Genomic DNA, 144,179 nt, shown 5'->3' on the forward strand with positions numbered 1-144,179 from the left:
AAAAGAACTGGGTGCTCACATTTGAGCAGCATCTGAATCACATAGAGGGTTTGTTAAAATACATTCTCAGGTCTGGAGCAGGGTCAGGGAATTTCCATTTCTAACAAGTAATGATCTCAGGTAATACTAAATGTTGCTGGTCCAGGAAGAACACTTTGAGAACCACTTAGAGCTATCACCAAGATCCCTACCTACTGGATGATCTGATGCTTTCTGGAAGTCCTCTGTTTCTAGAATATAAATTTTTAAAGGGGTTTCCTATCTAATAGTAGGCAATATTTCCTGGCCTATCAGACATATACAATCTTAACATTTATAATTCATCAACCATCTCAAAAATGCATATGCATTTTAGACAAAATAGATAGGATCTAATTTGGTTGAAACTAAATTTTAAAATTTGCATATTAAAACTTGAATTCACAATGGAGTTTCTGAAAACCTGGAGGATGATTTAGGCATGTTTCAGGGAGAACAAGCCAGTGAGAAACCACATCTGAAAACTCTGGGTCTTGCTCTTTCTATTTGAACCTCTGCTACCTTTGATGGAGGATGGGCATCTGCATTAGACTTTCTAACAGATGTCCTTCTCGCAGCTTTCTGTCACACCAGCTTGGACTTTGAGAAATGCAATAAAACAAGCATATGCAGATGCATTGGCATCAGAAACAATTGGATAAAATGACTCAAGCCCCTTCCTTGTAAAAGAGAGAAGAAAAGTGTACTTGGGTTTGGAGCCTGGAATTCCTGTTTATGTACTGTAGTTACATTGACAAGTTATTTGATCTTTCATAGAATTTGTAATCTCACATTTAAGATGGGGAAAATAATTACTATTTACTTTGAAGGGTTGGTATTCTACTTGGCACATGGTAGAAACCCAGGAAATGACTGTTGGTACTATTATTAGTTGTTGTTTGATGATCCCAGGAGTAGAGATTTAGTCTGAGCCTGCATGCTTGCTGGTCATGAAACAAAAATCACACTGATTCCACTTTTCTATCTTTCTCCCCTTCCTTCTCTTCCTGTTCCTTTGTCTCTTCTTTCTGCCTCCTCCTCTCTCATAGTTCCATTAGACAAACTTCTGTAGACAAGCTTCCCAGCAGTTTTCTAGAGTGTGCTTGTATTTTGCCCCCTCCTGTATTTCCCTTTCCTTATACCCAATTGGGAAAGACAGCATTCTAAAGAGGTTTCTAATTCTATTTGAGCATCTCCAAAATCAGTTAAGCTGAGGCAGGTAGCATCCCATGCAGTCTCATTGTTATGCCATTCCACTCAAGGGTGCTGGGCACTGTAAATGACACATGAATTATGTATACTGGGGCTCAGTATAACATTTAGCATGCCTGAAGCACCATTTGCATTTTGAGGGAAGGTCATTTTGATTTTGTGATGTATTACACATCCACATGCCTCACAGGAGTCAGGGCCCTCAAGCTGGTGTCTGAGAGCTTGCTGGCGTGAGCCCAGGCTATGGCTGCAGCCTCTCTGTTCCAGGTCCTGTGATCAGTGCACTCAAATTCTTGGCCCATTCGTCCCTCCCTCTGTGTCAGATCTTTAGATTTTATTCCTTTCTTTTGCCTCGAAATGTGCTAACTTCTGAAGCTGTAAGCTGAAGTTCAGTTAAACCCAGCCTCTCCCTCTATGCCTCCTGGTAAACATCACCTCCACACGTCACTTTTCTCCGTGCACCACAGGGCTGGGGCTCTCTCCAGTCCATCAGCAATGCCGCTGCTACTCCAGGAGGGAATCCTCCTCTGCTCCTGGGACCATGCTTCTCTGCACAGTTGGGGACTTCAGTAGGGAACATATCGGCAGACATGAACAAAGTCAGTTCTGGATGACCTGTAACCCAAGCACACCAATGCACCCTACCCTGTGCACACACTAGTCCCTTTGCCAGGAATGCCATCTCTTCCCTTCATTACCTGGGAAAGCATGGGCATTCTTTTCAGAGTCCATTTCAGATGAATCCTCTGTTAAGATTTTCCTACTCCTCCTATCTTCCCTGCTCCCACAGCCACCACTTCACCCCCTCCCCAAAAGAGAAATACACAGAAACAAAAACAATATCTCAGGTGCACACCCACTCTGCCTGGTAAGAACCAGTTGCTGCACATACCGCATTTTACTGTCATTGTTTTTCTCCCACTAGAGTACTAGCTTCTTGAGGCACAGAACTATGATCTCTTTTCATCTTTCCATCACTAAGCCTCTAGCATCATGCCTGGTGCTAGGACATTGCAGGGTAAGCTATCATCTTGATTTTGTGAAAATGTGACCTATTCAAGAGATAATGTTTGCAAAAGCGGTGCATGGCTGGAGGCCATGGAAAGAATGGGAACTTAGAATTTGAACATCTGTTTTAGTGCTGACTTTGTTAATGATCTTTACCCAGTTGAATTAACTTCGACATCCGAACCCAAGCCCACCTGTCTCCCTTGGCCACAGAAAGGCCCAAGTCAGCATAGTTTAGGACATGAGACTTGCTTAATCCGCAGAGTATATGTGAAGGGTTTGAACAGTCCAGGTTTGTTACTTGAGAGAGTACATTTGCTTTCCAAAATATTTCTATTTACTATTTAGTTTTAACTGCCATAATGATAGTTCTCCAAAAGTTAGATATAGTACCTGAGAACTGCAATCAACAGACTTCCTGTTTCCTGTGCTAAACAGTATTGGACCAAGCAAACATACCTTTGGAAAGCACTTGTTCCTGGAAGATAAGACTGAGGGTCACATAAAATAGCTTCCTTATCAAAACTAACTGCTTGATACAGCAATACTCACTTTAAGACCCTCACCTGTCTGTGACCACTGATCCTAATCCATTATGCAAAATCCTTTTCAGGTCCTACCAGTTCCTTTCCTTGCAAGACCTGATTAAAGTGATCTGGCTCATACCTTAAAAACCTATAATTACTTTTCCCAGAGTCCCCTTTCTGAGATGCTATTAGAATTCTGTCAAGTTGGTGTTCTTCTTTACTGTGGTAATTTAATAAACTGAGATTTGCTTCATCAGAAGTTTTTCTAGTGGTCTTTTGCGGGGCTGTCAACCTATGGCCCAAATGGGTAACAATGTCATACTCATTAGGATATCACAGGATCTGCTCAGCTCCCTAGAAAACAATGAAAATCAGAATGGTAACAATAACAAAAACCTCTAAGTAGAAAAAGCATTATAAAATACATGCATCACATTTCATGTATTTTACTCACCATTTAGAGAATATCTTCATTCCTCCTCAAGACATTTGTTCTTGCTTTCAATGTAATTCTGACAGCTTTGGTTGCCTGATACCCCAGGTTACATCAAATTAAAAACTACTGAGCTTTTAAGGAAGTATGGAAATAGAGTTTCTGTTCAGATCCAGAGAGCAAGGGGTGTATGCCTTGCATCTGGCCTTAATCACCACCTGTACACTTCTGGGTGTGTCTGTTTGGGTGTCCCTGGAAGAGAGTAGCATTTGAATCCTCAGACTGAGTAAAGAAGATCACCCTCACCAATATGGTTGGACATCATCCAATCTATTGAGGGCCCAAATAGAACAAAAAGCTAATTCCCTGTCTCTCCTGTTGATGTCCATCTTTTCCTACCCTTGGACATTGGAAATCCTGTTTCTCTGGCCTTCGGACTGGGACTGAATTACACTGCCTGCAGCTAGAATTGCACTCTGTGCTAGAGGACTAAGCCTTAGCACCTGTGGTCAACCCATCCCAGGGCCCTCCAGGTGCCCATGCTCCTACTGGGCCACACTGTGTGTACATCCTCAAACACTGAGATGGTCCCTTTCTCTCAATGTCTCTTTTCTCCTTCCTTTTTTCAACCTCACCATCTGTTGGATATATATCTGCTTCCGTGAGTGAAAGTTAAGCAAAAGGTCGCCTTCTCAGTTGTTTTGTGGTCTCTTCTTGGTATGATGGACAGGTTTCTCTCGTGTCCCAGTCACATGTGTCAGATTTTGTTGGGGGCTCACCTGGGAGACTAGAGGGTATTTATCTGCTTCATGTGTCCAGCACATGATTATTGAGAGCCAGCTCCTTGTCAGGCCAGTGCCAGCAATGACTGCCTGTTGTAGAAATGGCTGCCTAGTAAGGGAGATAGAAATTATGAAAACAACAACAACAACAAAAACCAAAAAATGTGAATGCAGTGTGTGAGGAAGGAAAGAAACACCAGCAGTGCTCTGGTTGAGAACGGGAGGGGTTATCTATGTAGGTATGTTGCTCTCAGTCTTGCTGCAGTGCTCCCCCAAACATTCAGACAGGTGAGGAGATCAGGCTTGGTGGAAGCCAGGAAAGGAGATTCCTTTGTAGGCTGGCTGAAGGGACTCATGAGGACTAGAGACCTAACGCAGATTGCAGTATAGTGTCCAGCCTGAATTCCTGCATGATGCTTAGCTATTTGGCTTTAATACCTCATGTACTCAAATTGTTTGATGGAAAGCAGCAAAGAGGCTGCTGGATGTCACCTCTTGACTGATGTGGTAGAAACCATCACACATACCTAAGGGCATGCGGGTGGCCTTGCAAACACCATGCCCTGGGCCTGGCAATCAGGAAAAGGTCTCCAGCTCCACAAAGATTGGCGTGGGGGCAGGTGGCATATAGTGTCACCCAGTGCTCTGAAGACATCTGCACTTTCTCCATCCTTCAGGCTTGGTCTGAACTCCAGGGCTGGGAGCACTGGCTGATGCCAAGTCACTGAGGCCCTTATTTTACTTTTTATGCACATGCCCTGTCTTTGTATCTAGGTTGAACCCAGTGCAACACTTCTCCTCTTACCTGTGCCAGGGCATGTCCCCAGCCAGATGGACCTCACAGAAGTCCACACAATCCGGCCCAGAGTCTGTCCCAGACCAGAAGGAAGCTCAGCTGGATTCTGTGGGGCCTGTGTCAAGTATGTTTTGTAGCTAGAGTAAGCTGCCAGAAGGAGCAGCTGTTAGAAGAGTGCTGTAAAACCTTTGATGTCAGCCTGGCAATGGCACAGAGGCCAGGCTGTCTCTGGAAAGCTGCTTTCTCCACAAAGTGAACAGTCAGGCACCATTGAAATGCCACATTGACCACTGTCTTCTTCCCAGGAGGTCCCAAAGGTCAAAAGTAAATGTCTCTAGCAGATTAAATAAAAGTCTTCATGAGGAAACAAGGCCTTGGCCTGCCAGCACGAGTATGTTGAAAGAAGGTGGCCTCCCCACAGTCTTGGAGCTTCCAACCCCAACCTTGGCACTGTGCTGCTGTGAAAGGGCAGGGTGCACATCTCCCTGATGGTCATGTGAAATGGCCTTAGAAATTCAGTGAACGTGTAATTTTTTGAAAATGAAAGAAGGCATAACAGATTTCTAGATCATTCTGCACATTCTGAAAAGAAGTGGCATGTGCCCACCTTCTGTGATGGCGTCCTGGTTTCCCACTCTTGAGGGAGGTGGTATGCATGGCAAAGGGGAGGGCAGGGGGAGCCCAAGATGGCTGGTCCCTTGGGACCATGTGAACATATCAGTAGAAACTTCTGTCTCAGCTTCAGAGCTAATTCTGGACACTTGAGGCTGGCTGAGCCTATGTGCAGGGGGACCTGGGTCAGTCTGGGAGAAGCCTACCCCATAATGTGAAAAGGGAGTGTCAGGAGTTTGGAGGAGAGGGGAAAGATTGGCTAGGAAGGGGAAAGCTGGAGGCCTGGCTGGCAGGCAGCTGTATATTGGGAGACGGTGGGAGTGGACATAGGTGGAAAAGGCCAGAGATAGAAGAAATCCAGAGTGTGAACAGAGGGAGCAGTAAGAAGTGAAGAGGGTGAATCAGACAATCCACACAGTCTGGGCTTAAGGAGGAGTTTGAGGGGTATAGCTGCAAAGGGAGGGCACCGGCTCCTCCAGCCCAGTGTGGCTTCCTGGGGCCCTGGTGCACAGGGTGGCCTAATGGAGCCCTTCTGAATGTACTTGTTCTACCTGCCTGTGAAAGGCTGAGGCCCAGTCTCTCCATGCCACAGGGAACTTCCTAGCCCTCAAGGTCTGCTCTCTTGGCACCTTGCTTCTCCAAGCCCTTCCCTCTCCCAGGCTTTATAGGCATATTTGGTCTCAACCTCTCCATGTGTAACTACAGCCTTCCTGGAGATGACACCTGCATTTGGGCTTTCAGTATGGATTATACATCCTATGTTGATTTTTTTCACCAAAGTCAGATGCCCACAGGGCTTCCAGTCTGATACTATTCATATAACCTTGAAAAGTCCTAAGTTCAGAGCATAAATGTCCTGGAGATGCATAAAATGTGTGAAACTATCTGACACAGAAATGAATATTCTCCTTTCTATGCCCCTCAGGAGTGCATATTTTTCTTGATCATAATGGTAGACCATAAAAATGTCCTATATGCTAAATGATTGAGGTATTCATTTTACAAACATTACTAAATATCTATTACACATAGTAAAATAAGTTGTCACTCTGGTTGACACAACAGTGACATCATCATGGACTCTGTCCCAAGGGCACTAACTAGTCAGAACCTGGGTGTTAACCTTCTCTGTGACCCAGGACTCAGCAGGAGGCACTTAGAGGGCTCCCTGGGAAAGTTTTTTGGTGAATGTCATCCTCTCTAAGGGGCCCTAAGACCTGAAGAATCTGCCTGAAATATTGCTCTCCTTTTTACTTTTTCATGAATAATGAATAACACACCCAAGTTGGAATGCCTCAAACCACCATGAAAGTTGTTAATTTCAATAACCAAACTGCCACACTATTTGCCAAGGACAAGAGGGGGGCAGCTGTTATGTGCAGTTTTCTTTTTTTTTTTTTTTATCATGCCATTCGTAGCTGCTTTTCATATGAACTGGTCAGTAATCTTTTGTATAACTAGCTTTTGTTTAGGCTATAGTTTCAATAACCCAGAATATAGCTAAGGTGGACCTGTTGATGGTGTTCCAGAATTCATCCAGTGTCATATGGATAGAAAGACACTCCTAAACTGTCATCACTGTGGCAGTGCCCAGATCAGGGGAGGAAGCCTGAGGCTCTGGTGCCCATGAAGCTTGGTAGCAGCACTTGCTTTGCAGGCTGCTACCCAACCTCCTTCTCTGTCCTGCCATCATCAGGGAGTTAGAGGCTCTGAATGAATGAGTTAGGGGTACTGTCAGCATGCTGATGGTCAAGCCTTGGGTCCAGGAGGCAGCACAAACATGAAGGAGACCCCAGCTCTGCCCTCTAGGACACAGGATGCAGGTCTCTTCAGGACTAGAATTTAGTCTGTTTATTATTACATTCCCAGACTACAACACAGAACTTGGCACATGGAAGGGCCTAGAAACACGAATCAATCAAAGAAATACTTTGAGTCCTTTAAAGTCTATTGAAAAGTCCCTAGTACTACTTCTCAGAAAGAGAATCATAACCATTCAAGTCATTGAGGGATTAGACTAATATCAACATTGACATATCAGCTGGGGTACGCCTCACACCCAGAATTCTACTGATAGAAGTAAATTATAGGCCATGCAGAACACCCTTATAGGCCTTGAAGTACAAGACCCTGAGCCACAGCAGAGGTGCAGGTGTGACCTCCTCCCACTGAGGCTTGTCTGCCTCTGTGTGTGGGCACACTGCCCTCAGAGCTCTTTCTGACTTTCTCTGAACCACATTTAGGTGGCCAAGGACTGCCCACCGGCTGAGAGCACATCTGCTCCCAAACCTTGCAATGAGCTCTACAAGGAAGTGAGATTCCTTTGCCACAGATCCTATTGCTAGGAGATTTCTGAATGTAGAAACTAAAAACAGCTTCAGGCAAATGCTAATCCTGTTCTCAACCAGTTCTTATTAAGGAACCCCATGAATAAAATGCAGGAAGAAAAGGGGGCTTCTGGTTGCTGACTGGACTTCTGCTCTGCTGCAGTGAAGCTGGGCCACACTGCAAGGCTCCTCTCCCCTCCCTCTGTCCTTGGGTCCCTGTGGTAATGGGGAGGGAACGGGGGCTGGACATATATGCAAAATGGCTATTACAGCAAGAGCCGACTCTGGAAATCCAGCAGTGGTTTCAAGACACTACCTTACTGTGCCTAGGAGCAAATCTTCATCACATAATTGAATGTAGGAGAGCCAGGCTGGCCCAGGGCCTCAGGCACCTGCTTGGAAACACTTAGAGACCCTCCCCAGGCCTCCTCCATTAGCTTAGGTTCCTCCGGACAAAATAAAACAGATGCTAAGACATTACACGGAAGGTGTTAATCTAATCCTGTCACTTGCAAGCTTAAAAGCTTTCCAAGGCTTCCACTGCCCTTAATAAAGTGCCCGGATTCCTAATGCACCATGTTCAGGTGTCTGCCCCTCTCCTAGTTGCATCTCCTCACTTATCTGCACGGGATCTCTCCGGCCTCTCAAGCATGCCATACACTTTCTATCTGAGTGTCTGTGTGCAGCCTGTTCCCCCTGCTCTGCACCTGGAATGCAGTTATTTGCCCACTCTCAGCCTCTTCCTGGCCCAGCCTTTGCTGTGAGCTAAGCTTCCTTCTGTTCATTTTTTGGTCCTGATTGAGCTTTCAGGGCTTCTGGGAAATAGGGGGCTACTCCTGTGGGCTGGGGACCCTCCTTGGTACTTCCAGAGTACTTTCCTGCCTCAGTTTTAGCACTGATGGATCACCCCTTAGTGGACAAGCATATTTCCTTGTTTGCCTTTTTCCTCTCCTCCCCCAACAAAAAGCAGTTTGGGGGAAAGTATGTTCACTTTTGTTTCTCAGTTGAAGTCATATAGAATCACTGGAAGACTGCTCCTTTGGTGGAACACACCACCCCCAGAGGCCCAGAAAGAAAGGGGTAATCATTTAGGTCACATGGAGAGTCTGGCAAATAAGGAAGATGTCCTTCTACAAAAAGTTGGTGGTATGTAACATGACAGCAGAGGCCTAGCTCATTGTTGTCTTTGGTCCTCAGTTCTACCTCTGTTGATCCTCCAAACGAGGGCCACCAGGCACGGGTCCGGAGAGAGAAGGTGGAATGCATGCCCCACTCTGGGACCTCCAGCTTGGTCTACCCCACCCCATGCAGCCACAGGTGTCCCCCCTGCCCTTTGTGACCTGCCTTTCCCCAGCTGCCCTCTCAGGACAGGGCTATCACCCCCCCCCACACACACACAAACCCACTAGCCAAATACAAAGCCTAAAGATGCATTGAAGGCCAGGGGCTAGAAAGAATAAATGAAGAGAGAGCGAGCCCCATTACTCTGACATTTAGAGCTCAGAAAGAGGAGGGGAGTGGACACAGGAAACAGAGGAGGGGAGGGGATGGAGGGTGTTCCAGGAGGAATTGTGTCCGCCCCCCATTCATATGTTGAAGCTCTAAGCTCAGAGTATGACTGTTTCGGAGATAGGGCCTTTGCAGAGGTGATTAAGGTTCAATGGGGTCCTAGGGATGGGCATTAACCCTGGATGGGTAAGAAGAGGAGACTGGGACATGCACTTGCAGGGAGGGAGAGGCTGTGTGAAGTCACAAGGAGAAGGCGGCTCTCTGCAAGCCCAGAGAGGGGCCTCAGGAAAACCAACCTGCCAGCACCCTGATCTGGACTCCTGGCCTCTAGAATGGTGAGAAATACCTTTTTGTCATTGAAGTTGCCCAGTCTGTGGTGTTTGCTCTGGCGGCCTGAGCAGACTAATATGGATGGGTGGGGGGGGATGTGAGAGGGGGTGCAGCAGTCAAGGGAGTAAAGGGGGCTTCGCTTCACAGAGGAAGCCATGGTTGGTACAAATCCCAGGTGGGTCAGATAGTGATGGTAAACCCCAAGGCCTGCTGGCCCCTGTCAATGTCTGCTTTCTCTTCCATCACACTTTCTGTCCCTCCTCCTCCCCCTTTGCTGGGCAGCAGGCAGCTATTAACTAGCTCCCCTCAGTGGCTGAGGGAGCTGCGGTGGCTCCTAGATTGTGTGACTAACCTGTAAGTCAGAAACATTTAGGGGCAGGTCTCCTGAACCTTCTTCTTAAATCCCACATAGCAATTCAGCCAGGCCACTTGACTCGGACCTGCAGAGTGACTTGAAACTGCAAAATCATTGCCCGACCTTGTTTGCAGGGGCTGCATTTATCGGGCCTGCAGAAGACCTGCAGAGTGACTTGAAACTGCAAAATCATTGCCCGAGCTTGTTTGCAGGGGCTGCATTTATCAGGCCTGCTAGAAACAGCCAGTGTCGCAAATAGAGAGACGCGTGATCTCATCTGCTGCTGGCCTGACAGTTCCGGCTGGCAAGTGCCTCTGATAAGCCCACTGATGGCAGCATCAGGCAGGAGCTCTGGTTCCTGCTGGTGGAAGCTGTTTCCCTGCCAGCATCTCGTGGGGGCTAAGGAGAATAGGGTTCTCTGGAGAACCCAAGTGACTGAAGGCAGTTCATTACCCACAAGGTGTTGGCCTCAAAGCCCCTCAGCTTCCTCCTCCACAGAACCTTTAACAGTTTGTGTAGGATTCTCCAATGCTTGGAACAACTGTGTGTGTGTGTGTGTGTGTGTGTGTGTGTGTGTGTGTGTGTGTGTGTGCACGCTTGCATGCATGGGCAGGCCCGTGTTTAGAGGGAGGGATCCTGTAGCTGTCTGCCAAGCCATTTCTAGGTGAGGACAGTGTCTCAGGGAGTCTGTTGACTCATGGGTGAGATCTGGGTTGAGCCTTGGAGGTGAGTGGGTGAGGAGAGCAGCGGAGTTTTGTGTGTGTTGGCCGGGGCTGGTGGGGGTGGGTGGGGGACCACCTAACCAGGGCATAGATGCACTGTTTGGGAACAACATTTTAATGATTCAAACCCATTCCCTCTGAAAGATGGCCATTTAAACACATTATATTTGAAAAGAGAAAATGTGCAAAAATAAGATAAGGACTTGAACCAGGAGCAGGGAGAATTCTATGGGGGTTTTTCCTTCCAGAATTACCAATATAAACAATCCTTTTTTATATTACAAACTAGCATGGACACACAGAAACTTAATTGCATATTTGTTATGACAAAGTGATTTCCATAACTGATAGAACTGCAGAGTTTAATTGGGGAGGGAGAATCACATAGCATCTGTGTCAAGCTGAATGAACATCAGCTACAAATGCATGCCTCTGCCTAGGGAGAAGCTGTACTTCCAGTATTTAGCCTGAGGCTGGGTCACTGAGCCAGCAGAGCTCACTCCTTCCTTCTTTCCTTCCTTCTAGCTGGGCCAGTGTCTGCCTGCTTTCCCCACACGTGATGAGTAGAGGTCCTCCTCTTAGGCCCCAGCTCTGAAGCCTATCTGCAATGCTCCTTTGGGCTCTTCAAACACTCCACACACTTTTCTAGACTTTTCTAGATTTTCTTCAGCTTCACCTACCCCTGGGGAGATGTGACTGGGGCGGGGGGGAAGGGAAGGGAGAGGGGCCTACCGGCTCTTGTACCAGAATCCTTACTTAGCCACCTTGGGCAGCATCAATTAACCTCATGTGCCCATCTCTAAAATGTGAAGAACATTCTAAAAGATGTTTTTAGTTTTAAATGAGTTATAATAACAAAGTTCCTGGTGTGTAGACATCCCTTTTTTTTTATATAGCATTCGTGTCCATGTACCATATCATATCACTCATCCATTATTCAACACATTTATTTCATGTCTACTGTTGGAAAGGCATGGTACTAGAGGCTAAATTGAAATGAGCTTACACATTTCTTTTTCTCCTCGTGTATCCTCACAGCACCAGAGGTCTTACTATCCAGTTGATTTTAGTAGGCCTGGGCTAGCCATCTCATTTAATTCCCCAAACCTCTTTAGACATGGCCTCACCCATCACTTAGCTTTGAGAAGCATCTGTTCTCTCTTAAATATTGACCTCGGTGTAGTGGGTTTACATGATTAATCCTAAAGCATGTTTAACCTTCACCAAAGTGAATGTGGGCTCTTGACTTTGTGGGTGTCACAATCCAGATACTCCCAGGGTGGTCCTGGCTGGGTTTCTGGTGAGTGGGAAAGAAGTGACCCACCCCTCCCTGAGGTTTTCTTGCTCATTCATTTGGCATTCAACAAACATTTATGGATTTTTTAAAATGCTAATCTCAGGTAATGTAAGCCCCTGGGTTGGCTGCAAGGAGTCCTGGGTCCTCACTGACTCACCACCTTCCCTCTGATGAGGATGTGTTTGTATACCATCCTGTGTACAGCTCACTGTCACATTCCTTCTTATTCCTTAAAATGCTTCCTGTGAAATGAGGATGTCATTGTGCTCCCAAAGTGACTCTTCGTGCAAACCTCATCCTGCCTCAGTTTACTTAAACAGGACAAATGATCTATGCTTTCCTCTAGTCAAACATGGATTTTTCCTTCATGTATTTTGCTTTTGGTGACTTGTTTATCCCAAAGATATACTTCCGTATTTTTTCCCCCAAACTTCAGGTTTTATTTTCCTCATGTAAGCCTGACATTTGCCAACTGTCCTAGTTTCATCTGCTGGACCCAACCCCTTTCCATGGATTTGTAATCACACAGCTGCCATATATCAAGTTTTTATATGTGTGCAAATCGCGTTTTGGCCTCTCAATTTTATGCCACTTGTTTTTTCCAACTCTTACAATAATATATTGTTTTAATGACTATTGCCTTATAATAAACCTTGAATCTAATATGGTATGCAATATCATCTTATTGTTTTGTAAAAATCCTCTTTGATAATTTTGGGCCTCTAAATTCTGTATAAATATTAAGATCACCTGGCAAGTTTCAGGAAAAACTGCTGGGATTTAGATTAGATTAACATTGAATTTTTAGATTAGTTTTGGGAGAACTGACATGTTTAAACTATTGAGTCTTGGCAGATATCAGCATGATAGGTATCTCCATTTATTCAGGTCTTTCTTATGCCTTTTAACTAAGTTATAGCTTTTATACACCGAGGCCTCACTCATATTTATTTAAAATTAGTTTTATATAATTTTTCTTTGCTTTTGTGACTGGAATTTCTATTTTATTGACAATTCTAAATGGTTATTGGAAATGTTATTAATTTCTGTATGTCCATCTTAGATCCAGCTGTTCACCTTCATTGGATCTAGTAGTTTATAAACTTTCTTGGATTTTCTAAGTAATCATAATGTCTCTGCCTTTTGTTCTTGTTTTTACATGACATAATGGTGACTATGTTAAAAGAAAATTTTTTAATGATTAATCATTATATTAAGTGTTTTTGGGAGATATTCTTTATCAAATTAGGAAATTCCTTTCTGTTTCTGACTCATTTATTTTATTTTATTAAGATTTTATTTGTTTTTTTGAGAGAGAGAAGAAAGCACAAGTGGGGGTGGGGTGAGGTAGTACTGGGGAAGGGGCAGAGAGAGAGAGGGAGAAGCAGACTCCCTGTGGAGCAGGGACCCCTCCCACCCCCCGACTAGGGGCTCCATCCCAGGACTCTGAGATCAAGAGTTGAGCCAAAGGCAGATGCTTAATGGACTGCGCCACCCAAGCACTCCTATTTCTGACTCTATTATTTTATTTTTTTTTAAAGATTTTATTTATTTGACAGAGAGAGACAAAGCAAGAGAGGGAACACAAGCAGGGGGAGTGGGAGAGGGAGAAGCAGGCTTCCTGCTGAGCAGGGAGCCCGATGCGGGGCTCGATCCCAGGACCCTGGGATCATGACCTGAGCTGAAGGCAGACACTTAACTACTGAGCCACCCAGGCGCCCCTTTCTGACTCATTTAAATTGTTTAGAAGCCATGGTACTCTGGATTAAATCCTTTTCAGTTTCCATCGGAATAACCCAAATATTTTGCTCCATTAAAATGTAAGTAAATACATTAATAGGTTTTTCTATGATTTATTTTAATTACTACTGAAAGATTTCAAGATACATTTTTTCACATTTTAACATTTCTGAAATTAGAAAGCATCTTATAATTAATAGTCTGTGAGAGTATTAGAATGGGAAAATGTTTCTTTCTTAGTGGTATATTAAATGTGATGTGTTACAATAAATAGCATCTCATATTAAATGAGATGCAGTAATAGGTTTTCTAATGCTTAAACATTTAACAGTTTTGATATAAACCCACATTAGTTAATTTATTTCGGATATTTGTATTTATTTCATAAGAGTGGCTAAGATTTTTGCTTTATCTGCCATCTCTTTATTCTATTTTATTCTATTTTATTGAAGTAAAATTGATGTATATTAGGGGTACCCGGGTGGTGCAGTCTGTTAAGCATCCGACTCTTGGTTTCGGCTCAGGTCATGATGTCAGGGTCCTGAGACTGAGCCCTGCAAGGGGCTTCATGCTCAGTGAGGAGTCTGCTTGAGTTTCTCTGCCCCTGTCCTTCTGCCCCTCCCTTCTGTGTTCCCTCTGTCTCACTGAAATACATAAATAAATCTTTTTAAAAATTGATGACTAATATTGTATTAGTTTCAAAGGTACAACATAATTATTAGATATTTGTATATATTGCAAAATGATCACAATAAGTCTAGTTATCATATATCATCATATAGAACTACATTTTTTTCTCATGATGAGAAATTTAAGGATCTACTCTCTAAGCAACTTTCAAATACAAAATAACAATACAATATTATTAACTATAATCACCATGCTGTCCATTATATCTTTATGATTTATTTACTTTATAACTGGAAGTTTGTGCTTTTTGAGTCCACCTGTTTTACCCATCACCAACCCCTGTGTCTGGCAACTGTCAATCTGAATCTATCATCTTTTTTTTTAGATTTCACATATAAGTGAAACATATATTTGTCTTTCTGTGTCTGTTTCTTTATTTCGTTTAGCATAATGCCCTCAAGGTCCATCTATGTTGTCACAAATGGCAAGATTTTTTCTTTTATATGGCTGAATAATATTTCATTGCAAACATATACCACTTCTTTTGAAAACTCTCCAGTTTTCCAATCACCATAAATTGAAGAGATTGTCCTTTCCATGTTGTATATTTTTGGCTCCTTTCTCATAAATTAATTGAACATATATGTATGGGTTTATTTCTAGGTTATTTTATTCTGTTGATCTCTGTGTTAGTTTTTGTGCTAATACTATGCTGTGTTAATTACTATTGCTTTGTAACATTGTTTATAATAAGGGAGCAGGGTGCTTCCACCTTAGTCCTCCTTTCTAAAATTTGCTTTGGTTATTTGGAGTCCTCTGTGATTCCACACAAATTTTAGGATTTTTTCTATTTCTGTGAAAAATGCCAATGGAATCTGATAAAGATTGCACTGAATATGTATATTACTTTGGGTAGTATGGACATTTTAATAATATTAATTCTTCCAATCCATGAGCATGAAACATCTTTCCATTTCTCTCTGTCTTCTTTATTTTTTTTGTCAAGGTCTTATAGTTTCCTGTGTACAAGTCATCCACCTCGTTGGTTAAATTTATTCCTAGGTATTTTATTTTTTTTATTCTTTTTTATACAATTGAAAATGCAATTATTTTCTTAATTTCTATTTCCTTTTTTTTAAAGACTTTTATTTATTTGAGAGAGAGCAAGAGTGGTAGGGGAGGGGCAGAGGGAGAGGGAAAAGAAGACTCACTGCTGAGCAGGGAGCCCCATGCGGGCCTCGATCCCAGGACAATGAGATCATTACCTGAGCCAAAAGCAGATGCTTAACCTACTGAGCCACCCAGGTACCCCTTAATTTCTATTCCTGATAGTTCATTATTAGTGTATATACAAAAACAATATATATTGGTTTTGTATCCAGCAACTATACTGAATTTCTTCATTAGCTCTAACAGTATTATAGTGGAATTTATATATATATATATATATACTTTTATATAGGTGTGTGTATATATATATATGTACACTTTATATATAAATATATTATATATATTTAACAAGTCGGGAAATGACAGATGTTGGCGGATAACAGGATGTTTTCCAGAGTGGCTGCACCAACTTGTTAATATATATATATATATACTTTTCCTTCCTTATTTGGATGAATTTTGTTTCTTATCTGTGCCTTATTGCTCTGGCTAACACACTTAATACTACGTTGAATAAATGTGGCAAGAATGGGCATCCTTGTTTTGCTCCTGATCTTAGAGGAAAAGCTTTCAGCTTTTTACCATTGAGGATGATGTTAGCTGTGTACTTTTTACATATGGCATTATCATGTGAAGTATGTTATCTCTATACTTACTTTGTTCAGAGTTTTTATCATAAATAGATGTTGAATTTTATCAAATATTTTTTTCTGCATCTATTGGGGTGAATAAATTATTTTTATCCTCCATTTTGTTAATGTGGTATATGACATTGATTGATTTATAGATGTTGACCCATCCTTGCATCCCTGGAATAAACTCTACCTTATCTTTTTTTTTATTCCCACACATCCATTATTTATTTATTTATTTTTAAATTATTATGTTATGTTAAGCACGATACATTACATCATTTGTTTTTGATGCAGTGTTCCATGATTCATTATTTGCGTATAACACCCAGTGCTCCATGAAGAACATGCCCTCTTTAATACCCATCACCAGGCTAACTCATCCTCCCACCCCCTCCCCTCTAGAACCCTCAGTTTGTTTTTCAGACTCCATTGTCTCTCATGGTTCATCATCCCCTCCGATTTCCCCCCATTCATTCTTCCCTTCCTGCTATCTTCTTCTTCTTCTTTATTTTTTTTAACATATAATGTATTGTTTTAGAGGTAGAGATCTGTGATTCAACAGTCTTGCACAATTCACAGTGCTCACCATAGTACATACCCTCCAAATCTCTATCACTCAGCCGCCCCATCCCTCCCACCCCCTGCCACTCCAGTAACCCTCAGTATGTTTCCTGAGATTAAGAATTCTTCATATCAGTGAGGTCATATAATACATGTCTTTCTCTGATTGACTTATTTTGCTCAGCATAACACTCTCCAGTTCGATCCATGTCATTGCAAATGGCAAGATCTCATTCCTTTTGATGGCTGCATAATATTCCATTGCATATATATACCACATCTTCTTTATCGATTCATCTGTCGATGGACATCTTGGCTCTTTCCACAGTTTGGCTAATGTGGACATTGCTGCTATGAACATTGGGGTGCATGTACCCCTTCGGATACTTACATTTGTATCTTTGTGGTAAATACACAGTAGTGCAATTGCTGGATCATATGGTAGCTCTATTTTCAACTTTTTGAAGAACTTTTAGAAGAACCTTCATACTGTTTTCCAGAATGGCTGCACCAGCTTGCATTCCCACCAATAGTGTAGGAGGGTTCCCATTTCTCTGCATCTCCGCCAACATCTGTCATTTCCCAACTTGTTAATTTTAGCCATTCTAACTGGTGTGAGGTGATATCTCATTGCGGTTTTGATTTGGACTTCCCTGATGCCGAGTGATGTTGAGCACTTTTTCATGCGTCTGCTGGCTATGTGGATGTCTTCTTTGGAAAAATATCTGCTCATGTCTTCTGCCCATTCCTTAACCAACTGAGCCACCCAGGCGCCCCATTCTGCCCATTCCTTGACTGGATCATTTGTTCTTTGGGTGTTGAGTTTAAGAAGTTCTTTATAGATTTAGGATACTAGTCTTTTATCTGATATGTCATTTGCAAATATCTTCTCCCATTCTGTCGCTTGTCTTTTGGTTTTCTTGACTGTTTCTTTTGCTGTGCAAAGTGATTTTATCTTGATGACGTCCCAATAGTTCATTTTTGCCCTTGCTTCCCTTGCCCTTGGCGATGTTTCTAGAAAGAAGTTGCTGCGGCTGAGGTTGAAGAGTTGCTACCTGTGTTCTCCTTTAGGATTTTGATGGACTCCTGTCTCACACTGAAATATTTCAACCATTTTGAGTCTATTTTTCTGTGTGGTGTAAGGAAATGGTCCAGTTTCATTCTTCTGCATGTGGCTGTCCAATTCTCATAACACCATTTGTTGAACAGACTGTTCTTTTTCCATTGGACATTATTCCTGCTTTGTCAAAGACTAGTTGACCATAGAGTTGAGGGTCCATTTGTTGGCTCTCTGTTCTGTTCCGTTAATATATGTGTCTGTTTTTGTGCCAGTACCATACTGTCTTGATGATGACAGCTTTGTAATAGAGCTTGAAGAAAAGCAAAGCTGGTGCCATCACAATTCCGGATTTCAAGCTCTATTTCATGAGTATTTGATAGTTTTCTGAGTACAGATTCTTTGCCTCTTTGGTTAGATTTATTCCTAGGTATTTTATGGTATTGGGTACAATTGTAAATGGGATCGATTCCTTCATTACTCTTTCTTCTGTCTTCTTGTTGGTGTATAGGAATGCCACTGATTTCTGGCAATTGATTTTATATCCTGCCACATTCCTGAATTCCTGTATGAGTTCTAGCAGTTTTGGGGTGGAGTCTTTTGGGTTTTCCACATAAAGTATCATATCATCTGCAAAGAGTGAGAGTTTGACTTCTTCTTTGCCAATTCAGGTGCCTTTTATTTCTTTTTGTTGTCTGATTGCTGTGGCTAGGACTTCTAATACTATGTTGAATAGCAGTCGTGATAGTGGACATCCCTGCCATGTTCCTTACCTTAGGGGGAAAGCTCTCAGTTTTTCCCCATTGAGAATGATATTCACTGTGGGTTTTTCATAGATGGCTTTTATGATATTGAGGTATATACCCTCTATCCCTATACTCTGAAGAGTTTTGATCAAGAAAGGATGCTGTACTTTGTCAAATGCTTTTTCTGCATCTATGGAGAGGATCATATGGTTCTTGTTCTTTCTTTTATTAATGAATGTATTGTATCACATTGATTTGAGGATATTGAACCAACCTTGCAGCCCAGGGTAAATCCCATTTGGTCATGGTGAATAATCCTTTTAATGGACTGTTGGATCCTATTGGCTAATATTTTGGTGAGAATTTTTGCATCCATGTTCATCAAGGATATTGGTCTGTCATTCTCCTTTTTGATGGGGTCTTTGTCTGGTTTTGGGATCAAGGTAATGGTGGCCTCATAAAACGAGTTTGGAAGTTTTCCTTCCATTTCTATTTTGTGGAAAAGTTTCAGAAGGATAGGTCTTAATTCTTCCTTAATGTTTGGTAGAATTGCCCTGGGAAGCCATCTGGCCTTGGACTTTTGTTAGCTGGGAGACTTTTGATGACTGCTTCAATTTCCTTAGTGGTTATAGGTCTGTTCAGGTTTTCTATTTCTTCCTGGTTTGGTTTTGAGAGTTTATACTTCTCTAGGAATGCATCCATTTCTTCCAGATTATCTAATTTGCTGACATATAGTTGCTCATAATATGTGCTTATAATTGTTTGTATGTCTTTGGTGTTGGTTGTGATCTCTCCTCTTTCATTCATGATTTTGTTGATTTGGGTCATTTCTCTTTTCTTTTTGATCAGTCTGGCCAGGGGTTTATCAATCTTGTTAATTCTTTCAAAGATCCAGATCCTAGTTTCATTGATTTGTTCTAGTGTTCTTTTGGTTTCTATTTCATTGATTTCTGCTCTGATCTTTATTATTTCTCTTCTCCTGCTAGGTTTAGGCTTTATTTGCTGTTCTTTCTCCAGCTCCTTTAGGTGTGGGATTAGGTTGTGTATTTGAGACTTTTCTTATTTCTTGAAAAGTCTTGTATTGCTATATACTTTCGTCTTCAGACTGCCTTTGTTGTATCCCAAAAATTTTGAACAGTTGTGTTTTCATTTTCATTTGTTTACATGATTTTTAAAAATTCTTCTTTAATTTCCTGGTTGACCCATTCATTCTTTAGTAGGATGCTTTTTAGCCTCCATGTATTTGAGGTCTTTCTGACTTTTCTCTTGTGATTGAGTTCTAGTTTCAATGCATTGTGGTCTGAAAATATGCAGTGAATGATCCCAATCTTTTTGTACTGGTTGAGACCTTATTTGTGACCTAGGATGTGATCTATTCTGGAGAATGTTCCATGGGCACTAGAGAAGAATGTGTATTCTGTTGCTTTGGGATGGAATGTTCTGAATATGTCTGTGAAATCCATTTTGTCCAGTGTGTCATTTAAAGTCTTTATTTCCTTGTTGATCTTTTGCTTAGATGATCTGTCTATATCTGTCAGGGGGGTGTTAAAGTCCCCCACTATTATTGTATTGTTGTCCATGTATTGCTTTGCTTTTGTTATTAATTAGCTTATATAATTGGCTGCTCCCATGTTAGGGGCATAGATATCTACAATTGTTAGATCTTCTTGTTTGATAGACCCTTTAAGTAGGATATAGTGTCCTTCCTCAGCTCTTATTACAGTCTTTGGTTTAAAATCTAATTTGTCTGATATAAGGATTATGACTCCAGCTTTCTTTTGGTGTCCATTAGCATGATAAATGGTTTTCCACCCCTTCACTTTCAATCTGGGGGTGTCTTTGGGTCTAAAATGAATCTGTTGCAGACAGAATATCAATGAATCTTGTTTTTTAATCCAGTCTGATAGCCTGTGTCTTTTGATTGGGGCATTTAGCCCATTTACATTTGGGGTAACTATTGAAAGATATGAATTTAGTGCCATTGTATTGCCTGGAAGGTGACTCTTACTGTATATTGTTTATGTTCCTTTCTGGTCCATGTTGCTTTTAGGCTCTCTCTTTGCTTAGAGGATCCCTTTCAATATTTCTTGTAGGGCTAGTTTCGTGTTTACAAATTCCGTTAGTTTTTGTTTGTCCTGGAAACTTTTTATCTCCCCTCTATTTTCAATGACAGCTTAGCTGGATATAGTATTCTTGGCTGCATATTTTTCTCATTTAGTGCCCTGAATATATCATGCCAGTCCTTTCTGGCCTGCCATATCTCTGTAGATAGGTCTGTTGCCAATCTAATGTTTCTACCATTGTAGGTTACAGATCTCTTCTCCCAAGTTGCTTTCAGGATTCTGTCTTTGTCTCTGAGACTCGTAAGTTTTACTATTAGATGTCGGGGTGTTGACCTATTTTTATTGATTTTGAGGGGGTTCTCTGTGCCTTCTGGATTTTGATGCCTGTTTCCTTCCCCAAATTAGGGATGTTCTCTGCTATAATTTGCTCCATATACCTTCTGCCCCTCTCTCTCTTTCTTCTTCTGGGATCCCAATTATTCTAATGTTGTTTCATCTTATGGTATCACTTATCTCTCGAATTCTGCCCTCGTGATCTACTAGTTGTTTATCTCTCTTTTTCTCAGCTTCTTTATTTTCCATCATTTGGTCTTCTATTTCACTAATTCTTTCTTCTGCCTCATTAATCTATCAATTAGAGGGTCCATTTTTGATTGCACCTCATTAATAGCCTTTTTGATTTCGACTTGGTTAGGTTTTAGTTCTTTTATTTCTCGAGAAAGGGTTTCTCTGGTAACTTCCCTGCTTTTTTCTAGCCCAGCCAGTCTTTAAAATCATCATTCTGAACTCTATTTCTGACATAATACTAATGTCCATATTGATTAGGTCCCTGGCAGTCAATACTGCCTCTTGTTCTTTTTGTTGAGGTGATTTTTTTTCCCTTGTCATTTTTTCTGGAGGAGAATAGATGAATGAGAGAACAAAATGCTAATAGGGTAACAAAATCCCCAGAAGATATACACTAAACAAATCAGAAAAGACCTGTAACCAGGGAAAAAGAAAGGGAAAGAAAGGAAAAAGAAGAAGGAAAAAAAAAGAAAAAGAAAAAGATAAACTTAATGAAAAAAACAGAATATAATGAAACATGATTAGGCTGGTGCATAGATCAGTGCCATGCACTAGATTTTGGGCATATTTTGGTTTGTTAGAAGAATGTTTCTCCCAAAATTTTAAAGAAACAAAAACTTATATATGTACAAAATAAGGGTTAATACGATGAAGGGATGGACTATAAATGTCAAGATGAAAATTATAAAAGATTTTATAAAAGGAATTGATAAGATAACAAGTTGGTTGAAAAAAGCAAGAGGAGGATTTATAATAAAAAAAGAGAAAGAATGTGGTCAGGCAGGAGACCAGAACAAAGGCATACACTAGAGATTTTAGTGTATATTTTGATCTGTTAGAAGAAACTGTATCTCAAAATTTAAAGAGAGAACAACATATATATATATATATATATATATATATATATATATATATATATATATACCAAAAATAAGGGTAAGTACTATGAAGGGATAGACTACGACTCTAAAAATGAAATGAAAAAACATTTTTAAAAAAGGGTTTGGTAAGATCTTGGTTGAAAAAGGGGGAAAAAAAAGAAAAGACAGTTAAAAAAATTAACTTTTAAAGACTAAAGAATCATGGTAAAAAAGCCATGAATTCTATGCTCAGTATTCCCCTAGTGCTGGAGTTCTGCCATTCTCATTGATCTGTAAACTTGGTCTTGGCTGGTTGTTCTTGCTGATCTTCTGGGGGTGGGGCCTGTTGCCGTGGTTCCCAAATTGCCCCTCCCTTGCAGGTCCTGGCTAAGTAATCGGCTCCGGTTTGTTCTCGGGAGCTTTTGTTCCCTGCAAACTTTCTGTACAGCTTTGGAGGATGAGAGTGAAAATGGCGGCCTCCCAATCTCCACCCAGAGGAGCTGAGAACTTGGGGCCCCGCTCCTCAGTGCGCCCCCAGAGAAAAGCATTCAGTCATTCCTGTCTCCCTGGTCTCTGGCCACACTCCCTGCTCACCCAGCCTGTGACCACACGTTTCTATCTCTGGCACCTGACCCCGTGTGGAGTCTCCAAACCCAGCAGATCATTGTGGTGCGTTCCTGCACCACTCCTCCCAGGGGAGGAAGTGGAGTCTCCCTGGATCTGCCATTTGTTGGGTCCCTGCTGGAAGAGCAGTGACCTGACTGTGCTGAGGATCACAGTTTATGGCAACTCTGAGCTGGGAGCCCTCTCCTCGGCTTCATCTCTGCAGCCGGCCTCCCCACTCCAATACGTGGGAGCTCTGCCACACTCAGGCACCCCCGGTCTTTCTGTGACCCTGAGGGTCCTGAGACCACACTGTCCCAGAGTGTTCCACCCCTGCTTAGCCACTGAAGTGACATCCCTTAGTGGAGCAGACTTCTAAAAGTTCCAATTTTGTGCTCTGCGGCTCTATTACTTGCCAGAAGTGGCTGACAGAGGCCCCCTCCTCCATCGTCTATCCTCCTCAGTATCACCTCGGATTCACTTCTCCTCACGTCCTACCTTCCAAAGGGGGTCACGCTTCTGTTCAGAGAGTTGTTGCTATTCTTCTCTTCGATCTCCTATTGAGTTCGTAGGTGTTCAGAATGTTTTGATCCCTATCCAGCCGAATTCCTGGGACTAGACGAAATCCAGGTCTCCTACACGTCTGCCATATTGCTCCGCCTCCTCATCTCTAGCCTATCTTAATGTATCATTAAATTCAGTTTGCTAATGTTTTGTTGAAGATTTCTTTATCTGTATTCATCAGGGATATTGGCCCATACATTGTGTGAATGTGTGTGTGTGTGTGTGTATGTGTGTATGTGTGTGGTGTTATTGTCTGGTTTTGATATCAGAGTAATGCTGGCCTTGCAAAATCAGTTTCGCTTTATTCTCTCCTCTTCTATTTTTTGGAAAAGTTTGAGAAGGATTGGCATGAATTCTTTGAATGTTTGGAAGGATTTGCCAATGAAGTCATTTGGTCCTGGACTTTTGTTTGTTGGGAGATTTTGATTACTGATTGAATCTCCTTACTAGTAATTGGTCTGTTCAGATTTTCTATTTCTTCATGATTCAGTCTGTAGGAATTTATCCATTTCTTCTAGGTTGCCCAAATTGTTGGTATATAATTGTTTATGGTAGTCTCTTGGGATACATTGTTATTTCTGTGGTATCAGTTGAAATGTCTCCTCTTTAATTTCTGATTTTATTTACTTGAGTTCTCTCTTTCTTTTTGGTGAGTTTAGCTAAAGTTTTGTCAGTTTCACTTATCTTTTCAAAGAACCAACTCTCTGCTTCATATTTTCTCTTATTTTAGTCTATTTCATTTATTTCTTTTTGTTGTTATTTTTAGATGTTATGTTCAGTTAGCCACTGTATAGTACATAATTGTCCTTGATTCAGTCTTCAGTGATTCATTAGTTAATTATAACACCCAGTACTCATGACAGCACATGCTTTCCTCAATACCTATCACCCTGTTACCCCCTCCCCCCACACTCCTCCCCTCTAAAACCCCCAGGTTGTTTCTTGGGGTACATAGTTTCTCATGGTTCATCTCCCTCTCTGATTTCTCCCCCTTTGGATTTCCCTCCCATCCCCTATTGTCCTCCGTGCTATTGCTTATGTTCCACAAATGAGTGAAACCATATGATAATTGTCTTTCTCTGCTTGGATTACTCACTTAATGTAATCCCCTCCAGTTCCATCCATGTCGATACAAATGGTGAATATTCATCGTTTCTGATGGCTAAATAATATTCCATTGTGTATATGTACCACATCTTCTTTATCCATTCATCTGATGAAGGGCATCTTGGCTCCTTCTACAGTTTGGCTATTGTGGACATTGCTGCTATGAACATTGGGGTGCACATACCCCTTCTTTTCACTATGTCTGTATCTTTGGGGTAAATACATAGTAGTGTAATTGCTGGGTCATAAGCTAGCTCTATTCTTAACATCTTGAGGAACCTCCATACTGTTTTCCAGAGTGGCTGTACCAACTTGCATTCCCACCAACAGTGTAAGAGGGTTTCCCTTTTGCCACATCCTCGCCAACATGTGTTGTTTCCTGTTTTCTTAACTTTTGCCATTCTAACTGGTGTAAGTTGGTATCTCACTGTGGTTTTGATTTGTATTTCCCTGATGGCTAGTGATGTTGAGCATTTTTTCCATGTGTCTGTTAGCCATTTGTATGTCTTCTTCAGAGAAGTGTCTATTCATGTCTTCTGCCCATTTTTTGACTGAGTTAGTTTTTTTTTTTTTTTTTTTTTTTTTTTAGTGTTGAGTTTGAGAAGTTCTTTATAGATCTTGGATACCAGCCTTTTATCTTTGTGTATAGTGTAAGGAAATGGCCCAGTTTCATTCTTCTATATGTAGCTGTCCAATTTTCCCACCACCACTTATTGAAGAGATTGTCTTTTCTCCATTGGGTATTTTTTTTCTGATTTGTCAAAGATTAGTTGAGTATAGAGTGAATGGTCCATTTCTGGAGTCTCTATTCTGTTCCATTGGTCTATATGTCTGTTTTTGTGCTAATACCATGCTGTCTTGGTGATCACAGCTTTGTAATATAGCTTGAAGTCACTCAACATTATGCCCCCAGCTTTGTTTTTCTTTTTCATCATTCCCTTGGTGATTTGGGGTCTTTTCTGGTTCCATACAAATTTTAGGATTTTTTGTTTCAGCTCCTTGAAAAATGCCAGTGGCATTTTTATAGGGATGGCATTGAAAGTGTAAATTGCTCTGGGCAAGATAGACATTTTAATGATGTTTATTCATTTCAACTTGTCCCCTGAATTTAGCTGGATATCTACCAAACCATTCTGAACACCCAGGAAATCAGCCTGAGATGTAAGATTATATGTTTGGATCTCTGTGGGGCAGAGGATCATCAGTTGAGAGGTACAAAGGATGGAGCTATGATTACATGGATAGATATAGGATAAACAGAAGGGGGAGGAAGCTACCAGAAACTAGCTACTGGAAAATAATGTAATACCCCAGGGCAAAAGCATCCTGCACCTGGGGACCAGTAATAGCTTGCAGAGGGGTGGCTGTGGGAAGGGAAAGGCCTGATAAGAGTGCTCAAACACTGTTTGAGCTTAAAGGGCAAACGCAGGACCAGGGCAGTCGCCCCTGGGCACCTGTGCCCATGGACCCGGGGGGCTGGCTGCTGCCCACACCCATGCCTGCTTGGACCAGGCCCAGGCCTGGCCGCTGCCACCCATGCCCACCCAGACTGGGGTTGCTTCAGGTTTTGGAGGCACAGGGGGCAAACAAACAGAGGCCTGGGTCAACGACTGAGAGGATCGCTGGGGGCGTGCACCACCTGTGGGAGGTTATGGTTTTCAGCGATGCTTACGGAGGGGGAGACTGTGTGTTCTGGAGGGTTCAGAGAGAAGACTGTTGCTTTTCTCCTCTGGTGCAGGGGTCTGGGTGTGGACATTTTCCTTTGTTCTGACCCTCTGGAAAAGACACGAAAAGCCACCAGGGAGCAAAAGATGCCAGAGATCAAAATCCCGCCCCCCCAAAAAAATGGTTTCCACAAAGCTCAGCCCCTTGATAGGGGGCAGGGCAACTCCGCAGAAACAGGGTTGCCAGAAAAACAACACAGGCAGGCCCCTCCCCCAGAAGACAAGCTGGAAGAACAAGAGGACAACAACCCGAGGGTCCCCATAAAGCTGTAAAACTCCAACACCTGGAGGAAATAGTATACTGAGCTCCTGATGTTGCCTCACAGCCTGTGTATTTCTTAGATACAACTTTATTTTTTTATTCTGTCTCACATTTCTTCTCTGTTTTTTCTTTTTACCTATTTATCATTTCAACTAGATATTTAATACAATATATTCCATAGTAATTTTTTAACTTGTACTTTTTCACAACTATACTTTTTTCTTTTTCTTTTTTTATATATATAGATACAAGCTTCAATGTAGTCCTTTTTTCCCTATTCAATACTACCTTTATATATATACCAGTTTTAATTTCCCTGTAACTCTGGGAAGTAGGGTTCTCTAACAAAGAGAACAAAATGCACCCAGGAAGAAATGAACAACCTATCTTGCCCACATTGAGAGATTATAGCCCCCTGTCCTCTGACCCCCCTTTTACATATATATTTGAACTTTATAAATCTTATTCTTGGGTTTCATTTTGGCTGGGGTTTTTTGGTGGTGGCTTCCAATCACTCCAAACTTTCCCAGGGTGCACCTTGCCTGGATTGTGGTTGATATTTTTTACTCTGTACATCCCCTCAACAACCCCTCAACAGAATGACTAGGAGGAGGAACTCCTAACAAGGAAAAGAACCATAGACAATGTCCTCTGCCACAGATCTAATGGATATAGATATAAGCAAGATGTCAGAAATAGACTTTAGGGTAACAGTTATGAAGATAATAGCTAGACTGGAGAAAAACATTAACAGCAACAAAGAATCTCTAAGGGCGGAAATGAGAGCTAATCAGGCCAAACTTAAAAATGCTATGAATGAGATGCAGTCTAAACTAGATACTTGGGGTGCCAGGGTGGCTCAGTTGGTTAAGCAACTGCCTTCAGCTTGGGTCATGATCCCAGGGTCCTGGGATTGATCCCCACATCAGGCTCCCTGCTCGGCAGAGAGCCTGCTTCTCCCCCTCCCTCTGCCTGCCACTCTTCCTACTTGTGCTCTCTCTCTATCTGTGTCAAATAAATAAAGAAAAAATCTTAAAAAAAAATAAACTAGATACTCTAACAACTAGGGTAAATGAGGCAGAAGAACGAATTGGTGATCTAGAAGATAAACTGATAGAAACTAAGGAACAGGAGGAGGCCTAGAACAAACAACTTAAAATCCATGAGAACAGACAGAGAAATCAGTGACACCATGAAAGGTTCCAATGTCAGAACTATTGGGATCCCTGAAGGGGTGGAGAGAGAGAGAGGACTAGAAGATATATTTGAGCAAGTTGTAGCTGAGAACTTCCCTAATCTGGGGAATGACACAAGCATTCATGTCCTAGAGGCAGAGAGGACCCCTCCCAAGGTCATGGAGAACAGATGAATGCCCTGGCATGTAATAGTAAAACTCACAAATCTTAGAGCCAAAGAAGCCATCCTAAGGGCAGTTATGGGGAAGTGATTCCTTACATACAGAGGGAGGAACATCAGAATAACATCAGACCTGTCCACAGAAAGCTGGCAAGCCAGAAAGGGCTGGCAAGACATATTCAGGGTACTAAATGAGAAGAACATGCAGCCAAGAATACTTTGAATGGATGGAGAGAGAAAAAGCTTCCAGGACTGGCAGAAACTGAAAGAATATGTGACCACCAAGCCAGCCTGCAAGAAATATTAAGGGGGATTCTATAAAAGAAGAAAGACCCTAAGAATAATATGGACCAGAAATTTACAGAGACAATCCATAGAAACAGGGACCGTACAGACAATAAGATGGCAATAAACACATATCTTTCAGTAGTAACCCTTAACATGAATGGCCTAAATGCTCCCATGAAACAGCATAGGGTTACAGATTGGATACAAAGACAGGACCCATCCATATTTTCATTTATTTCTGCTTTGATCTTTGTTGTTCTCATACTTTTACTAACTTTGGGCCTTGTTTTTCCTTTTTCTAGTTCCTTGAGGCATAAAATTTCTTTGGAATATATTCCTCTGTTTCTTTATTTTGCTTAACTCTCTGTGTAGTTTACTATGTATTATATAAAGCAGCAACCTCTCCCATCTTGAAGGACTGATCTATGTAGAAGATGAATCTTATTGCCCAATCCTGCCCTAGCTCTGGCTGTCTCTCAAACCTTTGTGACTGTCCAAGGAGTCTATTTTTTAGTGATTCCCAGTAATTGAGGATGTGCCAAGAACTGTCAGTGTCCCAGAGGTGAGAATCTCAGCACCAATATTGTCTGAATGGAAGTCAGACCCTCAGGCAGCAGCTTTGAAAGGGTGCAAATACATATAGTCCTGTGGGACCACAAATATTAAGTCACAGTTGCTGCCAGAGGCAGGCAATCTAGAGGTGTCTTATCAGTGGCAGTCACCAAAATTAGGGCACCATACATAGGTACAATTTTCTTCCTGGTAGAAAGCAGTGGCATGGAGTGAGGAAGAAAGAGAGCACAAAGATGGCATCAACTCATTTCCATTCCCAGAGTACATCTCAGTAGACCTCTAGATGTGTACCAAACCAGATGCTCGCTCCTCAGGCCAATGCTCCAGGACAAGCAAACGAGTCTCTTTCAAAGAATGACTGGATGTGTGATTCAGTCTGCTCTCTGCATAATGCTCTGGGAGTGGTAGCTGGTCAAGAATTGTTACAAGCCCATGGGACACAAGAAGACAAACACTCTTGGCCACCACAGTCAGGTGATCAAGGGGGTGTCCTCTGGGCAGTAGCCACAAGAAACTGGACCATAAGACATAAAAAAATAGAAGCATTTAAAAGCTCCCCTCTGGGAGATACTGGTGCTTTGGAATGTGGCAGAGGGAGAGCACAAAACAGTGCCTGACTTCTGAGGTCTCTGGAAAGAATTATAGTCAGCCCTTAGATGTGTGTTTAATTAGAAGCCTGCCTCTCAGGCTGCAGCTATGAAGATAAGCTAATAGGTCTTTTTCACAGCAAGATTGGTCTGCTGGGTCTATTGCATCTTGCCCTGTCCTGGGTTGGTAGCCACTTAAGAACTCCTCCATTGGTTATAGTCCTGTAGGACTCATAAACATAAGTCCCACTGGTCTCCAGAGCCAGACAATTTAGAGGCATCTCCTGGAAATAGATGCCCAAATCAGAGAACCAGAGAAGGGTAGAAGCTATTTTTTAGGAGATACCAGTGAGTTGGTCAGAAGCAAAGGGAGAGCACAAAGATTATGTCCACTAGCCTCTGTTCCTTGACAGCACCTCCATATGTTTCTAAATGTATGCCAAACCAGAGAGCTGCCCCTCAGACCTACCCTTGGACAAATAAACAGGTTTATTTCATAGAAAGACTGTGGGCATGTTTTAGTCTGTTTTCTGTGCAGTGTCCTGGGGTGGTAACCTGCTAAAAACCAGTCTATTGAATTGTTACAGTCCTATGTGATACAGGAATGCAAACACCCCTGGACACCAGAGTCGGGTGATCAAGGGGTTTTCCCTCAGTAGTGGCCACAAACACTGTGAAACTACCACCACATTCAGGAAACATGACAGTTAACCTCACTAAGCGGCTCCTATCTGCTAGCCCTTTATGGACACACCCGCCCAAGTAATCCCCATCCCTAAGAAGTGACAACCACTACTCTGTTCTCTATCTCCACAATTTTATTATTCTGGGATTGTTATATAAGTGGAATCATACAGTATATGATATTTTGAGATTGGTTGTTCTTCCTCAGTGGAATTTCTTTGAGGTTCCTCCATGTAGTTGTGTGTATAAATAGTTCATTCCTTTATTATTTTTTATTTATTTTATTTTATTATTTTATTTTATTGCTAAATAGTTTACCATGGTATAAATGTATCACAATTTGTTTAACCATGCATCCCTTGAAGAACATTTGAGTTGTCAACAATTTTTGGCTATTATGAATAATATTGTTCTGAGTATTCATGTACAGGTTTTTGTGTGAATATGTTTTCACTTTTCTGGGATAAATGCCAAGGAGTAAAGTTACAATGAAGGCACATATTTAGTTTTTTAAAAATACTGCCAAACAATTTTCTGGAGTTTCTGTACTATTTGGCATTCCCTCCAGCAATGTATGAGGAGTCCAATTTCTCTGCATGCTCACTAGCATTTGGTGCTCTCATTTTTTTTTTTTTTGAAGACACGCTGATTGGTATGAAGAGATATCTCATTGTGGTTTTAATTTACATTTCACTAATGGCTAATGATGCTGAACATATTTTCATGTGCTTATTAGCCATCTGTGTATACTCTTTAGTGAGATGTTTCATCCTGTATTTACTCATTTCCTAGTTTTTCCTAATTGGATTTTTTTTTTTTTTGGTTTTGAGAATTCTTTACCTTTTCTAGGAAATATGGTTTGAAAATATTTTCTCCCAGTTTGTAGCTTGTCTTTCATTACCATTACAAGTCCATTTAGAGACCAAATGTTTTTAATTTTGAAGAGATCCAGTTTAACAATTTTTCTTTTAGTGTCAAATTAAATAACTCTAATCAGCCATAGGTCCCAAAGATTTCTTCTTTCCTTTTTCTGAAAGAATTATAGTTTTACGTACTATATTTAATCACATGCTCCCTCCATTCCCACCTCCCACCACCTATGTCTAATTTCTCTAGCACCATTTGCTGGAAAAGCTATTCTTCCTACATTGAACTGTATTTGAAATGTTATAAAAAAATCATTTGGGTATTTTTGTATCAACCAATTTCTGTTATTTGATTCTGGTCCATTAATCTATATGCACATCTCTCTTTCAATACCATACTATCTTGATTACTGTCACTAAATAGGAAGCTTTAACATTGGGTTGGGGAATTCCTCCAATTTTATTTTTCTTTTTAAAAAGTGTTTTAACTATCATAGGTCCTTTGATTTTTCATATGCGTATAATAATATAATAATAAACTTGTGTATGTCTATAAAAACTTTTGTGACATTTCATAGGGATTTGTTAAATCTATAGGTCAATTTGTGATAATTGACATCTATAGTAAGTTGATTTTCTAATCCACAAACATGGTATGTCTCTCATTTATGTAGGTTATATGATCTTATCTGATTTCCTTTTTATTTTTATTTTAAGATTTTATTTATTTATTTGACAGAGCAATAGAGAGAGAGAGCACAAGTAGGCAGAGGGGCAGGCAGAGGGAGAAGGAGAAGCAGACTCTCCACTGACTAGGGAGCCCAATGTGGGGTTGGATCCCAGGACCCTGGGATCATGACCTGAGCCAAAGGCAGCTGCTTAACTGACTGAGCCACCCAGGCGCCCCTATCTGATTTCCTTTTTAAACATTTAAAAATTTCAGTGTACTAATCTTGCTTTCAATTTTATTGATTTTTGCTCATGTCTATAGCATGCCATTGTTTCTAGTTATCATGGACTTATTTTGCTTTATTTTCCTAATTTGTTCAAATGAGAATTTAGATTCTCAATTTGGACCTTTCCCATTTTCTACTATAAACATTTGCTGTTATAAATTTCCTTTTATCCTGGCTTTGGCTGAATCCTCCAAATTGGCTATGTTATGTTTTAATTTTCATTTAGTTCTATATATTTTAAAATTTCTTTTCAGACTTCTTCGATCCATGTGTTACATTAAGTATGTTGTTTAATTTTCAAGTGTTTAGAAAATTTCCTGTTATCTTTTCATTATTGATTTGAGTTTGATTCCATTATGTTCCCAGAATATAATTTTCAATTCTTTTAGTTTTTTTGAGGTTTGTTTTATGATCCAGAATATGGCTTATCTTGGTGAATATTTCTTTGGTGCTTAAAATGAGCGCTGTTGTTGAATGAATGTTCTATAAATATCAATTAGATCCTATTGCTGATGATGCTGTTCTGTTATTTATCTTTGCTGAATTTTTATTAAGTTGATTTATTATTTTCTGAACACGACATATTAAAGTCCTTAAGAATAATTGTGATTTTTTTTATTTCTCCTTTCAGTTCTATCAGTTTTCGCTTCATATACTTTGAACCTCTGTTTATTTATGTATACGTATTTAGGATTGCTTTATGTGAGATCCTTTAATCATTGTAGAATGGTCTTCTTTGTTTCTAGTAATTTTTCCCCCTGAAACCTATTTTACATGATTTTAATACAGTCTCTCTTTATTTTTATTAATATTTGCATAATGTATTCTTCTATTATATTACTTTATCTAATAATGATTTTATTTTTGACTTGAGTTGTGCTGTAGGCAAAATATATTTGAGTCACGCTTTTTATGCACTGCCAATCTGGCTTTGAATCAGTGTATTTAGACCATTTACATTTACGCTAATTATTAATATATGATGGCTTATATCTACCATTTTTTGTTTGTTTTTGTTTACTCATTTTGTTTCTTACTTTTAATGTTTCTTATTATCCTGTGAGTTTCTTGAATATATATATTCATGTTCATAAATTCATGTATGTATGAATCCCATGTTGACATGTTTATAGTCCTTTTGAGTAAATCACTTTGTGTAGTTTTCACTGTGTTTTCTGTAGGTATTACAGTGCATGTATATAAATTATTATAGTCTACTAGTATTGATATTTTCCTCTTTCAAATGGAGTGAAGAAAGCTTAATCCAAGTGAGGTCCTTTCTGCTTCCCACTTTTTCTTGGGAGAGTTTTCTTTAGTCATTTTTTAATGTTTTTTTTTTTTTTCTAGTAACAAATTCTCTTCCTTTTCCTTTATCTGAGACCATCTTTATGTCCTTTTCATGTATTTTTTCTTTTTTGTTTATTATTTTTGATATACTGTTAATATTCCACAATGAATTCCATTTTAAATTATAAAAGTCAGTGTCTTTTTTCTTTTTCTTTTCTTTTCTTTTTTTTTTAGTACATTCATGGAGTTGTGCAACCTCACCACGAATTCCAGAATATTTTCATCACTTTCAAGAGAAACTCTCTATACGTTAGCAGTCACTACTCATTCCACCCTCTACCCAGCCCCTGGCAATCACTAATTTACATTCTAAAGATTGCCAATTGTGACATTAAATACAATAGAAATTATAATGTGTGGCCTTTTTAATCTGGCTTCTTTCACTTGATGTATTTTTCAAGATTCATCCATGTTTTATCATGTATCAATAATATATTCCTTTTTTTTATGTCTGAATAATAGCCATTATATGAATAAAACACATTTTGTTTATCCATTCTTCAGCTGATGAACATTGGATTGTTTCCACTGTTTGGATATTATAAATAATGATCCTATCATGTTTTTATATTAATATATATTCTCAGTTCTCTCAGGTTTATATCTAAGAGTGCAATTGATAAATCATATGGTAACTCTATATTTAACTTTTTGAGTAATGGCCAAAATATTTTCCAAAGCATTTTACTTTCCTGCCTGGCATATATAAGGATTATAATTTATATTTTTATCAAGACTCATTATTTTTCATTTATCTATTTTTAAATTATAGTAATGATAAGGAATAAGAACTGATGTCTCATGGCTTTCATTTGCATATTTCTAAGAACTAATGATGTTAAATATATTTTTCATGTGCTTATTGACCATTTGCATATTACTCTTGGAGAAATATTATTTTTAGTTTTTTTGTTGAAGTATATTTAGCATACAGTATGATATCAGTTTCAGGTGTACACTATAATGATTCAATCATTTTATATGTTACTCAATGCTCATCACAATAAGTGCACTCTTAATCCCCTTTATCTATTTCAACCATCCCCCTACCCACCTTCCCTCTGACAACCACCAGTATGTTCTCTATATCTAAGAGTCTGTTTTTTTGTCTCTTTTTTCTTAGTAAGTTCATTTGTTTTGTTTCTTAACCTCTACATGAATGAAATTATATGCTATTTGTCTTTCTCTGACTGATTTCACTTAGCATTACACTTTCTAGGTCTATCCATGTTGTTGAAAATGGCAAGATTTCATCCCTTTTTTATAGCTGAGTGATGTTTATATTTACATGTATAGTCACAACTTCTTTATCCATTCACCTGTGGTTCCATATCTTGGCTATTGTAAATAATGCTACAATAAAGATAGGGGTGCATATATCTTTTTGAATTTGTGCTTTCATTTTCTTTGGGTAAATACTTACTAGGGAATTAATGGATCATATGGTACTTCTATTTATAATTTTTTCAAGACCCTCCCATACTGTTTTCCATAGTGGCTGTACCACGGCATTCCAACAGGGCACAAGTGTTCCCTTTTCCCCACATTCTCACCAACACTTGTGATTTCTTGTCTTTTTGATTTTAGTCATTTTGAAAGGCGTGAGGTGATATCTCATGGTGGTTTTAATTTACATTTCCCTGAGAATTAGTAATGTTGAACATCTTTTTATCTGTCTGTTGACCATCAGTATGTATTTTTTTGGAAAATGTCTATTCAAGTCCTGTCCCATTTTTTTATTGGATTGTTTATTTGTTTGTTTGGTGTAGAATTGTATATGTTCTTTGTCTAATTTTTATGTTAACCCCTTGTTGGATATAACATTTACAAGTAATCTTCTCCCATCAGTAGGTTGTCTTTTTGTTTTGTTGATGGTGGTTTTCTTTGGTTGTTTAAAAAGCCATGCAAATGCTTTTTATTTTGTTGTAGTCCCAATAGTTTAATTTTGTTTTTGTTTCCCTTTCTTGAGGAGACACATCTATAAAAGTGTTTCTGTGGCCAATGTCAAAGAAATTACTGCCTATTTTTTTTTTCTTTTAGAAATGTTATGATTTCAGGTCTCACATTTAGGTCTTTAATCTACTTTAAGTTTATTTTAATGTATGGTTTAAGAAAGTGGTCTAGCTTAATTCTTTTGCAAGTGGCTCTCCAGTTTTCCCAGCACCATGTGTTGAAGAGACTGTCTTTTCCTCATCATATATTCTTACCTCCTTTGTCATAGATTAACTGACTATGTAAATGTGAGTTTATTACTGGACTCTCCAGCCTGTTCCATAGATCTTTGTGGCTGTTTTTGTGCCTGTACCATAGTATTTTGATTACTACAAAAAGCTTTGAGATGGTGATACCTCCAGCTTTGTTCTTCTTTTAAAAGTTTCCTTTGGCTATTTGAGGTCTTTTGCGGTTCCATTCAAATTTTAGGATTGTTTGTTCTATTTCTGTGAAAAATGCTTTTGGTATTTTGGTAGGGATTGCATTAAACCAGTGGATTGCTTTGGGTAGTATAGACATTTTAACCATATTGTTTCTTCTAATCCATGAATATAGAATATCTTTCCATTTGTTTGTGTCATTTTCAGTTTTTTCATCAGTATTTCATAGTTTTCAGGGTATAGGTCTTTTACCACCTTGGTTAAGTTTATCTTAGATATTATTTTTGGAGCAATTGTAAATGGGGTTTTCTTAATTTTTCTTTCTGTTACTTTATTGTTATTGTATAAAAGTTCAACAGAGAGAAATGTTTAATTGAAATTATTTTAATTTTTGTGTGTGTTTATTGCTGCATTGTAAGAGATATTACATATTCTTTTTAAATTTAATTTAATTTTATTATGTTATGTTAGTCACCATATAATACATCATTAGTTTTTGATGTAGTGACCCACGATTTATTGTTTTTGTATAACACCCAGTGCTCCATGCAGTACGTGCCCTCCTTAAAACCCACCACCAGGCCATTCTTATGCTAAACACTTTTCAAATAATTTGCTCATAGTTTCTTCTATATCATGGGTTGTATAATTTTTTAAATTTTTGTATTTATTTATTTATTTTAAGATTTTATTTCTTTTGAGATAGAGAGAGAATGAGCATGGGGAAGGGAAGAGAAAGAGGGAGAAACAGACTCCTGCTGAGCAGGGAGCCTGATGTGGGGCTTGATCCCAGGACCATGGGATCATGACCTGAGCCAAAGGCAGACACTTAACTGACTGAGCCACCCTGTAATCACTATTTTTTGATGGTATTTTAGATGTACATTTTTTCAATATTGATGAAACCCTATTCATCATTTTTCTGCTTACTTGTACATTTATTGTAATATCTAAGAAACTGCTACATACATCAAAATTACAACGATTTATGACTTGTTTTGAGTGGTTTTATAATTTCAGCTGTTACATCTAGGTCTCTGTTACATCTTGAGTTAATTTTTGAATATTTTGCAGGGTTGGGGTCCAAATTCATTCTTTAGCATGTGAATATTCAGTTGTACCGGCACTATTTAAGGAAAAAACTATTCTTCCCTTTGAAGAATTGTGGCAGTATCAATTGATCATAGTCATATGGATTTATTTGTGGGTACTTGATGACTTTATATTGATCTATATTTCCATCTTTATGCCAGAACCATATTTTCTGTATTACTGTGGCTTTATAGTAGGTTTTGAAATTGGGAAATGTGATTCCTCCAACTTTGTTTTCCTTTTTCAAGATTGTTTTAATTATATTGTTGTTTCCTTTCACTTCCCTAGCTATTTTGTTTTTTTCTTGCAATTTTATATGAATTTTAGGATCAGCTTGCCATTTTTTGTAAAATTATTAGTTGAAATTTTGATAGCTATTGTGTCAGATCTTGATCAATTTGGGATATATTACCATTTTAACAATATTAAGTCTTCTAGTCTAATGCATAAAAAAATCTTCATTTTTTTAGGTCTTGGTTAATTTCATTCAGAAATGTTTTGCAGTTTTTGGTGCACAAATCTTGCCTTTTTTTTTCTGAATCTGTCCCTAATTGTATTTTTAAAAATGTATTATGCATGAAATATATTTCCCAATTCAATTTTGGATTTTTTTAATTACCAATGCATGGAAATGAAAATGATTACTTACGTTGATCTTGTGTCTTGTAATCTCATTAAATTCACTTTTTAGCTTTATACTTTGGGGATACTTTAAATGATTTTCTCTATAATCTCATGTCATTATAAATACAGATAGCCTCACTTTTTTTTCCTCTTTATATTCTTAATAACTTTTATTTTTTTGTTGTTCAATAGGCCTGAATAGCATATCTCCCATAAATGTAGCCACAGTGGATATCATTTACATTTTTTTGAATTTAAGAGAAAGTTTTCAGTCTCTCATCATTATGTATGATATTAGTTGTGTTTTCTTCATAGATGCTCCTTTTCAGGTTGAGAAAGTTCCCTTTACTTGTGTTTTTTTTTTTTTTTTTTTGTATTTTTATTATGAAAGGATGCTGGATTTTGTCAAATGATTTTTCTTTGTCTATTGAGATGATCATGTGGTTTTTTTTCTTTATTCTATTAATGTAGTATATAACATTGATTGGTTTTTGTAAATTGTACCAACCTTATATTCCTGGAGTTAATCCTAATTGGTCAAGTTGTATCAATGTTTTTATATACTGCTATATTTGACTTGATAATATTCTTTTAAGAATTTTATATCAATATTCATAAGGGCTATTGATCTATAGTTGTATTTTCTTTTTTTAATAATATATTTTTTAAAGATTTTATTTATTTATTTGAGAGAGAGTGAGAGAGTAAGAGAGAGAGAGAGCATGAGCAGAGGGGCAGATGTAGAGGGAGAAGCAGACTCCCCAGTGAGCAGGGAGCCCTATGTGGGACTTGATCCCAGGACCCTGGGATCATGACCTGAGCCAAAGGTAGACGCTTAACCAACTAAGCCACCCAGGCACCCTATAGTTGTATTTTCTAATGATATTTTTGGCTTGTTTGGTTATCAGAGTAATACTGACATGATAAACTGCATTAGGAAGTACTTCCTTCTCTTTCATTTTCAGAAGAGTTTGTGAAGGATTGGTGTTACTTTTTTCCTTTTTTCTTTAATAATTTATTGCATTTATTTATTTATTTTATTTAAGTATAATTAACATACAGTGTTATATTAGTTTCAGGTGTGCAATATAATGACTCAAAAATTCTATACATTTCTCAGCGATTATCAAGAAAAGTGTAATCTTTTTGTTGTTGTTGTTTTTAAAGATTTTATTTATTTATTTGACAGAGAGAGACACAGCGAGAGAGGGAACACAAGCAGGGGGAGTGGGAAAGGGTGAAGCAGGCTTCCCGCGGAGCAGGGAGCCAGATGCGGGGGCACGATCCCAGGACCCTGGGATCATGACCTGAGCTGAAGGCAGATGCTTAACGACTGAGCCACCCAGTGCCCCAAGAAAAGTGTACTCTTAATCCCTTTTATCTTCATTTTTAAAAAATGTTTTTAAAGATCTTATTTATTTGACAAATAGTGATAGAGATTGCAAGAAAGAGAGCACAAGCAAAGGGAGCTGCTGGCAAAGGAGAAGCAGGCTTCCTGCTGAGCAGGGAGTCTGATGTGGAGCTTGATCCCAGAACTCTGGGATCATGACCTGAGCCAAAGGTAGATGCTTAACTAATTGAGCCACCCAGGCACATCCCCCTTTATCTTCTTTAAATGTTTGTTAGAATCCTCAGTGAAGTCTTCTTGTCTTGGGCTTTTCCTTGTGAGAAAATTTTTTGTTACTAATTCAATGTATGTTTGTTAAAGATTTATTCAGATTTTCTATGTCTCCCTGAATCATTTTTGACAATGTGTGTCTTTCTATAAATTTATCTATTTTATCTGTTATCTAAGTGGTTGTAATACAATTGTTCACAGTATTGCTTGTAATTTTTGTAAAAATTATTTATTTCTGTAAGATTGGTGATATTCCCTCCTTTATTTCTGATTTTAGGAATTTGTATATCTTCAAAAACTCATGACATCAATTTTTTGATTTTTTCAAAAAACTATTTTTTATTTTATTTCTTCTCTACTGTTTTTTACTTCTATTTTGTTTATTTCTACTCTGATTTTTGTTATTTCCTTCCTTTTGATTACCTTCCTTTTGATTACCTTTGGGTTAGTTTACTCTTCATCTTTTAGTTTCTTAAGATGGAAGGGTAGGCTAGTAATTGGAGAACTTTATTGTTGCTCTTCAATTCCTGAAAGATATTTTTGAGAACGTAGAATTCAGAGAAAACAGTTCTTTGCTATAAACATTTGACAAATGACAAATATCATGCCACTTCATTCTGGCCTCCATGCTTTCAGATATATATATATATATATATATATATATATATATATATATATATATATATATATATAAACTGCTGTCACTTAAATTAGTGTTCTCTCATAGTAGGTTATTTTTTAATGGCTCCTGCCATGATTTTTAAAATTCTTCAATTTTCAGAATTTTAATTATAATATGCCTTGACATAGATTTTTTTTGTTTGTGTGTGTTTATCCAATTTGGCGTTTGTTCAGGTAAAGTTATGGTAAATGTTCTCATGTTGGAAGGGGTTTTCAGAGTTTAAGACTCCCCCCCAGACCCAGAGGGATCACCTAGAATTTCTTGTCAGTTTTCCTAGATGTGATGAAGATAAGGAAGTAAAAGAGGTGGGCTTGCAAGATGTTAGCAGTTCAACATAAAAAAAATGAAGTTAGACTTTTATTATAGCTATAGTGGGTTTTATAACACTGAATGTGGTCTATCTTGGTGCATGCTTAGTGTGAGCTTGAGAGAAATGTGAATTCTGTTCTTTTTAATGGTATAACTTATACATTTTAATTAGATCCAGCTGATTGACTGTTTTAAGGTCAAGTATATGTTTACTGATCTTCTGCCCATTTGACTATCAATTACTGAACAAAGGGTGTTGAAATCTCCAGCTGTAACAGTGAATTTGTCTCTTTCTGCTGGCAGTTCTATCAATGTTTGCCTCATATATTTTGACACTCTGTTTTTAAGTGTATACATGGTAATGATTATTAGATCTTCTTGAAGAACTGACCCTTTTATCATGGAGTGTTCCATTTTAAAACTAATGCTTCTTGTACAGAAGTCAGCCTTGTCTTAAATTAATATATCTACTTTAGCTTTCTTTTATTAGTGTTAATGTGGTATATATTTCTCCAATCTTACTTTTAAACTATCTGTACCTGTATTTTTTAAAGCAGTTTTCTTTTTGTAGACTACACATAATTCTTTTAAAAATTTTCTTTCACTTTCTGTCCTTCAAATTGTGTATTTAGACTGTTCATATTTAAAGTACTTATTGATTTAGGTTGGATTAATATCTACTGTGTTTGTAATCACTTTTTCTCCCTGTCTGCTTTTAATCAAGTGTTTTATATGATTCCTTTTTCTCTTTTAGCATATAAATTATATTTCTATTAAATATTGTTTTAGTGGTGCCTTAGAATTTACAGTACATATATGTAGGGTTAAGCTAAGTCTAATTTCTATAACACCATTCTGTTTTATGGGTAGTGTAGGTACCTTAAAACAAATTATTTTCAATTCTTTCCTCCTGTCCCTCACATCATTGCTATTATTTATTTATCTATATGCAATGTTATGGATTGAATTGTTTCCCCTAAAAAGATATGTTGAAGTCATAACTCCCAGTAACCCACAATATAACCTTATTTGGAAATAGGGCCATTGTGGATTTAATTGGTTAAGATGAGATCATACTGGCTTAGGGGAGGCCCTAAATCCAAAATGACTGGTATTTTTATAAGAATATGACCTTGTGAAGACAGAAACACACAGGAAGAATGCCATGTGATGACAAAGGCAGAGACTGGAGTGTTGCAGCTGTAAGCAGAACACCAAAGACCCTGGCAAACCACCAAAAGCTAGGAAGAGGCACAGGTATCCCTACAGGTTTCAGAGGGAGCATGGCCATGCAGACACCTTGATTTTGGACTTCTAGCTTCCAAAATTGTGAGGGAATAAACTGTTGTTTAAGCCACAGAGTTTGTGGTACTTCATTACAGCAGCCTTAGGAAACTAATACATATCATAATCACATATTCCATTGTTATTATTATTACTTTGAAGAGACAGTTATCTCTTATGTTAAGTAAAAAGATTTTATTTTGTCCTTAGTTATTTGCTCTCTGATGCTTTTTTTTCTTTTGTAGATATGAGGTTATGACATATATAATTTTCCACCCCCTGAAGAACTTATTTTAACATTTTTGCATGGCCAAATTTCTAGTGATAAATTCTCTAAATTTTTGTTTGAGGATATTTTTTACTTATCCTTCACTTTTGAAGAATAATTTTGCTGAATATAGAATTCTAGGTTTTTAAAAAAATATATTTTAAATTTTATCTTCAATCTCTATGTTCATGATTTTTAATGTTTACTGTAATTTTTTCTTTCTTTCTTCTCTCTTTTGCTCTCTTTCTTTCTTTTTCTTATTTTTTATTTTATTTTATTTTATTTATTGATTATTTTAAATAGGATCCACAGCCCAGCGTTGAAAGCCTGAACTCAGGGCCCTGTGATCAAGACATGTGCTGAGATTAAGAATCAGACACTTATCTTTGGGGTAAATTTGGGTTCTAGAGGGGAAGGGGGTGGGGGGATGGGTTAACCTGGTGATGGATATTAAAGAGGACATGTATTGAATGGAGCACTGGGTGTTATATGCAAACAATGAATCATGGACCACTACATCAAAAACTAATGATGTAATATATGGTGATTAACATAACATAATAAAATTATTAATTGTTATTCTCCATAGGTAAGGATCTCCCTCATCCACAATGATCTATCTGAAATTTGAATAGGATATGCTTATAAATGTTTTAGTATTTATCCTGCTTGGTATTCTCTGAGCTTCTGGATCTGTGGTTTGGAATCTGCTATGAATTTAGCACAGTTCTTGGACCTTTTAACATCAAACATTTCCTCTCCTTTATCTTCTCTTTAATCTCTTGTAATTCAATAATACATATATTACACCTTTTGATGTTGTCTTATAGTTCTTCCATATTCTGTTCTCCTCCTCTTCCTCCTGTCCTCCTCCTCATCATCATTCTTCTTCTTCTTCTTCTCTCTTTGAACTTCAGTTCATGAAGTTTCTATTCACATCCTGACATTTCTTCAAACACATTGATTCCTTACTGGGCTGAGTCCAATCTATTGATGAGTGCAGCAAAGACGTTTTTCAGTTACGTTATAGTAGTTTTGATTCCTAATATTTGCTTCTTATTCTTTCTTAGAATTTTCATCTCTCTGTTTACAGTATCCATCTGTTCTTGTGTATTTACTTTTTTTGAAAATTACAGCTCTATCCTATCATAATTATTTTAAATTTCCTGTCTGATCATTCCCAAATCTGTGTCATATCTGAGTTGGTTCTGATGCTCGCATTGTTTCTTCAAGATGTGACTTTTGTATTTAAATTTTAGAATGCCTGTCATTTTTGTTGAAAATTAGACATGGTATATAGGATAAAAATATTTGAGATAAACAGGTCTTTACTATGAGGGTTTATGTTAATCTGCCTAGCGGTTGGGTTGTTTTTAATGTTTGATGTAGTTATAGGGCCAGGGGCTTTAAACTATTCTAATATCTTTGTTTTTGTCTTCCCTGTTGCCTTTGGGTTTCCTTAAAAATTCTTTCTTAAGTAGAATCTGAGACAATTTTTCATCTGTCAGCCCTTGTTACTATACTGGAAACATTAATGTGGTGATAAAAAGTGGGAGTGAGAAAGTGTTCTATACTCTTATGATTGAATCTCCATCTTTTATTGAGCCTATGTCTCTGGGTTGATGCCTACATAAGTGTTTCTACTTTGTTTTTTCCTTCCACCATTATGTTAGGCAGGAAGGCAAGAAGGGGGTCAAGTTTTATAAGTACTCGTCTCCCTGTATGGAATAAGGCTCCAATAAAGTCTTTCTCGTGAAGATTAAGGCTGTTATAAAGAATGCACTGGAGTATAGCAAAATGATTGATTTTTTTCCTCTCCCTGCTAGACACACAAGTGACTTCCTTGACACTTTACAGTGAGAAACTGATGGGGTTAGTAGATGTAAAATGTATGAAAGTATGGGCCCCTCCTTAAGACTATGGATCCCAGAAGTTTTATGCTTTCATGTTAGTCCACACTCAGCTTACAGAAATTAGTCAAAATTTTAATTTAAGTTTTCCTACAAGTTTATGACTCCAGTACTGTAAGCTGATTTTAGCTCTGAATCTCCCCATTTACCTGTTTCTCCAGATTTTGTGGTGTGGGTTTCCTCTGTGATAATTGTTCTCTGATGGGTCTAAGAAAATTCACTGATTTTCAGTTTGTTCCACTTTTTTTTTCTTGTTGTAAGTATATAAGGTCTTTTCACATCAGATCTGAAACTGGGGCACACAGTATATTTTTTATCTTCAATGGTGTAGACTTCACTTTAGAAAGTTTAACTTATATTAAATATATTTATGCCTTTATTATATCTTCTGTCTCAACTTATTTTTTTGAACATATGCAGCACAGTTATAAATGTTTTTTAAAGTTTTTATTTAAATTCCACTTAGCTAACATACTATTAGTTAACATAATATTAGTTTCAGTTTAGTTTAGTTTACATTAGTGCCATATAGTGATTCATCATTTCCATACAATACCAGGGCTCTTCACAAGCGCTTCTTTAATCTACATCATCTATTTCACCCATCCCTGCACCCATGTCCCCTCTGGTAACCATCAGTGTGTTCTCTATAGTTAAGAATCTGTTTGTTGATTTGCCACTCTTTCTCTTTTATTCCCCTTTGCTCATTTTGTTTCATTTCTTAAATTCCACATATGAGTGAAATCATATAGTATTTGTTTTTCTCTGACTGCTTTATTTCACTTAACATTATGCTTTCTAGCTCCATCCATTTTGTTGCAAATGGCAAGATTTCATTCTTTTTTATGGCTGAGTAATATTCCATTGTGTGTGTGTGTGTGTGTGTGTGTGTGTGTGTGTGTGTGTATCACATTTTCTTATCTATTCATCAGTTGAAGTACATGGGCTGTTTCCATAATTTGGCTATTATAGATAATGCTGCTATAAACATTGGGGTGCATGTATCCCTTTGAATTAGTGTTTTTGTATTCTTTGTGTAAATACCTAGTAGTGCAATTGCTGGATTGTAGGGTAGTTCTATTTTTAACTTTTTGAGAAACCTCCATACTGTTTCCCACAGTGGCTGTACCAGTTTGCATTCCCACCAACAGTGCAAACCTCCAGGCAAGAGGTGTGTGCAAGGTTCTTCTTTCTCCATATCCTTGCCAATACTTGTTTTTTTCTTGTATTGTTGATTTTAGCCATTCTGACGGGTATGAGGTGACATCTCACATATATCCAAAAAAACATAAAAGGTATTTTTTGCTGCCTTTTTGTTATTGGTTTTTAATTTTATATGTTATAACCAAGAAAAATATTATATAATTTGACATCTGTTTATCCTTGCTTTGTATGTGGTTTATTTTTGAAAATGTGGCATATTTCTAATTATTATTTGCAGCAATCTGTATGTCTATTATATTACTCATCATATTCAATATTTTTACTGATTTTTTAATATCACTGGTTTCTCAGATTTTGAGAGGTGAGTTAAATACATCTATATATTTAGATTCTTCAATTTCTCCTTGTAATTCTGTCAGTTTTACCTTTATACATTTCAAAACTATTTTATTACTTGCCTACAGGTTCTGGATTTCTATATTTTTCTAGTGAATTCCATTTTTTAAATCATGTTCTGGTTCACTTTTTCTCAATAATAATTATCTTTTGCTTTAAAACCTATTTTGTTAAACCATTTTATTTCAGTTTATATTTCTCCTGACATGTATTTTCTTATCTTTTTACTTTCTCTTAAATTAATATTTAATATTTTCAAGTTGTACTTAAACATTGCTTAAAGGTTAAAATAGTTATAAATGAGTGAAATGGTGAACTTCTGGCATGATTACTCCAGAACCATTATGGTGATTATATCTCCTGTCATCCTTGCCACCAGCCTAGCTCAGAAATTTTTCTGGATAGGAACAATCCCAGATTCTTGAATTGAGCATTGGAAAACTATCATAATTTAGCCAAAACCTGAATTTAAAATTTAATTTTTTGCTTGCTAGTTTTTCAAGAAACCTTTTGGTATATCAACAAGGATCCTTGGCACTATGCTAGATATTTGAGCACCATTAGTTCAGATTGAAAGTGTCACAGCCTTTACAGAGTTGACTGCTTTATTCTCTATATATTTATGGTCAAATAGGGCTACTCCTCTTCCCTTCACATTTCTTCCTTTAGTCTCTGTGCTGTTTTCCCCCACCCCTTACAAACCTCTTCAGTCACCTACTTCATAGAATGTTGAGCTGGAATTGCTCATAGTGAGCCCCCAATATTCTATCTTGAGGGTGGGGAAATGGAAACTGTGGCAGGGAAAAAGAATGGCTTCTGCTGATTAGTGCTAGCTTCAAGTTCCACTTTGCCATCATGTACTCTTTCTCCCAAAGCCTGATATCTCCTCCAGACTTCCCTCCTGTTCTGTGTCTACACCCAACCTACTCTTCACTCTCTAGCTCAGATTATGTCTTCAATAAAGTTTTTTTTTTCTATTGTCATGATTTAAAGCACTCATTCCATTCTCTAATCTCATCTAGAGACCATTGCCTGTAGTACACAAACTATGCCTTTCTTTACTGTCCTTTGTCACTAACAAGCTTCTATTGTGCAATTGTATGTGGCTTTGTGAACTGTTTTCCAAGGATGATATAAGCTGCTCAAATTGGGAACAGCCTTCTCACCTCTCCATGTTCATCAGTGTCCTGTAGGCATTAGATCACTATTTACCTTTTCATGGGTTCCTGCCTTGTCTTCTGCTTCTCACTGTGAGCTTTTGGGGAGCAGAGAGAGGAAAAGCCCTGGGTCTGGTTGTATTTTCCTAGCTCCCAGGTTAACAGCCTGCACCCAGGAGTTGTGGCTACAGTAAATATCTGTTAATTTGAGGAGCTAGTGCAATCCATTTCCTTTCTTTCTCCTCCACTTCTGCATATAAACTGCTTTCTTTTCTCAAGGTACCTCTCTTCATTATGACTGTAACATTTCACAGAAATTCTGCTTTCTCTATACCAAGAGGACACAAAGCCTTGGGGAAACCACTTCAGGGATGAATATACCCAGTGACACTTGAGAATTGCTGTCTCAAATGTTTTAAAAATTCTCCAAATTATTTATTAAGGATTGTAATTTTTTCATGCTTTACTTTCAATCCCCCACATAAATTGTATCCTTTCCTTGGTTGCTATTGAAGAAATCTCCCCTGGTTCATTTGTGAGTCTGATATGCTTTGCATATAAAATTGAGAGCAGGAGATTTCCAAATAGTAGTCAAAATTAGAACTGTGTTCTACCATTTTCTTCCTTCCTCCTCTCTTGGCTTGAGTCATTTTGCCTTTTCGTCCAGCTCTGGCACTACACCAGCCTTTCCAAATGTAGCATCTGAATTATTAATGCTGCTCAGGCCATCAACAATGCTCATGAAGATTGTGCACAGCTCAGTCTGAAAGGATGCACCAAACCATTAATTGCTGGCTTTCCACTATAAACTCTAGGACCATATCTGTCTGGAGATGTTAAGTTACTAAATTATTTCCCTACTGCCGGTTTTTAGATTACTTCAAGCTTGGTTCAATTAAATTTATTTTAACACACATTTGTTAACCACCTACATCATCCCAGGAGACCAAGTCAGCAGTTGTTTCTCAACAGATCTCATAAATTAGTGTGGGAGAAACACACAAACAACAAGGCATGTGGAGGCACAAATAGTATCAAATACAGAGGCAGAATCACTACCTCAGAGTATGGGTGGAGAAGACTCCATTGAGGAGAAAGAATTTTATCCCATCCCTGAAAGATGAGGACCCAGAGAATGGTGGAGAAGAGTTGGACCAGAGGGCATTCAGAATAAGGGAAGGACATAAACAATGTAGTCCATGTGAGAAAAAGTGAGGAACATTAAACATGAAGTGTAAAGTTACCAGGACACAAGGGACATTTAATAGTGCAACACAGGATGTATCACATTATTCTTTCCACCAAAAAGTGGGTTCTCAGCTCAGAGCCATAAAGGGGGTTCCTTTAAATGTAAAAAAGTGACCAGGGTAAATACCTGCTTGCCACTATGAAAAACAAAACTGGATGTGCAAGTAGGAAAACTCAGGACAGCAAACAGTAGGATAAGTCAGGGCTGAGCCCTCTAAAAGCAACAAACATCCAGTTGTGGAGATGTTTCTCAGGAGTGGTAGATGATGGACACAAGTCAGTCTTATTTCTGTAAGAGTCTGGGAAAAAGTAAAATCTTGGCAACACAGGTATACACTTGAGAATTACTCTAAATTTAGATAACATTTATGACAGGAGACCAAGAAAAAATATTTATATATCTTACAAGAACTATGTAAAATGGAATTGAAAACTCAATGGGGAGCTATGGGGACCAGCAGAACTGGTGATACATGAGGAAAAAGAACTAAAGCAGAGCCAGACATATTTTCCCCTTAGAGATACTTGGCTAAGGACTTGCACCAGTTTTTCCCTGAGGAGTGTTGGAAAGTGTTTGTTAAAACATACTCTATGTGTTTGTCTTTCAAATCTCCTTTTTCAGAAAATCCCACTCAAATTGGAATGACTTCATTTGCTAGAATAACTGAAGAATCTAAAGCCAGGGCCTTGTTTTGTCTGGATAGGGCTCTATGATGGGTCAGGAAGTGTCCCCTTCATCTCTTACCTGCCAGTCTCACTTTCCTGCAGTCCTTCCACCTCCTCCCAGAACTCCAAGTTGACACCCTCCCTTGTGCACAACTGGAAGAGAGAGAAGGTCTCTATTTCTAGCGATACCAGCATGAGGCCCAGGCATCATTCTCACTGGCCCTGATTGGGACATGTGCCCACCCTAGGACCAACCACTGTGGTGAATAAAATGGACTGATGGGATAAAGAGGGTTTCTTAAGGGAAATTACGGTGTTGGGAGGGAAGAGAAATGCTGGATTTCATGAACTCACTCAAGCAATATATACCTACCAATGACATTGGCAGACCCAATTCAAATTTTGCTTTTTCTGGGAAACCTTCTCTGTCTTACTCAGTGTCTGCTTGTCCTATAGCATTTCCCTCTCCATTTGTTACAATCCTATTCCCACAAACTCTGCACTCTTTCAGTGTCTGTATCCCATTTTGACAGGGCACCAAACCCAACAAGTGAGCAGGAATGGGGTGCAAGCAAACATATTATAGACCTACAGAGACATGGATTATTGGTGGTATTGCTACATCAATTCTTTTTTTTGCTTGAGGTAAAATTGACATATTACATTATGTTAGTTGCAAGTATACAACATAATGATTCAATATTGTACATGAATTGATTCTTTTGGGGTAAAGATATAAACACTTCAATTTTTTTTACAAATATTTGTAAATTAACTATAATTTATTGCAGGTAATATCATTTAATAAAACAGTTCTTGGCTCATAGAAGGTGCTCAATGAATAGTTTTTGGATGAATGAGTGAATAGCTGAGAGGAAGCCTCACATAATAATATTAATTAAGATAATAACTAATATTTACTTGTTATCTTCTCAGTGCCAGCTACTATGGAAAAAGTTTTTTCTCACTCATTTGTCACAAAAACTGCAAGATAGCCAGTATTTGCCTTATTTTCCAGGTAAGAGGAATGAGGTTCTGAGAGACTGCTTCATGTTTGCTTGAGGTTATGCAAGCCCATACCATAAGTAGATGAGGGAGTTGAGAGGTAAACAAGTTTGTCTGTGTCCAAAGTCGATTCTTTAGTCATAAGCCAATGACAATCAAGTATTTTGAGGTGCAATAACCTTTCCTAAATTCCAGCTTCATGTAGAACAGTTGAGGACAAATGTGTTCTGGTTGAAGTAGCAGCATGGAGGGAGAGAGGGAGTGTGTATGACTATGTATGTCTGTGTGTGGTGGGGAGCCAGGGTGGATTTTGGAGTCCCTATCCCTACAGCCATGCAGAGGTGCTCTGTAGAACAACGAGAGCTCTCTGAGACTGCTTGAAAATCATGGCCACCTTCAAGCTACTGTTGGCCTGATTTGAGGCCAGTACCTCTGACTGTTAGTCTCCACACCATCCCCAGTTGTTGGTTATTTAGGCAGTTGTGAGTAGCTGTCTGCAAGAAAGAAGCAACACTCACCAATTTCCTGGCTTTCCTAAAGGAAGCCTCACCTGCTCATCTTAGATCTCATAAGCTGGACCTCAGTGCCTCAGTGACAGGAGGGAGAGTTGCCTCTAGAGCTTTGTGCACACCCACACAGGCTATACCAGGGCACTGGGAGGCTTTACTTGTGGTAATCCAGATAAGAAACCTAGATTAGCTGGGACCTTGATGACCTTGGCCTGGTTATCTCATAATAAGAAGTATTTCTAGTTAAAATAATAATAATAATAATTAAAAAAATAAAAGATGAGTTGCATGTGTGCAGGGGACTGTGCCCATCCTTAAAATACTGCTGGACCTGGATTTGGGGCACACTGTTAAAAACCTTATCAGTGAAGCCCGCTGGGTACATTCCTGATGTGAATTATCAGAACATGTTTGGTATTATAATCCCCACACTCTTCAGAACATATTCCCTTCTTGTCAGGACAATAACTGAGAAAATGTCTCTCTTAAAAGAAGAGGAACTGCCACAAGGAGTTCATGTTCCTACTTAAGGTAAGAGGAATGCAATTAATAGAAGACCATGGAAAACTATGTTTTATTCTTACTTCTTTTTGTTCAGAGTATATGGAGCAAATTCATTACCAAGCAAACATATTTATTTCTAGACTTTTTGATGAATTATCAGATAAAGATGGGACTCCTAGAGGGGTTCCACACCTCCAGCAGAGGGCTTGGCCTTGGGAAATGGAAATCTACTCTTGGCTCAGTTGTGTGCTTCTTTGTTCAATAAGCTAATGTTTGGGGTGCACATGCGAATTCAGAACTGAGCATAAATGGGGGTGGGGAGTGGTGTCCTGACCACTGGCTGGGACCCCGATGTGAGACAAGGTCAATCATTTGGAACATCACTGCAGGAGAGCACAAAGGTGCTGGATACAACACCTTAAGTGTTGACAGATGGCAAGATGGGGAAGACCCACTTCTGGTGCAGAGAGAGGACCTACTGGTTGCCTAGACTTTGTGGGCTCTACATTAAGGGCAAAATCATTATGTGTCCCTCACTCTTTGACTATCTTTGAGCCTCTCAGGGCTTGGGTGAGAGTAAAGGGAGAGAACAAAATGCCAAGTGACCAGCTTTTCTCCTGGCTGAGGAGGCTGGAGGCAAGCCTCCAAAAGAGCCCAAGGGATTTACATCAAATAACATTTTCTGGACTATCTTATGTTTAAATATAACATTTTGCATGAAGGTTTTTTCACCACATGCTTGTATTTATAAAAAAAAAAAATTCTCTTAGAGCTAAGCAAAATTGACATGTCCCAGTAGCTCTGGGCCCATGGTGTATACTCAGAGAAAGGAAAACAACATATGATGAAAGGTGGGCTTATTTGACACTCTTAGAAAGTTGTGGGATTGGGACACCAGAAGGATGCATTTATCTCAGCCAGAGATGGATGCAACTCACCAAGGGAGCCCTCCTGGTCCATCCTATTCTGTACTGAGTCTCACCTGACCTACTGCTTCCATCTTCTGTTTCTGTAAAGCACACTGTACCTGTTTCTGGGAAGACAGCTGGTATTCCCTCCCACAGCCTTTCTGCTTATTATTCCCCACACATGCCCATTCCTACATTACACACTCATGGGATTTCAAACCTCACTTCCTCCCAGAAGACTTCCTGGGCTGTGTCATTCCATGTTGAGCCTTGTAGCATTTATTATGCAAAGGATTGAATGTACTGCTTCATTATACACTGCTTTATTCTATAACCACCCTACTCAGGGCTCACAGGTAGCAAGTGATAGACCACATTCAAATCTGGATGTGTCTGGCTGAGAGCCCATGGTTTATTTTCTGCAGAGAGAAAGCCCCCAGCTGTAACCTTCCTGTCTTACCTGGATATTTGATATCTTCAGGTGCCCATGGCACTATTCTGCTATTTGTGAGTCTTGTCCTGAGAGGGTATTCAGAAATACTCAAGGATTCATGGCAAGGGCCTCAGAGACAATCTAATCTGACCTCCTGCTTTCAGAGAGGGTACCAAACACCAGAGAGGGCCACAATATGAGTGGTGGCGGAACTGGGTGACAGCCTTATTCCCTTGCCTGTGTTTTATGTTCAAGTGAGCCACAGAATCTCATGATGCCATGAGGGCAGGGGTGGGGGAGACAAAGAAGGCCAGTATTACAGGCAGCATGTCTGCCTCCAACCACTACTTTCAGAGAGAGGTAAGGCCTTCCATGTGTTTCTTCTCCTGAGTCCTGCTCTGTGCCCAAACATTGGCTTCAGGTCTTCCAGAAACTCTGTCCTCCCATTGACATGGTTTCTGGGCAGACACTCTTGACTTTATCTGCTCAAAATAACCTAGTTAATTTAGTTCCATTTCCAAGTGCTCTTGAAAAAATAGCATCACTTCTGGTGCACTGCTAATAGAGATATCTGCACACTGATGAGGTCTGGCATCTTCCTTCTAGTACCTGTTCCTGTTCTTAGCCTCCTGGTTCCTGCCTTATCCCCTAGGCACCTGGAAATTGAATCCCCTTTGACTCCCAGTCAGGGGTCAGCCCCTCTCAGGGTCCCCCACATCCATTCCCTCTTCTTTTCTTCCTCCTGTTCCTTCCAGACTGTCATTCTACCTGGATGTAGGATCATCTCTCAGTTGCTGACCTCACTCAGTTCCCCTGAAACATTTCATGCTGTGCACCAGTGAGGCCAACCATCATAAGACACAATTTTGATTATATCATTTAATCTTCTTTATCAAAGATATTCAGGGGGTGCCTGGGTGGCTCAGTCAGTTAAGTTCGGGTCATGATCCCAGGGTCCTAGGATTGAGTCCTGCGTCTGGCTCCCTGCTCAGCAGAGAACCTACTCCTCCCTCTCCCTCTGCCCCTCTCCCATACTCATGTTCCCCCTACTTTCCCTCTCTCAAATAAATAAATAAAAGTTTTAAAAAAGATATTCAACTATTTCTTGTTGTCTAAACTATGAAGTCCATCTTCTCAGCTTCCCACTTCTCATATGTGCAGCATGGTGCAGGTGCAGTTTGAATTCCCAACGCCTGCCACTTGGCCATCCTCTTGCAGGGTTGGGGTGGGGGCCACAGGCTTTTGGGTAGGTATTCCTGCTTGGCTTCATCCATGCATGTGACCAGTACAGGTCCCTTACATCTCCGGACCCTGTCTTCTTCTGCGACACTGCTTTTCTCACACAGTTGGTGGCACTGAAAGTGCCAGCACAGAGCTCTCACACACAGACTGCTCACCCCATAACCATGAGGCCTCTCACTTCCCAACACAAAGTCTCTCTCTGTGCTCTTCCCCCATCCTCTAACCTCACTTGCAAATACCTCCTAGCTTTGTATTTTTTAGTTTGTTAGGCTGCATGCCTTACTCTCCTATCTGAAACCTCCTCAGACACCAGCTTCCATGTCCATGCTTATGTCCACCTTTGGTCACCCCAGACCACAGGGGATGACCTGCCACGGTCCAGCAGGCATAACTCTCTGCCTCACCTCAGGGGGTATGCTAGGCTTACAACATCCTCTCTTAGGTTGCAAGTGCTAACATCAACCTTGTCTTATCCCCCAAAGTAGGAGCAGTGCCTCATTCATGAGCAGGGGTAACCATTATCCCCACAGCATGAGAGCTCTGAAAGGAAAGGCTGCTCTGATTTACTTATGTCCTGATGTCTGACATGGTGCCTGGAGCACAGAGAATGCTTACTTGATGCATGGTGAGTGGGAGGCATGTGGATCACTGGAAGGAGCCTGGGACTTTGCAGACAGTGACTACAAACTCACTGTTTCTTCCTAGCTGCAGACCATGACAGGCTGTTAGGCAGCACTCTGTGCCCCATTTGCTACATTTAAATGATAGGGAACTTTGCTGTTCTTTGGGCATCTGGGAGAGGTGGAAAATGACATGACATATGAGAAGCCCTGAGCTCCCGACAGCAAATCCTTTTCCCTTCAGATTCTGCAGCTAGATGGTCATGGCGAGATGGAGGTTCATGGAAAGGATTCTGGGGCCAGGTCTGGGTTATAGAGAAAGCTGGAGTGGTAATATGTGTGCTCAGCACTTGTATGTTCATTTCTCTCTGGAATAACACCTTTGTAACAACAAGGAATGGTGACGTTTTGTAGTTCTCCTCCTGGAGAGAGTGAAGGGGAGTCCTAGAAAGGCTCTGTCATTCAGTATTCATTCCTGTTTTGCATCCGAGTCTCCAGGTTTGTGGCCCTGCTTTCCACAATGTCAGAACAAATTGTCCTGTTAACCACTTATGGGGAGGAGGGCCAAGATGGGAACTGGGTAGAGGAGACTGAAAATGGGATAGAAATTATTCACTTGCAACTAGTTGCTTTGGCATTTTGTAGACACAGCTTCGGGCTCATTCCCAGTGTTGCAACCCACACCAGTCCATTAAGGAAGGAGATTTTTTTGTGTATATTATGAAATATTGATTGTCCATCTTCCTTAACATTTTAATTGCATTTCAGAGAACATTGAGCTGTAGTAAATGTGGGGCAGCCTGGTTTTCCTTTGCTCCCAGGGGAACAGAGAATCTGGAGAAGCAAGAATGCAGAAAGCAACCTTATAAATAAACCAGAGGAATTACAGTGAGGACAGCTACACATGGCCTGATTGGCAGCAACAGTGTAAATCTGAATAAGAGGAAAGCTGGTTTCTTGGGTGTAGGAGAAAAAAAATCAAATCAGCTTTCTGGTGTGAAAATTCAAGGCGTGTCTGAGCACATATGCTCATTCTTGGCCAACCCAAAGATTTCTGCACTGCAGAATGCTATCCAGCCATTTCCTGCTGCTTTACCTGAGCACAGGGTGGGTGGTAGTGTTATATCCCAGGAGGTAGAGGTTGGATAGAACCCTTGAGAACTAGGTCCCAGGAAAATGGGGAAGCATACACAGGATTTCTGTACTGTTGGGAGAAATGTGCTGGTGTCTGGGGAAATGGGGTTCACAACCTGTTCATCTGATAAGAGAAAAGCAGAATGCACTATGATCATGGAGACCTGAGGGCTGGGTGCAGACACAGAGCTGGCTTTGCCTGCCTCCAGGAGCCCCTTCCATCCTTACACTATGTCAGTACTATCCATGGGGCTCAAAGGTACTGGCTCAAAAAGGACTGCATTGATCCAGCAAAATGAGACTTGGCTTATAAATTAAATAAAACTAAGTGAAGCTTTCCAGAAGCTGCCCCAAGACCCCTTGTTTTTAGAATGCTTCCCCAGCCCCTTGCAAGCTCTGACTAAGAGCAGGAATTGCTGACTCTATTCACTCCTCATCTATGATTTTGTGCTTTGTGATTTATTTTGTGCTGGCATCTTAAATGGTTAACTTCTCATGAGTTGCATGTTTCATCTTTCTGTGTGGCAAGTGCCTCAGAGTAGTGACTGCACCATCTGCTTCAGAATGAACATTTGATCTCAATTCTGAAATGTGTTTTTCTCCCCAAGCTTTACTTTGTTGATGAAGAAATACCCTAAGAGTTTAGTGAATTCCCAAGGCTATGTGGGGCATGAGGCAGGGGTAGGGCTGGACCGCAGAACCCCAAGGACTGAGGGTAAAGATAAACTGCCACTTGTCAACACTGGGCTGCAGGGGCACACACAGCAGAGTTGCCACACAAAGTATGCTATTTCTTTCCTTCCTCTGCTCAACAAAATTACTGTCATTAACGATCCTGTCATAGCCAGTGATACTATTTTCTTGAGTAGATTCAATTTTAAATATATTATTAAATTCAATAAAAGTATTTTATGTCCGAAATAAATTTTGCACTTACCAAACAAAAGATATTATACCTTGTAATCTCTACTATTTCACCATTTTAAAATTTCAACACAAATGAAAACTTGATGGGGTCAGACAGAATTAGAGTTGAAATGACTCTAGTTTTGTGTGTTTGACTTTATGCTATCACTGACAACTTTTAATGTACTGTTTAAATGCAAGAATACGAGTACTTTCAGGGATGGAATTGCAAACTGTGCACCCAAGAAGATGAAATTTTGATGAAAGTTTGAATAAACACAAATAGCTGAGTTGGTTGAGTTGGTGTGTGTTGGGGCAAACTGTATAAAGGGAGGTCTCTGAATCACCTTCCATGTAGAATACAATCTTTATTTAAGGATAAGTCATAAAAATGTGCTAATTTGAGGCTAACATTTTTTATTAAAACTCAACAGTAATCACAGCAATTGTTTGGAACTTAAGCCAACATAAGATTTTTCAGAGGAGAAGCATGTTATCACTGACATTCTTTAGACTGGTGATAATAAAAAGCAGATCAACTTTGAGTATGTATTATTATTGTTTTAATATTTAATATTGTTCTCTACTGACAATGTACTGACTATTGTCTATACTCAAGGTTGGCTGCTCCCCTACCCCACCCTTGGTTTGGTTCTGTTGCTGCAGATGGTTTATGATAATAACCATATTTTGCCAGAGGCATGGGTCTCAAAACATTCACTTTTTTCCTGGTCTAGCTATATTTACCCACCAGGTCCCATACAGATGGGAACAACAATTAGCAAATGAACACTTGCTTTGGGCTGTGCCTAACACCCTCAATGGAATCAGAATATGGCTGGGCCACCTGGAGGCTTTCTGCCTAGAGCAGAGGGGCTATAGATTCCAGAATGAAACCACCTGAAAAAAGCACTCTTTCAACGTGGCCCTAACTGGACATGTGTTACTTTAAATTCTACTTGCAAGGAATATGTCAACATTGGCAAAGCAGGTCAGCTATTGAGAAGAGTAAAAAATCAAAGAGAGGGAGATTACTCATCTGCTTGTGTATGGCAGCCCCAATTCCCATATAGTCAGGTCACAGTGGCAGCAGTGAACTGTCAGATGCTGCCACCAAAACTGAAGAGGAGGTTCAAACAGAGTTGGGGTGATTTGAGTAGAAAATATTTGTGAAATCTCTTACTCAAAGGTTGCAAATGTCACTGTTGTTGTGAAAATATTCTTTACTTAAAAAAATGCTGTTTATTCAAGAAGGGGAAAAGTGGGAGACTTCTTTCTTCTGCATATAGTGGCCAGTTCTTCTCAACCCCATCTGCACTGGATTCACTTCTTGGTGGACTCTGAGAAAAGCTAAACATCTGAATCAACTCCAGCCCAATTATATTAAATGCATAGCCTACAGGGCCAGCGTCTGCATTTTTATAGCAGTCCTCAGGTGGTCTTAATGTGCAGTGTGGGTGGATATTCTTGATAGACCCAACAGGCAGTGGGCTGAGAAAACAGACAGCTTCTAGTGCCACTCCTGCTTTCGCTCCCAGCACGTGCACGACAGGTCACTGAGGGGCTGGGTTTGTGGGCCATGTGCTTAAGGCAATTGATAAAGTCTCCACTTCCAAAGCCATCAACTAAATCCCTGCTTGTGGGCAAAGAAATTGATAAATGATTGCAATTTCAGATAACTTTAACAGGTCCAAGGCCATGATAAGTCATTCAAAGCACTCAGCACCAAGTGAGCCACACCAGCACAGGAGAGGCACGGTTTGGAACATGTCCCATGATGTCATGAGTGGTGCTCCCACCAGTAGAGAAAACATCCTGCAATCACCGAGGTGATATCCTTTTTGGCAAATATACGGAAGTGAAGATGATAGTATTATGCACTATTTTAAACAGAGAACACATCTTGATTTATTTTTCTCATGTTGCCGAACATGGTTGATTCTAAATGAACCAGCTCTTGTCCTTTAATCCTCTGTTGAGATCACATGTAGCAAATCTTTCTGATGCCTTTAGGGATCACAAGCGTTCACCATTTTTTTTGTGTGTGTGATCTCTGTAAAATCCCTGAGAGTCACTGGTAGCTAAGATGATTTGATTAATTGCATGAAAGAGACTTGCTTTGATGCCTTCTATGATGCGTTGCAAGGTTTATGCAATTTAACAAGAAGCCGCCTATGCGGCTCTGGCTTCTTCTCACTTCCATGTTATTTTTGTGATTTCTGAGTACACAGACTTCAACAGATGTTACACTAATGTTTGAGGCATCTTTCTTTGGCACATAAATATACAACCCAGCAGGATATTTGTGACAAAGGTCTTTCGTGTCCTTAAGCTATGATCAAACAGGACTCTGACAGATGGCACTGCTTGCATTGTCCTGGTGAAAATAGTCAGTAGTTTTATGGTTAAAATTGGAATTTGGAAATAATAGGTCATGGCAGGGGTCTTCACTGAGTTCTGTCCATCACCATCTCAGAGATACAACAACGACCAAAGCATTTATGGCTTTATTTTTTCAACAGGGACAGAAAAGCTGGGACAGTCTGTAATCATGACAGTAACCATGAGCTATATCCATGTTATCAGAACTATAGCTCTAACACATTTTCATTTGCATGTATGTAAAGAAACATTTCCTCTTGATAGTACCAATTCTGCTCTGAACATGCTATTCCAGGAAGGAGCTTCTTTGTCTGGCTGGGCTCCACACACGAGCGGCACATGGAACCCACCAGCAAACACCACTCAGTAGAATTAGTCATTCTGTATTCTAAAATAAAAAGCACCCACAAACTATCTGCAGCCTGTTGTGTGAGGAAAACATGGCACACAGTGTGACACACACAGGCAGTGTACTGGCCATTAGGGACCTGTGAGTGTACAGTGCTTGCCTTCGGTTGGGCTGTCATAGATCTTCATGTGTGCCACATTTTCACTCTAAACCATGCTGGGAAGATCATAGCTCCAAAAAGATAGCTTTTGTTTTGTAAGCTACTGTCTTAGAGGCTGAGTAAAGACAAGGAGAGAGGCTCGGAAGAAATAAATATAGAATCAGGCTGATGAGCACAGGAATTTGAAACCATGGGAATGAAAGCAGACTAGAGCAAAACCTCATTCCATCAGATCCACTAACAGGAAATTCTCCATGCATCAATCAAGTGGAAAGTGCCAGCCTTCTTGGTGCATATGTCTGGACAGAACTTGATTCCAGAGGAAACTGGCTTCCCTCCGGGGCTGGCGGCCGCTGTGAGTGATGTCACCAGCTAGTTGCTAGTGAGGTGACAATGTAAATCAGCTGCTAAACAGCAAGGACCAGCAGAGGCCAAGGACTAACCATGGGGCTGAAAGGAGGAGCTCGACCTGGGAGGCAAAGTGGAGTTCTGGGAAGCAGATGGTGGACAAGGCCTTTGGCCACAGGAAGATTTCAACACAGTAGAATGGTGATACAGTTCCATGCTTAGGACCACTTTGTGAAGAGAAGGGTGTGGGGAACCAGCTCTCTGCCCCAAAAGTCCTCCTGCTCCTGGGATGTTTTTGCATGAAGACAAATCCTGGGTCTTGGCCCTAAGGTGCTAGAAGATAATTTTGGTCTCATTCATCTCAAATCTATTCTCTGCGTCCTCCAGGTTGTAAAATGCCATTTCCCAATGTGTGACACCTGAAAACTGACAGCAGACCTCAAACCTTACTTTGGTGCTGGAACTTGCAGTAGCACAGCCCCTGCTCACCTCTTTGGCTCCTCTCCAGCCTCTCTGCCCATTACACAATGGTCGTTTGTTCCCTTTCTACTTCTTTGGGTCCATGGGAATCTCTCCCTCCCAGCTCAGCTCTGCCTTCCCCTTGCACACCCCACTGCTATCCATTCTTCAACCCTGCTCAGCCCTTGGCCCCTGCATGAAGCTTTCCCTGACACACTTGCCAGGGCCCTATCTTTGAATTCTGGCTCTGGCTGCTCTCACCCTGCTGCCCCCAGACTACGAGATCATGAGGAGAAGGTTCAGGTTTGATTTTCTCATTTTATCTAGCACTTAGCATGTTTCATTGATGTTTAAATGTTTTCTTGTGACTCATGATCAAATTTGTTATGTTTTTTTTTCTTTTTTCTGGCAATTTGTTTTCCCTTTGTAGTGTGTGAAGTCACTAAAAAAGGATTCAAGAGCCATTCATTGATCAGAGCACTAGCCACAAAGGGAACTATGAAGATGTGCCTATTGTGGCCAGTTAGCAATACCAACATTCTCTCTGCAGTTGTCACTTCTTCATCTTCTAATCCCCAGTTTCACTTAGGACTGAGTTGGATGACATCCCTGCAGGCATTAAAAAAGTGTATGTGATACAAAAGCAGCTCTTCCAGGCTTCTGTGCCAGGTGTGCAGCTGAGCTGACCAAGGAGATCCAGCAAACTGTTCTGGAATCTATAAATCAGGCCCTGGAAGTCAGCTTCTTCATTTCTGAAGGACTAAGGAAGAAGAGAGGGAGGTTTTACTATTTATTGGTTGCATCCCTATGCCTGGCACACAGTCAGATTCAGGCACAGAGGGTAGCTAAGTTTTGCATTATAATTTATTGTTGCTTATTATAACCTTGGCATTGTATCCAGACCTGGGAAGGAGAACCTTTCCTCAGACTACAGGATACAGGATTGATGCAGAGTTCTGGTCCTCTCCTTAGAGGTGGACTAGAAATCTGCCTGCTCCCAACTTTTATAAGTGATGATGGGGAAAAAGGTGCTTTACTTCACAATTACTTCTACTTTGGCATTGATTACCTAATTATAGAGCCTGTCACCTTCTCCTGGTGGGATGTGTGTTTTCATCTCATTTATCTCATCTGTTAGAATAAAGACAGGGAATGTGTCTTATGCATCACTCTATTCCCTTCCAACAACAGAGGGTAGGTGTCTGAGAAATGGCAACTACATGAATGAATAAGTTAGATCATCCTCAGTGATTTTTCAGGGATTTAATGCATAGTGATTGTAGTTAAATGGCTAACATTTGTGGAATAAAGTACAAAGTGCCTTACAAATGCCACTTTCACAAGAACAGGAAGGAGGAGATATTATTACCCCATTTCACAAATAAGAGCAAATCGGGGGCACACAAGCTTTGTGTCCAAGCCAGGCCTGCCTATGTGTTCATTATCCTCCTCCAAGCCTTGCTTAACTCCTGTCCCCAGAGAAAATAGTCTGATTTTAGTATGCATGTGGACACTTATTCATACACTTATTCTTATATATTCATAAAGTTGCACATTAGTGCATTATGATTCATGGGTCTGGTGAGGTGGTGAGATCTTTGAAGACAGACCTGCTCCTATAGCTTCTGGATGGTCCTTTGGTGGGCTCTGATTAGGGGACACAGGTAGGCTGGAGTTCCAGAGGGAAGGGATTATGGGTCTTGGAACTGTGGTCAGACAGGAACACTGAAGGATGGGGCCCAGGAAGAACAAGGATAGGTGGGGAACTGGGAGTCTGGAATCGTCCTCAGGAGTGTGAACCTCAACAGGGAGAGGAGATGGAGCAACTCATATAGGTCACAATGTCTTGGAGACAAGATTGGCAGTGCTTGTTAAAAAGTTACACAGTCCAGGTGGTCTCTCCGGGAAGTTTTATGAATCCTTGGCTTCTGGTGACAGAAGGTTTTATTTTTTACTTAGGGGAGGAAGGATTTGGGGACCAATCATAAAAATAATTTTAGAATTTGAAAAGCAGTTGGAGACACATTGCTTTGAATAGAATTCTATGTAGCAAAAATGATTTGGTGGAAAAGTGGAAATGACTGATTATGAGATTCACATCTTTAAACTGGAGACATTACTCTTGTGCAGTATGGCTAGTTTGTTCAACATGAGTACAGGGAGTATCTCCATATCCATATATGTAGTCCTCTTCTATAAAAAAAAGTTATTAATAAAATTGTTCCTGAATATAGAAGACATTTTATAAGCATTATTTCTAGTTATTACTCAATGTTTCTTGATCAATATTATTGTCATTTGACAGCAAAAGAATCAGAGGCTGGACAAGGTTGAGTATCTTGCCGAGGTATCACAGAAAGGAGCACATAGAATACATTTAAACCCATGTAGTTCTAAAGCTCAAACTCTAAACCTATCTGCAATTTATGAAGGGAAGGAAAGAAGGAAGGAAGCAAGCAAGGAAGGAAGGAAAGAAGGAGAAAGAAAGGAAAGAAAGAAAAGAAAGGAAGAAAAAGAAGAAAGAAAAAAAAGAAAGAAAGAGAAAAAGAAAGAAAGAAAGAGAGAAAGAAAGAAAGAAAGAAAGAAAGAAAGAAAGAAAGAAAGAAAGAAAGAAAGAAAGAAAGAAAAAGAAAGGGAAAGAAAAACTTCAATGGATTTACTTCATTCTGACTGAAGAGACAAAAATGAATATACATGGCATGGTGGCACAGTAAGATAAGAGCAGGTGTAAGAGAACTGCTAAAGCTCACCAAAAATGAGTTTGAGAGCAATGAGACGCATTGTTGGGTAGAGAGCTATTTGAGCAGCCAGCACAGGGAGAGGACAAAGCCCGGGTGTCTATGCACTGAGCCTAAGGAACATTTTTGAAGCCTTTAGAACCACACAGGGACAAATCTGAGGAAGCTCTGTAAATCCTCTCTTCTATCTGGTGGGGACTGGGTCAACACAGGGGGGCCTGGAAAGTGTGTTGGGGCTCGGGATGCGCCCTGGGCCAAGCCTCAAGGGCCTGAAGTTGTAAAATTCTACATCACAGTCAGTAGCCATGAAAAATTGAACACTGACCTACAAAATCTTTGACAGAGCTCATCTTAGCCCTCAGTATGAATGAAGCATGTTTGCAAAGAGCAAGATCACAGAACCTAGGAAAACTACAGTTCTCTAAGAACAGCACCAGTGTGAGCATTTGAAGCAAATGGTTTCCTGCCAAATAAAGTTTCCCTAGGAAGGAGAAATAAACAGTAAAAAGAGCAAAGTGCTTCAACAATAACCACCCAAACTCTAACTCATATTTTTGAGAGATGCAGGAAAGATGGAGAATTGGTGGAGGAGAAGTAGATAGTTACGAATAGCAGCACTCTCAAAAGTAGTTATTAGATATTAAAAAAAGAGGTGTGATTACTGAAGTAAACAGCACATTGGAAATTAAAGAAAAGCAAACTGTATAATTAGAAAGGGATTCTCCTGCAGCTCAGATGAAAGAGATAAACAAAGGGGATATATGAGTAATAAGGAGAAGTAGAAAAAATTTTCAGAATAGGGTAGCTCTATTCTTAACATCTTGAGGAGCCTCCATACTGTTTTCCAGAGTGGCTGTGCTAGTTTGCATTCCCACCAACAGTGCAAGAGGGTTCCCCTTTCTCCAACATCTGTTGTCTTTTGTGCTGTTGATTTTAGCCACTCTGACAGGTGTGAGGTGATATCTCATTATAGTTTTGTTTTGCATTTCCCTGATGATAAGGGGTATTGAACATCTTTTCATGTGCCTGTTGGTCATCTGTATGTCTTCTTTGGAAAACTGTGTATTCATGTTTTCTGCTCATTTTTTAGGTATTGAATTTTATGTTATTCATATATTTTGGTTACTAACCCTTTGTCAGATATGTCATTTGCAAATATCTTCTTTCATTCTGTAGGTTGCCTTTTAGTTTTATTGTTTTCTTCACTGTGCAGAAGCTTTTCATTTTAATGTAGTCCCAATAGTCTATTTTTGTTTTTATTTCCCTTGCCTCAGGAGACATATCTAAAAAGAAGTTGCTATGGCCAATGTCAGAGAAATTACTGCCTGTGCTCTCTTCTAGGATTTTTATGATTTCAGGTCTCACGTTTAAGTCTTTAATTTTGAATTTATTTTTGTGTATGGTGTAAAAAGAGTGGTCCAGTTTCACACTTTTACATATTGTTATTCAATTTTCCCAACACCATTTGTTGAAGAGACAGTCTTTTTCCCTTTGGATATTCTTTTCTGCTTTGCCAAAGATTAATTGATCATACAGTTTTGGGTACATTTCTGGGCTTTCTATTCTGTTCTATTGATCTATGTGTCTATTTTTGTGCCAGTACCATACTACAACTTTGTAATATAAGTTAAAGTGTCTTTATCTGGTTTTGGTATCAGGTAATGCTGACCTTTATAGAATGAATTTGGAAGTTTTCCTTCCTTTTTTATTTTTTGGGGACACTTTGGGAAGAATAGGTATTAACTTTTAAAAATTTTGGTAGAATTCCCCTGGAAAGCCATCTGGCCATGGACTTTTGTTTTTTGGGAGATTTTTTGATTACTGATTCAATGTCTTTGCTAGTTTTGGGTCTGCTCAAATTTTCTATTTCTTCCTGTTTCAGTTTTTGTTTCTAGGCATTTATCCATTTCTTCCAGTTTGTCCAATTTGTTATCATATGGTTTTTCATAATATTTTTTTATAACTGTATTTCTGTGGGGTTCATCGTTATTTCTCCTCTTTCACTTGTGATTTTATTTATTTGGGTCCTTTCTCTTTTCTTTTTGATAACTCTGGCTAGAGGTTTATCATTCTATTAATTTTTTTTTCAAAGAACCAGCTCCTGGTTTTATAGATCTGTCTTGTTTTCTTAGTTTCTATATCATTTATTACTGCTCTAATCTTTATTATTTCCTTCCTTCTGCTAACCTTAGGGTTCATTTATTATTATTTTTCTAGCTCCCTTTGGTTAAGGGTAGGTTGTTTGAGGTTTTTCTTGCTTCTTGAGGTAGGCTGGTATTGCTATATACCTGCCTCTTATGACCACATATGCTGTGTCCCAAAGGTTTTGGACCCTTGTGTTTCATTTGCATTTGTTTCCATGTATTTTTTTTAATTTCTTCTTTGATTTACTGATTGAACCATTCATTGTTTATTATTGTTTTTTGACCCATTAGTTGTTTAGTAGCGTATTGTTTAACCTTCCCTGTATTGATGGATTTCCCAGATTTTCTCTTGTGGTTGACTTTGAGTTTCAAAGTGTTATTTTCAGAAAAGGTACATGGTATGACTTCAATCTTCTTGTATTTGTTGAGAATTGTTTTGTGACCTAATGTGTGATCTATTCTAGAGATGTTCCATGTGTACTTGAAAAGAATGTGTATTCTGCCATTTTTAAGATGGAATGTTCTGAATATATCTGTTAAATCCATCTGGTCCAGTGTGTCATTCAAAGCCATTTTTTCCTTGTTCATTTTCTGTTTGGATGATCTATCCATTGATGTAAGTGGGGTGTTGAAGTTCCCTACTATTATTGCATTACTATCAATGAGTTTTTTTATGTTTGTTATTAATTGTTTTAATATTTGGGTACTCCTATGTTAGGTGTATTAATATTTGGAATTGTTATATCTTCTTGTTGGATTGTCCCATTTATTAAAGTTCCCTTCTTTGTCTCTTGTTATATTTTTTATTTTATTTTATTTTATTATTTTTATTATGTTATGTTAATCACCATAGATTACATCATTAGTTTTTGATGTAGTGTTCCATGATTCATTGTTGCGTATAATACCCAATGCTCCATTCAGTATGTGCCCTCTTTAATACCTATCACCAGGCTAACACATCCCCCCACCCACCTCCCCTCTAGAACCCTCAGTTTGTTTCTCAGAGTCCATAGTCTCTCATGGTTCATCTCCCTCTCCAATTTCCCCCCCTTCATTTTTCCCTTCCTGCTATCATCATCATCTTCTTCTTCTTCTTCTTCTTCTTCTTCTTCTTCTTCTTCTTTTTCTTCTTTTCTCTTTTATTTTAAATACATAATGTATTCTTTGTTTCAGAGATACAGGTCTGTGATTCAATAGTCTTACACAATTCACAGTGCTCACCATAGCACATACCCTTTATTTTTTATTTTAAAGTCAGTTTGTCTGATATAAGTATTGTCTCTCTGGCTTTTGACATCCATTTGCATGATAAATATTTCTCCATCCCCTCACTTTCAATGTGTAGGTGTCTTTAGGTCTATGAGTCTCTTATAAGCAGCATATAGATGGATCTTTTTTAATCCATCCTGACACCTTATGTCTTTCTTTATAGGATTTTATTTATTTATTTATTTGAGAGAGAGAGAGAGAGAGGGAGAGAGAAGTAGACTCCCCGCAGAACAAGAAGCCAGATGTGAGACTCTATCCCAGGATGATGACCTGAGCTGAAGGCAAACATTTAACAACTGAGCCACCCAAGTGCCCCATATACAAAGTAATTATTGATAGATATGTATTTATTGCTATGTTTTGTTGTTTCTGGAAGTTTTCTCTGATCTATTCTTGTCTTTGCAAGATAGTTATGATTGAAAGAACTCACTAAATGTTGATCAAGGTAATTTAAGAAAGTTCTAAAAACTGGGTAACTTCTCTTGACATTTCTAAATTTCACCTACACAGAAAAATGTTCTTCAACCACTCAAAAGAGGGAAAATTATTTAAAAATAATCTTCATGTGTCTGTTTGTCATCTGTATAACTTTTTGGAAAAATATTCTGGTTCTCTGTCCATTTTTTAATTGGATGATTTTTTTTTTTTTGGTGTTGAGTTGTATATGTTCCTTATATATTTTATTTTTTTATTATGTTATGTTAGTCACCATACATTACATCATTAGTTTTTGATGTAGTGTTCCATGATATATGGTTTGCGTACAACACCCAGTGCTCCATGAACTATGTGCCCTCTTTAATACCCATCACCAGGCTAACCCATCCCCCAAACTGCCTTCCCTCTAGAACCTTCAGTTTGTTTCTCAGAGTCCATAGTCTCTCATGGTTTGTCTTCCCATTTGATTTCCCCCCCTTCATTTTTCCCTTCCTGCTATTTTCTTTTTTTTTTTAACATATTATATATTATTTGTTTCAGAGATACAGGCCTGTGATTCAACAGTCTTACAAAATTCAAAGCACTCACCATAGCACATACCCACCTCAATGTCTATCACCCAGCCACCCCATCCCTCCCACCCCCCACCAATCCAGCAACCTTCAGTTTGTTTCCTGAGATTAAGAATTCCTCATGTCAGTGAGGTCATGTGACACATGTATTTCTCTGATTGACTTATTTCACTCAGCATAATACCCTCCAGTTCCATCCACATCATTACAAACGGCAAGATTTCATTCCTTCTGATGGCTGCATAATATTCCAGTGTATATATATATACCACATCTTCTTTATCCATTCATCTGTTGATGGACATCTTGGTTCTTTCCATAGTTTGGCTATTGTGGACATTGCTGCTATAAACATCGGGGTGCACGTACCCCTTCGGGTATATTTGTATCTCTGGGGTAAATAGCCAGTAGTGCAACTCCTGAATTGATTGGTAGCTCTATTTTCAACTTTTTGAGGAACTTCCATACTGTTTTCCAGAGTGGCTGCACCAGCTTGCATTCACACTAACAGTGTAGGAGGGTTCCCCTTTCTCCACATCCCTGCCAACATCTGTCATTTCCTGACTTGTTAATTTTAGCCATTCTGACTGGTGTGAGGTGGTATCTCATTGAGGTTTTGATTTGGATTTCCCTGATGCCAAGCGATGTTGAGCACTTTTTTATGTGTCTGTTGGCCATTTGAATGTCTTCTTTGCAGAAATGTCTGTTCATGTCATCTGCCCATTTCTTGATTGTTCTTTGGGGGTTGAGTTTGATAAGTTCTTTATAGATTTTGGATACTAGCCCTTTATCTGATATGTCAATTGCAAATGTCTTCTCCCATTCTGTCACTTGTCTTTTGGTTTTGTTGACTGTTTCTTTTGCTGTGTATAAGCTTTTTATCTTGATGGGGTCCCAGTACTTCATTTTTGCCCTTGCTTCCCTTGCCTTTGGCAATGTTTCTAGGAAGAAGTTGCTGTGGCTGAGGTCGAAGAGGTTGCTACCTGTGTTCTCCTTTAGGATTTTGATGGACTCCTGTCTCACGTTTAGGTCTTTCAACCATTTTGAGTCTATTTTTGTGTGTGGTGTAAGGAAATGGTCTAGTTTCATTCTTCTGCATGTGGCTGTCCAATTTTCCCAACACCATTATTGAAGCGACTGTCTTTTTGCCATTGGACATTCTTTCCTGCTTGTTGAAGATTAGTTGACCATAGAGTTGAGGGTCCATTTCTGGGCTCTCTATTCTGTTCCATTGATCTATGTGTCTGTTTTTGTGCCAGTACCATACTGTCTTGATGACGACAGCTTTGTAGTAGAGCTTGAAGTCTGGAATTGTGATGCAACCAGCTTTGCTTTTCTTTTTCAACATTCCTCTGGCTATTTGGGGTCTTTTCTGGTTCCATACAAATTTTAGGATTATTTGTTCCATTTCTTTGAAGAAAGGCGATGGTATTTTGATAGGGATTGCATTGAATGTGTAGATTGCTCTAGGTAGCATTGACAACTCCCCGATATTTTTTCTTTCAATCCATGAGCATGGAACGTTTTCCTGTTTCTTTGTGTCTTCCTCATTTTCTTTCATGAGTATTTTATAGTTTTCTGAGCACAGATCCTTTGCCTCTTTGGTTAGATTTATTCCTAGGTATCTTATGGTTTTGGGTGCAATTGTAAATAGGATCGACTCCTTCATTTTTTGTTCTTCTGTCTTGTGGTGTATAGGACTGCCACTGATTTCTGTACATTGACTTTATATCCTGCCACTTTACTGAATTCCTGTATGAGTTCTAGCAGTTTTGGGGTGGAGTCTTTTGGGTTTTCCACATAAAGTATCATATCATCTGCAAAGAGTGAGAGTTCTTTGCCAATTTGGATGCCTTTATTTCTTTTTGTTGTCTGATTGCTGTGGCTAGGACTTCTAATACTATGTTGAATAGCAGTGGTGATAGTGGACATCCCTGCCGTGTTCCTGACCTTAGGGGGAAAGCTCTCAGCTTTTCCCCATTGAGAATGATATTCGCTGTGGGTTTTTCATAGATGGCTTTTATGATATTGAGGTATGTACCCTCTATCCCTACACTCTGAAGAGTTTTGATCAAGAAAGGATGCTGTACTTTGTCAAATGCTTTTTCTGCATCTATGGAGAGAATCATATGTTTCTTGTTCTTTCTTTTATTAATGTATTGTATCACATTGAATAATTTGTGGATGTTGAACCAACCATGCAGCCCAGGAATAAATCCCATTTGGTCGTGGTGAATAATCCTTTTCATGTATTGTTGGATCCTATTGGCTAGTATTTTGGTGAGAATTTTTGCATCCATGTTCATCAAGGATATTGGTCTGTCATTCTCCTTTTTGATGGGGTCTTTGGTTTGGGGATCAAGGTAATGGTGGCCTCATAAAACAAGTTTGGAAGTTTTCCTTCCATTTCTATTTTTTGGAACAGTTTCAGAAGAATAGGTATTAATTCTTCCTTAAGTGTTTGGTAGAATTTCCCTGGGAAACCATCTGGCCCTGGGCTTTTGTTTGTTGGGAGATTTTTGATGACTGCTTCAATTTCCATGGTGGTTATAGGTCTGTTCAGGTTTTCTATTTCTTCCTGGTTCAGATTTGGTAGTTGATACGTCTCTAGGAATTCATCCATTTCTTCCAGATTATCTAATTTTCTGGCATACAGTTCCTCATAATTTGTTCTTATAGTTGTATTTCTTTGGTGTTGGTTGTGATCTCTTCTCTTTCATTCATGATTTTATTTACTTGGGTCATTTCTCTTTTTTTTTTGATTAGTCTGACTAGGGATTTATCAATCATGTTAATTCTTTCAAAGAACCAGCTCCTAGTTTCATTGATCTGTTCTACTGTTCTTTTGGTTTCTATTTCATTGGTGCACTCCCACGCCGCTCCACCGGGGAAGGAAGGGGAGTCTCCCTGGATCTGCTGCTTGTTGGGTCCCTGCTGGAAGAGCAGTGGCCTGACTGTCCCACGGATCATGGTTTATGGCAACCCTGAGCTTAGAGCCCACTCCTGGCCTCTGTCTCTGCAACTGGCTCCCTGCCCTGCTACCTGGGTGCTCTGCTGCACTCAGGCACCCCTGGTCTTTCTGTGACCCTGAGGGTCCTGAGACCACACTGTCTCAGGGAGGGTTCCACCCCCCACTTAGCCACTGGAGTGACATCCCTCAGCAGAGCTGACTTCTCATATTTCTGATTTTGTGCTCCATTGCTCTATCACTTGCCTGTAGCCCTGACGGAGGCCCCCTCCCCCACCCCCTATCTTCCTGAATACCGCCTTGGTTTCACTCCTCTGCACATCCTACCTTCCAGAAAGTGGTTGCTTTTCTGTTCAGAGAGTTACTACTATTCTTTTCTTTGATCTCCCGTTGAGTTTGTAGGTGTTCAGAATGGTTTGATCCCTATCTAGCTGAATTCCTGGGACCAGAGGAAATTTAGGTCTCCTACTCCTCTGCCATCTTGCTCTTCCCCCCTGTAAATGTTTTTTATATATTTTAAATACTAACCACTTATCTAATACATCATTTACAAATATCTTTTCCCATTCAGTAGGTTATGTTTTTGTTTTGTTGATGATTTTCTCTGCTGTGCAAAAACATTTGATTTTGATGTAGTCTCAATAGTGTTTTGTTGTTATTGTTGTTTTGCTTTTGTTTCCCTTGCCTTAGGATAAAAATATATATATATATATATATATATATATATATATATATATATATATATACAATTTATGTCAGAGAAATTACTGTCTGTGTTTTCTTCTAGGATTTTTATGGTTTCAAGTCTCACATTTAAGTCTTTAATCTATTTTGAGTTTGTTATTGTGTATGGTGTTAGAAGTGGTACAGCCACTGTGGAAAACTATATCAGGATTCCTAGAAAAAATAAAATAGTAATACCATATTTTCCAGTAATTCCACTACTGGATATTTTCCCAGTGAAAATGAAAACACTAATTCAGAAAGGTATGTGCAACCCTATGTTTTTTGCAGGATTATTCACAATAACCAGAATATGGAAGCAGACTGTCTTTTGATAAATGAATAGATAGGAAAGAGGTCAAATATCTATCTATCATCTATCTATCTATCATCAATCATCATCTATCTATCTATACAATGGAATATTGTGCATCCATAGGAAATCATGAGATTGTGCCATTAGGAACAACATGAATGCACCTGAGGGAAATAAATCAGTGCTAAGTGAAATAAGTCAGGCTGAGAAAGACAAATACCATATGATTTTATTCATATGTGAAATCTAAATAAATGAATAAGTAAATGAACAAAAACCAGAATCAGATCTATAAATACAAACCAGTGGTTGCCAGAGGGGAGGGGGGTGGGCAAAATGGGTAAGGGGGAGTGGTTGGTACAGGCTTCCAGTTATGGAATGAATAAGTCATGGAAATAAAAGGCATGACATAGGGAATATAGTAAGTGGTATTGTAATAGCACTGCATGATGACAGATGGTGGCTACACCTGTGGTGAGCATAGCAAAATATATAGAAAAGTTGAATCACTGTATTGTGCACCTGAAACTAACGTGACATTGTATGTCGACTATAGTGAAATAAATTTTTTTATAGTAAAAACAAACAAGCAAACCTCACCCAAATTGCCATGCAATCTACAAAGGGGATCATCTAATGGAGATAATGCTTTCCCAACTAAAATATTAAAATTTAGAAGATAATGGAAAAATATTTACAGAGTTCTAAATGAAAATTATTAAGGGCTCAGAATTCTTCACTATTTATACATATAAAGAAAAAAAGATATTCACTGTGATGCAGTCTTAGAAAACTTCTTACCACTTGTCTATATGTCTGGGTTGGGGATAGCAAATGCTCAAGGAAATCAGGCAAATGGAAATCAATATAGAATAGCTCGACAGAAAAAGGTATTGTGTGGAACTGGGTTTCCCAAAGTGGGGTACACATACTACTGGAAAATAGAAGAAATTTTTAAATTGTGGAGAGAGAAATATTTTTATTTTCATAGCAATACATTTTTGCATGAATTCAAAAAAATGTGACAAACTGAAGTGTAAGAATCATTAGCATGAAATGAATAATGCTAAATAACAAAGCCAGGAAAAGTTGGAGTAATGTTAAATAACTGGTTTTAATGTTTTTGTGAAACTTGATGCAAATGTTAAGAAAGAATTCTCAAATTAAGTGTTGATTAAGGTCTTGGTTGTAAGCAACATAATCCAAAGGTTAAAATGAAGGGTGATTATTAAAGGATAAGCTCATAGAACTTTCAGAAAGGTTGAACGCTGATCCTCTGGGGGCAACACCCTGCAGCTCACAGTAAAACTGACCAGCACAGGAACTGCTGTTCCTGTCTCAGAAACTCTGGTCCAGGGTGCCTCCCCGTAGGCACTGGCTCCATGAATGCCCAGTGCCTATCTATGTCTCCTAGTAACTTCCATCCAAGCAAAAGTCTCAGATGGATTCAGAAAATAAGAAGAATCTAAATCACATATCTGCTCTTTTGGGAGGCTAGAAACAGACCTTTTTTTGAGTCTGCATTAGAAAATATCATTGGCACTGAAGGACATATGTGAATGTAATGTTCATAAGGGTGTTCATGAGATTCAAGGTAGTCAAGAATGACAGACAGATGATCACTAGAAAAGATATCTTGCTTAATAGTAAATAAGTAGTAAATTAATAATAATTGAGAACTAAAATTCCACATTAATACAATAGAATCAAGTAGGTCAAAAGAAGTTGGAAGAAAAAAAACCAGAGAAATGAGTAGCCATTTCTGATGTTAATATTAAAATGTGCTAAAATTTTCACTTTTAATAAAGTAAAGGGCTCCTGGGTGACTCAAATGGTTAAGCATCTGCCTTTGGCTCAGGTCCTGGGATCAAGTCCCACATCAGGCTCCCTGCTCAGTACAGAGCCTGCTTCTCCCTCTCCCTCTGCTTGTGCTCTTCTCTTTATCTCTCCATCAAATAAATAAATAAAATCTTCAAAAAAATAAAGTAAAAATCCTTCATTTGTCCAATTCAAATGTTATTGTGTACTGTATCACTGAAAAATAAAAAGTTTTTCATAAACAGCAAAAACAGATCAAGTAAAAAACAAGGGCATACTGTTACCTCAAATGCATGCATGTTTTTCAGGCATGGAGTAACTTAACACTTTCATGCTCAGAATTCACCTTAGAGTTTAAGTCAAAGTGTTTCACACTCAGAGGTTCAAGGTTTCTCTGAATCAGTGTTGTAGGGATGGCTCTTAATCTGTGCTAAAGATTGGGACCTCCTGAGCACCTTTTGTACCTGCCACATAGTTTGGGGGAAAATGGAAGAATTCCTGACAGAAATGTCCTTGCTTTATTGGGGAAAAAACAAGATCAACATGGATTGTAACTGACAAGTTTGGAGAAGCTAGTAGAAAAGATGTTCCTAAATGTAGGCCTTATCAACCATGATAAGGTTTTTATGTTTCATTCTAAGTGTGATGAGAAACCATTGATATGACATATTTAAATTTTAAAAGTCTGTTCTAGCTTCACTGGATTGATGTATCACAGACACCAAAGGATGGATTTACAGACACCAAAGAAGAGGTTATTTTATTTGTCAGGATGAGAAAGGTGAGGACACTTTAGATGAGGGTGCTACTAAGAGAAACACTCAGATTTGAGATATTTTTGAGGGCAAGAGTTTTAGATGGATTAACTTTTAGAGAAAGGTAGAAGGCAGATAGTAAAATTGTTCAGTGAGCCTCAATAAAAGGTAGTGAGGGGATGAAGGTAGCTGGAAATGAAAAGAAGTGAGATGTGCACTAATAATATTTACTTCAAAGGACCTAGGAAGTTTCAGAGAGAAGGAAGAAACAGTGCTCTGGAAATTGCAATGTGAAAGAAGGAAAACCAGCTGCACTTTTATGCTGAATGGGCATGACATAGGGAGAGGAAGGAAAAGAACCCACCACTTCACAGGGCAATGGAGGAATAAGTGTCTTCAGGGAAAAGCTAGGTTTTGTTTAGAAGAAGAGAGTGAAGCAAATTTTCAGAGAAGAGACTTACTATATAGAGGATTTTGCTAACGAGAGTTGATAATCCACAGGGCAGAATAGAAGGGCTTGGGTAGTGAGGCCATGTTGAAAAATTGAGAACTTAATGAAAGGTTGCATGAAGAGTGCCTTGGGTTTTTTTAAAAAAAATATTTTATTTATTTATTTGACAGAGACACGGTGAGAGAGGGAACAGAAGCAGAGTGTGTGTGAGAGGGAGAAGCAGGCTTCCCGCAGAGCAGGGAGCTTGATGGGGGGTTCGATCCCAGGGTCCTGGGATCATGACCTGAGCTGAAGGCAGACACTTAACAACTGAGCCCCCAGGTGCCCCTGCCTTGGGCTTTTTGTTATAACAACCTAAACAGTGACGTAAGGCATTATGAAATTTTTCCTTATAGTCTGGTATGAGGAAGAGAAGAATCAGTTCCAATTATCCCTCTTTTCTGGACTGTTCCCTTTGATGGTTTGATAGTGGTGCAGCATAATTGAATTATATGTCCTTCAGAATTAAATAACATCCCTTACAAGTTACTTGGAAACTTCTGAAAGATGAATGTTCATTCCCTGAGTCATGTATAATAAAAGAAAAATTGGTCACGCCAATCTGCCAGCTCTGAAATTTCAGCTACCTAGTTCAAGAGATCTGACAATGTCCACTAATTATAATGATAATGTAATTCTCATCTTTGTTCCTTTCTATGTAATGTTTCTTTTTCTTTAATCTGATTTTTAGATATCCTTGGTTTGCAGCAGTTTGACTAAGTTTTCCTTGTCCTTCTCCAAGGATGAAAGTCTTCACTGATACCCTTACATCAGATAGAGTGTATCTTTGCCTAGGACTTAGGGGCAGGAGATTTTTCTGTCCCTTCCCCAGTATCCTAACCTAAGGATTTTGCTTTTCAAGAGAAGAGTCAATGTTTAATATGTTCCAGCAACAGCCAACCATCTACCACCTCCTTGCCTATTCCTCTGAAGAATGGTTTCTCTGGTCTCCTACCTGGCTTTCAATTTTTCTGTAAGCCTGATAGATGGTCAATGAGAAAAAGAAAAAAACAAAAACTTGCAAGTGATTGAAAACTCCCATTGTGTCTAAGATTCTAATTATTTCAACTAATATATTAATACATAGTTAAACTTTAAAACTGTTAAGATTTTTAGCTGAATTTTTTCTAACTCATTGTTATGGCAGCCACTTTTTCCTAATTTGCTTTGCCCAATATGAAAGAGTTCAGGCATCCTGTCTATTCTTGGAAGGGTTTTTCATTTCCTTAAAATCCAGTTCACCTTGTGTTTTCAGCCCTCTCTTGGGTTCAAAAATATTTTGATTTAATAGATTATACAACTTTATCATGTTAGGATCAGGGTGGCATTATCTTTTATTTTTTCATATTTTAAGCAGAAGTAGGACCTTCTTAACTAAAAGTTAGGTCAGAATAAAATATATGGACTAAAGGATTGATATTAAAAATACATGGAAAACACAAAAGAAAGGGTAAAAACCTAGGAGATACAATGTGGAAGTATAATATAAGTCTTACCAGAAGAGGCAAATGAGAATGCGGAAGAAACAATATTTGAAGACTATGGCTGAGAAGACTTTCAAAACTAATAAGTGGTACATTTGATGTAATGAGCATTGGGTGTTATATACAACAGGTGAATCATTAAACTCTACCCCTGAAACTAATAATACACTATATGTTAACTAAATTTAATTTAAATTAAAAAATAAAAAAAAACTTAATAAGTGGTAACAAGGCAAAATTCAAAGTTCCATACACTAAATTAGAATAAAGTAAATATAAGCTATTAAAAAAATAAAATGGAAAATATTAAAAGCTACTGGGGATGCATATCTTCAAAAGAGAAATAGTTAGATTGTCAATTGACTTCTCAACAAATAAAAAGGAATCCAAAAGAAAGTGGAGTGAGACTTTCATAGTAGTGAAATAGAGTAAATGTTTTTCTATAATACAAAACCAAGGGAAAATACCCTAGAAATAAAGATGAGGTAAACTTCCAGTGGAAACCAGCTCATAACAGCAGATTTATTGAATATTTAAAAATCTATTACAAATATAATGATTCCAGTGAAAATGGTGGAATAAGGACTTCCAAAAATTCACACTTCTATAAAAGACATTTTTAAATGGCAAAAAATTGTCAGAATCAACTTTTTTTTATTATGTTATGTTAGTTACCATACAGTACATCATTAGTTTCTGATGTAGTGTTCCATGATTCATTGTTTGCATATAACACCTAGTGCTCCATGCAATACATGCCATCCTTAATACCCATCAATGGGCTAACCCATCCCCCCAACCCCCTCCTCTCTGAAACTCTGTTTGTTTTTTGGAGTCCATAGTCTTTCATGGTTCATCTCCCCCTCCTATCCCCCTGCCCCTTCATTTTTCCCTTCCTTCTCCTAATGTCCTCCATTCTATTCCTTATGTTACACAAATAAGTTTCTCAAAAGAAGACATACAAATGGTTAACAGACACATGAAAAAATGTTCAGCATCATTAGCCATCAGGGAAATTCAAATCAAAACCACAGTGAGATACAAAAATTAACAAGACAGGAAACAACAAGTGTTGGTGAGGATGTGGAGAAAAGGGAACCCTCTTGCATTGTTGGTGGGAAGGCAAGTTGGTATAGCCACTTTGGAAAACAGGGTGGAGCTTCCTCAAAAAATTAAAAATAGAGCTACCCTATGACCCAGCAATTGCATTACTGGGTATTTGCCCCAAAGACACAGATGTAGTGAAAAGAAGGGCCATATGCATCCCAATGTTCATAGCAGCAATGTCCAAAATAGCCAAACTGTGGAAAGAGCTGAGATGCCCTTCAACAGAGGAATGTCATAATCAACTTATGCAGAGCTCTGGAAATTTACCTATAGCTTCCTGGGGAATGCTTATTTAAGAAAAACAACTATCAGTAAGAAAAGCAAACTTAGTGGTGTTTTAACATACTCTAGCTCAGTGATACTCTTGAAAAATAAGAGCCCACATTCCTATGGAAGTTTCACAGACACTGCTGGAATGATGTAAGTGTTTCAAAACCTCATTCTTAGAGCTGCCATTGCTTTCAACAAAAACCTGATTTCAGAAGGTGGCTCAAACGTCACCCAGTGTGAACAGTGAACCTGGGGGCTTCTGTTAAAGGATATTAAAGGTAAGCATTTTGACTTGGCAGCTGCCAGAGGTGATGGATAAGAGTTGGGGAAATCAACAGACTAACCAAAAAGCTTTTTTTTCTTTTGAAATTTTATTATTTATTTATTTATTTATTTTATTAACATATAATGTATTATTTGTTTCAGGGGTACAGGTCTGTGATTCATCAGTCTTACACAACACCCAGCACTCACCACAACATATACCCTCCCCAATGTCCATCACCCAGCCACCCATCCCTCCCACCTCCTTCTCCTGCCACAACCCTCTCTTTGTTTCCTAAGATTAAGAATCTCTTATGGTTTGTCCCCCTCTCTGGTTTTGTCTTGTTTCATTTTTTCCTCTCTTCCCTTATGATCCTCTGCCTTGTTTCTTAAATTCTGCATATCAGTGAAATCATGATAATTGCCTTTCTCTGACTTACTTATTTCACTTAGCATAATACCCTCTAGTTCCATCCATGTCATTGCAAATGGCAAGATTTCTTTTTTTTTTTTTTTGATGGCGACTCACCAAAAAAAGCTTTTTAAAAAGTTGAAGAATGAGCTGTTCATAGGTCCTCTGAAAAGCTCTGACATATTCTGAGACTCTGTTAAATCACACACATGGGTGGAGCTATGTTCAAGCTCAGGAAAGGTCTAAGAATGTCCTAAACTCATGTTTCTGGCTGAGCTTGAGACTCCACACTAGCAGGAAGTGAAGGCTAAAGTGGAGGTGTAAATTGCTCAGGTGAGTGTTGAACACACACACAGAACCCCTAGGCAAAAACTGGGAGATTTATTTGTTCTATGAACCCAAGGAGATCTCTGTTCAATCTTTAGCTAAGCACTAAATACAGACTTCAAAGGCCACATGTGGGAAAGAAAAAAGTACAGACTTTACAGAATTAGTTCTGAAAAGTCACTAAACAAGCAAATCACAGCTGGAGTGAGCAGAATCAACAATAAACCCTGGGGAGAGGGGATAATTTTATTTCTGGAATTGCTGGATTAAAATGTACAGTATTCAATAACAAAAAAATTATGAGACATGCAAATAAAAGGGAAGTATGACCCAAAGCCAGGGGGGGAAAAAAAAAACAATGAATGAAAATTGTCTCTGAGGAAGTCCAACTATTGTTCTTATTAGACTTTAAAATTTTATTTTAATTTATTTATTTGAGAGAGAGAGAGAGAGGGAGGAGAGAGAGGAGAGTGGGAGTGGGAGAGGAACAAAGGGAGAGGGACAAGCAGACTCCACATTGAGCATGAAGTGTGAGGTGGGGCAGGTTCTGATGATCCTGAGATCATGACCTGAGCTGAAACTGAGTCAGATGCTTAACTGACTGAGCCACCCAGGTGCCCCTCTTATTAGACTTTAAATTAGCCATTGTAAAAATGTTCAAATCACTAAGGGAAAGTGTGGGAATTTTGTTTTACCAAATAGAGAATATCAATAAATAAATTAAAATTATATAAGGGAAATTCTGGACTTGAAAGTACAATAATTCTTCTGCATGAGAAATATTTTTTAAAGATATTATTTATTTATTTGTCAGAGAGAGAGTACAAGCAGGGGGAGCAGCAGGCAGAGGGAGAAGCAGGCTCCTTGTTGAGCAGGGAGCCTGATGCAGGACTCGATCCCAGGACCCTGTGATCATGACCTGAGCCAAAGGAAGATATTTAACTGACTGAGCCACCCAGGTGCCCCCATGAGAAATATTAAAGGAAGTCATTCAGGCTCAAATAAAAGGACATGAGACACATTAAAAAAAAAATAAAGAACCCCAGTAAAAGTAACCACATAGGTAAATATGATAGATGGTATTAATGCACATTTTTGCATCTGTAAATCAAATAATTTAAAAGGCAACTACAACAAAGCAATAATTACTGATTTATATTGAGCACATAATGAATAAAGTGGTATTTTTGTTACAATAACAGCATAAAGAGGGAGAAGTGAATCTATATATGAGTAAAGTTATTGTATATTACTGAAATTAAGTTGATACTAATCTGAATTAGATTATTACAAATTAAGATATTCGCTTCAATCCTCAGGGCACCAGTAAGAAAATAATCCAAAAATACAGAGTAAAAAACAAAAAAAAGGAATAAAAATGCTACAATAGAGAACACCTATTTAACACCAAATTACGATAATGGAGGTAGAGTAACAAAAAATACCTTGTGTATAGAAAATAAATAAAGTACCAGATGTAAATCCTATGTTATCAGTAATTTCATTAAATAAAAATTGATTAAATTATCTAATTAAAAGTTAAGGAATGGCAAAATGGATAGAAACCTGTTAAAGTATATACTGTATACCAGAGACACACTTTAGTTTCAAAGACATAAATGGGTTGGAAGTAGAAGGATGGAGACAGATATACCATGCCAGCAGCAACCAAAAGTGACTTAAAGTGTCCATGCTAACATCTGTCAAAATATACTTTAAGACAAAAATTCTTACTAAGACAAAAAAAAATGATAAAGGGTCAACATATCAAGAAGATGTAATGATTGAAAACATGTGTGTATTGTATTCCTAGCAACAGGACATCAAAATACATGAACCAAAAACTGACAGAATTTAAGAGAGAAGTAGACCATTCAATAATAATAGTTGGAGACTTCAATAACACAATTTTGATACTGGATAGACAAACTAGAAAGACTATCATCAGGGAAATTGAATGCTTTAACAGCAATATAAGCCAACTGGACATTAAAAGACTGCTTTATAGCACTACACTAAACAAGAGTAGAATACACATTCTCAAGTTTATATGAAAAAATTCTCTAGAATAGATCAATTGTCAGGCAATAAAACAAGACTCAATGAATGTAAAATAGCCACAGTGGTACAAAATTAGAAAACAATAAAAGGAGAAAATTTGGTAAATTCACAAATATGTAGAAATTAAACAACACAGTCCTAAATAACCAATTGGTCAAAGAAGAAATCACAAAGATAGTTAGAAAACACTTTGAGATAAATGAAAACTGGAACACAATATGTCAAAATTTACAGGGTGCAGCAAAAGGAGTACTCAGAGGGAAACTGATTGCTATAAACACCTATATTACAAAGAAGAGACCTCAAAGCAATACCCTAACCGTCCACTTAAAGAAAATGCATATGTATAAAACTGAGGCTGGAAGAAAGGTCATTAAAATGTTAACAGTGGGGGGAAAAAAAAGAAACTAGAAAAAGGGACACCTGGGTGGCTCAATGGGTTAAGTGTCTGCCTTCCTCTCAGGTAATCCTCCCAAAGTCCTGGGATTGAGCCCCACATCGGGCTCCTTGCTCAGCAAGGAGTCTGCTTCTCCCTCTGCCTGCTGCTCCCCCTGTTTGTGCTCTCTCTCTCTCCCTCTCCCTCTCTCTCCCTCTCCCTCTGTCTGTCAAATAAATAAACAAAATCTTAAAAGAAAAAAAGACAGTTGCATGCAATGTTATGTTAGTTTCAACTGTGCAACATATTTAAGACCCTTGAGAAAACCCAATGCACTAGGGAGAATACAATGATGACTCTAAGGAGGACAATACCAAGAGACTGAAGTATGGTTCTTAGCCAGGGCCCCCATGAACCAAACCAGCTGGTAACAATTAAATCCAAGAATGTACCTGACAAAGTATCAACCTGTTTTAGTCAAGTGAATTGTTTGTTAAATTTTGTATTTAAGTTTCTATAACACCAAATCCAGGTAAGCAAGAAGTAATTGCTATGACACAGAATTCTCCTTGTGTAGCCAACAAGTCATCTAAATTCTATTTTCTAAAACCAGTTTATTAGCTCAAAACAATCCTTATGCTAAAGAGGTATATTTTGGGATGGAATATTTTGCTACCCTTTGTTCCTTGCCTGAAATTTCTTTAAGAAGTTTTATAGTCTAGAAGTTGAATTAGTAATTGCTTCATATCATTGAACTGGTTTCTTAGTCTTGAAAATAGATTAGGTCAGTTAAACAGTTGTTTCTCATTTCAAGAGATGGTGTTGCAGGTGGCTCCCAAAGTTAGGCCTGTATGGTGCCAGCAATCAGATATTTATCAAGAGGCATTGCTATGGAAACAAATAAACAAACAACAAACAAAGGTAATGGTTGGAGCAGACTGAAAATTAGTTTGTGAGCCCAGAGGAAAATGAGCCAAGATCTTCAGATGTTGGGCTCCTAGACGATGGGCTTGAAGCAACTTTTGTAGTTTGAATATTTCTGGTGATGTCATTAAGTGTTCTGGTGTACCTTCTGAGTGGCTCGCATGGCAGCAGGCACAAAGATTGTCCATACATGAGTTGTTGTGATGATTTCTATGAAGTTTATATTCAATAATCTAACTTCAGTTTGCAGGGCTTCTGGAAAATGGAAATTTTTGTTTTTAGTGATTCCAAGTCAAAAAGGTGGAAGAAAATTAAAAAAAAAAGTTAGTTTGGAGAGTTTAAGCCAGATATTGGAAGAAATCTGAAGAATTTGGGATCCAGTCAATTTTAAAGGTAGATAGCAAAACCTTAAAATAATGAGTAGGACTGGAATCTGATATCCACAAGGGTATATTATGTTTTCTATTGAAACATAAATTTTCTCTCTTCAGTTATTCCCAGTTACCAGCAAATACAGTCACAGTAAGACTAACTTGTTTGCAAAGTAAGTCTAGTCTTGTTAAACTATGCTTGATTATTTATATAAGTGTAGCAAGAATAGTGATTTTGTGCATACAATTTACCCTTGAACAACATAGTATGAATTATGCAGGTTCATTTACATGCAGGTTTTTAAAATAAATAAGTACAGTACTGTAAATGTATTGTTTCTTCCTTATGATTTTCTTAATAGCATTTTCATTTCTCTAGCTTACTTTAAATACACACATGCACACACACACACAATATGTGTTAATCAGCTGCTTATGTTATTAGTAAGGATTCCAGTCAACAGTAGTCCATTGGCAGTTAAAAATTTTTAGTAGGCAAAATTATACATGGATTTTCAATTGTGCAGGAGTAGGGGTGCCCCTAAATCCCGTGTTATTCAAGGATCAAAAGTATTCTCAAATATTATATTGCAGTTAAAGCTTGGTGATAGTTAAAGGGTTTTATTGTCTCCATAAAGTACATCTTGGTTTCTTAAAATTATCAGATAATAAGGAATCTCAAGTTAGATTTTTGAAAGCCTCCTTGGACTAAGAAGTCAAGCCAAAGACTTGCTCGGTTTTCTCTTGTTACATTGGATTCTTACTGAACTTATAAAAATTCCTCTACTGACATGAAAAAATAGAAATATTTAGTAAAAAATTGTGAATCCTATAAGGTCAGAGAGAGAAAAATTATAAATATCCAATTATTATATATAAAAGAATAATTTACTAAATTGTTCTGTTATAGAGAGTTTAAAACAAAAGGGAAAAGGGGTTATTTAAATCTAGAAAACCAAACATTGAAGAACCAGCAATATTTCAAACAGCCATAACAATTATAATCATAGTCATAAGTTCATTTAATCCCATGTAATTAATTCTTGATTAACACTTGATCTTGAGGTAGCAGTTTTATGAACCCATCTATTTCTCCATTACAGTTCTGAAAAAATGTTACCTTGTTCAGTAGTATGATCTTAAAATTATCAGAGACCTTTACTTGTCAGAATCTTTTCCATGAATCTTTTTGAAAGGAAGTACTTGAATAAAAATAATCAGAATAAAAGAGTATCTGGTGAGAGTTTATTATAATGAAATTACAAGGAAATGCCCTTATTTCTGTGATGAACAACATTTTAAAACAACTAGAATGATGACTGATAACATTACATCAAGACGTATCAGATTTCTAAGAATTTCATACAATTTCTGGAACACTTACAGCCATAACACATATTCATACAAATATAACCTAAACAATGTTTAGGATCATTTCTTATTTGACAATTTTTCCTGTGTAATTTAACATATCAAATAAACCTAGTCAGTTTAACATCTCTCTTATAAAGAGAGAGAAAAAATATCTTGAGATGTTCCAGGGATCCTTTGGGAAATCTCAAACTTACCGCAGGGTCAAAAAGTCTTCATTTAGAATTTAATTATGGAAAGTTTGTAAAAAAAAATCAAAATATCAAAGGTTTGAATACTTGGTTAAATATAATTTTTGTTATATACTCAACCAAAATGACAAAGACTTCTAAGGCAAATACAGAAAGTTACACAGTTGTATAAAACTTCAGCTCTTGTGAAAAATTTTTGTTATATACTCAACCAAAATGACAAAGACTTCTAAGGCAAAAACAGAAAGTTACACAGTTGTATAAAACTTCAGCTCTTGTGAAAAACCTTCTCCTGAGTAATAAAAGACTTGATAATCACAACATGAAGCAAAGAAAATTATTTTAATAAAACACAAAATCTTTGCTTTTCAGACAGATTACTTAAAAAGTAAGGGAAAACTTTTCATAATCTCGTACCAAGAGGAAAATAGTCCAAGAAAATGTTTTCCTCTTAACAACTAAGAGAGAATACATTTTAATTTTGAATAAGCATACTATTTATATTAAAGCTTATTAAAAAACTTATAAATTCATTCAATTTTAGCCAGCTTGACCACATAACATTTTCTGACTTTCTACTTTCTATATCCATTTAGGTTTTTTCTTTTTCTTCTTTCTCATTCTGAATAATCAGTTATTCTACTTTGGGACAAAAACACTCTTTTCCCTTAAAAAATGCATTTTCATATTTCATAGTTTTTCTTCCCCTAAACACATCCTATATTCCCTGCATACAAAGTTATTTCCTTTATTATTTCTACTAGTTTCAATTATATATATTGATTATGATTCATTTTTATTTATTTTATTTTTTGAAATTTTATTCTGTTATGTTAGTCACCATTCATTACATCATTAGTTTTTGATGTAGTGTTCCATGATTCATTGTTTGCGTATAACACCTGGTGCTCCATTCAATATGTGCCCTCTTCAATACCCATCATCGGGCTAACCCATCTCCCCACCCCTCTCCCCTCTAGAACCCCCAGTTTGTTTCCCAGAGTCCATAGTCTCTCATGGTTCATCTCCCACTCTGATTCCCCCCCTTCATTTTTCCTTTGTTTCTATTTGTTAACATATAATGAATTATTTGTTTCAGGGGTACAGGTCTATGATTCAACAGTCTTACACAATTCACAGCGCTCACCATAGCACATACCCTCCCCAATGTCTATCACCCAGCCACCCCATCCCTCTTACCCCCACCACTCCAGCAACCCTCAGTTTGTTTCCTAAGATTAAGAATTCCTCATATCAGTGAGGTCATATGTTACATGTCTTTCTCTGGTTGACTTATTTCACTCAGCAATAATACCCTCCAGTTCCATTCACATCATTGCAAATGGCAAGATTTCATTCCTTTTGATGGCTGCATAATATTCCATTGTATAAATATATACCACTTCTTCTTTATCCATTCATCTGTCGATGGACATCTTAGCTCTTTCCATAGTTTGGCTATTGTGGACGTTGCTGCTATAAACATCGGGGTGCACATACCCCTTCGGATCCCTACATTTGTATCTTTGGGGTAAATACCCAGTAGTGCAATTGCTGGGTCATAGGGTAGCTCTATATTCAACTTTTTGAGGAACCTCCATACTGTTTCCCAGAGTGGCTGCACCAGCTTTCATTCCCACCAACAGTGTAGGAGGATTCCACTTTCTCTGCATCCTCGCCAACATCTGTCGTTTCCTGACTTGTTCATTCTAGCCATTCTGACTGGTGTTAGGTGGTATCTCATTGAGGTTTTGATTTGTATTTCTCTGATGCTGAGTGCTGTTGAGCACTTTTTCATGAGTCTGTTGGCCATTTGGATGTCTTCTTTGGAAAAAATGTCTGTTCATGTCTTCTGCCCATTTCTTGATTGGATCAATTGTTCTTTAGGCGTTGAGTTTGATAAGATCTTTATAGATTTTGGATACTAACCCTTTATCTGATATGTCATTTGCAAATATCTTCTCCCATTCTATCGGTTGTCTTTTGGTTTTGTGGACTGTTTCTTTTGCTGTGCAAAAGCTTTTTATCTTGTTGAAGTCCCAATAGTTCATTTTTGCCCTTGCTTCCCTTGCCTTTGGTGATGTTTCTAGGAAGAAGTTGCTGTGGCTGAGGTCAAAGAGGTTGCTGCCTGTGTTCTCCTTTAGGATTTTGATGGACTCCTGTCTCACGTTTAGGTCTTTCAACCATTTGGAGTCTATTTTTGTGTGTGGTGTAAGGAAATGGTCCAGTTTCATTCTTCTGCATGTGGCTGTCCAATTTTCCCAACACCATTTGTTGAAGAGACTGTCTTTTTTCCATTGGACATTTTTTCCTGCTTTGTCAAAGATTAGTTGACCATAGAGTTGAGGGTCCATTTCTGGGCTTTCTATTCTGTTCATTGATCTATGTGTCTGTTTTTGGGTCATACTGTCTTGATGATGACAGCTTTGTAGTAGAGCTTGAAGTCCAGAATTGTGATGTCACCAGCTTTGCTTTTCTTTTCCAACACTCCTCTGGCTATTCGGTCTTTTCTGATTCCATACAATTTTTAGGATGATTTGTTCCATTTCTTTGAAAAAAGTGGATGGTATTTTGATGGGGATTGCATTGAATGTGTGGATTGCTCTAGGTAGCATTGACAGCTTCACAATATTTGTTCTTTCAATCCATGAGCACAGAACGTTTTTCCATTTCTTTGTGTCTTCCTCAATTTCTTTCATGAGTATTTTATAGTTTTCTGAGCACAGATTCTTTGCCTCTTAGGTTAGATTTATTCCTTGGTATCTTATGGTTTTGGGTGAAATTGTAAATGGGATCGACTCCTTAGTTTCTCTTTCTTCTGTCTTGTTGGTGTATAGGAATGACACTGATTTCTGTACATTGACATTATATCCTGCCACATTCCTGAATTCCTGTATGAGTTCTAGCAGTTTTGGGGTGGAGTCTTTTGGGTTTTCCACATAAAGTATCATATCATCTGCAAACAGTGAGAATTCTTTGCCAATTTGGATGCCGTTTATTTCTTTTTGTTGTCTAATTGCTGTGGCTAGGACTTCTAGTACTATGTTGAATAGCAATGGTGATAGTGGACTTCCCTGCCACGTTCCTGACCTTAGGGGGAAAGCTCTCAGTTTTTCCCCGTTGAGAATGATATTCACTGTGGGTTTTTCATAGATGGATTTTATGATATTGAGGTATGTACCCTCTATCCCTACACTCTGAAGAGTTTTGATCGAGAAAGTTTGCTGTACTTTCTCAAATGCTTTTTCTCATCTATTGAGGGGATCATATGGTTCTTGTTCTTTCTTTGATTAATGTACTGTATCACATTGATTGATTTGCGGATGTTGAACCAACCTTGCAGCTCAGGGATAAATCTCACTTAGTCATGCTGAATAATCCTTTTAATGTACTGTTGGATCCTATTGGCTAGTATTTTGGAGAGAATTTTTGCATCCATGTTCATCAAGGTTATTGGTCTGTAATTCTCCTTTTTGATGGGGTCTTTGTTTGATTTGGGGATCAAGGTAATGGTGGCCTCATAAAACGAGTTTGGAAGTTTTCCTTCCATTTCTATTTTTTGGAAGAGTTTCAGGAGAATAGGTATTAATTCTTCCTGAAATGTTTGGTAGAATTCCCCTGGGAAGTCATCTGGCCCTGGGCTTTTGTTTGTTTGGAGATTTTTGATGACTGCTTCAATTTCCTTAGTGGTTATAGGTCTGTTCTGGTTTTCTATTTCTTCCTGGTTCAGTTTTGGGAGTTGATACATCCCTAGGAATGCATCCATTTCTTCCAGGTTATCTAATTTGCTGGCTTATAGTTGCTCATAATATGTTCTTATTATAGTTTGTATTTCTTTGGTGTTGTTTGTGATCTCTCTTCTTCATTCATGATTTTATTTATTTGGGTCATTTCTCTTTTCTCTTGATAAGTCTGGCCAGGGGTTTATCAATCTTATTAATTATTTCAAAGAACCAGCTCCTAGTTTCATTGATCTGTTTTATCATTCTTTTGGTTTCTATTTCATTGATTTCTGCTCTGATCTTTATTATATCTCTTCTCCTGCTGGATTTAGGCTTTCTTTGCTGTTCTTTCTCAAGCTCCTTTAGGTGTAGGGTTAGGCTGTGTATTTGAGACCTCTCTTGTTTCTTGAGAAAGGCTTGTATTGCTATATATTTTCCTTTTAGGACTGCCTTTGCTGCATCCCAAAGATTTTGAACAGTTATATTTTCATTTTCATTTGTTGCCATGAATTTTTTAAATTGTCTTTAATTTCTTGGTTCCCCCATTCATTCTTTAGTAGGATGCTCTTTAGCCTCCATGTATTTGAGTTTTTTCCAACTTTCCTCTTGTGATTGAGTTCTAGTTTCAAAGCATTGTGGTCTGAAAATATGCAGTGAATGATCCCAATCTTTTGGCAGTGGTTGAGACCTAATTTGTGACCTAGGATGTGATCTATTCTGGAGAATGTTCCATGTGCACTAGAGAAGAATGTGTATCCTGTTGCTTTGGGATGGAATGTTCTGAATATATCTGTGAAATCCATTTGGTCCAGTGTGTCATTTAAAGTCTTTATTTCCAGGGCACCTGAGTGGCTCAGATGGTTTGGCATCTGCCTTCAGCTCAGGTCATGATCCCAGGGTCCTGGGATCGAGCCCCACATCAGGCTCCTGGCTCAGCGTGGAGCCCTCTTCTCCCTCTCCCTCTGCCTCTCCCCCTGCTCATGCTCTCTCTCTCTCTGTATCTCTGTGTCTGAAATGAATAAATAAAATCTTTAAAAAAATAAAGTCTTTATGTCCTTGTTGATCATTTCCTTAGATGATCTACCCATTTCGGCGAGGGTGGTGTTAAAGTCCCCTACTATTATTGTATTGTTGTCAATGTGTTTCTTTGCTTTTGTTATTAATTTGCTTATATAATTGGCTGCTCCCATGTTAGAGGCATAGATATTTACAATTCTTAGATCTTCTTGTTGGATAGACCCTTTAAGTAGGATATAGTGTCCTTCCTCGGCTCTTATTACAGTCTTTGGTTTAAAATCTAATTTGTCTGATATAAGGATTGCCACCCCATCTTTCTTTTGGGGTCCATTAGCACAGTAAATGGTTTTCCACCCCCTGACTTTCAATCTGGGCGTGTTTTGGGGTCTAAAATGAGTCTCCTGTAGACAGCATATTGATGGGTCTTGTTTTTTTATCCAATCTGATAGCCTGTGTCTTTTGATTGGGGCATTTAGCCCATTTACTTTCAGGGTAACTATTGAAAGATATGAATTTAGTGCCATTGTATTGCCTGGAAGGTGACTCTTACTCTATATTGTCTGTGTTCTTTTCTGGTCTATGTTACTTTTAGGCTCTCTCTTTGCTTAGAGGACCCCCTTCAATATTTCTTTTAGGGCTGGTTTTGTGTTTGCAAATTCCTTTAGTTTTTGTTTGTCCTGGAAGCTTTTTAATCTCTCCTTCTATTTTCAATGACAGCCTAGCTGGATATAATATTCTTGGCTGCATATTTTTCTCATTTAATTCTCTGTATATATCATGCCCGTCCTTTCTGGCCTGCCAGGTCTCTGTGGATAGGTCTGTGGCCAATCTAATGTTTCTACCATTATAGGTTACAGATCTCTTGTCCTGAGCTGCTTTCAGGATTTTCTCTTTGTCTCTGAGACTCGTAAGTTCTACCTTTAGATGTCAGGGTGTTGACCTGTTTTTATGGATTTTGAGAGGGATTCCCTGTGCCTCTTGAATTTTGATGCCTGTTTCCTTCCCCAAATTAGGGAAGTTCTCTGCTATAATTTGCTCTGATATACCTTCTGCCCCTCTTTCTCTTTATTTTTCTTCCGGGTTCCCAATTATTCTAATGTTGTTTCATCTTATGGTATCACTTATCTCTCGAATTCTGCCCTGTGATCCAGTAGTTGTTTATCTCTCTTCTTCTCAGCTGCTTTATTATCCATCATTTGGTCTTCTATATCACTCATTCTCTCTTCTCCCTCATTTATCCTAGCAGTTAGAGCCTCCGTTTTTGATTGCACCTCATTAATAGCCTTTTTTATTTCGATTGGGTTTGGTTTTAGTTCTTTTATTTCTTCAGAAGGGTTTCTCTAATAACTTCCATGCTTTTTTCAAGACCAGCTAATATCTTTAAAAAATCATCATTCTGAACTCTAGTTCTGACGTCTTACTAATGTCCTTACTGATTAGGTCCCTGGCAGGTGGCACTGCCTTTTTTTCTTTTTGTTGAGGTGATTTTTTCCTTCTTGTCATTTTGTCCAGAGGAAAGTAGATGAAGTAGAGGACAAAATGCTAACAGGTTAACAATGACCCCCCAAAAATATACACTAAACAAATCAGAAGAAACCTGAAACTGGGGGAAAAGAAAGGGAAGGAAAGAAAAAGATTAAAAAATATATATGATCAAATATGATCAGGCTGGTGAATAGATCAGTGCCACACACTAGATTTTGGTTGTATTTTTTCTGTTAGAAGAAACTGCCTCTCAAAATTTTCAAGAAAGGAAAGCTTATACATGTACAAAGGTAAGGGTAAATATGATGAAGGGTTGGAATATGACTGTAAAGATGAAAATTATAAAAGATTTTGTAAAAGGAATTAATAAGATAAGAACTTGGTTGAAAAAAGAAAGAAGAGGATAATTAAAAAAAAAGGGAGAGAATGTGATCAGGCAGTAGACTAGAACAAAGCCATACACTAGAGATTTAGGGTATATTTTGGTCTGTTAGAAGAAACTGTATTCCAAAATTTTAAAGAGAGAACAACTTACATATATACCAAAAATAAGGTTAACTATTATGAAGGGATAGAATATGATTCCAAAAATGAAAAATCAAAAAGATTTAAAAAAAAGGGATTGATAAGATGTTGGTTGAAAAAGGGAAAAAGAAAATTCAAAAAAAAAAGAAGGAAAAAAAAGAAAATTAAAAAAATTAACTTTGAAAGCTTAAGGAATCATGGGGAAAAAAGCCATGAAGTCTATGTGCTGTATTCCCCTAGTGCTGGTGTTCTGCCATTCTCGTTGATCGGTAAACTTGGTCTTGGCTGGCTGTTCTTGCTGATCTTCTGGGGAGGGGCCTGTAGCAGTGGTTCTCAAGTGTCTATGCCCGAGGCAGAATTGCCCCGCCCTTGCCAGGGGCCAGGCTAAGTAATCTGCTTGGGTTGTTCTCAGGAGCTTTTTTTCCCTGCAAGCTCACCACACAGCTTTTGAGGATGAGAGTGAAAATTGTGGCCTCTCAATCTCTGCCCCAGAGGTGACGAGAACTCGGGGCCTCACTCGTCAGTGAGCCCCCAAAGAAAAACAGTCAATCACTCCCATCTCCCCGGTCTCTGGCCGCACTCTGTGGTCACCGGCATGTGACTGAGCATCTGTTTCTCTGGCACAGGACCCTGTTTGGTGTTTCCAAACCCAGCAGATTCCTGCGGTGTGCTCCTTCGCCATTCCTCCTGAGGGAGGAAGGGTAGTCTCCCCGGATCTGCCACTTGTTGGGTTCCTGCTTCCAGAAAGTGGTTACTTTTCTGTTCAGAGATTTGTTGCTATTCTTTTCTTCGATCTCCTATTGAGTTCGTAGGTGTTCAGAATGGTTTGATCCCTATCTAGCTGAATTCCTGTGACAGATGAAATTTAGGTCTCCTATTCCTCTGCCATCTTGCTCAATACACCTGATTAGGATTCTTATCCCTTTCAAGCCTTAATTTCTAATGAAAACTTAGTAAGCAATTGTAGCCTGTCCCAGTAGCATTCTGTAGATTGGCAAATTTGTGAATACATTTCATAATTTCTGGAAGTATATCCTTTTTCATAGTAAAATTTTGAATGTGGCTCAAAACATGTTTATTAACAAACCCAAATATTTTTAGTTTCTCTGTAATAAGAAGGCAAAAGTAGAGAAACCTATATTCAGTAATTAATATTTTAGTATTTTATCTTATTTGGAATTGTTGGAAAGGTAGTTTTATGTATGCAGTCCCACAACCCCCACTCAACCATAGAAGAATGGACCTTGGGTCTGGAATACTTTCCCACCAGTCTGAATAGAGCCCACTCAGCCTGTGCCAGGATTATCACCTTGTGTGGGAATATCCCTCCTTGCTTAATTCTCTGAGTACTCCTTTGTTTCTTTACGAAAAGAAAAAAAAAGATTTATTTATTTGAGAGAGAGAGCGCACAGGAGTGGAAGGAGGGGCAGAGGGAAAGGGAGAGAAATCCTCATGCAGACTCCCCACTGAGCAAGGAGCCCAAAGGGGTGGGGCTCAATCCCAGGATCCCAAGATCATTACCTTAGCCAAAACCAAGAACCAGACACTCAACTGACTGAGCCACCTAGGCACCCTTCCTTTGTTTCTTTTTAAAGTATAAGCATCCTGTGGCATCTGAGCAACCCACTGTTATATCTGCCCTCCATTAGGAGAGGATGGGTTTCTCCACTGAAACAAGAAAGGGATGTGGTAACCCAATTGCCCTGTGTTGGCTGTTAAAAAAAAGACTTGCTGGCCAAGAAGGACAATTGTTTACTGTAGAAGCTAGTCTTGCTCTCTTTTTTTATGTCAGTGTAAAATGTAAAACATTTTTCCCTCCATTGTCTATGTTGTGTTTTTCTTGGTTATTCTGCTACCAAGATGCTGTGTGAAGAAGCATTCAGAGTCCTTCCCTGGGATTGGAAAAAAGTGAGTAATATTTTATTACATTGGGATTAGTAAAAAGAATAGGTGGGCTTTGAATTGTTTCTACAGGTATATTTTTGTTCTTATAAAGACTTAATTTGACAAGACAAGAACAGTTGTTTTTAATCCCTCAAATAAGTTGCAGCCTAAATGATATCAAGGGGATAACCCACCTATCCAACTACATTATCTTATATTTGCCTTTTTTATATCAGAGAGATTTCCAACTTAGATGGAAATCAAAAGATTGCTATGTTGTAGATTCAGAGCTATGGGTTTTGGAATGCTGTGGTAAATTGTTCCACAAAGGCTTTAGAATGTTTTCTTTACTCCAAGGTACATAGTTCTATTTTAGTCCAGGAAATGACTTAAAATTTTTCCCTATCAGCCTCTGAATATTAGTTTATAATTTGTCCAGCTTTTGAGCATGGAGCTTCTTTTAAAGAAAAAAAATCCTTTCAAATATTTTATTATCAGGTTTCAGCTGGGACAAACAATATTCTTGGCAGTATTAAAGCCTTAAAGAGACAAATTTTGGTTCATTTAGTCTTAGAAACTTCTGCATACCAATAAAATATGTATCTCATAGCTTTTGGGAAATTCAGTGCTCTTTTTTCTCTAGGCACCCCATAAATGGGTTAAGTTTATCTAGTTACCCACTGTGGCCACTGTAACTCAAGATTATTTTGGTTTAGCCCACTTGTTCAAAGAAACACAGGTTCTACAGCCATAAATTTTATACATATAGTTAGCCAGAGTCCTAAATGGAAGAGTCCAAGACTCTTTAGACTCAGAGGAGCCCACTTTCTTTTTCTTCCCCTTAAAACAAAATTTTACCTACCCGAGGTCTCAAACCAGATCCAGTCCAGTTTAAATTGGATCTAGTCCAGTTTAAGTCAGACTGAGTCCAGGCAAGAAAATGTCAAATGAAGTCAGAGAACTTATAACTTAAAAGCTGTGAGATCAAACCTTCAGGAAGGACTTATCAACAGCCTTTTGAATCAACAAGAAAGCAGTGAGCACAAGGGCTCAGTGGGTACCTATGACTCCTTGCTCACTGTTCTTGTGGCTGTCAGGGATGTCTTTCCATTTTCATTTCTGACACCTGAACTGTTAAAAGGTAAACTAAGGGTCATTAAAATGCACAAGAGTTTATTTGAATATGCATCAGTTCAAACTGGGCAGCACCAAACAAACAAAACTGATTAAAAGCACTCCACTGGCAGGAGCTACAGGAAAGGTTTTTATGGGCAACACATTGAAGTAAAGTAATTAGTCGATTGTTTATAACTTAAGTGGTTGCCTTATTTAGAAAGCCTAGTGGGCTATTTATGGTTGGTTTTTTCTTAAATTTTATTTTCTCAATTTCAAGTGCAATGACTCTAGGTTAGTTTTTGGTTTGCTTATGTAGGTCCCCAAGGCATTAGAGTCAGGCTAATAATGACCTCCTTGTTTAATTATTTTGACAAGTGGACATAAATTGAATAGATAACAGAAAAACAACAAACAAAGTCAAGATAAGATCAATGAAATAAAATTTGGTTCATTAAAGCACTGGGTGTTGTATGCAACTAAATTTTACCCCTGAAATTAATAATACAGTATATGTTAGTTAAATTGAATTTTAGGGTTTTTTTTTTTAGTTTTTTTTTTTTTAATTTTATTATGTTTTGTCACCATACAATACATCATTAGTTTTTGATGTGGTAATCCATGATTCATTGTTTTCATATAACACCCAGTGCTCCATGTAGTATGTGCCCTCCTTAATACCCATCACCGGGCTAACCAATCCCCACTCCCCTCTAAAAGCCTGTTTGTTTCTCAGAGTCCATAGTCTCTCACGGTTCATCTCTCCCTCTGATTTCCCTCCCTTCAATTTTTCCTTTCCTTCTCGTAATGTCCTCCATGCTATTCCTTATGGCCCACAAATAAGTGAAACCATATGATAATTGACTTTCCCTGCTTGACTTATTTCACTTAGCATAATCTCCTCCAGTCCCATCCATGTTGATGCAAAGTTGGGTATTCATCCTTTCTGATGACTGAGTAATATTCCATTGTATATATGGACCACATCTTCTTTATCCATTCATCTGTTGAAGGGCATCTTGGCTCTTTCCACAGTTTGGCTTTTGCAGACATTGCTGCTATGAACATTGGGGTGCATATGGTCCTTTTTCTCACTACCTCTGTGTCTTTGGGGTAAATACCCAGGAGTGCAATTGCTGGGTCTTAGGGTAGTTCTATTTTTAATTTTTTGAGGAACCTCCACACTGTTTTCCAAAGTGGCTGTATCAACTTGCATTCCCACCAACAGTGTAAGAGGGTTCCCCTTTCTCCACAACCTCTCCAACATTTGTTGTTTCTTGCCTTGTCATTTTTTGCCATTCTAATTGGTGTAAGGTGGTATCTCAATGTGGTTTTGATTTGAATTTCCCTGATAGTTAATGACGAGGAACATTTTTTTCATGGTCTGTTAGCCATTTGTGTGTCTACTTCAGAGAAGTGTCTGTTCATATCTTCTGCCCATTTTTTGACTTGATTATTTGTTTTTTTGGGTGTTGAGTTTGAGAAGCTCTTTATAGATATTGGATACCAGCCCTTTATCTGTAGCGTCATTTGCAAATACGTTCTCCCATTCTGTGGGTTGCCTCTTTGTTTTGTTGACTATTTCCTTTGCTGTGCAGAAGCTTTTTATCTTGATGAAGTCCCAAAAGTTCATTTTTGCTTTTGTTTCACTAGCTTTTGGAGATGTATCTTGAAAGAAGTTGCTGTGGCCGATGTCAGAGAGGTTACTGCCTATGATCTTCTCTAGGATTTTGATGGATTTCTGTCATTGAGGTCCTTCATCCATTTTGAGTTTATCTTTGTGTATGGTGTTAGAGAATAGTCAAGTTTCATTCTTCTGCATGTGGCTGTCCAATTTTCCCAGCACCATTTATTGAAAAAACTGTCTTTTTTCCATTGCATGTTTTTTCCTGCTTTGTCAAAGATTATTTGGCCATAGAATTGAAGGTCCGTATATGGGTTCTCTATTCTGTTCCGTTGATCTATATGTCTGTTTTTGTGCCAGTACCATGCTGTCTTGGTGATCACAACTTTGTTATATAGCTTGAAATCGGGCAACATGATGCCCCCAGCTTTTTCTTTTTCAACATTTCCTTGGCCATTTGGGGTCTTTTCTGATTCCATACAAATTTTAGGATTGTTTGTTCCTGCACTTTGAAAAATGTCATTGGAATTTTGATTGGGATGGCATTGAAAGTATAGATTGCTCTGGGTAGCATAGACATTTTAACAATGTTTATTCTTCTGATCCATGAGCATGGAATATTTTTCCATCTTTTTGTGTCTTCTTCAATTTCTTTCATGAGTGTTCTGTAGTTCCTAGAGTATAAATCCTTTACCTCTTTGGTTAGGTTAATTCTGAGGTATCTTGTGGTTTTTGGTGCTATTGTAAATGGAATCGTTTCTCTAATTTCTCTTTCTACAGTTGCGTTGTTAGTGTGTAAGAAAGCAACTAATTTCTGTGCATTGATTTTGTATCCTGCCAAATTACTGAATTGCTGTATGAGTTCTAGTAATTTGGGGGTGGAGTCTTTTGGGTTGTCCCCATAAAGTATCATGTCATCTGCGAAAAGAGAGAGTTTGACTTCTTCTTTGCCAATTTGAATACCTTTTATTTCTTTTTGTTGTCTGATTGCTGTTGCTAGGACTTCTAGTACTATGTTGAACAATAGTGGCAAGAATGGGCATCCTTGACATGTTCCTGATACTAAGGGAAAGGCTCTTGGCTTTTCCCCATTGAGGATGATATTCACTGTGGGTTTTTCATAGATGGATTTTATGAACTTGAGGTATGTTCCCTCTATCCCTATACTCTGAAGAGTTTTAATCAGGAAAGGATGTTGTATTTTGTCAAATGCTTTTTCTGCATCAATTGAGAGGACAATATGGTTATTCTCCCTCCTCTTATTAATGTGTTCTGTCACATTGATTTGGGAATGTTGAACCACACTTGCATCCTGGGAATAAATCCCACTTTGTCAGGGTGGATGATCCTTTTAATGTATTGTTGGATCCTATTAGCTAGGATTTTGTTGAGGATTTTGGAATCCATATTCATCAGGGATATCGGTCTGAAATTCTTTCTGATGGGGTCTTTGCCTGGTTTGGGGATTAAGGTAATTAAAAAACTCATAGAATGAGTTTGGAAGTTTTCCTTCTGTTTCTATTTTTTGAAACAGCTTCAGTAGAATACGTATTATTTCTCCTTTGAATGTTCAGCAGAATTCCCCAGGGAATCCATCAGGCCCTGCACTCTTGTTTTTTGGGAGGTTTTTGATCACTGCTCCAATCTTGTTGCTGGTTATTGTCTTTTTCAGGTTGTCAGTTTCTTCTTGCCTCAGTCCTGGCAGCTTATAGGTTTCCAGGAAAGCCTCCATTTCATCCAGTTTGCTCAGTTTATTGGCATATAGTTGTTGATAATAATTTCTAATAACTTTCTATTTCCTTGGTGTTAGTCGTGATCTCTCGCCTTTCATTCATAATTTTATTAATTTGGGTCCTTTGTCTTTTCTTTTGGATAAGTCTGTCCAGTGGTTTATTGATCTTATTAATTCTTTCAAAGAATGAGCTTCTAGTTTCATTGATCTGATCTACTGTGTTTCTGGTTTCTAATTCATTGATGTCTGCTCTAATCTTAATTATTTCTCTTCTAATGCGTAGCTTAGGCATTTTTGTTGCTTTTTCTCTAGTTCTTTGAGGTGTAGAGTTAGTTGGTGAATTCGGGATTTTTCTATTTTTTTGAGTGAGGCTTGGATGGCTAGGTATTTCCCCCTTAGGAGTGACTTCACAGTATCCCATAGGTTTTGGACCGATGTGTTTTCATTCTCATTGATTTCCATGAATTGTTTAAGTTCTTCTTTGATTTTCTGGTTGACCCAAACATTCTTGAGCAGAGTGGTCTTTAGCTTCCAAGTGTTTGAATTTCTGCCAAATTTTTTCTTGTGATTGAGTTCCAGTTTTAAAACATTGTGGTCTGAGAATATTCAGGAAATAATCTCAATCTTTTGGTATCGGTTGAGACCTGATTTGTGACCCAGTATGCAGTCTATTCTGGAGAAAGTTCCATGTGCACTCGAGAAGAATGAGTATTCTGTTGTTTTAGGGTGGAATGTTCTGTATATATCTATGAGGTCCATCTGGTCCAGGTTTCATTCAAAGCCCTTGTTTCCTTGTTGATTTTCTGCTTAGATGATCTGTCCATTGCTGAGAGTGGTGTACTGAGGTCTCCTATAATTAACGAATTGTTATCAATATGACTCTTTATTTTGGTGAACAGTTGGCTTATGTAGATGGCTGCTCCCATGTTGGGGGCATAGATATTTACAATTGTTAGATCTTCTTGTTGGATAGACCCTTTAAGAATGATATAGTGTCCTTCTGTGTCTCTAATTACAGACTTTAGTTTAAGGTCTAATTTGTCTGATATAAGAATTGCTACCCCAGCTTTCTTTTGAGATCCACTGGCATGGAAGATGGATCTCCATGCCTTCACTTTCAGTCTGGATTTATCTTTAGGTTCAAAATGGGTCTTTTGTAGGCAGCAATTGGTGGGTCCTGTCTTTATATCCAATCTGCAACCCTGTGCCATTTTATGGGAGCATTTAGGCCATTCACGTTGAGAGTGATTATTGAAAGATATGAATTAATTGTCATCATGTTGCCTATGAATACGTTGTTTTTATAGAATGTTCCTGTAAATTTCTGTTGTATATCACTCTTGGGGTCTTTCTCCTTTTATAGAACCTGACTTAATATTTCTTGCAGGGCCAGCTTAGTGGTCACATATTCTTTCAATTTTGGCCAGTCATGGAAGCTCTGCATCTCTCCATCCATTCTAAATGACAGCCTTGCTAGATAAAGTATTCTTGGCTGCATGTTCTTCTCATTTAGTACCCTGACTATGTCTTGCCAGGCCTTTCTGGCTTGCCAGATCTCTGTGGATAGGTCTGATGTTATTCTGATGTTCCTCCCTCTGTATGTAAGGAATCTTTTCCCCCTAACTGCCCTTAAGATGGTTTCCTTAGTTCTAAGATTTGCAAGTTTTACTATTACATGCCGGGGTGTTTGCCTGTTTTCTTTGATCTTGGGAGGAGTCCTCTCTGCCTCTAGGACAGGAATGTTTGTTTCATTCCCCAGATTAGGGAAGTTCTCAGCTACAATTTGCTCAACTACATCTTCTAGTCCACTCTCTCCACTCCCTTCGGGATTCCAATTATTCTGACATTGGAATGCTTCATGGTGTCACTTATTTCTCTGATTCTGTTTTCATGGATTCTGAGTTGTTTTTCCCTGGCCTCTTCTTTTCCCTTTTTATCTATTATATTGTCTTCCAGGTCGCTTATTCGTTCTTCTGCCTCACTTACCCCAGCTGTTAGATTATCTAGATTGGACTGGATCTCATTGATAGCATTTTTAAGTTCTGCCAATTCAGCTTTCATTTCTGCCCTTAGAGACTCTATGTTGCCATTAATTGATTTCTCCATTCTAGCCATTGTCTTCACAATTGTTAGCCTGAATTCCATCTCCGACATCTTGGTTATATCTGCATCCATTTGTAAATCTGCAGCATAAGTCATAATCTCTGAGTCTTTTCTATTTTGGGGGTTCCTCCTCCTAGTCATTCTGTTGATGGGTGGTTGAAGGAATGTATAGAGTCCAAATTATTGACCAGAACCCAAGCAAGATGCACCTGTTTTCTAGGGACCTTAGGGTTGCTGGCATCTTGTTTTCCCAGCCTATCTTCTGGGGGAGGGGCCTGCCACGCTGTTACTCAGGCAACCCTGTTTGGGCAGAGTTGCCCTGCCCCCCTGTGTCGGGGGATGGGCTCAGTGGGAATCAGTTTTTGGGGCTTTTGTTCTCTGGTGGCTTTCCCTCGCAGCTTTCTGCATCTCTTCTGCAAGTCAGAGCAGAAGAGACCATTTCCAACCCTCTGCCTCAGAGCAGAGAGATTGCAGTCTGTTCTTCCATGAGCTCTCCAGGCCACACTGTCTCTGTTTCTGTCCGTGCTTCTAAAAACTGCAGCATCCTGGGTTGTGCCCCCCTCCGCAGTGCTCCTAGTCCTGTCTCCAGGTCGGGGCACGTCTCTGCCCTTTGTGCTTCTAAAACCGCCAGTCGCTCCCAGTCCTCACCTGTGACCCCACCGATCCGGGTTTCCGCCCCAGGGGCTGCCCTAAAGTCTTTTCCCCGCCACTACCAGTCTGTGAGTCTATGCCCCATCCCCAGCGAGCGAGGCTATCATTCACTGGCGGTGTAGGATCCCCACGGCCAGGCTCCCTCCCACTGCCGTTTATCCTCCAATATCTGCCCACAGAATCATGGCTCCCTGCTTTGGGCTCCCACTTTGTACCTCAAAACCAACCACCTGCAATATTCTGTTTGTAGAGATCCAGATCTTCTTACATCTCAGGCTGATTTCATGGGTGCTCAGAGTGGTCTAGTAGATATCCCGCTCAATTCTGGGGACCAGGTTGAAATAGGGTCCCCTACTCCTCCACCATCTTTCCTTCCCCCAGTTAAATTGAAATTAAATAAAAAAATGAACAAACAAAAAAGTATTGACTTCATAAAAAAATTGTAAAAAAAATTGATTTGTTGAAAGATCAACAAAGTAGACAAAACTTGAGCTAGACCGACAAAGGAAAGGGGGAAAACCAGAAATTACTAAAATCAGAAATAAAAGAAGAAGTATTTCCATAGACTTTACAAAGAAGAAAATAGGTCAAACAGGAATTTGTGACCATTTATTTATACACACAAAACTACTTAGGCCAAAAAAAAAGTTTTAAAAATTTGCAGGATATTAGATCAATATTCACAACTCACTTGTATTTCCATACACTAATAATGAACAATTTGAAAACAAAATTAAGGAAACAACTCAATTTGAAATAGCATCAAAAAGAATAGCATATTTAGGAATAGACTTGATACAATATGTGCAGCACGTGTATACAGAACACTAGAAAACAGAGTTTACTACAGTGGAATTAAATCATATATAAATAATAAAAAGCAACTTGGGAAATCTGCAAAAAGGTGGGGAAATATGGAAACTAAACATCTTATTCCTAAATAACTAAGGGGTCAGAGCAGATGTTACTAGGGAAATTAAAAAAAAAAATACTTGGAGATAAGTGAAAATTTAAGGCATGGAGTTAGAGCAGCACTTAAAAGGAACACTATGCCAAACTAAAAGGCAAGCTATGGAATGGGAGAAGATATTTCAAAATGACATATTGGGGGTGCCTGGGTGGCTCGGTCAGTTAAGCATCTGCCTTTGGCTCAAGGTCATGATCCCAGGGTCCTGGGATCAAGCCCTACATTGGGCCCCTTGCTCAGCAGGGAGACTGCTTCTCCTTCTCCTCTTCCCCTGCTTGTGCTCTCTCTCTCTCTCTCTCTGTGTCAAATAAATGGATAAAACTTTTTTTTTAAAGAAAATGACATATTGGATAGATGGCTAGTATCCAAAATCTATAAATCAAACTTAACACCCAAAAATAAACAATCTAGTTAAGAAATGGCCAGAAGACATGAACAGACATTTCTCCAAAGATATACAAATGGCCAAAAGACACATGAAAAAAATGCTCAACTTCACTCATCACCAGGGAAATGCAAATAAAAACCATAATGAGATAAATAGCCCTTAACACAGGTCAGATGGCTAAAATGAACAATTCAGGAAACAACAGATGTTGGCGAGGATACAAAGAAAGGGAAACCCTCTTACACTGTTGGTGGGATGCAAACTGGGGCAATCACTCTGGAAAACAGTATAGAGAGTCTTCAAAAAGTTAAGAATAGAGCTACGCTATGACTGACCCAGTAATTGCACTACTAGGTATTTATCCAAAGGATACAAACATACTGATTTGAAGGGGGACATGTACCCCAATGTTTATAGCAGCACTATCAGCAAAAGCCAAATTATGGAAAGAGCCAGCATGACAGATGAATAAAAAAAGAAGATGTGATACACACACACACACACACACACACACACACACACACACACATACACACACACAGTGGAATATTACTCAGCCATTAAAAGAATGAAAACTTGCTATTTACAATGATGTGAATGGAACTAGTGCGTATTATGCTAAGCGAAATAAGTCAGTCAGAGAAAAACAAATACCATATAATTTCACTCATATATGGAATTTAAGAAACAAAATGGGTGAATATAGGGGAAGGGATGGAAAAGTAAGATAAAAACAGAGAAGGAGGGGAGCCTGGGTGGCTCAGATGGTTAAGTGTCTGCCTTCAGCTCAGGTCATGATCCCAGGGTCCTGGGATCGAGCCCTGATTCTGGCTCCTGGCTCAGTGGGGAGCCTGCTTCTCCCTCTCCCTCTGCCTCTCCCCTGCTCATGCTCTCTCTCTCTCTCTCTGTATCTCTCTGTCTCAAATGAATAAATAAAATCTTAAAAAAAAACAGGAGACAAACCATAGGAAACTCTTAAATATAGAGAACAAACTGAGGGTTGCTGGAGGGGAGGTGGGTGGGGGGTGGGTTAAATGGGTGATGGGTATTAAGGAGGGCACTTGTTGTGATGAGCACTGGGTGTTATATGTGTTAAATGTAGGTGATGAATCACTAAATTCTACTCCTGAAACCAATACTGCATTACATGTTAACTAATCTGAATTTAAACTGGGAGAAAAAAAAAGGGAATACTATGAAAAGTTTTAAGCCAACAATTTAGATTATGATGATGAAATGGACACATTCCTTGAAAGACGCCAAGTCCAAACTTTGACTCAAGAAGAAAAAAAAAATCTGAATGCCTATAACAAGTAAAGAGATTGAATTAGTAACTGAAAACCCATTGAAAAGGAAATCCCAGGTGCAGATAATTTCACTGGTGAATTCTACTAAGATTTTTAAAGTAGAAATAATACTAATCTGTTACATTTTTCCCCCAAAGTAGAAAAGAGAAAAGGGAATAATTCCCAACCTAGTCTATACAGACAGTATTAACCTGATACTAACACTGAATAAAGACATCAAAAGAAAAGAAATTACAGACCAGTATAAACCACAATGTAAAATAAATGTAAAAATTTCAACAGAATACTAGCAAATTGAAAACAGCAAAACATAAAAAAGGCTATACACTATGAGTAAGTGGAATTTATTCTATACATGCAAGTTTGATTTAATTTAACAAAATCAATCAACTTTATATGCCAATAATTATAGGACAAAAACTAAATCATCTCAATAGACACAGACAAAACATTTGACAAACTCCCTCCATAATTAAAAAAAAAGTTTAAATTAGAAATAGAAGGATATTTCTTTAGCCTAGTGAAAGGAATGTACAAAAACTCCATAACTTATTATCTAATGGTGAGACACTATTTCCCCCTAAGATCAGGAATAAGACTAGGTTGTCTCCAATCATGGCTTGAGTTTCTATCCAGGGTAGTTAGGGAAGAAAGTAAATAAATGGCATTCAGACTGGAAAAGAGGGAGTAAAACTCTCTATCAACCAAATGCATAATATTGTTATATATAAAATCATAAGGAATCCACAAAAACAGTAGAACTAATAAAGAAGTCTAGCAAGGTTGTAGGTAAAATGCCAATATGCAAAAATCAGTTGTATTCTATATACTAGAAGTAAAGGATCCAAAAATTAAATTAAGAAAGCTATTCCACTTAAATTATTATAAAAAAGAAAAAATAATTATGAATACATTTAACAAAGATTGCAAGAATTTTACACTCAAAAGTTATAAAACATCATTGAAGGAAATTAAAGATCTAAATAAATAGAAAGAAATACTAAGTCCATGGATATGAAATGTAATATTAATATAGAAATATACCCCAAATTGATCTACAAATTTAATGTTGTAATCCCTAAGTTTTTGTGTTTGCAGAAATTGGCACGTTTGTCCCAAAATCCATACGGAAATGCAAGGGATCTGGAACAGCCATACAATCTTGAAATAGATAAATTTTCAGGAATCACACATTCTTGATCTCAAAACTGACAATAGATCTACAGTTACTAAGATACTGTGTTACTGCATAAGTATAGAAAAAAAATCAGTGTAGTAGACTTTAGAATTCAGAAATAAATACTTATCTTATTGTCAATCAATTTTTTTGACAAGAATGAAATAAGAAATGGGGAAAGAATAGTCTTTTCAACAAATGGTGCTGGGATAGGTAGAAATCCACAAGCAAAGAATGAATTTGAACCCCTACCTCACACTGACAAAAAAAAAAGCGAACAACCACAAATTAATCTTATACTTAAAGTTCAGATCTTAAACTGTACAACTCTTAGAATAACATATAGGATTAAATATTCATGACCTTGGGTTTGGCATTTAAATTTAGATTTAACACCAAAGCAAAGGCAAAAAATAAATAAATAAAAAATGAGACTTCAACAAAACTAAAAACTTTTATGCTTCAATGGACACCATCAAGGGTTTGAAAAGATAACAAAAAGAATGGGAAAAATATCAACAAATCATACCTGATAAAAGACTTCTGAAACATAATTCAATGATAACTTGCTGCTAGTCATCAGTAGCAAACCAAGACATTTTCTATGAAAGAGGGAAAACAAGCCATGGAATGGAAGCCAGAGAGTGCTGAAAAGCTACAGTCCTCCAGTGAGCCTGGCATGGCTCAGATGAAGGCAAGATAAGTGAGTCATAGGTGAGTTTATAGGGACTTCTGCTCCCTAGAGTTGAGCTATTACAGCCAAGTGTAGGCCACTTCTGTTAGCCTTTTATATAACCAGCACTTTTTATTTAATTTTGCTGCAAATATACAAATTATAAAAATTTGCAAATATTTGAATACACCTTTCTCCAAAATACATATACAAATGGCCAATAAGCATATGAAAAGATGATAATCATAATTAGTTTTTAGAGAAATGAAAATCAAAACCATAATGAGATTCTACTCACATGTGCTAGGATGGCTAAAATTTAAAAAGGCAGATTATAAAAGTTTTGACAAGGATGTGGAGAAATTGGAACACTCATGCATTGCTTTAGGGAATTTAAAATGGTGCATTTATTTTGGAAAACAGTTTGGTAGTTCCTCAAAATATTAAAGATTGAGTTACCGTATGACCCAGCAGCTTAATTCCTACATATATACCTGAGGGATATAAAAGCATATGTCCACAGGGCGCCTGGGTGGCTCAGTTGGTTAAGCAACTGCCTTCAGCTCAGGTCATGATCCTGGAGTCCCGGGATCGAGTCCCATATCGGGCTCCCTGCTCAGCAAGGAGTCTGCTTCTCCCTCTGACCCTCCCCCCTCTCATGTGCTCTCTCTCTCTCTCATTCTCTCTCTCAAATAAATAAATAAAATCTTTAAAAAAAAAAAGCATATGTCCACAAAAATCTACACAAGTGTTTAGCCCAAAATAGAAAAAAAAAATCCATCCACTGATCAGTGGATAAATAAAATGTGGCATATCCATATTAAAAGTTTTGATTCTCCACATCACAAAGCGATGCTCCTATACCAGCTGGGTGTCCTACCACTCCACTCAATTCTGACACTTTAGAAATAGCATAAGATCCCACAGGTTAAGATCTTGATTCCACAAGACTGCTTTCACTTCAGATGCCAATTACAAATCCAGGTGGTCAGCCGTGCTTTTGATCGACCCGCTATAGATTGGAAATTTCAGTGACTTCCCTCCATGGGTTCAATTAGTTTGCTAAAGCAGATCACAGAATTCAGAGAAATGTTTTACTTACTAGATTATAAGTTTTTTATAAAAGGATATAACTGAGAAACAACCAGATGGAAGAGATGCATAGGGCAAGGCATATGGAAAGGGCATGAATCTTCCATGCTCATTCTGAATGCACTACTCTCCCTAAATGTCTGTATGGCCACCAGCCTAGAAGCTCTCTAAACCTAGTCCTTTAAAACAATTATTATTTTTTAAATGGAGGCTTCATTACATAGGCATGATTGATGAAATCATTGGCAATTTAACTCAATCTCTAGTCCCACTTTAGCCCTACTCATTCTTTGGACCCATTCTATTCCCTGGAGGTCAGGAAGATGGTACGAAATGTTCCAACCCTCCAATTGCATGGTTGGTTCTCCCACCAACCATCCTGAGATGCTTTCCAACTGTCCCCTGAGTAACACAACAAAAAGCATCATTGCTCTCATAACTTGGGAAATTCCAAAACCTTTAGGAGCTCTGTGCGAGAAATGGGCACAAAACCCAAATATATGTTTTGTATTATAAATCATAATATTATACATGCAATGAAATACTATCTGGCAATGGAAGAGAATACAGTCCTCATACATGCTACAACATGGATGAATCTTGAAAATATTATGACAAGTGAAAGAAGCCAGCCACAATAGAACACATATTTTCTGTAGTCATACATAATTTTCTGTAATAGACAAATCCATAAAGAAAATAGAGGAGTGGTTTTCCTGGGCTAGAGATAGAGGGATTTATAGGATATTCGCTGATGGGTTCAGAGTTTCCATTACCTCAAAAGGTGATGAGCCTTTTATTATCGTCACCATTTAGTAGTGGTGACATTGCACAACTCTGTATGCTAAAACCCACTAAAATGTACACTTTAAAATGGAGAATTTTTGGCATATGAATACAACTGCCATTTAAATCATTGACTATCTTTTTTTGGCATTTGAATTCAACTTAAAATAAAGCCCAGGAAGACCCCCAAAAGACTGACTTGAGGCCAGAGTCTGTCCAATGATCACCATTTTGTATCCTCTGGTAGATAAATATTATGCCTGTGGCCTGAATCTCAGAAACAGGTCTCTCCTAGGTGGCCTCTCCTAGACTCTAAGATTTACAAAGGCAGGGACCACGACTTTTATATTTCCCATCCTGAACCTAGCACGTAGTAGTAATGACAGGCCCACAGAAGGTAGTCATATATATTTATTAAATAAATGATTCATCTCTCCCTCACTCTATGCTGACCAATAGCAATCAGAAACATTTACCTTGCAGGTGAAAACAAACAAAACAAATCCCAGGGTGAAAGCCAGAGGTAGTTTGAAATCTAAAGTCTGTTGGTGAGCCTTAGACCAAGGCAGGAAGAATGACTTTTGGTCCCAAGATTTGAATTACCCCAGCCAACCTAGGCCACTTACATTAGCCCTTTATATAATCAGCATTTTTAACTTAATTTTTGCTTTAAATATGCATATAAAGGCAGTTGCTTTGTGCTAGATAAAGAAAGGAACTTACTTTTCCCTCTAGGCATCAAAGAGTAGCTGCTCATCCTTCCTGGGAAGAAGCAATTTAACATCAATTGGAAAGCCTTTCAATATCTGGTGCTGAGTTTTATTTTACCACCAGTTAAGTTGCCAATTTATAGTGCCAAAAATATTTTCAATCTTTTTAATTCTTGGACCAAATCAAACTGGGAGAAATTATAAATCTGACTCATTTGAGATACCAGTTGATAGAATTATTGTATTTTGTCAGTGCCCAGAATGCAAATAAAGAAGAACCCATTTGTTCCTTCAATAAATTAGTGCCTTGCAATAAGTCTGTGGTTACTTATTACATTAAAGAAAATGCAAGGAGTGTAAAACAGAAGGAAAAAATGGCAACGTGGAAGGCTAAATGGGTGGTTCTTTAGCCCTGGAGCTTGCAGACATTTGGAGGAGGGGACATCCACTACCTGCTTTCCTGGAACCTCCCACATCCCCAGAGGTCAGCTTGGGGAAGGCCCATCTTGGGTGTGTTGCAATACCTCACTCACACAGCTGCTCATCTGGCTATTATACATGGTGCTCAGCTTTCTTCCTCCCTCACCCCATTCTAACTCATGTGTCCCCGTTTTCCCAAAGTACTCGTGGATGGCATGTCTTTGTCTTACTTCAAGAAAACCATCACATTTTAGAAGGGAAATCTGTCACCTCTGACCAATGGGTGACAGTGTGTTACAGCACTTGATGCCAATGAGATTTTGAGGGCACATTCGGAAAAAGAAATGTGATTAATTAGCACTGTCTCTAAAGGTTGCTGAGATGGGGAGTATGTTATATATTTGTCATCTCTGATGCAGCCCAGCCCCCTCATTTAAGGCTGAATATATTTTAAACAGGTGGAGCCCCCTCACACACCCCACACCAGTCACCATAGTACTTGTGGATTTGAAGACTGCTTTTCAGGCCTCCAGGCTGCTCCTCAAAGACTGCAAGCACACTCTCAACCAAAGATTTTGCCCCTGATGAGCCTCCTGCTTGTCCTTCTTTGTTCAAATATTAATTTTCAGTGACGCCTTCCCTGAAGACTTGATTTGAAATGAGGTTGCCTCTTCTCTTCCCTGCTTACTTCTTCTCCCTAGCACTTACCATCAATAGATCCACCACATTATTGACTTAGTGATGTTGATGATTGTGTCTTTTTACTGAGTGTGCCAGCATTTTGAGGGCAGAGATGTGCTTTATTATGTGTTATTTCTACAGTGCAGAATATTGTCTGCACACAGAGGGTCCTTGACTATTAAACTAGCTATCTTTTATGAAGTACTTATCTTTATTTTTTTTCTTATTTGGGGGTCTAATTTATTTTTTCAGTGATTTTCTTTGGGTTTCCTTTCCTTCTGTTTTTCTGACTTCTTGGGCTTTACTTCGTCTGTTACAACAAGTACATTAACTGAATTGTCAAAATGTTTCCTATCCATATTCCCAAGGAGTACTGGTAGGACACTTTATAGAATGCCCTCCACTGGAATTCATCTGATGTTTTCCTTATAATCGGACTGGAGAGTGATATACCACATACTTGAGAAGGAAGATCTACACACAAATTTTGGAATTTTTCTGCACAGGGTATTGATCTCTCCTCCAAATTTATTCAATAACTTACTTATATGGGTAAGGACTCATGGATATTTATTTTATACTTTGTACTAGAATCTTACACTGCGTTATTTATTGAGCTGCTCAAATATTCCAGCTTTGGTCATTGGGAGTTCTTTCAATTGACTCCTGGTGCCCCTTTGACATACACGCAAAAATGTGAGTTTACTTTTTTTTTTTTTTTAGTACTTTCTTACTTCTGGCACTACAAATTGCTTCAGGCATATTTTGTATATTCCCAGCTTCAGCCATAAAATCAGTCATTTCTCTGAAGAGTCCTGGTTTCTTTTAGTGGAGAATAATAGTACAGTAAATATCTGGACACTGAATGTGTTCATACAAATGGGGTATGGCTGCCTCTAGGCTCTCTCAGCTGATATAGTAAGGGGATATATGTGCATATACTATTTCATTATATATGCATATCTATATTTTTTCTATATGTGCACATATGTACCTATATCAAGCTAAACATAAGTTGATACTGATATATTCAACTCCAGTCAAGTACCACACTGATGATTTTAGTCCCTTGCTTATTTGTAACCTTGCACTCCAATGGCAAGAAAACTGGCTCTCACCTCTGTCATTCATTTATTTTGATTCTAGTACATATAGTGAAATGATTCTCCTCTTAATATCCAGTGTGTGTGTGGGTTCCCCCAGACCACTAAGTAATGCTGTAGACACCAGCTAGGTATCCTATAATTTATCTCAATCTAACACTATCTATCCAGAGAAAGCTTCAGATCCCACAGGTTAAGGGCTCAGTCCTACAAAATTATCCCCTTTGGCTTCAGACACCAAATGTAAGTCCAGGTTGTCACCTGTGCTTCTGACCCAACAGCTATAGATTGGAGGTTCCAACAAACCCCTCCTTGGGTTTGATTAATTTGTTATAGCAGCTCACAGAACTAAAAAAAAAAAAAACATTTTACTTACTAGGTGGCTGGTTTATTTTAAAAGAATATGAGAGAGATGTCTAGGGCAAGGTTTATGGGAAGGTGTGAAACTTTCATGCCCTCTCCAGGTACCACTCTTGCAGAATCTCCACATGTTCACCAACACAGAAGCTCTACAAACACCATCAGAAGCTTTGTACAGAAGCTTCATTACCTATACATGATTGATTAAATCATTGGGCATTAGTGATTGAAATCACCTCCAACTCCTCTCGCCTCCCAGGAGGTTGGGCATGGGACTGACAGGTCCAACTTTCTAATCACATGGCGGGTTCCAAAAATGGGCACAAAGACCAAATATGTTTCTTATCATAAATCACAATATCACACATGGCTAGAGGTTTCAAAATTGTTAACCTGTAGTCCAGTGGGAATCAACTTGACCAAGTGGAGTGCTTTGTGTACTGAGCCTTTCACCTTTGATATTACAGTGTCCATTTATTACTAAGTTACTTTTGTCAACCTCTTTTCCTAAACTCCCTTCAGTGAAAATATAGCATAGATTCATAATACAGTTAGATTCTCTAGTCACTGTCTATATTCTGTCCTGGGACACCCCAACCTTCTAAGTGATTTTTAAAAATTTGTATAGATCAAGGTTCATCCTTTATGCTGCATCTTCTATGGGTTTTAGCAGTTGTATATTGTCATGAATTTATCCTCACAGTATCATACAGAGTCATACAGTATTATATTGTAGAATATCATGCAGATGTTATGCAGATATATGTGTTTTCTAAGTATTTTCTCCCAAGGAGTTACTTGTCTTTCTTTAGCATCATTTTTTTATAGAGCATTAGGTTTTAATTTTAATAAAGTACAACCTAACTATTTATTATTTCATGGATCATGCTCTTAGAGTTTTATCTAAAAAACTCGTACCCAAACGCAAAGTCACATAGATTTTTTTCCTATGTTTTATTCAAGACATTTTATACTTTTACATTTTACTTTTGGGTCTATGATCCATTTTGATTCTATTTTTGCATAAGATTTCAGGTCTGGTCTAGGTTTATTTTACTGGTGTTTGTTTCTAGTTTTCTGTATATAGATCCCATATATATTTTGCTAGATTTGTTCTTGAGGTTTTTTTTTTTTTTGCATTACTGTAAAAGATACTGTTTGCTTGATTTCAATTTCCAGTTGTTTAATATTGGTATATGGGGAAGTTATTAAATTTTGTATATTGACCTTGTATCTTACAATTTTGCTACACTTGCTTATTATTTTCTGGGAGTTTTTAAAAATAGATTCCCCATGTTTTTCTACAAGGATGATAATGTCCATCAGGGCATTGTCCATAAATGCAGATTTGTTTCTTCCTGTTCACACTGTGTTTCCCTTTTTTTTTCCCTTGGCTTATTACCTATGCAGGACCTCTAAGACAATGCTGAATTGGTGTAGTGAGAGAGGACATTCTTGCCTTTTCTGAAGAAGATAGACATTGGGAGGGTATGTGCTATGGTGAGCGCTGTGAATTGTGCAAGACTGTTGAATCACAGATCTCTACCTCTGAAACAAATAATACATTATATGTTAAAAAAAAAAAGAAGAAGAAGAAAAGATAGGAGGGGAAGAATGAAGTGGGGGAAATCGGAGGGGGAGATGAACCATGAGAGACAATAGACTCTGAAAAACAAACTGAGGGTTCTAGAGAAGAGTGGGGGTGGGAGGATGGGTTAGCCTGGTGATGGGTATTAAAGAGGGCACGTTCAGCATGGAGCACTGGGTGATATACACAAACAATGAATCATGGAACACTACATCAAAAACTAATGATGTAATGTATGGTGATTAACATAACAATAAAAAGAGGAAAAAAAGTGTTCAGTTGCTTATCTTTAAGTATGATGTTAGCTATGTTTTCATATATTCATTTTGTCAGTTTGAGGAAGAGTCCTTCTAATCCTAGGTTTTTGAGAGTGTTTTTATTATTATTATGAATGCATGTTGAATTATATTGAGACTTTTCCTGCATCTATTGATATGATATGTTTGTGTCTTATTCAGTCTGTTATTCAGTCTGCTAATATAATGGATCAGACTGTTTTTTGATTTACAAGTATTGAACTAAACTTATATTCCTGTAATGAACCACACTTGGTCATGATGTATTTGATTTACTAATATCACTGAAATTGATTTATGAAGATTTACTAATAACTATAGGTTAACATTTGTAGTTTTCTTTTAATATGTTTAGCTGATATGTTTTTAGATTAATTCCATTCTCAAAAAGTGAACTGGAATGTGCTCGTACTCCTTCTATTATCTGAAAGAGATTTGTGGAGAATTGACAGTAGGCTTTCCTCTAATACCTGGTAGAATTCTTCAAAGGAACTCTCTGGGCCTTGAAAGTTTTTAATTATTAATTCCATTTCTTTAATAGATATGGAGTTATTCAAATTATTTATTTCTCCAGGAGTGGGTTTTGGTCCTTTTACTCTTTCCAGAAATTGTCCATTTCATCTAAGTTGTCAAATTTGGAGGCACAAAGTTGGTCACAGTATTCATTTATCTCTTTCATGTCCATAGGATCAGCAGTGGTTAGATCTCTTTCATTTCTGGTATTGGTAACATATCTCAAGTCTTTTGCTCTTGGTCAGATGGGCAAGATGATTTTCAAATTTATTTTTGTTGTTGTTATTGTTGTTGTTTTTTAAAGAACTAGCTTTGGGTTTTGTTGCTTTTCTATTGTTTTCCTGTTTCCAATTGTATTGATGTTCCTTCTAGTTTTTATTTTTTCCTTTCTTCAGAGTGTTTATGTTGTTCACTTTTCTCTGATTTCCTAAGGTCAAAGCTCAGGTAATTGATGTTAGCTTTCTTTTTCTTTCTTTTTTTTTTTTTTTATTATGTTCAGTTAGCCAACATATAGTATACATCATTAGTTTTTGATGTACTGTTCAACGATTCATTAGTTGAGTAAAACACACAGATCTTTCTTTTTTTTTAAATACATGTACTGTATGGTGACTAACAACATAAAAAATTTAAAAAATTAAAAAATAAAAAATAACAATATGCACTTAATGATATAAATATTCCTCTAAACATTGCTTTAGCTGTTTACCCATTTTGATAAGTTGCATTTTCATTTTATTTCATTCACATTTTTAAATTTCTCTTCAATTTCTAAATATTTCTTTGTTATTTAATGTTTGAGGTGTGTTGCATAATCTCCAAGTATTGGGGAAATGTCCAGCTATCTTTCTGCTATTGATTTCTAATTTATTTCCATTTCTTCTAAGAATATACTTTTTATTATTTCTCTTATTTAAATTTGTGTGTTTTTTATGGCCCAGAGTATGGTCTATCCTGGTGAACGTTCCATATTATCTCAACAAGTATGTGTATTTTTCTGCAGATGTATGGATTATTCTGGTAAGTGTCTTGATTCACAGTGCTCTGCATCTATACCCTTAATATTTGCCTGTTTAACCTGTAAGTTATTGACAGAGACATGTTGAAATCATCAACTATTACAGTGGATTTGTTTGTTTCTCCTTTCACCTCTATCAGTGACTGTTCACAATTTTTTATGCTTTTTTTGTTAGATACATACACATTTGGGATTGCTCTGTTTCTTAGAGAATTGGCCCCTTTGTAATTAAGTAATGTCCCTCCTTTAACCCCAATAAGGCTCTTTGTTCTGAAGTCCACTTTGCCTTGAATTAATGTAGCTACTGCAGCTTTCTCTTGATTAGTGTTAACAGGGCATATGCCACTCTATCCCTTTATTTTTATCCTAGGTCCTTATATATAAAATGGGATTCTTATAGTCAATTGGGTGTCATTGTTGCTTTTTAATCCACTCTGACAATATCTATATTTTACTTGGTGTATCTAGATCATTCACATTTTAAATGATTATTGATGTAGCCAGACTAATATCTCCCATCTTGCAACTACTTTTTTTGGTCTATTGCATTTGGTCTTTGTTTCTTTTTACCTCTCATTTTCTGCCTTCTTTTGTTTTAATTAAGCATTTAAGATGACTCTAACTCTTCTCAGCATATTTTTTATACTTAAAAATAGTGATGTTCTAGAGTTTACTTTATGCATTTTTAACTAATCTAAATCCACCTTCAAATAGTACTATACTACTAAACATTTACTGTAGGTATCTTACATTTATAAATTTCTCCTATCTTTTGTAACATTACTGTCATTTATTTTACTTATTTATAGACTATAATCATCTAGTACATTATCATTATTATTACATTAAGCCATCAGTTATCTTTTAGATCAGTTAAGAGCAATAAAATATTTTATTTTACCTTTATTCTTTCTCTGATGCTCTTTGTTTTATGTAGATCCAAATATCTGGTCTATATCATTTTTTCTTCTGCCTGAAAAGCTTATTTTAATATTTTTCTTCAGTTATCATTTGCTGAGAAAGTCTTGAATCTAGAATCCTAGGATGGCATATTCCGCCCCCCCAACCCCGGCATTTTATTTATTTATTTATTTATTTATTTATTTATTTATTTATCTTTTTATGTATGTATGTATGTAGGTATGTATTTTTAAGTTTTTACTTAAATTCCAGTTAGTTAACATACAGTGTAATATTAGTTTAGGTGCACAATATAGAGATCCAACACTTCTATACAACACCTGGTGCTTATCACAAGTGCACTCCTTTATGTTTTACTCCACTCTCTTCTTGCTTGTGTAGTTTCTTATGGGAAGTCTGATGTAATTTTTACCCTTGTTTCTATAAAAGTTTTTTTCTTTTTTCTCAGGCTTCATTCAAGATTTTCTCGGTGTTGTTAGAGTTCTCCTAGCTCCTTAGCATGTGTTTTGGTGCCTGTCATTGATTTTGGAAAATTCTTAGTCATTGGTATTTCAAGTACTTCTCATAGCCTCCTCTCTTCTCCATCTGGTAGTTCAATTACATGAATTTATACCTTTTAATATCATCCCAGAGTTCTTGGATTTCTCAGGGTTATTTTTTTTATTCTTTTTTATCATCATGTTTAAGTTGGAAAGTTGCTATTGACTTTTCTTAAAATTTACTAATTCTTTTTGCTGAGTCTACTGATGAACCTATAAAAGGTATTCTTCATTATTTCTTCTGTGACTTTGATGCCAATGATTTCTCTATTTTTTAAAAAGATTTTATTTATTTATTTATTATTTGAGAGAGAGATAGAGTGCATGGGGGGAGGGCCAGAGATAGAGAGAGAATCTTAAGCAGGCTCCATGCTTAGCATGGAACCTGAAGTGGGGTTCTATCTCACAGCCCTGAGATCATGACATGAGCCAAAACCAAGAGTAAGATACTTAACCTACTGAGCCATCCAGGCCCCCCCAATGATTTCTTTTTGATTTTTTTTATAGTTTCCATTTCCATGCTGACATTTCTTCATATCTGATCTTGCATATTTTCTACTTTTTACATTAGAGCCCTTAACATGTTAAACATAATTATTTTACATTCCTTATCTGATAATTTCAACATTTGTGTCATATGTGTGTAAGGCTTTGATACTTGCTTTATCTCTTCAAACCATTTGTTCTTGTTTTGGTGTACTGTGTGATTTTTGTTGCAAGCAGACATGTTACCGTGGGTAACCATACTAAGGCAAGCTTCAGTGTGAGAATTTGTGCTGTTATTTCTAGGAGGTAGACCATGTTTAATCTTTGCTGTGGTTGTCAGTACCAGTGTCTTCAAAATTCCATCTCTCATCTTGGCTTAGGGCTTTCCTATAAATGACTTCTCAAAGAAAAGTTGTCTTGGAGCTCTTTCCGATGTAATCCGTTGTTATGTTAGAGACTTAGTGTGGGATCAGGGTTTGAGGATGAGAGCATTTTAGAATATTTTGATGAAGGCTTAATCTTTCAGTGGGCCTTGTCTTAAGCAGTGGACCTCAAAACATGTCTCTTTCACTTCCCCTTTCCTCTGACTGCTCTCCTTGGCTTCACCATTGCCTGCATCCAGTGGACTGTTTTTTTCTCTTCTTATGTGAGAGAGGAAGGCCAGAGGGCACTGGAGTCAGGAAGAATACCATTCCTAGCTTGAATAAGTCTTCAGAATTCTGCCCTGGTAAAGTCATTTCCCCTGGGGAGTAAGAAGAAGAGGTTCTGGGTATGTTTCACAATTATTAATATTTCCATTCCCCAACCAGTGGATTTTCCACAGATCCTTATAATAAGAAACTTGTAAGAGGAAGAGCCTTAGAGGTGTGGGGGCCCTTAATACAGCAGCCTCCAGGGAATTTCTCATTCAGTTAGTCCATATTCAACCTCTAGGAAATTCTCAAAATGACTGTATAAGTGTTTCTACAAGTTTACGACTCCAGGAACTTAACTCCTGTAAGCAACTCCAGGTAAGTAACTCTTGGGTGCTGGATGGATCTCTCTGGATGTGTGTCTTTCCAAATTTCAGCGTAGTTGTTTGCCTGTGACTTCAGTTCTATGATGAGTTCAAGTTTATTCAGCTTTTTCTGGTAAGGACGGTAATGATAATTTCCAAGCTTATTACATGTCAGAAATGTACACTGTTTCTTTTTAAAATTTTCTGCCTTACTACTCTGCCCTGAATTCTGGCTGTTATCTTCAGCTCTTTCTAGTGCTATGATACTTAATTCCACTATTGTCTTTTTTAAAAAAAATTATTTTATGTTAGTCACCATACAGTACATCATTAGTTTTTAATGTAGTGTTCCATGATTCATTGTTTTCGTATAACACCCAGTGCTCCAGGCAATACGTCCCCTTCTTAATACCCATCACTGGGCTAACCCATCCCCCCACCCACCTCCTCTCTAAAACCCTCAGTTTATTTCCCAGAGTCCATAGTCTCTCATGGTTCTCCTGTTATTGTCTTTTGAATTCATTAAAAATATATGTGTATTTAAAACAAAAAACAACAAAAAAGAAAATATGTGTGTGTTTTAGTTTTTAAAAGTTTTATTTAGTTTTTGTTCAAATCTTCCTGCTTAATAAACACTGTCCTTTCCTTGTGGTTTGTAGTTATTATTTTATCTCCTTTAATAGTTTTAAGTATTCTTAAATTTAATTATATTGTTCTACCTCTTCCTTGAGCATAGGCTCTGAGGTGTGAACAGTAGGAGAGTGAGAAAGAAAGTGTAGTTAAGAGACTCCACTTTGAAATCAGGATGATCTGGTTCAAAATCCTCATGCCAACACATGCTAGTGGTGGCTATATATTGGGGAAGTTGCTTTGCCTCCCCAAAATATAGTTGTCTCAGTTGTGAAATGATAATATTAATAATTGAGAATTTTATGGCAATGGGAAGTCTACTTCAGTGTCTAGCATACTTATTTTAGACATGATAATGCTGTTTACTTTTATATCTGTGATCTTTAATGTCTAGCTTATCAAGGATGACCCAATTTCCTAAGAAATAGATCCATACAGCCCCTACACCCTTAACCCTTCCTTCAAGTACTCCTCTCAGCCTCAGAGATAGTGCTAATGGAAATGCTGGGGTAGATGATGCTCTTCCCACTGCCCCTGGGCTCTGATTCACCTCTTGCAGCAGTCATGTCCTTGTGTTCAGTCCCAACTGACTGCATCATTATAAATCTTTCCTCCCTCTTTCACATTTTTAGCTGAACCTGGATGCTGCCCATGACAGCTAAGTGTTGATTTGCCTGGAGTTGGCATTGCCGTGATGACTGGAGGGACTCAACTTCTGTGTTTGAGGCACATTTCTGGGTGCCAAGGGTACAGTAGACAGACAAGGGCCCTATGCCCATATGGCTTATGTGCCAATAGGGGAAGCAGAACAGAGATACCTAAACCAATTCATATACCAGATAACAAGAACCACCACCAAGAAGGTAAAGCTGGGATATGTGGAGAGAGTGGTGAGTAGGATATTCTCTGGGTGGGTGGGGACAGTCCTTTGTAGCACCCTGAGCATTGTGAACCTGAGACTTGTAGTATCAGACACAGTTGTCTTCCTCCAACACCCTTCTCTTCTCCATGCCACACTTTCTCCCCCTTTTGGCCTCATTTTGCTTTCTTGTTTCCCAGGGACCTGCAGTGTGGAGACCCATGAAGTACTAGCTGTTTTTCTTTTCATTAAACCTCAGAGACTCCAGCCGGCAGTAACTATCATGGCTAAATAAACTATCTTCACCACAATGTTAATGACTAAAAGTTGCAAATGTATTTCACCATAAGGGAGGATAACTTAAGAGAGCCAGACATCAGTTCAAGGGAAAAATCATTATCTAATTCCAGACATTGCAAGGTTGGGTTGGAGAAAGATTTTTGTCATTATTATAGATAAGGTAACCTTCCTCTCTCCTTTTCTCAAGAAATAAAAAATGTATGGGGTTTGTATTTGAGTCTAGTGACTAAATGGGAATGTCATTCACTTCCCCACACTAGGACATATTTTATTCACCTTTATGAAGGGCAAAAGATTCCAGTTCCAGAACAAGATGGTACAGATTTACTTTTTTTTGACATGTGGTCTTGTCTGCCCTTCTCTATAAATACAACTAAATATCTTGGAAATTACACAATAAGCAATGAGATGGTTCTGAAGGCTAGAGAGAAAAAGGTAAAAGACTAGGGATTTTAAGGCTTGAGGACCAATAGTGCTGTGAGTTACTAGTGCTTCCTTCTTATCCCCCACATGCTCTTGAATTGGGCATCATGGAGGCCTGAAACCCCACATCCTCCTCTACCCTCAAGAAAAGACAAATGAAAAGTCTGCTCTCTCTGTCCACAAGATTGGGGCAGGAGAAGCCCAACCAGGACCATGTGTGGAATCCCACTCCTGCTTCACAAGGGGAGCTCCAGTGGATGGTCAGATCTGCCCTGCTCATCTCCCGTTATTCCATAACTTAGGCCCAAAGGCCCAGTCCACACCAGCATCAGCAAATCCCTGGTCATCCCAGCCCATACCACACAACCAGTTCACTGGCAGGAGGACCAATCTACCCAGTGACAGCATCATGAAAGCCCTACACTCAGGGGCATAAGGAAACCCATTCCTTTTCCCCAGAATGTCACAGTGACAGTAAGTTACCCAGGGACATGTCTTCCACCACTACAGATGGCATTAGCAGGGAATGGGAGGAGAACCAGCCACAGTTGAAGAATGAAGCAGAGAGGAACAAACTGGACAACTATCTACTAAAATAGAAGATTTAAAAAGGATCAAAAGTCTCCTGATAACAAAATATGTAGAATACAATAAAAAAAATTACATGTAATGGAAAAAACTGGGAAACCACAAGTGGAATGAGAAAAGATAATCAAATATTGCCAATCTCAAAAAGAATCAGATGTTGAAATTATCTGGCAAGGATTTTAAAGATGCTATCATAAATATGCTTCAACAATCAATTAAAATCTCTTAAAACAGAAAAACTCAGAAAATATATAGATTTTAAAGCACTTTTTAAAAAAGATTTTATTCATTTATTTGACAGAGAGAGAGCACACACAAGCAGGGGGAGCAGCAGGCAGAAGGAGAAAGAGAAGCAGTCTCCCCACTGAGCAGAGAGCCCAACATGGGGCTGGATCCCAGGACCCTGAAATCACAACCTGAGCCGAAGGCAGCTACTTAACTGACTGAGCCACCCAGGTGCCCCCCAAATATATAGATTTTATTAAAAAGAACCAAATGGAAATTATGAAACTGAAAATAAAATAACTAAAATAAAAATATGCTGGATGGAAAATACTACAGTCAAGGTAAAGACAAGATAGATTAATAATATTTATTCAGTCTCAACAACAGAGAGAAAATCAACCAAGAAAAATTGAACGGAGCCTCAACAACACGTGAAATAATTCAATAATAATAATAATAATAGTATCTAATATTTGTATCATCAGAGTTGCAGGAGGAGTACAAATTCATGGCTGAAAAAGTATTTAATTAAATAACCACTAAAAAAATCCCCAAATATAGCATCATGCATAAACCTACAGATCCAAGATGCTGAGAGAATTCAAAGTAAGATAAACTAAATAGAAATTATGCCATGATACATCATATTTAAACTTCTGCAAACTGAAGACAAAGAAAAATATTCTAAAAGCAGCTGCTTTTCTTATAGGTGAAAACAATTTAAATGATAGAAAATTTCTCATCTTAAACCATGGAGGTCAGAGAAAGTGACAAAGCATTTTTCAAGTACTTAAAAGAAAGAACTCTCACTCTTGAATCCTATATCAATGAAAATGCCCTTCAGGAATGAAGAGAAATGAGGATATTCTCAGATGAAGAAAAGCTAAGAGAACTTGTTAATAGCTGACATACTTAAAGAATGACTGAAGGAAGATCCCCCCCCCCCCCCCCGCAAAGACAGCAGCCTGGAAAATTCACAAAGAAGAACAATGAATAATTAAATATGTAAAAGAAGTAAACATAATAGACTGTCTTTCTCCTTATGAGTTTCTTTAATAATATAAGTTTGAAGCAAAAATTGAGACATCACCTGATGGGGTACTCAATGAAGAGAAAAGACTTAAAGCAATTATATTTAACCAGTGGTGAGATAAGGGAACCTAATGCAAGCAAAATTTCTACACTTCATATAAAGTGGTAAAATGTGGACAGCAGTAGGCTGTGATATTTTACATTTGTATATGGTAATATCTAAAGCAAACATTAAAAGCTATATAAGGCACTATGCTCAAAATCATTGCAAATAACTCAAAATAAAATTCTCAAAATGTTCAAGTAACAGAAGCAAGGAAAATAAAACCAGAGGTATGAGCAACAAAGGAATTAAACAAAAATAATAAAATGGCAGGTGTATGTCTAACATATCAATAATTACTTCAAATGTAAATGTTCTAAAAACAATCTGGAGCACTGGTTGTTATATGTAAACAATGAATCATAGAACAATACATCAAAAACTAATGATGTACTGTATGGTGACTAACATAACAAAATAAAATAAATACATAAACAAACTTAAAAAATTAAAAAAATAAAGAAATTGGATTAATAAAACATGACACAACTATACACTATATGAGAAATTTAAGACTCTAACACCAATGCCATAGACAGTTTGAAAGCAAAAAGATGGAAAAAATATATAATGCAACTATTAATCAAAAAAAGCACATGTGACTGTACTTACATTAGATAAGGAAGATTTCAGATAAAAAAATGTTGCTAGGGAGAAAGATGGACATTGCATCATAATAAAATTGACCAATGCACCAATAATATATAATAATGCTAAATACATATGCACCAATAACAGAGCCTCAGGAGACATAGGCAAATCCACATCCATAGTTGGGTACTTCAATACTGCACTGTCAGAAATTATAGAACTTCTAGGGATGCCTGGTGGTTCAGTCGCTTAAGCATCTGCCTTGGCTCAGGTCATGGTCCCAGGGTCCTGGGATTGAGCCCTGCATGGGGCTCCCTGCTCAGTGGGGAGCCTGTTTCTCCCTCTCCTGCTCCCCCTGCTTGTGCCCCCCCCTCTCTCTTTCTCTCTCTCTCTAATAAATAAATAAAATCCATAAAAAAAGAAACTGTAGAACTTCTAGAGAGAACACCAGCAAGTACAGAAGGACTAAACAACATTGAATCATCAAGATTGAATCAAAATTTGTAGAGCCACAAAGCAGCAATGTAAGCTTCTGTCTCAAGATTAGAAGAAGAATAACTAAATACACCCAAAGGAAGGGAAAGGAAATAATAAAGACAAACAGAAATTCATGCAATTGAAAACAGGAAAATAACAGGAAAAATCAATGAGACAAAATTTTGTCTCAAGTTCTAAAATATATATAAAACAATAACAGTATTTACAAGGATAAAAATGGAGAAGACAAAAATTACCGTATCAAAATAAAACAGGGTATATACCACAACAGGTTCTATAAACATTCAAAGGGTAATAAGGGAATGCTATGAACAAATTTAAACTCATACATTTGACAACTTAGAAGAAACAGACCAATTCTCAAAAAAAAAAAAAACTCACAAATTACCTAACTCAGCCAAGATGAAAAGAATCTGATTAGTCCTGGGGCGCCTGGGTGGCTCAGTCGTTAGGCGTCTGCCTTCGGCTCAGGTCATGATCTCAGGGTCCTGGGATCGAGCCCCGCATTGGGCTCCCTGCTCCGCAGGAAGCCTGCTTCTCCCTCTCCCACTCCCCCTGCTTGTGTACCCTCTCTCACTGTGTCTCTCTCTGTCAAATAAATAAAATCTTAAAAAAAAAAAAGAATCTGATTAGTCCTACAACCATCAAATAAATTTAATTTGTAATTAAAATCCTTTTTCCATATCTTCAGGTCCAGATGATTTCACTGCAGAATTTTACCAAATAATTGAAAAAGAATTAACATTTTACACAATCTTTTCCAGAAAAGAGAAGGGGATCCTTCCCAACTCACTTTGTAAATTCAGGATTACCCTGTTATCAAAACCAAATAGCACACCCACATGCATCCAATATCTTTCATAAACACAGATGCAAAAATCCTCAATAAAATGTTTACAGGCTAACAATGCTCATATAGTCCTCTATCAAATGGGATATATTCCATATATACAAGGCTGGCTCAATATTTTTATTTTCTTATTTTATTTTGTTATGTTAGCCACCATAAAATACATCATTAGTTTTTGATGTAGTGTTCCATGATTCATTGTTTGCATATAACACCCAGTGCTCCATGCAATACATACCCTCCTAATACCCATCACCGGGCTAACCCATCCCCCCACACCCCTCCCCTCTAAAACCCTCAGTTTGTTTCTCAGAGTCCATAGTCTCTCATGGTTCATCTCCCCCTCCGATTTCCCCCCCTTCATTTTTCCCTTCCTTTTCCTAATGTACTCCGTGTTATTCCTTGTGTTCCACAGATAAGTGAAACCATATGATAATTGACTTTCTCTGCTTGATTTATTTCACTTAGCATAATCTCCTCCTGTCCCATCCATGTTGATGCAAAGTTGGGTATTCATCATTTCTGATGGCTGAGTAATATTCCATTGTATATATGGACCACATCTTCTTTATCCATTCATCTGTTGAAGGGCATCTTGGCTCTTTCCACAGTTTGGCTTTTGCAGACATTGCTGCTATGAACATTGGGGTGCATATGGTCCTTCTTCTCACTACCTCTGTGTCTTTGGGGTAAATACCCAGGAGTGCAATTGCTGGGTCTTAGGGTAGTTCTATTTTTAATTTTTTGAAGCACCTCCACACTGTTTTCCAAAGTGGCTGTACCAACTTGCATTCCCACCAACAGTGTAAGAGGGTTCCCCTTTCTCCACAATCTCTCCAACATTTGTTGTTTCTTGCCTTGTCAATTTTTGCCATTCTAACTGGTATAAGATGGCATCTCAATGTGGTTTTGATTTGAATTTCCCTGATAACTAATGATACTGAACATTTTTTCATGTGTCTGTTAGCCATTTGTATGTTTTCTTTTGAGAAGTGTCTGTTCATGTCTTCTGCCTATTTTTTGACTTGATTATTTTTGGGTGTTGAGTTTGAGAAGTTCTTTATATATCTTGGATACCAGCCCTTTATCTGTAGTGTCATTTGCAAAAATCTTCTCCCATTCCGTGGGTTGCCTTTTATCCAACACATTATAATCTTCAGAAGAAAAATCATGATATCATCAACCAATATGGAAAAAATTATTTGACAAAATTCAAACTCCATCATTTATTCCTACTATAATTAGAGTTTGAATGACTCTATAGTCTGAATAAAGGGAACCATCCTCAAACTCAGAGCATTTATAGAAGTCTACGGCTAACATCATAATGGTTACAAGAATGAAAGGCTTTACCTCTGGTATCAGGAAGAAGGCAAGGATATCCTGTTTCACCACACCCATTAAAATTTTTTCTGAAAGTTTCTGTTACTGCTGTTAGGCATGAGAAATAAACAGCATACAAAATGGAAAAGAAGAAATAAAATTGCCTCTATTTGTAGAACAGCATGACTGTCTACCTAGAAGACACCAAGACATTTACAAAACAACAACAAAGGGACGCCTGGGTGGCTCAGTCATTAAGCGTCTGCCTTTGCAAAGATCATGATCCCAGGGTCTTGGGATGGAGCCTGCATCGGGCTCCCTGCTCAGTGGGAAACCTCCTTCTCCCTCTACCACTCCCCCTGCTTGTGTTCCCTCTCTTGCTGTCTCTCTCTGTCAAATAAATAAATAGTGTCTTTAAAAAAATTAAAAAAAACAACAAAAAACTCATAGAACTAATAAGTGAGTTAAGTTAGGTCATAAGATATAAGATAAATACACAAAAATCAATTTTATGTCTATGTGCTAATGACGACTAAGTGGAAACCTATATAAATGTGCAGTATTGCTGAGAAAATGAAATGCTTAGGTATAAATATAATAAAACATGTGCAGGACATGTATAATGCAAATTACAAAATGCTAATGGAAAAAATCAGAGCATAGCTAAATGCTTCATGAAAGGTAGTGTACCAGAATTGGAAGACGTAACATAACAAAGAAGTCAATTCTCCCTAAATTGGTATGTATTATTCTTATCAAAATTTCAGCAAGGTTTTTGTAGATGTAGACAAATGTGTTGTAAAATTTATAGGAAAGGCAACCACTCTAGAATAGCTAGAACAAGGCTGAAAAGTATTAAGTGGAAGAAATCACTCTTCCCAATGTTAAAACTTGCTCTTTAGCTACAGTAATCAAGACACTTTGGTATTGGCAGAAGGATAGACATAAATCAATGGAAATAGAGCTATACAAATATGCTCCATTAATTCTCAACAAAGGAGCAAAAGCAACCCAATTGAAGAGGAATAGCTTTTTCAATAAATGATGCTGAAACAATTGGATATTCATAGGCAAAAAAACAAAACAAAACAAAACAAAACCCCAAAAACAAAAAAACACAACTGATTCTTGACCTTAACCTCAGGCCCCATATGAAAATTAACTCAAAATGGATTACCATTCTTAAATATAAAATATAAAATGATAAAACTTTTAGAATAAAACATGGGAGAAAATATTATTAGACTTAAAACCAATAGTACTATACATAAAAGCAAAAACTCATAAATTGAACTTCATCAAAATTAAAAACTTTGCTCTCTGAAACACAATTAAGAGGATGAAAATACAAATTACAGGCTCAGAAAGTATCTGCCAGTTATGTATATAACAAAGGACTCAACTAAAATATGCAAAAAAAACCCTCAAAAGTCATCAGTAAAATACAAGTAATTAAAAAGAAAATGGACAAAGAATTGCACAGATAATTTACTGAAGAAGTTATATTAATGTCATATTTATAAATACATGAAATGATGTTCAATATCATTGCCAATAGATAAATGCAAATTAAAACTACAATGAGAGATACTACATACCTAAATACTGATGAGGATACAGAAAAACTGGATCTCCTATACATTATTGGTGGGGATGTAAAATAGTACAACCATTCTGGAAAATAGTTAGACATTTCCTTTATATATTCCAAATTGACAGTATATAATGAATATTTTTTCACGTCATTAAATATTCTTCCAAAACATGATTTTAATGGTTGCATAATACGCCCTTTCACTATCATAATTGGTAGCGTAAATAATGTTAATTAAATGCTGTAATTAATTAAAATGCTGTCCTCTTTAAAAAAAAAGTAAAAATGAACTTTTCATACAATCCAGCAATTTCCTTCTTGAGCATATATTCTAAAGAACTGAAAAGTTATTTCCAGGCAGAAGCTTGTAAACAAATATATAAAGTAGCTTTCTTTGTAAATAGTCCCAAACTGGAAACTTCCTCAGTGTCCCTCGGTGAATGAATGATTGAATAAACTGGCTCATCTGTACCATGAAATACTACTCATCAATAAAAAGGGACAAGCTATCAATACACACAACTACATGAATAAACATCACAGAAGTTCTGTTAAGTGAGGAAAATAAAACAGTTTCAAGATAAGACATATTGCAGGATTTCTTACATAGATACTCATGGAATAACAGAGGTGTAGATATGAACAACACAATAGTGACTGTCAGCGGTTAGGGATGGAGTGGGCAGGGATGTGGCTATAGAGGTGAAAGAGGGAGTATTGTCATGATTTGGCAGTTCAGGATGTTGTTTGTGGTGGTGATTACACAAAACTGTATATGTGATAAAATTTCATTCACACACACACACACACACACACACACACGCAAACACAGGAGTGTGGTAAAATCTGAATAAGCTCTGTGTACTGTACCAATATCAGCTTCCTGGTTTGATATTTTACTACAGTTTTGCAAGATGTCACTTTTGGAAGAACTTTGTAAAGTTTGCACAGAATGTCTCTTTACATTCTTTTGCACTTTCCTGTAAAACTATACTTACTTCAAAACTAAATATAAGGTATTTTAAAAATGAGAAACAGGTAATAGTTGTGAATAGTTCTTAACTTTGGCTACTTTCATATCCAATCTAATTCAAATAGTTTCATATTAAAGGAATTGTTTTATTTACAAGAGAAAGCTCTGTGCACTGTGATCTTCATTACAATGGATAAGAACACAAGGGGAAGAGCAAGCTCCAACATTGATCTACTGTCGCATTTTAAACCTGCCTACTGAAACTCTCCCTTTTGAATCCCCATGAACCAAGTCAAGAAGACACAGGTCCTTATCCATTTATTTCCCTTGTCTTCTCAATTAATGAAGTCCCCCAGAATATAAGGTGATATTCAAGCTCTTTCCTTAATATCAATTTTATCCATGTCCCCACCCAACCCCTTGGCATATTATCTCCAATCAATAAGTTCTGACATTTTGAGGATTGTGCACTTAGCTGCTTAATACTTCACTTTCATTGTCCAAGGACTCCTGACTGAAATTTCATCTACCATTTTCCTCAGTGTTTTAACCTGGTCCAGTCCACCTAATCTTGAGGAGTTATTGGAAATATCAGGAAAGCATCAGTTTTAATGTCAGACAATTGCGAACTCAAACCCCAGTTTAGTCATGAATTATGTAATTTTGATTGCAGACTTCTTAATTTTAGCAAGCCTCAGTATATTTACCTGCAAAGGGTAAATTATACCTATCCAGAAGAATGGGTTATGTGAGATCATATATGGAAAGCATCCAGAAACCTACTTGGAAAATAGTGCCATGCATGCTCAAGTGCATATATAGTCAGCCTCACCATCTCTCCTTCAGTGATCAATATTCTCTGAGTAAAGTTCACAACTATAGAAATAGAGGAAATAGAGTAATAGATATGGGGCAGAATCTTTTGAACAACACATAAGTGCATTTGAATTTTATCAAATAGCAAATAGACAATTATTTTGCAAATACCAATATAAGTATGCAACTGCAGGGTGCCAGGTGGAGTGACTTCTATCTGTTGAAGACCTACTCAATAGCAGGTATATTATCTTAGTGTTCATAACAATGCAAAGAGATTGGCTGTGTGTGTGTGTGTGTATGTGTGTGTGTGTTTGTGTGTCTGTGTGTAGGAGCTCAGTTATGTCATATGATTTGCTCAAATTCTCAAAGCTACTGTATCATTGTCTACTAATGCATAATAAACCACCTCAAAACTCAGAAGCTTAAAATAATAAGCCTCTCACAAGTTTACAAGTTGGCTGGGTGGTTCTTCTGGTCTCTTGTGCGTGCATTCAGTCGTAGGTTGGGTTTTCAGCTGTAACTCTGCTACTCTTGGCAGGGCTCTCTCATATATCTGTGGGTCAGTTGACTACAGGCTGGTCTAGGACGGCCTCAACTGGTACAACTGAGGTCTCCATAGGCCTCCCACATGTACATGTCTCTTATCGCCCTTCAGAAGGCTAGTCTAGGTAGGATTTTGTTATTGTTTTTTGTTTGTGTGCTTAAAAGCAATGACAGAGAAACAAGAGTGAAGTGAAATACGTAAGTGTTTTGTTGAGACTTTTCTTGTGTCAGTCTTATTATTGACCCTTTTGTTAAAGCAAGTCACATACTAATTCCATAATCATAGAGTAAGGAGACTATAAAGTTACATGAACAAACACACAGATGCTAGGAGGCCATTTAATCAACCATAATTACCAAGAGGAGAAGCTGAAACCTGCTGGACCCCCAAATATAAATTTGATAGACCACACTGCTTCTCCAGACCTAATATTCCAAATACACTCTGGAATATACTTGAGAGCCAAAGTGATTTGATGGCCTTTGAAATTCAACCAGAACCCAGGCTGCTTGAGACTGAACCCAAGCTCTGCTTGTCATAGTGTGAAGGACTAGAAATGTGACTCACAGGCTGGGAGGCCAAGAAGGACCACTTGCCTCAGCTTCCCCTTGAGTCTTATACTACAGTATGACTGTAGAACCCTGGTTAAATTTAATTTCTTGTTTTACTTCCCCAAGACATAATAGTCTCATGTGTCTAAAACACATCCACATCTTAAAGACAATCTGACAATCTAAAACACAATGCAGAATGAAGCCTACTCTTAGAATTCACAAGAGGGCAGCCAAGAAGCAAATGGTACTAACTGAATTCCTTTAGACATGTCAAAGGAAATCTTGTCTCTCATGTAGATAAAAATTGAGACATCTAAGATGTCTATGTAGAAATGGTGGGATCTTTCTGGGGACTGTAATATTTAAAGTTACATTTCATTACTCAACCTTGTAGTGGGTCTGCAAATTACATTTGTTTAATTCCACAGCTATGAAATGTCAGCCACTCGATGACTTTGAATAATGTCTTCAACTGACTGAAAACTTGGAAGATCTTGCTTCATTTTCTGCAGTCTTTAACTTTTCAACCAACAAGTGTCGATAGAACAAGGACCCCTGATAATACAAGCCAGGTCTTTTCTGAATTCTCAGAGTCTAATTTCCAGGCAGCCTTTCCCCACACATTTGATTTGCATGGGGAACTTTTGTTCCAGGAATTTATTTTGTTCCCTTAAAGTGACTTAAAAGTTGTTAAAGGGTCTGTTTCTCAGTGAGAATGGAAAGTTGACCAGTTTTCAATTCATACTCAACAAAATTTACAAAGCTCAGAATCTGAAGCAGACATTTTGAGAAACCCAGTATTTGAAGATGAATAGGACATGTCCTTACTGGGGCTCAGCAATTAGTGCAGGTGCAGATGTACTCACCTGGTTATGCCACAGAATAGGAAAGACAGTGGAATAGGTACTGGGAAGCCCAGCTCTATCTTCCCTCCTGGTAGAGAAGGCTCTACCACCTGCCTTAGAAGAAACTCTTGTCCCTCTGCACCTTAGCACAGCTGGTCTTTCTGTCAGAAATTCCCTTCCCTGTCATCTATCTGCTTCATAACTTTCTACTCCTTTTTTAAGATCTGGCAAATGGGTTGAGCCCATGGCCCCCTTCTCAGGGTTGACAGCTTCCTCCCCAAATTCTGAGAGCCTTCAGGATTCACCTTCATTACAATCTCTAGGACATGGCCAGGCTTTACTAAGAAAGTAGCCACCAGGCCCTCCTCATGTTTGTAGCCAAGGGCCAGGTGCAAAACTTGTCAGTGGTGACGAAAAGTGCCTGTAAAACTCAGTCATATCACAATTCTTTGTTTTTACTTTTATCTCCCTTTTTTACTTTTATCTCTACATGGGGACCACATCTGACTTCTTATTTATTCTCATTTCTAATATAGGACCTGACCCAGAATAGAGGCCTGATAAATGCAGATAAAGAAATTAATGAATGAATTAATAATGAAAATATATTCCCCACAATAATATTCTTAGAAGCTCCCTTTTGGAGCTTCCCTTCCCTCTAATGAAACCTTCACAGTTTATAAAATGCCTTCAGATTCTTTGTCAGGGAGGATGAGAGGGATGTCTGCAGCTACAGACCTTTCTGAGTTCTCTCAGTAGGTCAGAGCTCTGGGCTCCATATCCCTTTCTCTCTGTCACAAAATCAACACTCAGAATTGTCCCTTTCTGTGTTTAGGCTGCTTCCTCTGCAGCCAGCTCTTTGTGCCAGGTAGTGCCCAGCACATCTTGCTAACTGGCACCTTCTTGGGCTCCACACAGCATACCCTAAGGAACTCTGAGCCAGACAGGACAGGCTTAGACCTGTCTCTAGAAGGCTGGCTGTGCAAGCTGTGAGGCTCTGAGCATTATTGGGGAACGTTTATTCCCTGCTCTGCTCCTGTTGTAAATGTGAGGCTTAAAAAAATTCTAATACTTGAAAAAGAAAAAGAAAAAAAAATTCCAATACTTAAAAAGACCATGCCATTTGAGACAACATGGTTGGACCTGGCAGGTAGTATGCTAAGCGAAATAAGTCAGACTGAAAAAGACAAATGCCACATAATTCCACTCATAAGTAGAATCTAAAAAAAAACAACAAAACAAAACCCGAAAATGAATAAACAAATGAAAAGCAGACTCAGACCTATAAATAACAGTGAACAAATTGATGGCAGCTGGAGGGGAGGGGGTTGGGCAAAATTGGTGAAGGGGGTGGGAGTAATAGTTTTCCAGTTATGGAATGAATAAATTATAGGAATGAAAGGCATATAAAGAATACAATGATATTATAATAGTGATGCAATGGGGCAAATGGTAGCTACACTTGGGATGAACATAGCGTGATGTATAAATTGTCAAATCACTAAGTTATACACCTGAAACTAATGTAATGCCATGTGTCAACTATATGCAAGTTAAAAAAAAAGTTTATTTCTCTGAAATAGCAGATCTCCTTCTATACCCTCTGCCACATACCACTTTTTCCTGAACTAAAAATTAGAACACAGGGTAGAACCACAGTGTAACATTGCAGTCTTGACCTCAAGTTCTGTCTCTGGGGTCTGTGGATTGTTTAGCTTGTCCATGCTAGCCCTAGTCATGTGGGTGGTTAAAGTGGTTTGGGGCATGGTGTGAGCTCGTCCAAGTCTGTGCACTCAGAAGAATGGTAACTGACTGTGGCCTCGGGGAAATATTTTTTAAATCCAGTTTGTTGCTGAACCCACAGCCCAAAGAAGACATTCTAAGAGAGCAGCAAGTATGAATAGACCCATGGGCTGCCAGTCCTCTGTCCTTACACATCCCACCCCACCCACCTCTTACTCTGCCTCCAGGTGTCTGAGTCATCTGCAATGGCTGGATAACAGAACACAGAGGGAAAAAAAATCAAGAATGATTGCCTCAGGGGAGAGCATAACAGAGTTAACTTCAGAACTGGTTGAGGGAATAGCCACTTGTGTGGTTGAATGAGGACATTTCCATCATTCACAGCTGTGGGACAACCAGCACAGTGCCTCCTTCTGCACTCAAGGGGCTGCACCCCTCTTGTAAACAAACACCTGAGTCTCCATTTATGTTGAAGAAGCAGTGCTGCCCTGATGGGTGGCCTCCTCACAGCCTCAGATGGTCATCTGAAAGTGCACATATGTCAACAGCCTTGTCAGCGCTCCACTCCCTCTACCTGCAGACACTGAAGAAATGTGCAAGGCTGATGCCTAAACCAGTGCATTTGTAGGGCATGGGGTTCTCCACATGGGGCTAAGCCTATGATGCATTTTCAATTATTTATTTATTATAGCAACTGATAGGACAGGTGATTCTAGCTCTATTTTAGAACTGAAAGGCTGATATTTGGAAACACTAAATGACTTGCCTAAGGTCACACAGCTAATAAAGGTCACACAGCAAAGTTGGGACAGAGCTTGCCCACTCTGAAGTTCGATTCTTTCCCATAACACTCCAGTGAGCCCATTATGGAACTCTGCCTGTGGTTTGTAAGGCAAAGCTGGACATGTGGTGCAGGGAGGTGTGAGTGGATGACATGTTTTCATTACACTGTTAACATTATATGCAAACCCCTTCTATTAAGGGGAGACAAAGAAGTATTTCTTTAGTCTATATAACAGTAAAGTAGATTTTGCTCAACTTGTAGACCAAAGGATAAAAGATGGCACCAGGCTTCTTAAAATGTCTTCTAGGTATAGATGAGCAGAATGATACGGAGTGTAAAGGGAAAATCCCTGCAAGTATAGTGACGTCCAATGACTAGATGCACACAGATCTTTGCATCTTGCATGAGAAGAGAACACAGAAGTCCAGTGTATTGTCACCAAATTAGGATCATCAAAGCCACCCAATGTTCATACTGTCAAGAAGCATAATGTTGCAGAACACATACCTCCTTTCAGTTTCCTTCTAACTCTGTGGTGGGAGTGTGTGCCTCCTGCTGCATGTCTGACCCTTTACCCACCAGAGTGACAGGCACATGGTGGGTGTAATATTAGAATGAACTGGTGGTTAGGGTTCTCCTCTGCTCCTGCTAGCCACCTGATACTTCTCTTCTTGGATGTGAGGCTTTGCACCATTTCTTTAGATATAATTATTTTTTTGTGATATGAATTATTGTTAATTATCAATGATATAATTGCTATTTTTGGAGTGTCTGGGTGGCTCAGTTGATTAAGCGTCTGCCTTCAGCTCAGGTCATGATCCCAGGGTCCTGGGATCAAGTCCTACATCAGGCTCCCTGCTCAGCGGGGAGTCTGCTTCTCCCTCTGCCCCTCCTCTGCAATGTGCGTGCACACATCCTCTCTCTTGCAAAAATAAATAAATAAAACCTTTTTAAAAATTGCCATTTTTGCTTATCAGAGGCATAACTCTTGTCCTTCCACTTTGTATTAGTCAGCTTGGGCTGCTATAACAAAATACCATAGACTAAGTGACTTAAGCAACAGAAATTTGTTCGTTAGTTCTATAGGCTGACAGATCAAGATGCATCAATTCTTAGCTTGCAGATTGCTTCCTTTTCACTGTATCCTCAAGTGGTGGAAAGAGACAGAGCAGGCTCTCTAGTGTCTCTTCTTATAAAAAAGTAAGGCTCCACCCTCATGACCTCAATTGCAAGTATTCCTTAGAGTCCTATGCTTAACTACAGCCATACTGGGGGTTAGGGCTTGAACAAATGAATTTTGGGGGTCATACAAATAGTTAGTCCATAACATACTCTTCAGAGCACAGAGTCAGGCGCTCTGTGGTTTGGTTTGAATTCCATCTCTGCCTCTCAGAGCTGGGTGACCTTGGGCAAGACATTTAATTTCTGTAGGCCTCAGTTTCTTATCCTTGAGATGAGGATAATAGCAGTCCTACTTCCAGGATTGTTATGAGGATTAAGCTATTTAATTTATGTGTAGTGTTTAGAATGGACCTGGCATATGTGTTAGTTATTAGTATTACTCTTTATAATTGCATGTTATAAAATGTTATAAAATCATTAACATAGGATTTAGTCATCTACTATGGAACATTAATTAATTCTACTTATTAACTAAGAGAAATCGTTTTGGGGTAATTATGATGACAATTAGCAGTTGGTGACGGTGTTGTGTGCTGTGGTCCTGGTGCTGCGTCCCTAGTCATGATCCCACTTAATTCTGCGCAGCTCCCTAGATCCTATTCTTTGCTTTGTCTGACAGATGTGACAGTTGCAGTCAGCGTGAGCCAGTGATTGCCTCAAAGTCACTCAGCTGAAAAGGGAAAGATTTCTGATAAAATTCCTCTAAACCCATGCTTTTTACTATTACACTATGTTGTAATACAGTATAAGATTTTATTTTGTACAAATAAGTTACTTTCAGTTCCCCTGGTGAAAATTAGGTTTGGTTTGTACCTACCCCCAGTCCTTATGTGTACTGTGTGGACATGCTCAGGCCAGGTACATTCCAGAGAGATCAGTGAAACCATGGAGTTACAGAGTGCCTCAGGCTCCAGAGAGAACTCCCTGTGGGCATGGAGGACATAGGAGGCTGTATGGGGAGGGTCACTTTAAGCCACAAAGAATCTTTTGAATAGGATTGCCAAAGAGAGGCATTTGGAGGAGACACTAGAGCAGATGCTTTAGATGCATTATATGTTCTTTCTCTAGTACTAAATTCAGCTTAACAGATGTTTTTAGGGCATCAACCACATGCCAGGTACTGTGCTAGATGTCAATGGTAAAATACAGACATAAGAAGATTGTCCACACAACTTTAGGGAGGCACAGTCCAGCAGGGGAAATAGACAGGGGGGTGTGATTAAAATATAAGGTCGGTGTAAATTGGGCCAGCCCACGGGCTTTTGGAGACTTTTTACTGAGCTGATTGTAGAGGAGGTAACAGGAGAGGGATGAGGAGGGGTGCAGAATGGGAACCTTCCAGGAGGAGGACAGCTGAACTGAGGTCAGAGGTGGCTCACCTGAAAGCCAGATCAATCTTCCTCTCAAGTGGAAGTTGTGAGATATAACCTAGGTGTTAGCAGCTCTGTTTTTATATATTTGGTCATGTGGAGAAAGGTAATCTCAAGTGAATGAAAATTAGGATGACATCCACAGACCACAAAGAGGAGAGACAGACTGGAATGTGGTGATGTTGGTCCTATGCTGAGACCTTGGGATTGTCATCGCCCAGTGGAAAGTCCTCCCTGCTCTTTTCATGGCTTCCTTGTTGATGCTTCTTTGGATTTTGTGAGCCAGTGCCTCCCTTTTCAGCTAAATTTAATTAATGTGTCTTCTTTGTCTATTTATATATTATATTCACAAATACATATCATAATCCTGGTTGTATAGGCTCATAGGTGGTAAGTAGTTTGCCGAGAATCAACAGATTCCAATTCAGATCAAACTGACCATGTCTTCACCAGCTTTGTCGTCACAGCTGTCGTAAGTAGCAGCCTACAGATCTCCATGATTAGTATTATAAAGTTTCTTTCTAACTCATGCAAAGTCCAATGTGGATGCTCCTAGACAGAGAGCCCCTGCTCCAGGCTGCCTCCTCTGAAGACTTGCCATTTTGTGATTTCAGTTCTCTTGGCACCATCCAGCTGCTGGACAAGGAAAGCAGGATGGGATGGAAAATCTTTCACTCAGTACTTAACAACTGCAGCCTGAGAATGATTCACAGGATTTCCACTGGCATTACAACAGTAAGAACCAGTGATATGATTGTACCTCAGTGCAGACAGCTGGGAGTTCAGTGTTTAGCAAAGCAACCCTAGCCTTGCCAGGGGAGGCGGGGGGCAATGATCCTTGGGATCTTTCCTATCCCTGCCACAGATTCCAAGGCCTAGACCTTCTCAATTCTACTAAGGATCAAAGGAAAAATATAGGGGATGAGCTCTGGAGACCCTAGATTGACCTGTGGTACAAGTCTGGGTGACATCTGGTCATCATATAGAAAGGAAAAAGCTGAACCCTATTACATTATAAGCATCCAGCCACAGACAAAGATCTCTTTTCCATACACATGATCTTGGTTTTCATGGGACTAGTTGATAAGAATGTGGGGGCCACTGCACACCTGTGAGCACAGCCTAATTCCATGCTTTTTCCCTGTTGAAGTGAGTCAGGAAAGAAGCAAGAAGAAGCTAAAATGGGAAGAAATCAGTTACATAAAATCATAGAGCAGGGAGTCAGCAATGGAATATAAATCCTGTCCCCAAACCTGAGAGTGAGAATAAGAGGTTAGGGGTTATTCTTTTATCTTCTGGCTTGTTGGCCCCTGTGATATCACCATAATGAAGCATGACTTTTTTTTTCCAATTAGAGGCCTGCTTTGCCTCATTTGTGAGACCTTAGAAGTGTTGTAGGAGCCCAGGGGAATCCTTGTGGGTATGGCAGCAGCAGCATGGGCTTCCAAGGTGGGATTAAATGGACTCACATAGCCTTCAGAGAAGTCTCCCAAGACCTGGCATCTGCCCCCATCACACCCACTCACACATGTGAACACACTACTCTCTGCTTTGGACCTCTATAGATGGAACACCCCTGGCTCCTAGTGTCGTAAGCATGCACCATAATATATGAGAAACTGAAATTAGTTTGCAAGGGCTTCCCTGAAAGGCTCGCTTTTATTTTTCATGCACAGAAGAATAGAGTGAGTCCTGCTCTGATGATCTCGTAACAGTTCCTTTACCCTGAAATAACATTAAAGTCACTACTTTCTGAGAATCTTGGAGTCTGTTTACAATATAATTAGCATGGTAATCAAAGGCAGTCAATGAAACATAAAAAAAAAAAAAAACAATTACCTGTGGCTTTAAACTGTTTGTCATTAAATAATAAAATTATAGAAACAATGACAAATCCTGTTTTTCTAGTGAATTCTCAGGCACAATATCTTTTGTGAGGCTTTGAAGTAAGGAAAAAAATAATCAATTCATCTCTGAGACCTTTGCTTATAAAACATCTGCTAATGGTACAAAGCCAAGACTGCTATTACAAAGTTTCCACTAAGGCAAAGGCATTTTTCATGCTATTCCCAAGGAAGGAAGGCTGATTTATTTATTTCTGGGGTAAAGATCTATAATATATATATATTTTTTTTTTTCTTTCTGCCAGATTTTGGTTTGTGAAGTGTTCATAAAAATAACTGAGAGTGTTCAGTTGAGAGCTGGTGGGGCTGTCTCTAGAGTCTCTGTAGGTGCTCTGGAGTGTGGATCAGGAAGGGATAACAGGCACAGGTGAGTAGCCAAAGCCTCTGCTGGTCCAGAGCTGAGAGGTGGCTGACAGGGTAGGTGAGCCCACCTAGAGCTACTCCTGCACAGGATCAAGAAGGGGCATGAAGACTGATAAGGTGGGGTGAGTACACATGGCACTCACTGAGCTCTACACAAAAGGTAATGGCATCCACATTTAAGCCTTGCTATATGCCTCTCTTCTGAGAAAGTAGAAATGCTTTCAATTTTCGGATGAGAAGACACCCTGAGAGTGGTGAAGTGGGTTGCTAATGTAAAGTAAGTTACTGACTCCACATGCATGCTCTTTCCACTGCATCAAGTATTCTCTGGAATGTGATCTGAGAATTCTGTTCTCCAAGATAGTTACCTTCTGGAGAACAGAAGCTATCAACAATTCATCTCCATAGATAGTATTCATAGCAAGAAAAATGTAACTCAAAAGTCTCTCTTTCACAAGTAAGCCATCAAAAGATGGCATTCACCATTTCCTAGTTTTAATTTTGATTTATCTATGTTATTGCTCCCTTGTTGGATTCACTCTTCTAGTGTACCCAAGCTCATCCCTTTTTAATACTATAGATGGAAGCCTCACTTGTAGTCCAGTTGGTCATTTCACTGCCCATTTTCTTTTTATCATGCTTCCCCACCTAGAATGCAACATCCAGGCTACTCTAAGCAGATCATAATTACATCAACACCAATCACTTATTACTAAGCACTTGTTTTGTAAATGAAAGTGCTGGAGATAGGTAATCCAGATTTCCTGCTCTTCTTTCCACCAAAAGCTTTGACTACCTTACACCAGCACATCCAGCCTCATAATTCAGAGCTTGCATTTGCATCAATTTTGATTTACAAATTTAAACATGTTATCTATATTCAACCATGGTAAACCCGAATTAGCTTTCCTTCCCTCACCCTGGAAAATAAAAACAAATTAAAATAGAAATTTCAATAATATTAGAAACTACATTTTACCTGTATGGACAAATGGTTTTACTTTAAACTATTATCCTCAAGAAATTGGATGCGTTGGAGAACTACATTCAAAAGAGTGAAATTGTACCACTTTATTGCATCATATTCAAATATAAACTCAATGTGGAGTAAAGACTTACATGTAAAACTAGAATCCATAAAACTCCTGGAAGAAAACAGAGGCAGTAGACTCTTGGACATTAGTCTTAGCAATATTATTATGGATCTGTTGTCTCAGGTGATGGCAACAAAAGCAAACTAAAACAAAACAAAACAAATGGTACCACATCAAACTAAAAAGCTTTTGCCCAGCAAAGGGAACCATTAACAAGATGAAGAGGACCCCTACTGAATGGGAGAGGAGATTCACAAAAGATATATCCAACAAGTGGTTAATATTCAAAATATATAAAGAACTTGCACAACTCAATATTAAAAAAAATCTAATTAAAAATGGGCAGAGGGCCTGAATAGATATTTCTTCAAAGAGGGCCAACAGATATATGAGAAGATGAGCAACATCATTACTAGTCTTCAAAGAGGGCCAACAGATACATGAGAAGATGAGCAACATCATTACTAGTGGAGTTTCCTCAGAAAATTTAAAAAATGGAACACTACATCAAAAACTAATGATGTAGCGGGGGTAGAGCAAGATGGTGGAGGAGTAGGAGACCTGGATTTCATCTGGTCTCAGGAATTCAGCTGAATAGGGATCAAACCATTCTGAATACCTGCAAACTCAACAGGAGATTGAAGAAGAGAGTAGCAACAACTCTCTGAACAGAGAAAAGACCACTTACTGGAAGGTAGGACGTGCGGAGAAGTGAATCTGAGGCGATATTCGGGAGGATAGATGGCAGGGGAGGGGGCCTCTGTCAGCCGCTTCTAGCAAGTGATAGAGCCACGGAGCACAAAATAAGAACTTTTAGAAGTCGGCTCCGCTGAGGGACATCACTTCAGTGCCTAAGTTGGGGGTGGAACCCTCGCGGGACAGTGTGGTCTCAAGAACCTCAGGGTCACAGAAAGACCGGGGGTGCCTGAGTGCAGCAGAGCTGCTGGGTATCGGAGCGGGGAAGCCGGCTGTAGAGACGGAGCCGAGGCGCAGGCTCTCAGCTCGGGGTTGCCATAAACTGTGATCCGCTGCCCAGTCGGGCCACTGCTCCTCCAACAGGGACCCAAAAAGCGGCAGATCTGGGGAGACTCCCCTTCCTCCCCTGGGAGGAGTGGTGTGGGAAGATCTGCTGGGTTTGGAGACTCCACACAGGGTCAGGAGCTAGAGATAGAAACACTCAGTCACAAGTCCGGTGAGCATGGAGTGCGGCCAGAGACTGGGGAGACGGAAGTGACTGCTTTTCTCTGGGGGCGCACTGAGGAGCAGTGCCTCGAGTTCTCAGCTCCTCTGGGCGGAGATTGGGAGGCCACCATTTTCACTCTGGTCCTCCAAAGCTGTACCAAGAGCTTGCAGAGAACAAAAGCTCCTGAGAGCAAACCCAAGCAGATTGCTTAGCCAGGAACGAAAAGGGCAAGGCAATTCCACCTCCGGCAAAGACATTTGGGAACCATGGCAACAGGCCCCTCCCCCAGAAGATCAGCACGAACAGCCAGCAAGCCAAGACCAAGTTTACCAATCAAGGAGAATGGGAGAACTCCAGGACTAGGGGACTATTGCACATAGAATTCATGGCTTTTTTTTACCATGATTCATTAGTTTTTCAAAGTTAATTTTTTTTAAGTGTGGGTTTTTTTTTTTTTGAATTTTTCTTTTTCCTTTTTTCAACCAACAATTTATCAATCCCTTTTTTTTAAAAAAATATTTTTTATTTTTCATTTTTAGAGTCATATTTTATCCCTTCATAGTAGTTACCTTATTTTTAACATATATATATATAGGTTGTTCTCTCTAAAATTTTGAGATACATTTTCTTCTAACAGATCAAAATATACCCTAAATCACTAGTGTATGGCTTTGTTCTAGTCTCCTGCCTGATCACAGTCTGTCACTTTTTTTTCTTATTTTTTTAAATCTTCTTCTTTCTTTTTTCAAACAACTTCTTATCAATTCCTTTTATAAAATCTTATAATTTTCATCTTTACAGTCATCTTCCATCCCTTCATTGTATCAACCCTTATTTTGTACATATTATAAGTCTTTCTTCCTTTAAAATTTTAGGAGGCACTTTTGTCTAACAGACCAAAATACACCCAAAATCTAGTGTGTGGCACTGATCTATGCACTAGCCTGATCATATTTGATCATATTCTGTTTTTTTTGTTTTGTTCTGTTTTTGTTTGTTTTTATCTTTTTCTTTTTTTTCCCTTTCTTTTTTCTTTCTTTCCCTTTCTTTTCCCCTGGTTGCAGGTCTTTTCTGATTTGTATAGAGTATATTTGCTGGGGACGTTGTTAACTAGTTAGCATTTTGTTCTCACATTCATCTATTCTCCTCTGGACAAAAAGACAAGATGAAAAAAATCACCTCAGCAAAAAGAAAAGAGGTATTACCGTCAGCCAGGGACCTGCTCGATACGGACATTAGTACAATGTTGGACCTAGAGTTCAGAATCATGACTTTAAAGGTACTAGCTGGGCTTGAAAAAAGCGTGGAAGTTATTAGAGAAACCCTTTCTGGAGAAATGAAAGAACTAAAATCTAACCAAGTCGAGATCAAAGGCTATTAATGAAGTGCAATAAAAAATGGGGGAACTAACTGCTAGGATAAATGAGGCAGAGGAGAGAATCAGCGATATAGAGGACCAAATGATGGAAAATAAAGAGGCTGAGAAAAAGAGACATAAACAACTACTGGATCACGAGGGCAGAATTCGAGAGATAAGTGATACGATAAGACAAAACAACATTAGAGTAATTGGGATCCCAGAAGAAGAAGAAAGAGAGAGAGGGGCAGAAGGTATATTGGAGCAAATTATACCAGAGAACTTCCCTAATGTGGGGAAGGAAACAGGCATCAAAATCCAGGAGACACAGAGAACCCCTCTCAAAATCAATAAAAATAGGTCAACACCCCGACATCTAATAGGAAAACTTACAAGTCTCAGAGACAAAGAGAAAATCCTGAAAGCAGCTCGGGAGAAGAGATCTGTAACCTACAATGATAGAAACATTAGATTGGCAACAGACCTATCCACAGATACCTGGCAGCCAGAGAGGACTGGCATATCTTCAGAGCACTAAATGAGGAAAATATGCAGCCAAGAATACTATATCAAGCTAGGCTTCTTTGGAAATTGAAGGAGAGATAAAAAACTTCCAGGACAAACAAAAACTAAAGGAATTTGCAAACATGAAACCAGCCCTACAAGAAATCTTGAAAGAGGTCCTCTAAACAAAGAGAGAGCCTAAAAGCAGCATAGATCAGAAAGGACCACAGACAATATACAGTAACAGTCACCTTACAGGCAATACAATGGCAATAAATTCATATCTTTCAATAGTTATCCTGAATGCAAATGGGCTAAATGCCCCAATCAAAAGACACAGGCTATCAGATTGGGTAAAAAACAAGACCCATCAATATGCTGTCTACAAAAGACTCATTTTAGAACCAAAGACACCCCCACATTGAAAGTGAAGGGTGGAAAACAATTTACCATGCTAATGGACACCAAAAGAAAGCTGGGGTGGCAATCCTATTATCAGACAAATTAGATGTTAAAACAAAGACTGTAATAAGAGATGAAGAAGGACACTATATCCTACTTAAAGGGTCTATCCAACAAGAAGATCTAACAATTGTAAATATCTATGCCCTTAACATGGGAGCAGCCAAATATATAAGCCAATTAATAACAAAAACAAAGAAACACATTGACAAAAATACAATAAGAGTGGGGGACTTTAACACCCCCCTAACTGAAATGGACAGATCATCTAAGCAATAGATGAACAAGGAAATAAAAACTTTAAAGGAAATACTGGACCAGATGGACTTCACAGACATATTCAGAACATTCCATCCCAAAGCAACGGAATACACATTCTTCTCTAGTGCCCATGGAACATTCTCCAGATTTGAGCACATCCTAGGTCACAAATCAGGTCTCAACCAGTACCAAAAGACTGGGATTATTCCCTGAATATTTTTAGACCACAATGCTTTGAAACTAGAACTCAGCCACAAGAGGAAAGTCAGAAAGAACTCAAATACATGGAGGCTAAAGAGCATCCTACTAAAGAATGAATGGGTCAACCAAGAAATTAAAGAAGAATTAAAAAAATTCATGGAAACCAATGAAAATGAAAACACAACTGTTCAAAATCTTTGGGATATAGCAAAGGCAGTCCTAAAAGGAAAGTATATAGCAATACAAGCCTTTCTCAAGAAACAAGAAAGGTCTCAAATACAAAACCTAACCCTACACCTAAAGGAGCTAGAGAAAAAAGAGCAAATAAAGCCTAAACCCAGCAGGAGAAGAGAAATAATAAAGATCAGAGCAGAAATCAATGAACTAGAAACCAAAAGAACAGTAGAACAGATCAACGAAACTAGGAGCTGGTTCTTTGAAAGAATTAACAAGATTGATAAACCGCTGGCCAGACCTATCAAAAAGAAAAGAGAAATGACCCAAATCAACAAAATCATGAATGAAAGAGGAGAGATCACAACCAACACCAAAGAAATACAACCAATTATAAGAACATATTACGAGCAACTCTATGCCAGCAAATTAGATAACCTGGAAGAAATGGGTGCATTCCTAGAGATGTATCAACTACCAAAATTGAACCAGGAAGAAATAGAAAACCTGAACAGGCCTATAACCACTAAGGAAATTGAAGCAGTGATCAAAAATCTCCCAAGAAACAAAAGCCCAGGGCCAGATGGCTTCCCAGGGGAATTCTACCAAACGTTTCAAGAAGAATTAATACCTATTCTCCTGAAACTGTTCCAAAAAATAGAAATGGAAGGAAAACTTCCAAACTCATTTTATGAGGCCAGCATTAATTGATCCAAAAACCAGACAAAGACTGCATCAAAAAGGAGAATGACAGACCAATATCCTTGATGAACATGCATGCAAAAATTCTCACCAAATACTAGCCAATAGGATCTAACAGTACATTAAAAGGATTATTCACCATGACCAAGTGGGATTTATCCCTGGGCTGCAAGGTTGGTTCAACATCCGCAAATTAATCAACGTGATACAATACATTAACAAAAGAAAGAACAAGAATCATATGATCCTCTCAATAGATGCAGAAAAACATTTGATAAAGTACAACATCCTTTCTTGATCAAAACTCTTCAGAGTATAGGGATAGAGGGTACATACCTCAATATCATGAAAGCCATCTATGAAAAACCTACAGCGAATATCATTCTCAATGGGGAAAAGCTGAGAGCTTTCCCCCTAAGGTCAGGATCACGGCAGGGATGTCCATTATCACCACTGCTATTCAACATAGTATTAGAAGTCCTAGCCACAGCAATCAGACAACAAAAAGAAATCAAAGGCATCCAAATCGGCAAGGAGAAAGTCAAACACTCACTCTTTGCAGATGATATGATACTTTATGTGGAAAACCCAAAAGACTCCACCTCAAAACTGCTAGAACTCATACAGGAATTCAGTAAAGTGTCAGGATATAAAATCAATGCACAGAAATCAGTGGCATTCTTATACAGCAGAACAAGACAGAATTGAGAGAAATTAAGGAGTCAATCCCATTTACAATTGCACCCCAAACCATAAGATACCTAGGAATAAATCTAACCAAAGAGGCAAAGAATCTGTGCTCAGAAAACTATAAAATACTCATGAAAGAAATTGAGGAAGACACAAAGAAATGGAAAAATGTTCCATGCTCATGGATTGGAAGAACTAATATTGTGAAGATGTCAATGCTACATAGAGCAATCTACACATTCAATGCTATCCCCATCAAAATACCATCCACTTTTTTCAAAGAAATAGAACAAATAATCCTAAAATATTTATGGAACCAGAAAAGACCCTGAATACCCAGAAGAATTTTGAAAAAGAAAAACAAAGCTGGCGGCATCACAATTCCGGACTTCCAGTTCTATTACAAAGCTGTGATCATCAAGACAGTATGGTACTGGCACAAAAACAGACACACAGATCAATGGAACAGAATAGAAAACCCAGAAATGCACCCTCAACTCTATGGTCAACTAATCTTCGACAAAGCAGGAAGAAATGTCCAATGACAAAAAGACAGTCTCTTCAACAAATGATGTTGTGAAAATTGGACAGCCACATGCAGAAGAATGAAACTGGACCGTTTCCTTACACCACACACAAAAATAGACTCAAAATATTTGATAGACCTAATTGTGAGACAGGAGTCCATCAAAATCCTAAAGGAGAACACAGGCAGCAACCTCTTCAACCTCAGCCGCAGCAACTTCTTCCTGGAAACATCACCAAAGTCAAGGGAAGCAAGGGCAAAAATGAACTATTGGGACTTCATCAAGATAAAAGCTTTTGCACAGCAAAAGAAACAGTCAACAAAACCAGAAAGACAGAGTGGAAGAAGATATTTGCAAATGACCTATCAGATAAAGGGCTAGTATCCAAAATCTATAAAGAACTTATCAAACTCAATACCCAAAGAACAAATGATCCAATCAAGAAATGGGCAGAAGACATGAACAGACATTTTTCCAAAGAGGACCTACAAATGGCCACAGACACATGAAAAAGTGCTCAGCATCGCTTGGCATCAGGGAAATCCAATTCAAAACCTCAATGAGATTCATCTCACACTAGTCAGAGTGGCTAAAATTAACAAGTCAGGAAACAATAGATATTGGCGGGGATGCAGAAAAATGTGAACCCTCCTACACCGTTGGTGGGAATGGAAGCTGGTGAAACCACTCTGGAAAACAGTATGGCGGTTCTTTAAAAAGTTGAAAATAGAGCTGCCATATGATCCAGGAATTGTACTACTGGGTATTTACCACAAAGATACAAATGTAGGGATCCGAAGGGGTAAGTGCACCCTGATGTTTATAGCAACAATGTCCACAATAGCCAAACTGTGGAAGGAGCCAAGATGTCCATTGACAGATGAATGGATAAAGATGTTGTGTGTATATATATATATATATATATATATATACATACATACACAATGGAATATTATGCAGCCATCAAAAGGAATGAGATCTTGCCATTTGCAACGACGTGGATAGAACTGGAGAGTGTTATGCTGAGTGAAATAAGTCAGAGAAAGACATGTATCATATGACCTCATTGATATGAGGAATCCTTAATCTCAGGAAACAAACTGAGGGTTGCTGGAGTGGTGAGGGGTAGGAGGGATGCGGTGGCTGGGTGATAGACACTGGGGAGGGTATGTGCTATGGTGAATGCTGTGAATTGTGCAAGACTGTTGAATCACCCATCTGTACCTCTGAAATAAATAATACATTATATTAAAAAAAAAAGAAGAAGATAACAGGAGGGGAAGAATGAAGGGGGGGAAATCAGAGTGGGAGACAAACCATAAGAGACGATGGACTCTGAAAAACAAACTGATGGTTCTAGAGGGAAGGGGGTGGGAGGATGGGTTAGCCTGGTGATGGGTATTAAAGAGGGCACGTTCTGCATGGAGCACTGGGTGTTATACGCAAACAATGAATCATGGAACACTACATCAAAAACTAATGATGTAATGTATGGTGATTAACATAACATAACAATAAAAAAATTTATTAAAAAAATGTAACAGAGAAACCACAAGACTCTTCTTTCCCAGCCCCCCACTCCCTATACCTTGTCTCATTTTTCTTTCTTTCCAGGCTGGTCCTGCTCCCTTCCACACCCTAGCAAGAATGCCTCACAAGAGGGGGCTTCTCTTGACCCATAAGTGCCTGTTACATGAAGGATCCTGCACTTCTGGGGCAAATGTGAAGGGTCAACCTTTTCAGACACCCTGATGGGTAGGAGGAGTGGAAAGATATCTTAATAATCGGTGGTGTTTCTCTCAGTTTGAATTCTCAACCTATAATACTTAAATAATTGTCCCCACCCAATGACATCCTGGGTAAAATACAAATTTACCTCTCTATAAAAGCGTTTTGTGTATAGAAAGATTACCAAGTAAATTGTCCTCCAAATAAAACAGCAATCCACCTACCAGTCTAAGTAATGCATAATAAAACAGTTTTCCAGCAGCTCCCATTAAATATTCAAACGAACAGTATAAATGCTTCAGGGCACTTTATTATTATTATTTTTTTGGATCGCAATTGTAAAATCATTAAAGAGCTCCAACCCGAATCAAGCTGCATAACTTAGATGATTTATTTCAGGGATTCATGAATGCTGTGAAATAATGCAGTGTGTGTGCGTGTGTGTGTGTTTGTATCCAAATGCCACAAGGCTCACACATTTGTGTCACTGGCTCTCACCAGTAGCAATCCCCATGACAACACCGCCTAGCAAGCAAAGGGGCCCAGAGTTTCAGAAGCAAGTTTATCAAGGCACACTGTCCCACATCAGTCTACATGCTGGTGGGGACAGAACCATATCAAGTTAGGACAAGACCAAGACACAGAGGCAGAAAAACTGCTGGATGTCTACCTTCCTCCCTGCAGAGGTGCCTCCAGTCATGACATAACCGACCCTGAACCAAAGCCATGCTGCCCTTTTCCTCAACCCTACAACTGGGATGTCTTTGTCCACAGACCTCTCTTCATTTGGGTCTCAAGGTTACTCTCCTGCTGGTGGGTCCTTTCCTCCTTCCTCCTGGGACATCCTCTTCCTTTTGCCCCACTGATTCCCAGAGGTAATTCTCAGGCATTCCTCCTCTAAGGCAGCTGGCACAGCAGCTACCATCCTTCAAGTGGGCTTCAGAAGAAGGGCTGAGAGCTTCCTGCCTGCCTTCTCGTAGAACCAGGAATGTCGCAGCAATGCTCCCAGGTAAGTCCACTGCACAGGGCACATATGAGATACTCATAAATCCTAGAAAGTCACTCTCATTGGCTGTGGGAGGTGACCACCCCATAAGTACTTCGTAGAGTAGTGCTATGGCAGAGCACTCTGTAGACACAGAGGGAATGACACAGAAATGCCCATGAGCTCCTGGATGAGAGGGAAGCATATCACCACCACTGTCCTGCCATAACAGGATTCTGGAGCTTGAGTTTTCCACAGTATAACCTCCCCTGGGGGAAGAGTGAAAGGTTTAGGAGCTGAATTAAAGCACACACAGACCAG

Source organism: Zalophus californianus, chromosome 3, assembly GCF_009762305.2.
Source record: "Zalophus californianus isolate mZalCal1 chromosome 3, mZalCal1.pri.v2, whole genome shotgun sequence".
In the NCBI taxonomy this organism is placed as follows: domain Eukaryota; kingdom Metazoa; phylum Chordata; class Mammalia; order Carnivora; family Otariidae; genus Zalophus; species Zalophus californianus.